This window comes from Lygodium microphyllum, chromosome 4, assembly GCF_053477565.2.
Source record: "Lygodium microphyllum isolate KBCC chromosome 4, Lygodium_microphyllum_v1.1.10, whole genome shotgun sequence".
Taxonomy (NCBI): domain Eukaryota; kingdom Viridiplantae; phylum Streptophyta; class Polypodiopsida; order Schizaeales; family Lygodiaceae; genus Lygodium; species Lygodium microphyllum.
In genome coordinates, this window is record NC_141138.1 from 2,982,066 (window position 1) to 3,126,244 (window position 144,179).

Here is a 144,179-nt window from a genome sequence, read left to right on the forward strand (position 1 = left end):
TATGGTCCCTGATGTTGTCCCTCTAAAACAATGCCCTCATCCCATGAATCCAAATGACGCCCATGCAGTAAAAGAGGAGATTGATAAACTCATGAGAGTAGGATTCATCTACAAAATAGAGCACATGAACTAGGTATCACCAATAGTGATCATTATGAAGAAAAACAGAAAGATCCGAGTGTGCATCAACTACAAGAAAGTCAATGCCACTACGAAGAGATATAACTACCCATTGCCATACACCGAGCACATGCTTGAGAGGGTGGTAGGTAAAGAAGCCTACAGTTTTCTGGACGGCTTCTTGGGCTACAATCAAGTGCGAGTACACCCCGACGACTGGCATAAGACTGCCTTCGCTATAGAGTGGGGGGTATTCACCTATATTATTATGCCCTTTGGGCTAATGAATGCACCCGCAACCTTCCAATGCCTAATTTGCACGACCTTCAAAGACATGCTCAGACATGAGCTAGAGGCGTTTGTGGACGATCTATGTGTACACTCTAGCTGGGCGAAACACTTAGAGAAACTACTGGCAGTCTTTGAGCTGTGTCGACTTTATAATCTCTCGTCGAACCCCATGAAGTGCCAATTTTGGGTAAAACACGGATGCATCCTACCAGGGCACATGGTGTCCAAGAATGGCATCGCCACTAATTTCTCAAAGATCAGGGTTATTGTCAACTTGCCACCACCCAACAATTATAAGGGTGTTCAGTGCTTCTTAGGTCACACATGGTACTATCAGTGCTTTGTACTGAATTATGAAAATCGCAAGACCATTGTACAAGCTGCTAATTGTATTCAAGTGGACCGAAGAATACCAACGTGATTACGAAGAATTCAAAAAGGCTCTTACCATCACACCCATCTTACGAGCCCCAGATTGGACCAGAATGTTCCATGTGCATATAGATGCATCTAAGTTTTCCATTGGAGCTATTCTGTGCCAACCTGGCGAACACAACCTTGATTACCCAGTGAGCTTTGCTAGCAGGCAACTCACTGACTCAGAGATGAACTATTCCACTATGGAAAAGGAGGGGCTGGTCATGGTGTTTGCCATTAAGAAATTTAAACATTATCTTTTGGCCACACCCTCCACCTTTCTTGTTGATCATCAAGCATTGCTCTATCTAGTAAACAACCCTTGTGCTACAAGACACATTGCACGATGGTAATTACATCTTCTAGAGTTCGACTTCTCTGGGTTGTACGCAAAGGGAAACAGCATTACATGGCAGATCACATGTCCTGCACACCCACAGGTGAAGCTGCTTGAGAGCGGAGTTTTGATGCTGAGAAGTGCTTAAAAATAGCTAAAAATTACGAATATCAAGGGAAAAATATTCAACGTCGAAGGTGGCGGCTCCAGCTAGGACGATTTTAAGCGTCAAGTGCTTTAAAGGCGCCCAAGCGACACTTGTTGATTTTTGATAATTTTTCAGACTACCATGAGGGTTGTCAGGAGTTGTCGACCAATGCGGGATGTTAAGCCGGACTCGCAAAAATTTACAGCACTCGATTTGGAGCCCGGACGGGGAAATAGCCACAAATGGGGCAAGATATGAAAAGGTGGACATTGGAAAAGACCAAAAGGGGTGCCCTTTGGGACATTTTAACACCCCCCTTCAAATTTTTGATCAAGAAGCATTAAAAAACGTGGAATCGTGAGGAGGAAGAGGGCGCCTGTTGGCGCCGAAATTTGCGTCCCATATCTTGATCATGGAAGATGCAGGTTACAAACAACCCCCCAATGATTATGGGCCTTGATTCCCTCCTCGATGCTGACTCTATCACCGCCTCTCGCCCGTCAAATGGTGGCCTGGATGGAGATCTCTGATTTCAGTCTTTCTCTCTCCTCCCTCTCTCTCCCTTAAGGGGCTGTTCTTGTGTGGAAGAAGATAATGAAGACTAGTGGAGGAAAGCTTGTCCGAATGAGATCGGATTGCTTCCGAATGGATGAAGACATGAAAAGTGATGTTCTTGAAGATGTTGAGCATTAAATGCATGCTGGAAATCAGTCCCGCAATCAAGCCCAAGAAATCAAGACCTGAAAATAAGCGGTAATGCTATTTTTATAAAGGAAAATGATCTTTTTATGCTATTTGCTTCATGAAACCTTGTTCATATGGGATGAAAGTTCATTATGACATTTTTTGCCATGAGTTTGATCAGTTTATGCCCTGAAAATTAGAAAATATAAGGCTACATGGCCGGAATTAATGTCAAAATACATGAAAAACACGTGTTTTAAGGGTAAAATTGGGTTTTTTGCTATATAAATGAGAAAAATGATATGTCACACCAACTAAATCTGAGTTTTTGCTGTCAATGAACCTAAGGGCCACAGCCCACAATCAATTCTCATTTTCAGTCATTATTTATTAAGGAAAAATAGGAAAAAATGCCCAAAAATGGGGAAAATGGGCTGAGAAAAATTAGAAAAAATTATATCTATGTTTGTGAAATGTATAACGATGGCAAAGCACGAGGTTGGCCTCGATTTGTCCCCGTTTCTATGTTTTGTGCAAATTTATTGTTTTTTTTTTAAGGGAGAAATGCATAGAAACCCTATCTGACTAATCAATGATGCAAAATGCTAAGAGTTAGATGAAAAGGAACTGAAACATTGAAAGATAAAGAAAATATTTGATTTATGCATTATACTTGGCATATAGGAAATAGTTTGAATAAAGAGGATGGTAGCATGAGCATATGGCTCGGTGCCTCCTTTCAACGCAACACACGTTAGTGAAATTCATGGAAAGAATGCTTTATGCACCATGCACGATGTTGATTTTTCTTTTGTCTGAGCACATAGCCATACACGATTTGCATTAAGCATAATAATTAAAAGGTATCAGAAAAACCTCCTCGATGCATGGCACTTGTCTTCCTTAGGTTGTGACTAACGATAAGCGTGAGAGGATGCCCTATGCTGTAGGTTAGGTCATTGGGTCCTAAAGGGAAATTGTAGTGAGGAATGGTACATCGTGGAACGTAAAATATTGGTACCTTGAGAGGAGTTTGTGCTCGTATGTGTTATATGTTTAGCAGTGCATCAAAGGGCCAATCCCTGCGATGTAGGAGAGCTACAGTGGAGCTCCGACTATTAGTCGGTGGGGTGCCTCCTATGTGTGCGTGACGAGGCGTTATGCCTAAGTACTTTGGGATCTCCCTCTGAGGAGTTTAAGGGAAATGTTGGACTATAAACTATAAACGCAGGAATTAAGCTTTAGGGCAGTTTGTCCTTCAGCATTAGATTGACGCTCCTGGTCCGCGAGGCTATGAGGGTGTTTGTGTGTCATGAGCATGAGGTCCGGCTAGTGCTATAGCCAGTGCCGGCCCATTTCAGGTCCCATCAATGATGCGTCTGCCGGGAGACACCTATAAGTGGTGGTTTTTGAATCTAGGGTTTCTAGGGACCAAAAGGAAGTTGATTTATGTTCTCTGACAAGGACTGTCAAGCCGAAATCCAAAAAGCAGAACGTGCTGAGAGGGCTAGGCGGCGGTTAGAGATCGTAAGCCATTATTCTCCTCAAAGGAGTAGCCCAGTACGTATACGAAGCAGTGGTCTTAGTAACCCAACTGCTCTACATAGTCTGTTAGGTGTAGGAGGAAGCGTAAATTCTTCCTCTTCTCCACCAAGTCTACCCACTTTAAGTGGGGGTGAATTCACCCGTTCAAGCTCCTGTTGTTAATCCGACTATCACCATGGCACAGCCTATTGCAATTCCTGCAGGGACGCCGAATTTACCAGCCTTAGGAGTTCCCTTGCCCATTTTTAATGGGTTAGCAGAAGAGGATGCAGAATTTTACATTTGTGAGTTCCAAAGATTGATGTTCAATTATCGCATCCAAGACGAGGGACATCTCATGATGTTCTTCAATATGACGTTAAAAGGAAGGGCTGCGGTATGGTATCATAGCATAGAGTCTGGCACCATAACCACAATTGATCAATTCTATGCAGCTTTCCAAGCGGAATATGCCCCTAAAAGAGGTGGCCAATATTGGTTGCGGGTCTTGAATGTAACACGCCAAGATCCTCATGAGAATGTGAAAGCATATGCCAAGAAGTTGAAGTATTTCGTAAGTTGCAAAGTTATATTCCTATTTTTCCAGTTGCCCAATTGCAATACTTTTTGCATGGGTTGGATTTTAATATCCAAGTACAATTGAGCAGTGTGGCCTTGGCAGATATAGACACCGCTATTATGCAGGCAGAGGGAGTAGAAGCACGATTACAAACGGCCTACTCCTCTCGAATGAATGTTAATGGGGGTTTAGTACCTAGCGGCAATCCATCATTGACGAATGGAAGTCAAGGGATGCCTATGACTAACCTTAATGGGAGAGGGAGTGTGGTTTCAAATGTACCTTTACTGCTAACTCCTCCCAGTGTGACTGTGCCTATGGCAAGTCAGTTGGCTCCACCAAATGTTGGAGGCCAAGTTTCGAATTCTAATGTTGTTCCTGTGGGTCAACAGCCAATGCCAAATCAGATTGTTAGGCCAATGAAACGACGGGTTGACGATCGAGGCTACGAGTCGAGTGCATCTAATGTCCTTGGCGAAGTCAAGGATATGATGAAGCATTATACCGATATGATTTCTGAACAATATCGACAAATAGCTGTCGACGTTAATTTCTTGAAGAAGCAACAAAATTTGATAGGGAGTCGACACCCTAAAGAGGGTGGACCCTCTAGATTTAGTTGTAAGTGGTGCGGTGGACAGCACTTCCCCAGAAACTATCCAAATGTGAAATGTGACATTTGTGGGAAGTCGGGCCATTTAGCTGCTACCTGTTGGAGTAAGATTAGTTCTCTCTAACAAGGGAGTAAACAGCCAGGTCCTGTGAATCATAGAGCGAAAGGAAATAACTTGCAGCAGAACGATGCACTAAGACAAATATTGCAGAGGGGAAAAACAACTATAGAAGAGTTGCCACAAGGCAATGGAGTCAGCCTTATTGAGGCTGTACGAGTCAATGATGCTGAAACCTCTAACTTAAGAGCTGTGATAAGAGGCCAGAAGGCTAAAGAGGTTGACAAAGATAATGCAAAATCGGTTGAGGCAAACACTAAAAAAGGGGATAAGGGGATGCAAGTCTAGAGTCCTAGCATGGAAGAGGGACCGCTAAGGCCAGTTGATAGAAAAGGCGACCCTAAGAAAGATGAAGAAGTGCCAAGAAAGAAGGCAAGAGCTAAGAAAGAAGCACCAAGACCGGTCCCAAGACCAAAAGAGAGGATGGTTTGGCGAGAAAAGAGAGCTTTGGCTACTTATCATGATTTTGATTTAGCAAGTTCTCTTTGTGAAGTTAAACCAGATGTGAACCTCTTGCAATTGATCAAATTATCTCCAGGAGTACGCAAGGAATTTAAGAAGATCCTGCGTATTGGGTATATTGTAGAACCCTTGGGCATAGCACGAGAAGGGGAAGATTGGTTTGATCATGCTGAAAAGAACTGCCCTAGGGTTCCAGCATATGTAGATGGAATATTAGTGGAACATGCCATTGTAGACACTGGATCCTTCGTCAATATCATGAGTTTAGAGTTGATGGAAAGGTTGGGTCTAGGATCCAAAAAGACAGCTCCACCCTTCTCAGAATGGCTGATGATAGTCTAAGACAACCAGAAGGTTGTGTTACTAAGGTCCATGTTACAGTTGCAAGTGTAGAATGCTTCTTGGACTTTAGGGTGATAAGATTTGCAGGACGTCCTAGCTATCGAGTTTTGCTAGGCAGGCCTTGGATCTTACGAACGGACTGTCAAGTCGATATACCCGTTGGTCGAGTGGTTTTAGGTAGAGGTGCTAATCGAGTAATAGTCGATGCTTATCCTGAGTCCCCTCAAAGTGAGAGAGCTCCTTTATCTTTTACTGAATTAGAGATAGCAGACGATCCATCTGGTTGTGAGACATCATCTAGTGATGAATCTAAGGAGGGGTCCACTACGGAGGATATCTATCAGATAACTCTAAATGAGCCAATAGAACCGCAAGATAGGATAAGAGAGCGGATGTGATTGAGTTGGACCTTGGTACGCCAAATGATTCGCGGCCGATTAAATTAGGTTCCATGTTCAGTTCAACAGAAAGGGAGGACTATGTGTCCTTGATTCAAGAATTCCGCAACATCTTTGCTTGGAGTTATGATGAGCTGAGAGGCATTCCTCCCAGCTTAGCTGTTCATACTATTCTTGTAAAAGAAGGTAGTCGTCCTGTGCGTCAGAAGGTAAGGCGTATGCCTTTTGAATTGAGGAATGGGTTGTTTGAGGAGTTACAAAAGTTACGGAAAGTTGGTTTGATCTTCCCTGTACAGCACACAGAGTGGTGTTCACCAGTTGTCATCAGGAGAAGAAAAACAACCAGATCCGATTATGTGTAGATTTTAGAGAGTTGAATAAGCAGACGATTAAATATTACTACCCGTTTCCCTTTATTGACCAATTTTTAGATCAATTAGCGGGTAGGGAAATATATTCGTTCATGGATTGCTTTGCGGGATACAACCAGATGGCAATTGTAGAGGAGGACAAGTTAAAAACAACTTTTATTACTGTCTTTGGTACTTTTGCGTGCCATGTGATGGCCTTTGGTTTATGCAATGCACCTGGATCGTGGCAACAAACAGCAGACAAGACCTTTGGTGACATCTCCCCAGATGAGTTGAAAGTATTTATTGATGACCTGGGAGCAGCCACTGTGAGGGAAATGATGTTGATTATTTTAAGAAAGTGTTTTGAGCGCTGCAGACAATTTTGTATCGCTCTTAACCCATGGAAGTGTGTCTTTGGAGTGTCTTATGGGCTATTGCTAGGCCATGTGGTCAGTTCAATAGGAATCGTAGTTGCTATGAGTCCACCACGCACTCCAAAAGAGGTTCATACCTTTCTGTCATCGATAGGGTACTATCAAAGGTTTATCAATGCCTTGGCAGAAAGGACGTTACCATTAACAAATTTATTATCCTTTAGCTGTTCATTTGAATGGAGCGACCCTTGTAAGGTAGCTTTCGAGGATGTGAAACAGGAGCTAGTAAAAGCACCCATTTTAAAAGCACCTAAAAGGGGCGAGGTGTTCTATATATTTTCAGCAGCCACCATGCATAGTATCAGCTGTTGTTTAGTCCAATCTGGTAGGAAAAGTGGTATCATCCGATAGCTTTTTCTAGTCACAAATTGGGTACATCAGAGATCAACTACACCTACATGGAGAAGTTGTGTCTTCCGATGGTCTTTGGGACTAAGAAATTCAGGCACTACATCCTCTATGAAAAGGTAGTGTTCTATACAAAGGCAGAAAGACTTAGATTGCTTATGAATAAGCTGCAGTCGCCCCATCTTTGGCAAAGTGGTTAATCACTTTGTAGGAGTTCGATTATGAGATTAAGAGTAAGCCACCGAGGTTGCAGGGTATTGTGGAATGCCTTGTGGATTTCGGGGAGCCGAAAGAGACTTTGGCTAAAGGAAGTGATATTGAAAAAATATTTAAAATTGATACATCTTCTATTCCATCTTGGTATGCTGCTATTACGCATTATCTATCAACAAGGGAGACTGGAGCTGGTTTATCAAAGTTTGAAAAGAGAAAAATCAAACAACAGGCTTCGAAGTTTTCCTTGATCGCAGGGATGCTATATCGGCAAGGTGTTGATGATATCTATTGCTGATGTGTGATGCCTGACGAGGTTCCTTTCATCTTGGAGGAGTGTCATGACTCTGCATGTGGAGGGCACTTCGCAGGACGGTTGATAGCACACAAAGCTTTAAGAGCTGGATATCGGTGGCCGTCCATCTTCCAAGATTCCTTTGAGTATGTTAACAGATGTGATACCTGTCAAAGTCATGATAGCCGAGAGAATAGGAAACGCCCACTTACGCCTATCATGGCTATCCTTCCATTTGAGAAGTGGGGCATTGACTTTGTGGGTCCTATTACCCTGTCGTCTACTATTCAAAAGAGATACATTATAGTAGCCACTGATTATTTTACAAAATGGTCAGAAGCGCGTGCGACGAGGCAGGACAATGCAAAAGAGATTGCAACTTTCCTTTTAGAGCAGATTATCTGCCGTTTCGGTCCCCCGAAGGAACTAGTGTCAGACCGTGGAACCCATTTTTTGAACAAAGTGATCAAAAGCTTGACTGAGGCTTTGGCAAATCAAGCATAATAAAACAATTCCTTATAATCCGCAAGCAAATGGGCAAGTTAAAAGTACTAATAAGCAGCTTGTGGGTATCTTGTCTAAGATAGTCTCTGAGAAGAAACGAGACTGGGACAGGAAGTTGTATGTGGCAGTATGGGCGTACAATACAACGTTCAAGCGAGCTACCGGCCATACTCCATTCAAATTGGTTTATGGGGAAGAGTGTGTGTTACCCCTCGAAATTGAATTGTCAACCATACAGTTTGCAATTAACCATTCTTTGGGAGATGAGGATTCCCTTTTTAAACGTTTCGCGACTATAGCCCACCTGGATGAGCTGAAGTTGCAGAGCTTATTACACCAGGAGGTAGCTAAACGTCGGATGAAGCAGTTGCATGACCTTAGAGCGAAGAAATATACCTTTAAAAAAGGGCAATTAGTCCTCTATTATGATGCGCATAGGGAGTTGTTTCCAGGGAAGCTGGAACCTAAATGGGATGGCCCCTACAAGATTGTCAGGTTAGGGAAAAGTAGGTCTACGGCTCTATTAGCTGATCCACAAGGAGTAGAGTTTAAAAATAAGGTTAATCTTAATAAGATTAAACCTTATTATTTATAAGTATGCTAATATAGAGAAATGCATTGCAGGTCCACACTGGGGATGATTTGAGACCTGCAAAAAAAGAGCTTACAAGCTGGTCGATGGGTCGGTTAATCCCTTATTTAGAGCACCCATATCTAGAGCAGAGATACCATCAGGGGAAACTTATCTGGTGGAGTAAAGGATACAAAGTGATTGAGCAAGAAGACGTAACCTTTGTGTGGGAGATTAAAGTCTTTTGCCATCACTGCTTACGACTGTTGATGAGTATCCCTGTTGAGTTTAATGAAGAAGGTGGGATGGAGCCGTCAGTTCATCCTCTCAACATGTTGAATTTTGACTATCATAATTACGAATAGAAGAGTTTGCGATGGCTGGCTATGTAAATCCATTATGGACGTATACATTATATTTTGACAGAGCGTCCAGGGGCCCTAATAAAAAAGGGAGTGTTGGAGTAGTAATCCGAGATCCTCGACGAAGAGTTACGATGAAGTTAGCTGCTTATCTCGGGGTAGGATTCACTAACAATATGGCGGAGTATAAAGCCTTGATTATGGGACTGCATATTGCCAAACAAGGTGGTATTCATCGGTTGTTAGTAAAAGGGGATTCCCAGTTGATCCTGAATCAGCTAGATGGGACATACACAGTGCAGAATCCCATTCTTTGTATGTATCATCGGACTGATATGACCCTACTTGAGGAGTTTAAGAGAGTGTCTTTTCAGCTAATTCCACGTTATTGGAATCAGTTTGCGGATTCACTGGCAAATCTTGCTTATGAAGAAGACATTTTCTTTAATTGTGGTCCTAGTTTGGATATTGTGATCAATGATGAAACAGGACCCGATCGCTTGTGGGGAATGTTATTAGAACATGCAATATATGGCAGATGATGGTTGATATGGGTGATGCAAAGAGTTCGTACGTCTCTTGCTATATATGCAGGAGGGATGGGTCATAATCTTATGCATTTAGTTTAGGGCTACGAGCCTGTTTTCCTCCTTGGGAAGGAGCTTATTATTGTATATCTGTGCTATTCCAGGGAAGGATGTGTAGGTGCTACTCTGTTTTATCTCGTTAGGCCAAGAGAGCCTGTTTTGCAAGGTTTTGAATGTTGTATTTCATTAGGCCAAGAGGGCCGATCAAGTTTTGTAGTGAAGTGCTGTATTTCGTTAGGCCAAGAGGGCCAGTTGTCTATTTAGTGCAGGTGCAGTTAATGGTTTCTTGTTTTAGTTTTGTGCTAGACAAGTTCGAAGCAGAGCTTGGAAGGAGCCTTTTGTTGTGCAAGAGAGTGAGGAGCATTTTGTTCTCAGATGCTCGGCATACTCAAAGTTGAGATCTAGATACACATTGAGCAGCTCACTTCAGGGATGTATGACTGATATGGATCAGAGATCATTTGGCCGTTTTCTGGGAGAGGCATGGCACATCAGAGAGCAGAGCACATAGCGGGTCCCAGTCAGAGAGGGGCCCACCCAAACGACTATTACACAGTTCTTTCAGACAGACAGAGTGGGAGCTACTGTACCAGCCTCCAGCCAGACCTCCGGGCTCACACTACAGCAGGCTGAGGACCAGCGTACCCGACGCCGCACGAGGATCCGTGGGTTTCGGACCCCACAGCCACACCGACAGGAGATCCGGAGGATTCTTGATCTATATCCAAAGTAGACTGAGATCCGACGACACTCGACACATTGGATCTCAGATCTCCAATTTGCTCTTTCTCCACCGCCGATGTAGCACATCCTGCATCCACGAGGGATCACCTGCTATTAGTGACTTCGACGACTGCTACTACATCCCCAGATAGTATATCTCCCTACATCTGTTACATATACACATCGCACCACTTTATCACAGCCAACAGTCGTTCCCCTATCACAGCCGACATTTGTTCCCCTTTTGTAGCCATTATCTGGAGTACCAAAGCTACATACGCACATACACATACACGACACTTATCACACTCACAGCACCGTATTTTCAGTTTCCAGTTTTTAGCTTTTCATTCAGCACTTTTATTTTGGATAGCTGGACCTCATCAGTTGTATCACAGTTTGTCTCATAGGCCAGTTTTGATCTTTAGAAGACGTTAATATAACTTTCTCTCTCTCTCTCTCTCTCTCTCTCTCTCTCTCTCTCTCTCTCTCTCTCTCTCTCTCTCTCTCTCTCTCTCTCTCTCTCTCTCTCTCTCTCTCTCTCTCTCTCTCTCTCTCTCTCTCTCTCAGATGAAGCCTAAAGATGCTTGAAAATCGACACTCAAACACACCTACACGAATAACATTGTACACCAATATAGCTTCATTATATTTCATAAAATGTTGAATTTGTATAAGGAGGCTATATATTTGAAGGTCATGTAACATCTTAAACATGTGATGGATAAGGCCAAAGTAAAGAAAAATAATATTGTTGATAAATTATCTTATGAAGGGGTGCATGTGGGAAATGATTGGGTGTGCTCCTTTCCATATACACCCTTCTCTCTCACATGCATGCCATAGATAGACTGTGTCGAAAAAGAACACACACACACACACACACACTCTCTCTCTCTCTCTCTCTCTCTCTCTCTCTCTCTCTCTCTCTCTTCAACCGTGCATTGTCTGAGGGGTTCCCTGACTCGTCGAGAGAGCACACCATTGTACCTATCCACAAGTCAGGGGATCCTATGGATCCTAACACATATAGGACCATCATGATTGGGCCAGTTTTGGCCAAACTTTATGGCACGGTGATGGAGGAGGATCTCAGCACGCTGGTAGAGAGAGAGTGCATGCGCACACCCGGACAAGCAGGGTTCAGACGGGCATTTTCTACCATAGACCACATCTTCACTCTCCGTTGTCTGATCAACCAGACACGAGTGAAGAAATAGAGATTGTACTGTTGCTTTGTGGATTTCCGCAAAGCCTTTGACATGGTTCCGAGAGAGAGGCTTTTCAGACGCCTACTTGATCTGGGGGTGGATGATGACATGATGTGGGGTATTTATGCACTATATGAGTGGGTTACTAGAGCACCATTGGTGTGAAACAAGGATGCCCACTCTCACTGACTCTATTTGGGCTATACATTGATGAGATAGCAGAGTTTATTCAACAGCGAGCCGGTGGAGGTATAGATCTCAGTGGCCATACATCAGCTCAGATACGCAGATAAAGTATTTTCAGCAGGAGGGAGTATTGAGGTCACTGGATCATATGTATATTTGGGAGTTACCTTTACAGCAGCTTCAGGGACTTTCTCGATGACACAGGCAGCTCGTGACCGCCTCACTAGAGGATACTCAGCATTGGCTCTTATGGAGCGACAGTGTCATCAGGCACATTTCCACGAGCTCCGCACCAAGGCCTTACCGATTACGTATGGACATTGATGGAGAGACCTCAGGTGATCATGATATCTAGATTGATTCACATCAAGGCCTCGGTCCCACATGACATTGTGCGAGCAGAGCTTGCCACACCGCCCATGCTAGTCAAGGCATTATTTCAGACAGTCTGCTTCCTACATAGATTTCAGGATATGGACAGAGATTGCATTGCATACAGAGCATATATGGCATCTCAGGAGATGGCTTGAGCGGGGGATACCACATCATGGTATGCACAGACTAGAGCTTGGTTTGACAGACATGGGCTGGACATTGATAGACTCCCACCTCTTCTATATGATACTCAGGCTCCCACTTACACCCTCTCTCTCTCTGAGAGGAATAGAGTCATCAGACAGGAGATATGGCATATTTATATACAAAAGACATGGGTCAGCCCTGCACAACCACTGCCATCGAAGATGGCACATTATTATACACAGTTCTTGAGCATATCAGAGCAGGGATTCATAGAGATTCTGAGATATATGTAGATCTATATGCCACATCAATTGAGAGTTCTTATTGGACAGCTCAGGGTATCATCACATCAGCTTATGATTGAGAGTGGCAGAGCCAGTGGCATCCCATGGGAGGAGAGGATATGCCCCCTTTGCAGATCAGAGGTGGAGAGTGAGGAGCATTTTGTTCTCAGATGCCCAGCATACTCAAAGTTGAGATCTAGATACACATTGAGCAGCTCACTTCAGGGATGTATGACTGATATGGATCAGAGATCATTTGGCCGTTTTCTGGGAGAGGCATGGCACATCAGAGAGTAGAGCACACAACGGGTCCCAGTCAGAGAGGGGCCCACCCAGATGACTATTACACAATTCTTTCAGACAGACAGAGTGAGAGCTACTGTACCAGCCTCCAGCCAGACCTCCGGGCTCACACTACAGCAGGCTGAGGACCAGCGTACCCGACGCCGCACGAGGATCCGTGGGTTTTGGACCCCACAGCCACACCGATAGGAGATCCGGAGGATTCTCGATCTACATCGACAGCAGACTGAGATCCGACGACACTCGACACATTGGATCTCAGATCTCCAGTTTGCTCTTTCTCCACCATCGATGTACCACATCCTACATCCAGGAGGGATCACCTGCTATTAGCGACTTCGACAACTGCTACTACATCCCAGGATAGTATATCTCCCTACATCTGTTACATATACACATCGCACCACTTTATCACAGCCGATAGTTGTTCCCCTATCACAGCTGACATTTGTTCCCCCTTTGTAGCCATTATCTGGAGTACCATAGCTACATACGCACATACACATACACGACACTTATTACACTCACAGCACCGTATTTTCAGTTTCCAGTTTTTAGCTTTTCATTCAGCACTTTTATTTTGGATAGCTGGACCTCATCAGTTGTATCACAGTTTGTCTCATAGGCCAGTTTTGGTCTTTAGAAGACGTTAATATAACTTTCTTTCTTTCTTTCCTTCTCTCTCTCTCTCTCTCTCTCTCTCTCTCCCCCCGTTATTATAAAAAATATATAATACAATATTTATTATTGTTTTTTGTTTTTATTATATGTTGTATTTATGTTTTATATATAGGATATATGTATGTATGTATATATATTTCTCTTTTTTCACATTAAACCCATTGTTTTAAATATGATCGTCATTTTTTAAAAAACTTTTAAAAACCTATATGCTTATCTTTGAATACTCTCTCTAAAATTACATTCATGATTGTTTTTTTAATGTAATTACTACTATTTTTCCTTTGCATCCCTTCATCTACTTTATCTTTGCAAGTATATGCTTTTCCATCCCTCTCGCCCAGAATCCAATCTTCCATGTGAAGACAAACACATATATTGTGTCATTTTCTTTCTCTCTCAACTTGCATTGCTGCATCCATAGAAGCTCCGTACTCCATGGTCCGTGCACTTCAAAATGGTATCAGAGCTTAGCATTTTGCAGCAAGAGCTTGAGCAAGCATTGCATTTGTGTCTCTTGAGAAAGACATTGCATTTAGTTCACAGCAGGGCGGCCATTGCTCTTTGCTTCTTGGGAGGCATCGGTCACACCATTGCATTTGAGCTTCAAGTAGGAGCTTGTTTGGGTTCTTGAGGACCCTCTCACCTTCCTTGACATCAAGAGCAACCCACAACCCTTCCCAAACCTACAGGAACAGCCACATGGACAACAACAAATCAATTTACAATAGGCATTCAGTTTCTATCAACTTCCCTACTCCATTTGGGCTTCATTGGCAACTCATTTGAGCTTTCAAATGCTTGGTTTTATGCTTGGATCTTCTCCTAGCATTGACATTCGGGACTATTTTGCTTCAGTTCTAGACTATTACAACAATCCACATATAGCATAAAATAGGGTAGCAACATCAATATTTGATGTTATGCTTGTTGGCATTGACATTTGATGCCTATTGGTTGTTATGTGATTAATGCTAAGAAATGCTATGCCTACGTTATGGGTTTGATTTGGAGATGATTTTACCACTAAAATAGCTTCATTTGACAATGAATTCACTGTTATATACAATAGTAAGTTTGTGATTGACAGGTCTGAGAAGGCATCTGCTTCATTGTTTGAGCTCACATACGCTTCCAAGATGCCCAAATGGTCATGTATTGGTGCTACTACATTGGGAGATGATATGTCTTGGGTCTAAGATGCATTTTGCTTGGTTTCAACAAAGATTATACTCTGTTTTATTGTCAATTTTACTACTGTTTATAGCAAGGATGAATGCACTTGGCAGAGGTTTGTGGTATACCTATTCCATTTGGGTCATCTCTCGGGTACTAGTGAAACAATGTACATGCATATACCATGAATGCTAATCACTTGGAAGTGATTTTGGGTTGACAGGGTTGTATACTTTCAATGAAGCTCATAAGCACAGTTTTAGTACTAACATAAGGTCACATGCTTGAGCAGTGATTAGATATGTGTTGCACCTCCTTTTTTGAGCTAAAAATAGATTAGTTTGTGTAGACATCTTGATGTTGTATATCATGAACAACAAATACCATTTGTAGGCAATTTGAACCTAGACTTGTCTGCTGCTATTTGGTGATGTCTATATGCATGCTATTGGTCTAAAATGTCACTATCATGCTGAAATATGACCAATATCAGAACTCCAATTTTGGAAGTATACTGCAAGTTGATTTTCTATAACTCTTGTGTGATGGATTAGGCTTGCTCTCTTGTCATTTTGAGCTACAATCATGGCTAGCAATAGTGATAGCGGTCATCTTATGCACATGAAGAAGCTTGAAGGGGCACATAACTTTGCAGTTTGGCAAAAGCAATGCTACAACATCTTGGTGCAAAAAAAGCAAGTGAAGCTTGTTAAGATGAAGGGGGAAAGACCAAAGGACGTGGAACAAGAATATTGGCATGAGCTCAATCAGCTTGCTCGTTCAACCATTGAACTTTTAGTTTTTGATGCCTTGTTGTTTACATAGAAGGATTGGATTCTGCCTATCCATTTGGAAGAGACTTGAGGAGTTGTATGCTTAGAAGAGTACTACAAGTAAAGTTTACTGGCTGAAGAAGTTAATGGATATGCCTTGGTAGCAGATGCCTTGGTAGTAGATGCAAATGATGACATGCATACTTAGATCTTGGATTCAGGTGCCTCATTTCATGTTACTCCTCATCGTGAGTGGTTCTCCGATTACACTGGGAGGGTAGACATGGTATTGTCCACTTGGGGGACAACTATGCATGTGATATTGCACGCATTGGTAGTGTGCAGCTACAATTTTAGCATGGTTTAGTCTGAGTGTGCATAACCATGTTATTGTCATAATTGAGCATCCAAGTGTTTCTTTGCGGCATGGCCGGTTGGGACACATGAGTTAAACTAGAATGAAAGTGCTCTCTCATTTGGGTTATTTGCCTTGTTTGCGGTATACTGATTTTCATCATTGTGATCATTATGTCTATGATAAGCATACTCAGACTTCACATAAAATATCTCTTTCATTGAAATCTTCTCCTTTAGAGTTGGTACACTCATATGTATGTTAGATGCCATGATTGTCTCTAGGGGGGACAAAAATGCTTTATCACCTTTGTTGATGATGCTACAAGCAAAGTTTGGATGTATCCTATTCATAGCAAGGACAAGGATCTAGATAAGTTTAAGAAAATTCTAGCATTGACTAAAAATATGACTAGCAAGACACTTAAGTGTCTTTGATCTAACAATGGTGGGGAATACATGCTAAAGCCTTTCAGGACTTTTGTGATAGCAAAGGGATAAAGAGGGAGCTCACTACCCCTCATAATCCACCCCAAATTGGATTTGTAGAGCATATGAATCGGACCATTTAGGATAAGGTCCACACTATGGTGTCTCATGTTGCATTACCCCATGGCTTTTGGGTAGAGGTTGTTATGAAAATGGTTCACTTGATCAATCAGTCTCACCGAACTTGTCTTGGGAGGGGGGATAATCACTTAGAAAGAGTGATCATCCAAGCCACCTTCATATGCTCACCTAAGAGTGTTTGGCTATGAGGATTTTGTGCACGTTCATAAAGAGAAACACAACAAAAGCTAAAGTTTTGTAAATGCATTTACCTAGAATATGGTGATGAGGGTGAAATGGGAAACAGATTATGGGATCCCAAGAAAAGAAAAGTAATAAGCAATAATGATGTTATCTTTCATAAAAATTGCATGCATAAGTAGCCTGAAAAGGTAGAGGAGGTCAGAAGGGTTGTTTTCAAGGAAGATATATCTGTTGGACAGCAAACTGTGCCCAATGGACAACAACAAATGCCTATTGTAAATACTCTTGAAAATGCAAGAAATGATGTTGAAAATGGTCACCAAGGTGTTGCCCATGATGCACCATAGGCTCAACAAGATAATGTGCAGTGACAACCATGGGGTAGGACACCATGATAAAATTTGTACTTAGTATACTACTAATTATGTTATGGTGATTGACTGTGGTGAACCGTCATGCTTCAAGGAAGCAATGAACAAATAGAATAGCAAGAAGTGGTTTAAGGCTATGCTGTCAAAGATGGAATCTCTTAAAAAGAATGGCACTTGGGATTTGGTGCATCTACCTAAAGGGCAAAAGATTCTTCCATGCAAGTGGGTTTATAATATGAAAGTCACTTCTAGTTCCTTGCCAAAGTACAAAGCATGGCTAGTTGCAAAGGGGTACAAGTAGGAACGTAGGATTGACTTTGATGAAATCTTCTCTCTTGTAGTCAAAATGACTACTTTGAGAACCATCTGGGGCTTGGTTGCAACTAAAGATATGGAGCTCATAGAAATGGATGTAAAGATTACATTCTTATATGGTGATCTACACGAGGACATATATATGTAGCAACCTGAGGGTTTTGTGAGAAAGGGCAAAGAGAGGATGGTATATAAACTCAAGAGGAGCTTTAATGGGCTAAAGAATAGGCACCTTGAGAATGGTATCACGAGTTTGATACATTCATGCAGTCTCAGGGCTTTCACATGAGTAAAGTGGATCATTGCTTATATACCAAGAAGGCAATAGATAGCAGCCTAATGATCTTAGTATATGTCAATGGCATGCTGATTGCAGGCAAGGATGTTCATGCCTTGGACTCTCTCAAGCAAAGTCTACATGGCAATTTTGACATGAAGGATCTTGGTAATGCAAATCATATTCTTGGAATGTGGATACTCAGGGATAGATTGAAGGGACTTCTCTATCTATCCCAACAAGAGTATGCATCCAAGATTTTGCAGCATTTCAATATGGAGGAGGGGAAAGCAATTGGTGTTCCATTGCCTCCATATGTGAAACTCAATGCAGAGGATATCCCTACATCTGATTATGAGAAGGCTAAAATGGCCAAGATTCCATATGCTTCAACTATTGGTAGCTTGATGTATGCTATGGTTGCTATATGTCGTGGCATTGCCTTTACGGTGAAAGTGATTAGCATGTACATGGCAAACCCTGGCAAGAAGCATTGGGAAGCAGTGATGAAAGATATCATGAGATACCTCAAGGGCGCAAAGGATTTGTGCATCTTTTTTGAAAAGCAAAAGGCATCTATCGTTGGCTTTATGGATGCAAACTATGCTGGACATGGCAAACTATAGGAAGTCTACTTCGGAGTATGTATTTGCCTTCATAGGGGGATCAATCTCTTGGATTTCCACGCTGTAGAAGTGTGTTGCATTGTCTACTACAAAGGCAAAGTATGTGTCTACCAATGAGGCAAGCAAAGAGGCATTATGGCTTTCACCTCTAGTTGGAGAGCTTGGTATTACCAAGGTTATTGTCCTCCACTATGACGAGTTAGAGTGCTATCATGCTAGCACGGAATCTTGTCTTTCATGCAAAGACAAAGCACATACCGATGAAGTATCATTTCATCAGGGAAGTACTTGACATCAAGAGCATTCAGCTAGTCAAGGTACATACTAATGATAACCCTATATACCTTCTCACGAAAGGTCTTCCAACATAATGGTTTGCTCATTGCTGGCGGCAGTTGATGGGAGTTGGATAGGTATAGGTTTTCAGCTTTGTACATACTTAGACTTAGCTAATTATTTTCCTCTACCTTAGGCACATTGCCTTTACAGGGCCATCATGCCCGTGCCTGTGCTTGTCCATTAGGGCACTATACTATGTCACACACATAGACACTCACATATACCTATCTAAAACCTTAGTGATACAATCTTTGTACCCACATATACTCTCTCTCTCTCTCTCTCTCTCTCTCTCTCTCTCTCTCTCTCTCTCTCTCTCTCTCTCTCTCTCTCTCTCTCTCTCTCTCTCTCTCTCTCTCTCTCTCTCTCTCTCTCTCTCTCAGCCTGCATTGTTGCATCCATAGAAGCTCCATACTCCATGGTCCATGCTCTTCATCGCTTGTATAATCAATGATGTCATCATGGAACATTTTAGAAGATCTTTAGCCACCCTCCAACACCTATAAAAGGAGGGGCTCGCCATAGAGCTCCTTAGAATTGCCAAGGCCAATCTTGGGAGCTCAAGGAGTCAAGATCTCCAAGTAAGTAACTTCGAGTTCCAGTTCTAGTTCTTGTCTAGTCATGGTATCTAGTCTTGTCTTGTCTTCCATATACTCCTATTGTCTTGTCACCTTGTAATCTCGTAGTATGAGATCTTGTCTAGTACTTTCTTATATCTTGTTCATCCCCATAGAGGGAGATCTTGTAATTCTAATATCTTATATCTATACCTACAATCCTGGGTCGTGGGATCCTTCATATCCTATCGAGTCCTGTTGACTATACCTACAGTCTTAGATCATGGGATTTCTTGTATCTTGTTAAGTTATCACTATACCTTATGCCCCTACATGGGATTATCTTGTAATTAGAATTCTTGTAACAGATCTTACATCTAGTCTAATCTCTTGAGCACAATCTAGTGCTCCCATAACAATTTGGCAAGACTACTTTCTAGCCCTACTAAGCATCATGGAGGCAACCCTTGAAAGAATCATGGCCTCCCTTCAAAACCTCCAACAACAAATTCAAGACTTGAATGAATGACAAGCACAACTTCAAATACAACACCCTATGCATCTATGCCATGCACTTCAAGAGATGCAAGACCAAATCCGAGACTTGCACAAAAATAGAGGAAGTGATTAAATGATTTCACATGTTTATCAAACCCCAACAAGAGAACCCAAGATTAGTATGCCAAAGAAGTTCAATGGTGACCTTTCAAAGTTTAGGGGATTCCTATAACAAGTAAAGCTCTCTATCCGCATGCAACCAAATAGGTATCCAAATGATGCTTCCAAGGTGGGATTCATTGGGACTTTGCTTTTTGGTCAAGCTTTATCATGGTTTGCCCCACTCTTGGAAAAGAATATACCAGTGCTTCATAACTATGAGGCATTTCTTTGCAAGCTCACTTCCACATTTGGAGATGCAGAGTAGCAAAAACAAAAGTTCGAGAATTACGACCATGTAATTGCCCTACCTCTGCTTACGTATTTGAATTTAGGCAAAAAATGTGTGACCTCACTTGGCATAAGGAGTATTTTATCAACCAATTCAGATGGGTCTTCGAGATGACATCAAGGACCTCATGCTCACTATGCATGAGGCAAAAACACTCAACAATTATATCATTCAAGCCATCTAGTGTGATAATAGATTTTTCAAGAGGAAGTAAGAAAAGCGAGAAGAATTAAGGCCTCACCAATGGAACCCAACCCCAATCAAAGACCCGATTAGAGAAGAAACCAAGCCCGAACCAACGCAAATAGATAATACCAAATTCTAGCCCTTGATCCCATAAGAAAAGAAAATATGCATAGAGAATCATCTATGCCTATATTGTGGAAACCTTGGACACATCACTCGAAATTGCCTAAATAAGAGGGCAAGAATCCCAAGACTTATTGCAACCATCCTCAAGCAAGAAAATGAGGATGTTCGATTGTAAATGAGATCGTACAACCAGACCTTGATATAAGAAAGGGTCTCTTAATCCTAGGCACACCCATGGAGACTTTCCTTATCATAGTCCAGATAATCTTGCCAATAAAGACCCTTTCCCTCAAAGTCCTAGTCGACTTTGGGGCCTTCGCATGTTTCATTGATGATGGCTTTGTGTGAATAGATACCAAATCCTAGTGCTCCAAAAGACCAATCTTGCACTAGCTGAAGTCATGGATGAAGGACCTCTAGCATCTGGCAAGGAAACCTAACCACTCATGGTAACTCTCAGTGCTCACAAATCTCGTGTATGCTTTAATGTCATATCCAATTCCATAAATCCAATCATCCTTGGGATGCCTTGGCTAAAGAAACACAACCTAGAAATTGATTGGGTTAAGCAAAAGATTACACATCGTGAAAATCAAGAAAAGTCAGTATATCTAGGAGCCAAAGCATTTATGCACACAATAGAGCAAAAACCGACCTACATGATATATCATATACCAGCTTAAGAATCTAGTAAGGATGAGTCACTCAAGCTACCAAGCCAGTATCAAGAATTTCAAGATGTGTTTGAAAAAAAGAATGCAGGTCTCTTGCTCGAACATAAATTGTATGATTGTGCTATAGAACTCCATGAGGGGGCTCAACTACCTTTTGGACCCAACTATAGGCTATTCCCTAATGAACTAGTTGAGCTATGCAAGAACATTGATGAGAACTTAGCCAAGGGGTTCACTAGGCACTCAAAGTCTCATGCTAGAGCCCCAATTTTATTCACAAAGAAAAAAGACAGGTCACTTCGAATGTGTGTGGATTTTTGAGGACTCAACAAGATAATAATCAAGCATCGATACCCTTTGTCTTTGATACCAAATCTCTTGGAACGTCTTGGAAAATCCAAGATCTTCACAAAGATTAATCTACGAGGGGCTTACAATCTTGTATGGATGTTATTATGCCATTCAATCTCACCAATGCTCCCACAGTGTTTCAACATATGATGAATGGTATATTTCGAGAGCATCTAGATGATTTTGTAGTTATATACTTGGATTATATCTTAATATTCTCAAAAGATCCAAAGGAGCATGAGCACCATGTAAAATTAGTTTTGAAAAAGCTCAGAGAAAAATGACTATATGCAAAAATTGAGAAGTGTTTTTTCCATCAGACAGAAGTGGAATTCTTGGGGTACAATGTATCCTAGAGAGGAATCTTCATGGACCCCAAGAAGATTGAGACTATTCTTGACTGGCAGACACCCACATGTGTCTACGATGTCTAATGTTTATTGGGCTTTGCCAACTTCTACATGATATTTATCAAGGATTACTCAAAGGTAGTCACGCCACTCACCAGACTCATAGGAAACTCAAAGTTCTCATGGACCCCAGAAGCTGAGAAGGCCTTTCAAACGCTGAAGACCACTTTCACCCCATTGCATTAATCCTAGTCCACCTAGATCTTACCAAGCCATTTTTCTTAGAGAGTGATGCATTAGATTATGCCTTAGGAGCCATCTTGCCACAGCATGGAGATGATGGTCATATGCATCCAATGGCATTCTATTCAAGGAAGTTCCCCCCTTTAGAGATAAACTATGAGATCCATGACAAAGAACTTCTTGCCACTGTAGATGCCTTTGATACTTCGTGTCATCATCTAGAGGGTGCAGCCCATAAAGTTATCATCTATATAGATCACAATAACCTAGAATACTTTATGACAACTAAATCCTCAATTAAAGACAATCCCGTCGGTGTAACTTCTTATCTAGGTTTGACTTTGTCATACCTGTCGCCCAAGATGCCAACAATCAAATGCTTTATCAACAAGATCCTACCTAGCACCTAAAAAGGAAGAAGAAGCTTTTGATCAACAACGAGTAATACTACTCAAGCCAGAGCATCTCCAGTTAGTAGCCATCTCTAGTTGTCACCAAGGCGATCCTACCTTGATCTAGTTAATCCATGAAACCTTGTTCAATGATGATTTGGCCAACAATGTCAAGAGGACAAAGGAAATGAAGTTTGTGAGTTGTTTTAGAAAACTAATGGATTGTTATACTATAAGGATCTACTTTACATCCCTCCAGGAAATTCGAGATTCCATGTACTCTAACAGCACCATGACACCCTAGCAATAGGACACTGAGTTAATAAGACCTTAGACCTTATCTCAAGAGATTTTTGGTGACCCTAGATGTGGAAAGAAGTTAAGAAATATACAAAATCATGTAATAATGCAACAAGGCCAAGGTACCTCATCACAAGCCACATGTCCTCCTTCAACCCTTGCCCATTCCAATGTGACCCTAGTCTTCTATGTCCATGGATTTCATAATAGATCTTTCCAAATCAAACAAATATGACTCTATTCTTGTTGTGGTAGATAGGTTTGCAAAAATGGTACATTTTATCCCTACCACCAAGACCATTGCAGGCGCATCTATCACTAGACTCTTCCTTAGATACATTTTTAGATTACATGGACTCCTAAATGACATCATCAACGAAATCATGGTCCCAATCATATCTAGTTTTTGGAAGAGCCTTTGCAACCTCCATAGAGTCCAAGTTAGGTTATCCATGGCCAATGATCCACAGATTCATGGTCAAATAGAATGGGTAAATCAAGTCTTGGAACAATATCTCTACAACACCATCAACTACCATTAGAATGTTTGGTTTGAGCTCTTGCCCTTTGCAAAGTTTGCTTATAATAATAATAATATCCATGCATCTAGCAAGCAAACTCCTTTCTTTGCAAACTATGGCCAGCATCCAAGGATGGATGTACATCTCTCCGATTGAGTAAAGAACCTTGCCGCCTGAGATAAAGCTTAACACCTAGCAGATATACACAAAGAACTCAAGCAACAAATCCAAAAGGCTCAGAATCGGTACAAGCACTATGCCGACCAGCATCATCTCCAACATCCAACATAGAAAGTCAATGATAAAGTATGGTTACTTAGGCATTACCTTTAGACAATAAGCTCCACCAAGCTAGACCACCAAAGATTTGGGTCCTTCACTATCGTAGCCAAGATAAACCCAATTGCTTATCGACTTCAACTCCCTAGCACCATGAAGATCCACCTAATCTTCCATGTTTCCTTGCTTGAGCCATACCATAGCTCACCACTGAGGGGGGAGAGATCTAATCCCCCACCACACCTGTCTAGAGATTGAAGATCATGAAGAATTTGAGGTCGACCATGTCTTAGACTCGGGGGTCTTTCGAGGTCCATTGGAATACCTTGTCTAGAGATTGAAGATCCTGAAGAATTTGAGATCGACCATGTCTTAGACTCAAGGATCTTTCGAGGTCCATGGAATTCCTTGTTCATTGAAAAGGGATCAAGTGTACGGATTCATTCTTGCCTATGCCATATAAATCCACACCCCATGCAAGCGCACCCTTAATAGGATATCCTCGAGCGAACCATGTGAATCCACCCTTGCCATATCATCATAGAACCTTTTAGAAGACTTGCCATGCCATCCCTTGCATCATCGATGGTGCCATCATGGAACATTCTAGAAGATCTTTAGTTGCCCTCCAACACCTATAAAAGGAGGGGCTCGCCATAAATCTCCTCAGTCTTGCCAATGCCAGTCTTGGGAGCTCAAGGAGTCAAGACCTCCAAGTAAGTAACTTCGAGGTCTAGTTCTAGTTCTTGTCTAGTCATGGTATCTAGTCTTGTCTTGTGTTCCATTATACTCATATTGTCTTATCACCTTGTAATATCATAGTATGAGATCTTGTCTAGTATTGTCTTGTATCTTGTTTATCCCTATCAAGGGAGATGTTGTAATTCTGATATCTTGTATTATGTTGAGTTCTATTGTTTATACCTACAGTCCTGGATTGTGGGATTTCCCGTATCTTGTTAAGTTATCATTGTACCTTGTGCCCTGACATGGGATTATCTTGTAATCATGATTCTTATAACAAATCTTGCATCTAGTCTAATCTCTCAAGCACAAACTAGTGCTCCCATAACAATGGGTCCTGAGATGATTACTAAACCCTAATTTCTACTATAAATTAGGATTTATAGTAGAAATTCCTTTGTTGTCCACCAAATTTGATTGATATGTTCTAAAAATGACTAAGAAATGCTAAGATTTGTTGAGAGAAGACATGAGAGAGATATAGGTAGAGAAATTTCAAAAATTCTTCATATAGAAGGCCTGAATTGGCTATTGCCTTATGTGGATTAGTCCCCCAAAGGCTATTGCATGTGCTACATAGAGAGACCCAAACTGCTATCACCTGCATCTAATTGTTGTCATTGGTTGGAAGACTCATTAATGCTATTGCCTACTCTCTCTGGCCTCTTGGTTGCTATCTCCTGCTACCTCCAATGGCTAAAATCAGGCCGCTTGAAAACTGATCAACAGCTCTCTCTCTCTCTCTCTCTCTCTCTCTCTCTCTCTCTCTCTCTCTCTCTCCCTCCCTCCCTCCCTCCCTCCCTCCCTCCCTCCCTCTCTCTCTCTCTCTCTCTCTCTCTCTCTCTCTCTCTCTCTCTCCCAAGCTGAATGAATAAAAAGCAACCTCCACCAACCCAAAAACGTTTTTCTCAATTGCATGGATATTTTTTTCAAGTGGTAACCTTTTAAACCCATTTTTCAATATTATCCAGCCATTAAATTAATTTTCAAAATTAATTATTGCCCTTTTGATCATATCCAAAATTAAATGTGTCCATTCATAAATAGATTGACTGGGCCATTTGCAACTTGGAGTGGTCCCTAAACTTTGTTGACCCTCAGACTAGCATTAATTAATTAATTAATGCCTTGTCCCTAGTATCACCACTAACACTTAATGGCCAAACAACTGGTCTAGGACAAAACTAACACCAACTAATAACCAAAGCATAGATGGCATAACTTGTCACAACTTTTGCCTTTGACACCCACTACATACCGTGAAATAACTACCATGTGTAACACATGTGCTTAACAACCTTGCACATTTGTTTATTAACTTAATCAAATGTAGTTGGCAAGATTGAAGCATCTCAAATATTTCACATCCCTGTGGTGTAACATGTCCATTCATACAAAGTGTTCCTATGCTGATCCCTCTCAATATACTATTGGCTGAAGCATTATCATCGGCATGAAGAAGATGGTATTCAATTGATTGTGAAGTGTTCGAGCTCATGGGAAAGTAGGGGGTGGCATCCTTGGTGTGGTTCTCCTATAGCTAGGCTTCGTCATTGACACTGAAGAAATATCCCATGGTTTAGTAGTTCTTCTTTTGTGCTTATCGATGAGCATGGCTTCGGAACTATGTTTGAGGAGAATGATGAAGCCTAAAGACACTCAAAAACTGAGACTCTAACGCATCTGCATGAATAACATTCTACATCAATATAGCATCATTATGATTCATAAAATGTTGAATTTGTATAAGGAGGCTATATATTTGAAGGTCACGTAACATCTTAAACATGTGGTGGCACAAACCAATGTAAAGCAAAATATAGTTATTAATAAATTATCTTATGAAGGGGTTCATTCAAGGAATGATTGAGTGTGCTCTTTTCCATATGCACCCCTTCTCTCTCACATGCATGCCTTGGGGACTGTGTTGAAAAAGAAGTCTCTCTCTCTCTCTCTCTCTCTCTATATATATATATATATATATATATATATATATGGGAGATATGCCACCCGAGTATGTCAAATGGGTGACAATAGGCTCCCCAAACGGGCATGGGATGCTAGCACACACCTACAGAAAACGTGGAAAAGTAAAGTGCTTTCAACAGGATGGGTGTTGGATATGCAAAAATGGTTTAAAGGGTGGGGAGTGGCTAGATATCTAGATATGGCATCCGAAGATATATGTATGTACACATTTCAATCGGACCTCTTATGAGTGTATCAAGCAAAACATCAAAGAAAGGGATCAAATGGCATTCTTGCTTATTACAATATGCATATCTATCCTTCATGTTGGGAATCCTACATGCAGGCAAAGACACACACGTAGCCATACATAGCCAACCCACTCTCACTGGTATTTAGACGAAGTATTGCACAACTTCGAACTCGACACACACAAGTTGTGTGGACTACAAAGTGTAGATGGTGCACAGATCGGACGCTGTATGCTTGCGTAGTGAATGCCGGAAGGTTCCCAAGAACAATGAACTCTACTTTTTGCACAAGTTACAAGGTAAAAAGCATGAACGACAAGAGCAAGAGACCAATTGGGTGCAATCTCCCCCCATGCCTTGTGTGACCACTTCACAAAGCATGTATTTTATGTATATTTCATCTTCATGCTCAATAATATCCCAATTTACAAAAATATAACAAGCTTTTAGCTTTTGAGTTTGCTTTAATACAAAAATAGGAATAAAGCTAATGGACGGTGCCCAAAGAGTCTGGCACGCCCAATACAATGTCCAAATAGAAATAACATAACCGTGCATCCATGCGCATACAAAATAATAATAAATAATCAATGCCTCAATAAATAGGCATGACAAAATATAGGCGTGGCGCCTATCGGAATATAATCCATAAATTGAATACTCGCTATCCTCCAATGCTTTCCTCCGCCACTGTTGCTATCTCTACACATCAACTGAAGCATTCACAATCGTTAGTAAAATAATACAATTAAACCGACAAAAGTGAATACCTAGCAGTCTTCAGCTACATAAATAAATCAGCTAGTTAGAAATAAATCCTAACCTTAATTTATTACGAGTGCGCACTCTAAACTCATAAACGTTTATTAATTTAATATGCATTTTGCGGAATCACCCGCTATGGAATCACCCATGTACACACTAAATTAATGAAACGCCCGAAAAGGACAGGCATCCCCATCAACTTCTCGCACAAAGAATCCACTTTGTGTATGAGCCCCAGTCATCAAAGTTTACGGAATCCACCGTAAAACCTCACGGAATCCACCGTGGCACGGAATCCACCGTGAAATATGCCTCCTGGCATCATACCCTCGGGGTGGGATAGCAATTGACCTCAATTGCTATTAGCTCAATGTGGAGCTAACAGAGTGGGGAAAGCATTTAAGTCTCTAGCATGCATCCATTGTGCTTCCTCTACAGGATGGTTCTTAAATTTAACTAGATATCTAGAATATCTTCGGCTAGTTCTAGTGGTCATAAAGTCAGTGTCTATAATAGCTTCAGGTTCAAGTATTTCAGTCTCTTCCTCTAACAAAGGTGGGTTTTCATAAACAGGGTGTACAGGTAATTGGCCTCTAAATGGTCTCAATAAACTAATGTGAAATGTGTTGTGAATTTTCCAATGAGGTGGTAATTCTAACTTGAATGCATTATCATTAATTTTGTGAATGATCCTAAATGGTCCATAGAATCTGGGGGCTAATTTGACAACTGGATGTCTATCTACACTTTGCAGTCTACGTTTTTCTATTCTCAGCCAAACATAATCATCAACTTTGAAATTCATTGCTTGTCTTTTCTTGTTGGCTTGTTTGGTATATGATTGCTGGGCTTTGGCAATCATATCTTTAACCTCATCAAAAATAGTATTATGCATACTAGCAATATCATCAGCACTTTGAATTCTATTTGACAAAGATGCAACAGGTGTAGATAATCTATATCCATAAATCACTTCAAACGGTGCTTTCTTTGTAGATATGTGTGGTGTATTGTTATATGCAAACTGTAATAAATGCAAATGTGTGTCCCATGTCTGAGGTTTAGAAATAGTATATGCACGTAAAAGATCTAGAATTGTGCTGTTAGTGGCTTCTGTTTGTCCATTAGTTTTTGGATGAAATGCAGATGAAAAATCAATCTTGGTGCCTAGGTTAGCAAACAGAGTAATCCAAAAGTTGTTACAAAATCTAGAATCACGATCTGAAATAATAACTTTTGGCAATCCATGGTTAGTAAAAACAGTTTTCAAAAACAAATGTGCTGCTTGTGATGCTGTTGAAGTTTTCTTACATGGAATGAAATATGCTTGTTTACTAAATCTATCTACGACTATCCAAATCATATCATGGTTAGATTTAGTATTAGGTAAACCAATAATGAAATCCATAGAAATTTGTTCCCAAGGTTTAGATGGAATAGACAAAGGCATAAGTAATCCAATTTACCATGATGTCTCTTAACTCTTTGACAAATCAAACATTCAAAAACAAAGTTAGATACATCAGCATCCATATGCAGCCAATAAAAATCTTCAGTTAATATACGTAAGGTAGATATGATACCTCTATGACCTTGGTATGGGGGACAATGAATTTCATTCAAAACAAAAGATCGGAATGGAATTGTAACACACAATCTCTTTTCATAAAATATAAATCCATCATTATATGACAATGAATCAATAGGAATCAAATTATTTTGAAGTAATTTATTCCAATCAGCATGAAAAGTAATATCCTGATGATAAGTATCTTTCATAGCAATCAAAGAATCAAAAGATATAACAGAAATATTATGAATGGCAGGTCTTCTACTCAATGCATCAGCCACTACATTTTCTTTTCCGGGTTGGTATTGAATGATAGGATGAAAACTTTGAATAAAGGAGGCCCATTTGATATGTCAGTCAGAGATTTGAGGTTGGCTAAGTAAATGTCTGATACTTTGCTGATCGGTCTTAATCATAAATTCTGAACCCATTAAGTAGTGTTTCCAATGTCTTAATGCTTGTACAACTGCTAATAGTTCTTTGTCATATGTGGAATATTTCAGCTCAGAAGGTTTCAGCTTACAACTAGAATAGGCTATAGGATGATTGTCTTACATAAGTACAGCTCCTATTCCTGATCCACTAGCATCGGTCACTACTAGAAAAAATGGTCTATTAAAGTCAGGCAACTGTAGAATAGGGGCATGGGTTAATTTATGTTTCAGTAAGTCAAAGGATTTCTATTGATTTTCGGACCAATGATAAACAATTCCTTTCTTCAGAAGTTTGGTTAATGGTAATGCAAGTAATGAAAAATTACATACAAACTTCCTATAGAAACTAGCAAGACCAAGGAGTGAGCGTAACTCATGCACGTTTTTAGGTACAGGCCAATTCAATATTGCATCTATTATCTTAGGATCAACTTTAATTCCATCAGATGATACAATATGGCCTAAATACTCAATTTTTATTTTAAAGAATTCACTTTTTTTAGGATTTGCATACATTTGATTTTCTTTCAATAACTGAAAAACCAATGACAAATGCTCATAATGTTCTTTCTCATTTTGACTAAACACCAAAATATCATCAAAGAAGACAATTACACAATACTGATATTTCAAAAATATACGGTTCATCATTCTACTAAACATAGCAGGTGCATTAGTCAATCCAAATGGCATCACTAAAAATTCGTAATGACCAAACTGTGTTCTAAATGCAGTCTTGAATATGTCTGATGTATCTAGTCTCACCTGATGATAACCAGACTTAAGGTCTATTTTACTAAATATAGCAGATCCTTGCAGTTTGTCCATAAGGTCATCAACTCTAGGAATGGGATACCTATTCTTTACAGTGATCTTATTTAAAGCTCGATAGTCAATGCACATACGATAGGTATTATTCTTTTTCTTGACTAACAGAACAGGTGCACCGAATGGAGAACTGCTAGGTCGAATCAATCCTCTATTTAGTAATTCCTCAACTTGACTCTGGATTTCTTTTTGCTCTATCTGGTTATGCCTATATGGTGCTTTGCAAGGTGGTTGTGTGCTAGGGATCAAATCTATCTTATGGTCTTCTGGACGTGAAGGAGGTAAACCAGGTGGTAGGTCTTCTGCAAAATAGTCCTTAAAATGTGCAAGAAATTATTTATGCCTAGGGTGAATATGACTTTCTCTTACTTGCAATTCATTCACCCAAATGAGATAGGATTTACTACTCTTGCGTAATGCACGTTTAGCTTGAGTATGCGAAAGCAGTGAAAAAACATTAGATGCATGCATACCATATAATGTAATAGATTTTCCTTGAAAATTAATATTCATTGAGTGTGTGGAATAGTATATATGTGGGTTATGCTGGTGACGCCAAGGCATACCTAAAATAATGTCACTCGACTGTAATGGAACAACTAGAAAATTTATTCTTTCAGTGTATTGACCAATTTGAATCTCTAAGTCTTGCACTTCCTGTGTAGCATTATACCTAGTGCCTAAGAATGCAGCTTTGATACGGTAATGCGTAGGTACAGTCAGTAACTTCAATTCTTTTACTAATTTTGATGAAATAAAATCATGAGTACTACTGTCATCATGCAAAATAATCTTTTCCTTTCCGCGCACCAAACATTTTATAGTCAATAAAGAATGTAGAGTAGGCATACCTGGTAAAGTATTGGAAGTAGTAGTAGTGTCGTCCTCATCTTCAGTGAAGTCAGGCATATCTTCATGTTCGTCTTCGTCCATTGCTCCAAGGTAGTTGATATGGGCAGGTGGCTTCTTTGAATGACAATTTGCTGCTAGATGTCCAGGCTGGTGGCATTTATAGCATACTATTGGCTTGGCTTTAGTTACATTGTTTACAATGGCGAGAAGTCTAGGTACATTAGGATTTGGCTATGGAATAGGCTTAGGGTTTTGATTGAGATTGGATGGTAATGCAAGTGGTTTTGCCCAATTCTTACGGAAAGATGATGAGGAGAAACGACCTGGATTAAATCTTCTAAAGTTGGAATTGAATTGCTTAGATCCATAATTACCATTGGCTTGGAATTGCTGTGGACATCTGTCTCTACCTCGTAACTTATCTTCAGTGTCGTGAGCTAGTGAAATGGCATCTTCAAGGGTAGCAGGCTTGAACATGTTAACTTCAGCGTAGTAATGCCCAAGGAGTCCAAACATATACTTGCGCTTGTGTGTTGCTTTAGGTATGTCTTCAAGCATGCGTAGCTGGAGTAATGCATTCCAAAAATGCTCTGTATACTGAGGTATAGGCTCACGATCCCGTTGCTGAAGAAGATCCCATTGCTTAATAGCTTTCTCATGAAATTGTGGAGGAAGAAAATTTTGCATGAACTTCTTCTTGAAATCCTCCCAAGTAGCATGACAATCTATGCTCTTGCGTACTACAGTCCACCAAAGAGATGCTCTGTCTACTAAATGATTAGTGACACACTTGATTTTATCTTTTTTTGCATAAGTTTCCTCATGGAAATAGTCATCAAACTGACTAATGAATGCTAGAACAGTTTTTCCTTCTCGTATGCCATTGAAAGTACGAAATTTGAAACTTCTTTTACTTATCTTTGATTCCTTGCGGATGGTTTGAGCTTCAAGAGTTGCGTCGATGGTACGTCGAATAAGATCTTCAACTTGAGGTTCTTCTTTGTCGGTAGACGCTCTTTGTATATTTGCCAGTTGAGCTTGCAATGCTTGCCTAGCCCTTCGTTCTTCTTCCAATTGCATCATGATTAAGTCCAGCTTTTGCTCCATCGTAGGCTCAGGTAAATTGCCTTCAGCCATAAGATCATCGATATGTGGTTCCGTCATCCTGCAAAACTCAAAAGACCTTTCTCACTCAAAATCAAGTTAGCGGGATGAGCGTAGCTCAAGTTCGGGAATACAAGGCTTATGTGTTTTTGGGTATAGCTTTCTTAATCTTCGAAAAATCTGCGTTTTATCCTTCTTCGTATACTGAAAATGCTTCAGCAAACCTGCGTATGGATAGAGTACCTCCGTATGAAAATGCTTGAAAAGTATGAAATTGATGACTTATCTATGTTTATCCACGACTTGATGAAGGAGATTTGGAAGTGGTCCTCCGTCGCTGTAGCCCGGTCCTTCGTGATCCAATGACGGAAACATGGGTTCTTAATCACCAAAAGTCTGCCTGTATCGACGATTCGCGACGAGATTGTCCGTAGAGCCCGATCGTTCCAGGAGCTCCGCCTTCGCACGAGATGGGTAGCGATTGGAAGCTCTTGATCTCAGCTCCGCTTTGATACCACTGATGCGCAGATCGGACGTTGTATGCTCACGTAGTGAATGCTGGAAGGTCCCCAAGAACAATGAACTCTACTTTTTGCACAAGTTACAAGGTAAAAAGCATGAATGACAAGAGCAAGAGACCAATTGGGTGCAATCTCCCCCCATGCCTTGTGTGAGCACTTCACAAAGCATGTATTTTATGTATATTTCATCTTCATGCTCAATAATATCCCAATTTACAAAAATATAACAAGCTTTTAGCTTTTGAGTTTGCTTTAACACAAAAATAGGAATAAAGCTAATGGACGGTGCCCAAAGAGTCTGGCACGCCCAATACAATGTCCAAATAGAAATAACATAACCGTGCGCCCATGCGCATACAAAATAATAATAAATAATCAATGCCTCAATAAATAGGCATGACAAAATATAGGCGTGGCGCCTATCGGAATATAATCCATAAATCGAATACTCGCTATCCTCCAATGCTTTCCTCCGCCACTGTTGCTATCTCTACACATCAACTGAAGCATTCACAATCATTAGTAAAATAATACAATTAAACCGACAAAAGTGAATACCTAACAGTCTTCAGCTATATAAATAAATCAGCTAGTTAGAAATAAATCCTAACCTTAATTTATTACGAGTGCGTACTCTAAACTCATAAACGTTTATTAATTTAATATGCATTTTGCGGAATCACCCGCTATGGAATCACCCATGTACACACTAAATTAATGAAACGCCCGAAAAGGACAGGCGTCCCCATCAACTTCTCGCACAAAGAATCCACTTTGTGTATGAGCCCCGGTCATCAAAGTTTACGGAATCCACCGTAAAACCTCACGAAATCCACCGTGAAATATGCGTCCTGGCATCAGTAGAATTAGAGGAGCACACAATTATGGCATGCCCAACATATGCACATATACGAGCTGACTTGGATATCCCTTTACAGGGGCCACTTCACTAGTTTTTGACCACTACTCCTATACCAAAGTTAGGGGCTCTCATCATCCGCATGTTACGCTTTCGGGAGCTTTCACCATAGCTAGTCCTTTCCTACCATGGGGAACGAGAATCATTGTATATTTGGAAAGGTCCCATGGGTCATAATTTGGCCTTCTGTGGGGACGATAATAAACTACTCTTCTCTACTCTACTCATCCACTTTGTTTATTTACTTTTTGTATAAAGGATTGGAAATATACTAATATTTTTGAAAAAATGATAATGGGAAAAAATACTAGCTATACTATCTTGGTATAATATGTAAGAGACTCTCAATTTTCCATCATTCCATAAGAAAAAGAATGTCTCTTTCATCTCATCTCTTCTCCCAACTTTTAAGGTTTGTTTCTCTTTCTCTCTTTGGTTCTGGTATTTCTCTCTCCTCGTTTAAACTTTATTGTTAGGGGTGTAAATCCCTAGGCCTTGGATTCCATTTATGACCTTAGTCTCTTACTTTCATATAAGGATATTATGATTTGAGACCAGCCTATGCGATTGTGCCTTTAAATATATTTCAGGCACTGATTCTGATATGCAGGTAGTTGTATTTTCTTGAAAGAGCCGCATGATTTCAATATACAAAGAGAGTCAGCACCAGGTCTTCATGGTCGTTGCAGGCTATTCTCAACATTTTTGCCATGCTCTTTAAGTATTAGAATCTCTGTTTATGTATTATGGAACCATAAATGATTTTTGGTTATGGGGGCTAAAGTTTACGCAGAGAATACGTCTATGTTTGTGTTCTCCATTCTAATGCCATGGCGTGTTTATGTATTCTTTGCTTTCTTCCTGCAAATGCCCAAAACATTTATCTCTCCTAATTCTCTCTCTTCTGCAATCTTTTCTCTTCTCTCAATTCCTTTTTTGACAAGTGGTATCAAAGTCTCGGGTCTCTGGTCCATTATTTAGTCAATTTTCAAACCTATGTTTTCCATTTTTCATTCAAAAAATCTATAGAAACTTAAGGATAGACCTTACAGCTAGTATTGTAGTGACTAGTGGTCCTTCACAAGAAGAAGACAGACTTGCGTGAAGGAACTTATAGGAGATTATGACAATTTTGGAGGCAGATATGTTAAATTAGCAACTCATCTCATCAATTTCCATACCATTTTGAAGGTATTTTAGTAAAATAAGGGTTATAGAATCATAAAAGGTTTGAGTACCCGTTATTTTTTGAAGAAGGGTCTCTCTCCTTCTCCTTTCAAGCTTCCATGGATTCTTTGAGCTCTATCTCTCAAATCTCTCTCCATCATCCTCCAAGGCTTAATCAGGAGCATTCTTAACAACATTTCAAGGAAGGTTATAATCTTTGAGCAACAGTGTGGATATTTGAGACCTCTAAGACAAACCTTGAAAATTATGGTGCATTTTTCACTGAACACAAAGGTGGCTCTTCTCTAATTTCTAGTATTTGCTCTTTTATATTCAAACTTTGAATATGGTCAATGCGAGTACTCAAACCAAAGGGTATAGACATGGTTGACAAGCCTATATGTGCAAATTTGTGAAAATCATCCCAAAATAGCCAAAAATCCCACTTTAAAAAAGAAACGTTGCTTTTTTATGTTTTTAGGCTTGGATATTGTGCAACACTTAAGATAACTCCTTACATGTGTTTAGATACACCTAAAGATATCATGAAGTTAATAGAACTCATCAATGGAAACTTACATTATTTCATTGGACTAGTTTTGATCCTAGAGAAACCTCTCAGGATCATGAGTAAGTATCCCATAAGCATGTATCTAAAATACTTAAATAGATATCTTTTCCTTGCTTTTCCCCACATGACAACACATAGATTCTAGATACCCAACTATGATTCTCTTTCTCCTTCAACCCAAAGATATGTGGTTAGAGTAAACCAAGTGATGAAAGACTACCTTCATAACTATTTTAGAGTGGATTAAAAGGATTGGATAGCATACTTAGATATTCTAGTGTTCCACTAAGCTATTTCCTACACATCCTGTGAGCTAGCCACTGATAAAGAAGTCATCAAAATGTAGCCTGAACCACCTACATATAAGATTTCCCAAGTATTATTATGAGAAAGGAAGGCAAGAACCAAATGGATTCTTGAACGAAGTCAAATCACCATGAGAAAAAATGCTAATAAGAAGTAACGATAACACTTTAGTGGGGGAGATGTGGTCCTACTTATCCCCAAACAAATGTCTCTACCCCAAAATGTGGCCCCCAAGTTTAACCACCACTGTTATGCACCATCTTTCATCATCAAAGCTCTCAAATGAGATCACTTATAGCCTTGGCCTATCAAAAGTATGTGATCATAGTACTTTCCGTACTCCTTTACTTGGCAAGTTTCACTTAAACACTCAATGTAGGCAACATGTACCACTTTTTCCCTCCAAGCCCCTTCAAAATGGAACCAATCCTCAAAGAAGCATGCTCATAAGGACAACAAAGTGACTCGAAATGCATGAAGGACACCTTCAACACGGTTCCAAGACAATTCCTAATTTTTGCACTTTGATTTTATTATGTATGTGAAGAAGTGTGTCTCCTTTTCCATTGCTAGATTGCATTAGGTTAGACAAGAAACGTAATAGCCAAGTTCCCATTACCTTGAAATGAACTTGAAGCTCTTATAAGGGGGAATGTGTGTGGAGCTTCTTCCCTTCTCCACATTTGTCCTTTTTGTAGCTATTTATTGGTGTTGGAGCCAAAATGATATAGGTGAGGTTGTGGCACCATCATGCAAGGCATACTATGTGTGGTCTCCATGCTTAATGGTGAAAATTTGCACGTGCGGTGTCACAAGGGTGTAGTTCGAGTATGGCTATATATATTTCTTTGTTGAAGCAATATATGAGCATTCCTTTTTTTCTGACATATAGTATTTTGTTCCATTTATGGTTAAGTGTGTCAAACAAGTTGAGTGTAGGTGCATAGCGCTACAAGGCTATTACTAGGATTACAAAATTATGGAGCATCAACGAAAGGAAGCTAAAGAAGTAAAAAGCAAATGCAACAAGTATAGGCAATAAAAAAGAACATAAGTGAATAAACCACAAAGAAGGTTATGCATGATAAGTAAAAATAAAAGTGGTGCCACCATAAAATTAAGCAATTATAGTTCTCATCTATAATATATAGAATTGAGGATCACATTATCTCACATGTAGAATTGTATAAAAACCCTATGACAAGCCATGAAGGCCTTGCTAATAAAAGATGCAACAATTGTAAAAGGCTTAAAAGAGGGTTTAGGGTTAAATGGATAAACCCTAACCCTAACCCTAACGAATATAAAGTGTAACATGTAATGGAAAGCTCATTCTTTTGTGTAGTCACTTGTGTTTCTATTCACTATTCTCTTCTTCTCTTTTCTATTCTTCCATTACACTTGAGAGTGTAAGAGGGAGTGAGTTGATTAAGTTATTGTGAGAGGAGAGGAGTTTCTCTCTTCTCCTCTTATCTCTTATTCTCTCTTCTTGCTCATGAGAGATCAAAGCTTGGAGCCATTTCTTGGAGTTGGACCCATTGTAGATCATTGGAGGGTATCTATGAGTCACTCAAGGTTTAGCTTGTTACGCAGTTGCTTTGGGATAAGAAGTGCATAGCTTGCTTTTGCTGATGGTTGAAAGAGTGAATGAGAAGCATCCTAAATGAAATATAGGACTTGATAGAGTGCAAAACAAGACCAATCAAATCATTAGACTCATTAGTGATATTCACATCTTTACCGCATTGGAGCCATAGGGTGTGGGTGATTGCTAATGCTGAACGAGTTTACTCTTTGATGTGGTGAACATAGCACATTGAAACACATTGTGACTTAGTGAAGAAAGAGAATGTGTGCTTAGGATTTTTTTTGAATTGTTAGCAAAAACAATGGAAAATAGAGCAAAAATTGAATGACTTGGTGTAGAAACATCAAAGTTACATGTTATATACTTACATGAACTATTGGATTAAGAATTTGCTTTAGATTTTTGTAAACTAGCTCTTTGACATGATGTTGTAGTATTTCTATCACAGTGATCATAAGAATAACACACCAAAGTTCTAAACATTTTTGGTGAGCTAAGCAGTATTGTATTCATTTTGTGCTCCCATACGACTTGGGGAAAAAAATCAATATGGCCATCAATCAACTTGGCTTCATCCCAAGGGCCAATTGTCAACAAGAGCGCCTTCAATTGAAGTGGGTTCGGGCAAGCATGGGTGTCCCTTAGTGCTCATTAGTCACCTAGTTGACTAAGAAGAAGTATTAATTTATTAAGGACATTGTCACTAACATAGCCAAATTGCAGTAGTACTCAAAACCCATTTTCACTAGGCAAGTTCCAAGAAACCCTAATTATTATGAGTCCCCAAAAGGCCATTATTGCTTGAATAAATTTTGCTATAAGAGGGCTAAGATCTTACAATAGTAATTGGTCCTCTTGGAGCAAAAAAAATTTCCCCATTGGCATTACCCATACAATCCCCTTCCTATGGGAAGGCTCTCTTACCTTGTACATGTTGTTAGGAATTCCCATTTTCCCATGAATGGCCTGAGAATTTACATTTACTAGTGGTTTCTTCCCATTTTCCTTTTCCTTCATTTGAAGTTCCATCCATTTTGCAAATTGATGTGCAAGCCTAATAATAGGTAGCTAGGTCCCATTCATTGCATTCATCAATTGTTCTTGCCTCAAGGAATCTTAGGTTTCATGCTCACACAAAGTATTATTCAATTGACTAAGCTCTCCATAAATTTGGGTATCATTTAGGATCCTTGGATGTCATTCTCCAAAAGAGAACCTCTTATTTGAAGTGCATGCTCCTCCAAAGCCTTATTTTTACCCTTATGCTCTATCATGATGTTGCAGTCCTATAGTACCTACTATCACTAAAGTTGCAATAACTTTTGCTAGAAGACTTCAATTGAAAACTCTTCAATTCTCATTAGATCTTACTTTTCCCTCTTCAAAGGAGGAACTTAAGCTTGCAATTTGGTCTAGTACAGAAAAGGATCTAGCTACTTAATATTGGCTAATAGAAACTCTCCTAGACTCATTCGTGTGTGATAGACATGTGGGTGATCTATATACTCAATTTTGACCCTATCAAGCCCTATAAGATCACTATATGGATTGTAGGCACACTATGGAATAGTGAAAGACTTGTCTAGTACCTACATTGAGCTCAAAATAACATGAACACTTGTCTTTAAACCTATAAATGCCTTATTTCCCATTGTATCACTAGTAACAATTGTGTAAACATATAATGAGCTAAGAAATGCCCTCTAGGTCATTGTAGGAGCTAAGAATTCGCTTGATTTATTAATAAAGACTCTATCTTCAATCCTCCATAATGGTACCTATGTGAGGGAGAAAACAATATTCTTGGCCCCCTAAATGGGCTTTGAGACTTGAGGGGTTTGTAAAGTTCCTCCATGAGCTAGATTGTGTATCCCTTTAAGATCGTCGATATGAGTGAGGGCCACTTCTCTTTTGTCCTGTACCTCACTTGGTATAAAAATTTCATTGTGTATATTTTAACATGGCAGCTCAATTCTAGGTTAATCAAGTAGTGATGATATGCATGAATTGAATCAAAGGTTTTCACCTTTCCATGAGATGCATGAAAATAGATGATTTGATAAGTAGAGATAAGGGTTACCTTTAACAATCAGTGACTCACTCAATCGCCTACTTACCCTTTACAATTTTTGGATCAATAGGGATATTGCAAATACCCAAGATTAGGAATTAAGCAATCCATGAAATAAAACTAATTTGAAGTATACATTTAGGTAGATGCTACAATGAATAGCTATACGAGTTCAAGATTTCAATCAACATAGCCATTTCAACTCATGTAGAATCAATAATTAGGCTTAAAGCGGATTAATCTCTCTATGAACAAGTGGATTTAGGTTCAAGCAAGTGAATTAAGAGAGATTAGAGTGGAAATTTAGAGAGTTATCTCTCTAATTTGATGAGTTTAAAGTTTGAATGTACAAAAAATAGAGCCAATTCTTAATTCCTTGGGGTATATTGGTTCAAGAATAGCTCCAAAGCACTCTTGCAATGCTCCTTGTTAAGAAATTTTGCCTCAGTGTGAAGGAATGGGATGGAATTAGTGTTTCCCTTGAATTTTATCTTTAAGTTTCATGTCTGTTGCAAAGAGGTCTTTAATGTTTGTTATATCAACCTAAAAGGTGAGAAGGATCGAAGCTTGCACGCGAGCTATGGCGGGAGAGCAAGAGCAAGAAAGAGAGAGACAAGAAATGGGAACTCCAACAGTCACAATGTGTGACCGGGCCTTCCTTTATTCAAACTGTCACTAAAAGAATAAAGAATAAAGTGACGTGACAGGCGCCCGCCACCTGCAGTGTATAGTGGTGGGTACTGTCAGTGTAGTAATACACGGGGCGGCACGGTGGAGGCGCCTTTACCCCCAACAACCTCCCACTTAAAGGCGAATCTGCCCTAGTGAGAGAGAAAAGAAAAAAGAAAAGACAATACAAATGTACATAGGTACAAGGGATGAGGAAAGGCAATATCTCATCCTATGCCCATCAATCTCCTGAGGAAGGCAAAGCGCTCAGTAATGAGGCTTTTCGTGAGCAAATCTGCAGGATTCTCGTCAGTGGAGATCTTGACAAGGTCAACAGACTTGTCCTCCACGACACCACGTATGAAGTGATACCTCACCTCAATGTGTTTCGTCTTCGCATGGAAGACCGGATTCTTAGCCAACTGAATGGCACTCATAGAATCCGAATGCAGTGTAGGTGTAGCATCAATCCCAAGGTCATCAACTAGATGGCCTAACCATATGGCCTCCTTGCAAGCCTCAGTGGCTGCAACATACTCGGCCTCAGTGGTAGACAAAGCCGTACACTTCTGAACCCTGGACATCCAAGAGATAGCCCCCCCAAAACAGACATGAAACCTTGCATCATCCAACTGTCCTACAGACATAAGACTGCGCGTAAGCGCAAGTACATGACGTACATCCCTGAGCAAAAAGGAACTGCCAGTGGAAAACTGCAACTGAATATCTCCATAGCCCACAATATCAAGAGACCTGTCATCTCCAAGTCTGACTGATCCAGATACAGTACGGTAAGAGTGAAACCACTCACGGTAAGGTGTCACATGGAAGGACGCACCTGAATCCAATAACCAGCACTGTGCATACATACTAGATGTCTCAGTCAAGTGTGAAGCATTAGAAGAACTAGCTGCAAGTATAAACTCATCACCACCATCGGACTCCTCAGTTTGCGTGACATTAATTTCCTCAATCTTGATGCTGGACTTCGCAGGTACTATGCTGCGATCAGAGGACTTCTCCTGCACTTTATCTTTCCCCTTATCCTTGCGCTTCTCATTGCGCAACTCATGACACTATGGTCTAATATGGCCCTTTTTCCCACAATGATAACAAGTGACATTTGCATTGCACCCACGCGACTTACTACGCGACTTGCCACGAGATTTAGACCGACCCTTCTGCGAGTCACAGCCTCGGCCATTACCACGGTCATACCTGTCATTCCTGCCTCTAACTGTCAAAGCATGACTACCACGAGAGGCATCCAAGTTTTTGTGATTCACCTCTTCCTAAAGAAGAGCACTCTCAACATCTGCCAATTTTAGAGTAGCACTAGAGGCACAAAGAGCAGTGCGAAATACATCCCATGACTCATTCAGAGTCCCAAGCAAGAAAAGAGGAGTTACTTCCTCTCCAAAGGTGATATCCTGCGAAGTCAGGTTCTTCAGTATAGCATGGAACTGGCTCAAGTGAGCAGACATAGTCGCATTATCCTTCATGCGCAGATCCATAAGCTGCTTCAACCAGTACATCTGACTCGCCGGACTTTTCTTATCATAAAGATTCTTGATCTTATTCCATAGATCCCATGCACTCTGTGCTTCCTCAAATACATTATAATGTACATGTTCAGTGAGAGACAATACAATCGTGGACTTGCATAGCTCATCAAGTTCAAGCCAATCGTCATTGTCCATAGTTTCAGGTTGCTCCCCACTCAACCGAAGTGGCTTAATCTGAGATTTCTGCACCAAAACCTGCCATATTTGACTCTTCCAGTAAGAGTAGTTGGTACCATCCAACTTTGTAATGTTAAAGATGGCACTATCATGCGAAGATGATGCCATTATGCAGGCTGGAAATGCCCAAACAGTCCAAAACTGCTTGTTGTTTTACTGCAGAAACTGCCCAAAAATGACCAAAACGGGGTCCAAAGGGTGAGCAAAGTGTGCCAAAAGTTGCTGCCCACTTAGTACTAGGTGCGGTACACCAAATCAGGATATTTCAGCATGAAAAGTACACCTCAGTCCACCAATAACTGCTTGCTGTAATAAATTGCAGGTATGCAGTCTAGAGAGCAAACTGTCCCAAAATAGGATCCAATGTCAAGCAAACAATGCTAGGTCCAAAGCCGGCATGAAACGGACATAAGCAAGGCCAATGACAGTGAAAAGAACATGAGCTCAACACCGAAGCATGTCAAAATAACATCTGCCAGTGAAAGGCACACCCCCAGACACTCTAGGCAAAGTGTTCCTGTAACTGTCAAAACTTGACACAAATAGGTGTCTGCTCAAAGAGAAAGATCCAAATATGAGACTCAGCTCATAAGCATCCTGTGAACCAAGAGTACATCAATGCATATCCATAAAGATCAGAGTATGATCCCAAAGTCTCAATGCGTATGTAGCTGCTCAAGACATAAACTGCTCCAAATACATGTAAGTGCTCCAATAGCATGCAACTGTCAAAGGTCAAGCAAGCATGTAAAATGCTCCCACTGGCACAAAAGGCGTACTAAGCGAGCTCAGAAGCTCAAACAACCCAAGAGAAAGCACCAGTGATAAGTAACCCTGTCAATGCATCAAGCGCATCCAAGAGAGCATGACATACATGAAGCACCGGTCATATTAACCATGAAGCAATACATAAGCCCAAATAAGCTCTCGGTCAACTCAATGACATCCAAATAACAACCAAGATCAATGATGATCAAGTAAGTCGGGAATGCTCAAGTACATCCAAATCCAAGCTCCAAATGTCGATATGGCATACACGAACCAAATAGCATATGTCACGAACCAAAGCATGTAATGCAAAAGCCTAACTGTCAAGCAGAGACATGAGGCATAGGCAGTCCACGAGCATGCCAAGTCGGTCCAAATGCTAGTGAAGACGGAGGCTCAAAAGCATCCCATAATCTCATACATATGCTCCAAGTCGTCCCCAAATGTCAGAGACATCATGCCAAAGCTCAAAGCATACATCCGGTATCGGTAGGTAAGTGCCAAAGCATGTAAAGTACCTTCAGCCCACTATTATTCCAGCATGTATTTACTGTTCTAAACAGTAGATTTTAGCCCCGTATTCAAGCCAAAATCGCTCCAAGTCGTCCCCAAATGTCAGAGACATCATGCCAAAGCTCAAAGCATACATCCGGTATCGGTAGGTAAGTGCCAAAGCATGTAAAGTACCTTCAGCCCACTGTTATTCCAGCATGTATTTATTGTTCTAAATAGTAGATTTCAGCCCTGAATTCAAGCCAAAATCATGGTCAAACCAAATGCATACATCCCCAATACATCTGGGTAGGAAGTAGACCGCATACAGGCATCAAATAGCTCCAATGGAATGAGGCATAAGCAACAAATGTCAGTATCAGGGGTGCTGCCATGTTTCCAGCACTGTTATGCAGTGAATGACAGTTTCAAAACTGAGAATGATCAGCTCCCAATCTCAATGTCAAGCCAAAGCATCAAAATGACATCCAAAAATGGCTCAAATGCCCTCCAAATAGGCCAATGATGAGTGCTCCATGAGCAACAAAGCATTCAGCTGTAAAACGTGGAGGTCAAAGTCTGAAAATGGGTGCCATATTCAGCGTGTTGAGGCCTGGAGTGCTGCTTTAATCACGTGGCTGAATGTTGAGTGTGGGGGGGCTCAATGATGGCCCAAGGTAGGCACATACCAAGCCATGAAGGCCCAATGCAAAGGGGAGGGAAGATATTGTTGAGATATCGAGCTCCACTCGTGATACGCCAGGGTGACCGTTGTGTGTTTATGTCATCGACTTGTCAGTTGCAGACGCGGTTGGTACACCGCCCATGAATAATAGCTACATGATAGCTATCCTTATCTACTCTAGTTCGTGGCTCAGTTAGTATGCCACCTTAGTTAGTTGAGTTTGGTTTGAGACCCATATATAGGGTTCTTCTATTTCTTTGTACTTGAGTTCTTTTTGGCTTACACAACTAAGAAGAGGAAAACTGTTTTCAGCCTCCACCCTTGTGTGTCTTCCCCCATTGTGCAAGCAAGAAAGCTTCAAGCGAGACTCCTTCCTTCTCTCCCACAATCTTGACATGGTATCAGAGCCTTGTTCGTGGTAAGGAGCTCAAGAAAGCAAGCCAAGCTCGCGGTGTTCTGGTAAGAGGAGCAGTGTTGCTTTCATTTTCTGTTTTGGGAGCAGATCTCTGCAGGTAGCACAGCCAGAAAGTGCAGGAGTGCATTGTCTCAGGTTGAGACGCCCTTCGCAGTGAAGCAAGAGGGAAGTATATGCTGCGGGTGAGGGCTTTAGCCATCGACGACCTTGTTTTTTTTATTTGAGGCCATTTCGGGGCCTGTTTTGGAGGCGGAAGTTTTCTGCACGCACTCAGGAAAAGGCCCAGTTTTATGATGTGCAACCACTGTTCTACAGGTCAGTGAATAGTTACTGTAAAAATTGCATTGTATGCTTGTGCGCAGAGACATTGGGAGTTACAGAATCATCCCTGTTGCCTGTTGATGCAAAATCGTCACTAGGAAGTGACTGTGTGGTCAAATACCACTTTCGCCAATTTTGCAGATTTTCCCTTGTGAGGGTGAAGCTGTGGTTTTTGCAGTGACAGAATTTTTTGCAGTCTTCTGTAATGGCATCTGATTCTCTTTCACAGATTGTCACTGAAAAGCTTGACAAGAACAACTTCCAAGCATGGAAGTTTAGAATGACGAATTTCCTTATGGGAAAAGGATATTGGGAATTTGTTGCAGGAAATGAAGAAGAACCAGTTCTTCCTAATGTTCCCAATCAACAGCAAATGCAGGCATTTAAAGCATGGCATGAGAGAGCCAGGAAAGTTATGTATTGGCTGTCTATCAGCATTTCAGACTCTATGATTGTGCATATTCAGGATGCAAGTACGCCAAAGGAGGCATGGGATACTTTGTCAAAAATGTATAGCACAAATACGCAAGCTAGGAAAATACAGCTCAAGCAAGAGTTGCACAATGTGCAAAGAGAAAATATGAGCATCAACGACTACCACATGAAGGTGAAGAAGATTGCAGATGCACTTGCTTCCATTGGGTCACCAGTGGAAGATGATGATTTAGTTTCTGTGAGCTTGAATGGTCTAGGAAAGGATTATGCACAGTTTCGGACATCCATTTCAGTTCGTGAAAGATTTCCTGATTTTGAGGAGCTGATTGCTCTTCTAATTTCTGAGGAGCAAAGAAATGGTGGTGCATCTTCTTCAGGAGGAACTTCAAAAGAAGCTGTCTTCTACTCAAATGCTGGAAGAGGTAGAGGCAGAGGTAGAGGAGGCCGATATGGAGGCCGTGGTAGAAATCAGAATATGCAGCAAACTCAAGAAAACCAGTCCTATGGAGGAGGACGTGGTAACTCTAGAGGCAGGGGGAGCCAAAGAGGTCGTGGTGGATGGCAAAGAGGCCAAAATGCAAACAGTAATGTTGAATGCTACTATTGTGGTAAAATGGGTCATATGGCTAAAGACTGCTATAAAAAGCAGAATGACATCATGAATGGAAAACTGCAACAAGGAAATTATGCATCCTCTAGTAGACAGGGTGATGACAGAAATGAGCATCTGTTTATGGTGCAGCACATGAACAATTCTGTGACAAGTGCAGAAGAAAGCAACGATGTATGATATGTTGACTCAGGTGCATCAAACCATATGATAGGTCATGTAGAATGGATGGAGGATGCAAGGAAAATGGAAAAACCCGGATTTGTGGAGACTGGTGATGATACTGCACATCCTATTGTGCAGATTGGAAAAATTCATTTGTCTATGCAGGATGGGAAAAAGAAATACCTGTCCAATGTATTTCATGTCCCGAATATCACCAAGAATCTGGTTTCTGTTTGTCAAATGGTTGAGCAGGGCTTGCAGGTCAGATTTAATCCTCATGGATGCTTTGTTGAGGATATGAAAAATAAAGGTCGCTTGATAGCAAAAGGAAAGAAGAAGGGCTGAATGTTTACATTGGATGCAGACATGTTTGAATTGAGTGCAGCAATGTTTGCACATGGGACCGGTGTAGTTGCAGATATTGATATCTGGCATAAACGCATTGGTCATGTTAATGTACAGCGACTTAAATCAATGCAGGCCCAAAATATTGTTGCAGGTTTGCCGAAATTCAAGGTTGCAGAAATGCATAAGGTATGTGAAGCCTGTCAGTTTGGAAAACAGGCAAGGAAACCATTTCCTAGACATGTTCAAGAGAGTAAGAAGCCATTGGAATTAATCCACTCTGATGTGTGGACAACTAAAGCTGCATCTCTTGGAGGCTGTCATTATTTTGTCAGTTTTATTGATGACTATAGCAGAAAAGTTTGGGTGTATTTTATGAAAAAGAAAAGTGAAGTTTTTGGGCATTTCAAAACTCTTAAAGCTATGGTTGAAAAAGAAACAGGCTTGCAGATAAAATGCCTAAGGTCAGATGGAGGGGGAGAGTACCTCTCAAATGAGTTTGCAAGGTTCCTGCAGGAGCATGGCATAATGCAGCAATATTCATGCAGTCATACCCCACAACAAAATGGAATTGCAAAAAGAAAAAACAGGCATATTGGAGAGGTATCTCGTGCCATGCTCAATGAAAAAGACTTGCCAGATTTTTATTGGGCTGAAGTAGTTGCTACAGCAGTCTACATAATGAACAAGACTCCCACTGCAGCAATACATGGAATGACTCCAGAGGAGAGGTATACTGGTAGGAAACCAGATATTTCTCATTTGAAAATTTTTCATTGCATTGCCTATGTACATGTGCCAGATGAGTTGAGATCCAAGTTGGATCCAAAAGCTGAGAAGTGCATCTTTATTGGTTACTCTTTGCAGCAAAAAGGGTATAGATGCTATAACCCTTCTACTCATAAGTTTACAGTGAGCAGAGATGTTTTTTATGAGATGAGTAGCTAGTATAAACCAGTAAATGTGATTGATGATGTAGATGCACAAAATGGTAATGCTGCACAAAATTCACAGCAGCAGTCACAAAATATTAGTGGACCTGGAGCGTCCTCTAGTAGTGGTTCACATTCTTCGCCATGGACAGGCAGATTGAGATCAGGAGAATCTTCTCAAAGTAATGCAGATAGTGGTATGCAGGTATCACGAAAAGGAAAAGAGAAGGTTGATCAGCCCATGTTTGATGTGAATGCAGGTCACTCTTATGTGGATGGTGAATCCAGTGGCTCAGAACAGAGCATTGATGATGAGTTGGGTATTCCTTCTATTGTTACACCTGGAGTAAGGAAGACCAGGGATGTTTTGAGAGCACCTGGGAGTGAACCTACTTTGCGCAGGTCTATGAGAGCTAGGTATCCCGTGGATAGGCTGAAATATGATGAATTTACAGCCATTCACTATGCATATATGGTTAAAGTGATACAGGAACCAGAACCCACTTCTTTTGAGGAAGCCATGGGAAAAGAAAAATGGGAGAAAGCCATGGATGAAGAAATGGATGCCTTGGAAGCAAATGCTACATGGGAATTGGTACCTTTGCCTAAAGGTAAAAATGCAATTGGTTGTAAGTGGGTTTATAAGGTGAAGCACAATGCAGATGGTTCTGTGAATAGATACAAGGCAAGATTAGTAGTCAAGGGGTATGCACAAACATATGGCATTGACTATGAAGAAACATTCAGTCCGGTTGCAAGGATGGCAACCGTAAGAGCAGTCATTGCTATGGCTGCATCAAAGGGATGGTCTTTACATCAGATGGATGTAAAGAATGCCTTCTTGCATGGTGATTTGCAAGAAGAGGTCTATATGGAGCAGCCACCAGGTTATGTGCATGTTGTTCATCCTGAGTTTGTTTGCAAGTTGAAGAAAGCCTTGTATGGCTTGAAGCAAGCGCCTAGAGCATGGTCTGACAAGATAGGACAATATCTTGTCACTATTGGCTTTCAGATTTCTCACTTTATGTGAGAAAAACAGAGAAAGGTATTATGCTACTTGTCATTTATGTTGATGATTTGATTATGACAGGTGACAGTGATGAAGATATCCTTCATGTGAAAATGCTATTGAAGTAAAAGTTTGAGATGAAGGATTTGGGAGAGCTGCGTTATTTCTTGGGCATTGAGGTGATTAGATTACCAAGTGGGATACAGCTCTTGCAGAGGCAGTATGGATTGGACATGCTGTCCAAATATGGGATGACAGGCTGTAAGCCTATTTCAGTTCCTTTGGAGCAGAATGTGAAGCTGAGCACGGATGCAGGTGAGCTTCTAGAAGACCCTACTATGTACAGACGCATAGTAGGAAGTTTGATTTATATAACTATTACCAGGCCAGATTTGAGCTATGCTGTTGGATTGGTAAGTCAGTTTATGCAGGCTCCAGGGAAACCACATTTGGATGCGGCTAGACGCATACTCAGGTATGTGAAGTCCACATTGCAGTATGGACTATTTTATGAGACTGGGGTTCAGATACAGTTGCATGGATACATTGATGCTGATTGGGATGGTAGTATTTCTAATAGACGATCTACCAGTGGATATGTGTTCTCTTTTGGGAGTGCTGCAGTCACTTGGAGCAGCAAGAAACAGCCTACAGTTGCCTTGTCGAGCACAGAGGCTGAGTACAGGGGTGCAGCAATGGCTGCATGTGAGATAGCTTGGTTGCATAAGCTACTTTATGATATGCATCAGTCTACAGATGGACCGGTTGTCATTTATTGTGACAACATGAGTAGTATACACTTGGCCAATAACCCAGTCTATCATGCTAGAACAAAGCACATTGAGGTGCATTATCACTATGTGCGAGAGAGGGTTTTACTAGGTCTTATTGATCTAGTTAATGTCAGCACAGAGGATCAGGTAGCTGACATATTCACGAAGGCATTGGGCGCAGAGAAGCTGCTCAAGTTCAGAGACCTGCTTGGTGTGCAGGAATTGGGATTGAGCTCGAGGGGGAGTGTTGAGATATCGAGCTCCACTCGTGATACGCCAGGGTGACCGTTGTGTGTTTATGTCATCGACTTGTCAGTTGCAGACGCAGTTAGTACACCGCCCATGAATAATAGCTACATGATAGCTATCCTTATCTACTCTAGTTCGTGGCTCAGTTAGTATGCCACCTTAGTTAGTTGAGTTTGGTTTGAGACCCAAATATAGGGTTCTTCTATTTCTTTGTACTTGAGTTCTTTTTGGCTTACACAACTAAGAAGAGGAAAACTGTTTTCAGCCTCCACCCTTGTGTGTCTTCCCCCATTGTGCAAGCAAGAAAGCTTCAAGCGAGACTCCTTCCTTCTCTCCCACAATCTTGACAGATATGAGCTATGGAGCTCAAGAAGAGTGGCTACCCTTTGTTCCTGCCCTATTTCAAATTGAGAATACACTCAAATGCCTACAAATGCTGAAGCAATACCTCAAGGGCAAGGCCCTGATGAAGGTCAAGAAGGCCAGGATGGAGCTCGGGAAGCCGGGGAGAGTCGGGAGCTCAAGAGGTCGGCTATGGCTGCCGGGATGGAGACCCAATGCGTGAAGCGAGTCGATGCGAAGGTCGGGAAGCACCGAGTCGAGCTCGAGCAAGAGAATGCCAAGCTCTGATACCAGTTGAAAGGTGAGAAGGATTGAAGCTTGCACGCGAGCTGTGGCGGGAGAGCAAGAGCAAGAAAGAGAGAGACAAGAAATGGGAACTCCAACAGTCACAATGTGTGACCGGGCCTTCCTTTATTCAAACTGTCACTAAAAGAATAAAGAATAAAGTGACGTGACGGGCGCCCGCCACCTGCAGTGTACAGTGGCGGGTTCTGTCAATGTAGTAATACACGGGGCGGCACGGTGGAGGCGCCTTTACCCCCAACACAACCCTTGATGCAAGTATAATGACCTCCACTTACCAAATAAGCTTCAATAGAAGCCTTCTTCAAATTTGAGAGCTTGAAAATATATGGGCATGGCTGCCCTGCTATGTTTTTAGGCTTCTATGTGGAAAATACCAAGAAGAATGTGAGGAGGGTTGGATACTAAAGGAGAATGGTTGAAAGTTGATGCCAAATGCTTGAGCAAACTCTAGCCTATTGTTATTGGAAGCTTTGGGCTATGAGAGGGCACTCTTTTGGGTGATTTTGAGCACCAAACGAGTGATCTTTTGTTGCTATATGTACTCATAAAACATAGCTAAAGTCATGCTTTGAAGCCTATACATGGATTTGATTAGATTTTATGTATTCCATCACTTGGTTCTATGCTTGAATAGTGGAAGCAACCTTATGCTATAAGATTTCTTGGGTTGTTCGCGATTTATGAAGCTTATGTAATTGTATAAAGCCTATGTACAACATAGGGTTGTCTTAAATCAAGGTTATCTCTTAGTTCTCATCCCAAAGTTTTTGGGCAATCATCCCATCATAGGGTATTGCGCTCGTACAATGAGTGCATGTATTGGACTCGCTTTGTTGTAATCATATGAATCAAAGGGCTTTGTGACAACTTCAATCGGTGTTTCGTTATTCTCAAATTAACTTGATATTCCCTTTCCTTATTATTTTGTAACACTTGTCTTTTAAGGCCTTTGACTTAATGCCCCCCCAACAACACTATTCATGAATCTTTCATCTTGATCTAACATGGTGCCCAAGGGTAGCATGTATAGTTTGAACATGTGATTGAAGAAGAGTCATACTAGTTCCTTCACAGTAAGTGGGATTTTAGTTATGATGAAGCATGCTTGCCTTGAGAGGTAGTCTATCATTGTAGCAAAAATGGTGTAGATAATGTGGAACTTGAGTAGCTCTATTATGAGGTCCATGCTTTCATATCCCACAACTGGTTTGATAATAGTGTAGGTTGGATGAATCCTATAGGCTTGGTTCTTGGTGCATTGGTTAGATTGTATATTGGGCAAGTCTTTGCATAGTTGATCACATCCTCCTTCATGTTTAACCAAAATAATCACTTTAAATATTTTTAGGGTCTTGCTTTGACACTTGCAACCTCTCAACTTTTGAGCAATATCTAATGGATATACTCCTTCATCTTCCCTTGAGTTTGCTCGAGATTCCTCCACTTATTCTTGATTTTGAATCTTCCAATCTCAAGGATGAAGCACTCTTTCATTGCCTATTGGATTTCCTCCCAAGAATACAAAAACCCTTCCAAATTCCACACTTAGTCTTGCCCAAAGCAAGTGCTAAAGAGAGATCGGTAATAAGTATCACAACCCTCCTTTGCAGCCAAAGATTGTTGATGTGCACACATGCACTTACTAGGAGAAAGAACCTTAATAAAGGGTGCAACGAGTGATGTGTGTGTGTGTGTGTGTTGCTCCCTGCCTGCTTGACCTAGCCCTCGCCACTTGACCTAGCATCCCCTTCCTATATTCAATACTTTGTAGCTATTCCTCTCTCTTTGAGGACCCTCTACCTTCCCCACATTTGGGATTTTGTAGTGGCATCAAGCCAAAAGGACATAGAAGGAGATGATCGTGTCTCATGAAAGCTATGCTAATCTACATGCTCCATGGTGGACCCTACATTTTGGTGTCATGGGGGTTTAGTTTGGGTAGTGTTAACATATCTTTCTCACATCTTGTGTTTTATTCCACTTTTATGGCATGCTAAAGAAGTATGCGAGAAGTTATGACAACCAAAAGTTGAGTTGAAGATATTGTAACCTACCACATGAAGCAAAGGTATGGATTCTACAACCAACACCATGGGAGACACAAACAAGAAGAGAAGAAGAAACATGAGCCTCAATTACCTTGCACAAAGAAAAGAGTGAATGAATAAGAAGAACACATCAACAAGATGTAAAACTAACTCTTGGAAAAATCCTCGTTGCTATGGGTGATATGGATGAGGAGGAGAAGGGCGAAGCAAAGAGCTCCAAGAAGAAACAGGAGGAGGAAAAATAGAAACCACTAAATTGAAGAAGAAGATGATTACGTGAGGTTCAAGATGCCTCAACCCACGAAATAAAAAGAAGAGAGAGATGAACTCAAGCCAAAGAAGTGGACAAGTATTTGAACTTCTTAAGGGTCCAGGGATGATAACCTCAGAGGACCATGGAATACATTAGCTAATTTTAGCAGTCCCTTAGAATTTGGAATGTGTGAGGCTATGATGGTTGCGCGAGTATGGAGGTGTAGGAATGATAGGCTTTTAGGGGAAAGGTCACGCTTCTTTACTCATTAAAGAGGACTAGACTAGACTCAAGAGGGAGATCCTAGTGGTTTTGAGGGAACTAGGCCTAAGAGATAGGAACCCTACTTTCAAGGTGTCCTAGAAACTTGCTTCTTAGACCTTGCAAATGAGAGTATATCCAATTTGCAAGTTTTAAGAGGCTATGCTCCGCGATGCCTGCTTTTTAAAGGGATTGTAAATACTTTTTTCCTGATAATACTTACTACCGCATTATTAACACGAAAACACATTGGCTAATGTTGGAAAAGGAAAGGGTGGAGAGAGTCTCTTGGCTTTCAAAGGAGGAAGAAAATCGTGAAAGCCGGTTAAATTTTTGGTTCGTACTAATGATGTGAATTACGCTAATGATTAATCTCTCTCTTTCTCTCTCTGTCTCTCTCTCTCTCTCTCCGTCCCTCCCCCGCCCCACCTCTCTCTCTTCCTTCCCCGCCAAGATTTACACTCTGCTCTTTGAATATCTGCTCTGCTTTCTCTAACTGCAGAACGCATGATTCTGCAGGCTGTTGAGCTGCCGAGAAGCACATATCCGTGTGTGTGTTGAACATGGCTTCCTGTTGGGTACAGTGCAGGTGATGGGGGGCAGTTATAGGGACTGGCTTTCTTTTCACTGTTAGGGTTGCTGCCCTGGTTGTGGAATTTCGGGGCAATTGACGAGGGAAATGATACTAGAGAAGCCCACATGGCTCCGTCACGAGGGCCTGCAGATATTCTCCATCGACATTCAAGCAGGTGGGCACCGCTTTGCCACAGCTGGAGGAGACCACAAGGTATGCTCTGTCACTTTTTCTATTTTTTCATTACCGATTTGACGAGGGAAAGGATGATGAGTGGGAAGATGGGCAGTTACAAGCATTGCTTTTGGCACTGACATGGTGTGAGACCTGGCTGCATTGTCATTTCAGGGTTTTATAGATCATTGGTTTGATTATTTGGGGTCTTAAGCCTAGATTCCATTCCTAGTCGCACTGTCCTAGATCCAAATACTTAAAAGAGAACAATGTAGATTGTCTCACATTTCTCCTAGGATCCGGCCCTAGAGGATGGCGATTTGAGTAGTCATGTAGGCATGCCAGCTTCTTTGACGTTGATCATAAGTTGCATCTCGACTAGATTAGCAATTCCTTCATGGGTCCTCTTTCGAAAATTTCAAGTGTCTAATAAGTAACATAGTGTGGATGCGAGACAATCTCCGATGATTCGATTAGCATAATGCCTTTCTTAGGGGATTCTGTAGAAGCATTGCAACTTTGGTTTTTAGCACAACCATCAAGAAAGAGTTTGGAGAGACACAACGTTCTATGGGGCCTAAAAGGCTTCTCCATCCAGCTTTGGTGGTGCTCACTATGAGGAAGAGTACTGGGAGCTTTGCCGTGTGGTGATAACATGTGCTGATGCTGATAGTTTCTTGCTTGAAGGGGCAAAATGAGCTGCTGAAGAGAATGAGAATACGAAAGGAAGTCCAAGGTACCTCTACATTGTGGTTTGGGGAATGGTTGTGAGCATAGTGATGGAAAACCCACCAGTGCCTTGACATTCCCAATCAGAAATATATAGTAGTTAATGTTGCAAGGACGAGTTTAGAGAAAAGAAAGGCTGCATTTGTGTTTGGATTCCATTAGTATCAACAGTAATGGTGCTCTTATCATCACTTCAAGCAGTTTCCAACCATCTAATCAGGTCTGCAAATCTGCATTTTAGTGCATGCCCTTTTGCCATTTGGAATTTTCTGTTTGGATTGATGTTGTGGCTTGCCATCAGCTAGGCAACTTCTACTGCTCATATTGATTCTAGACATCTAATGTCTCAGCAAAGTAGGAGCAGTCAGGTCTGCATTTTGGTGGACAGCAGGAGCAACCAGGTTGCGTGGAAACCTATTGCAGCCTTCAGGTGACAGATGGGCAACATAGGGCTTTTTCATGGGCAAAGAAGCCACATTTTCAGGGTAACAAAGAGAAGAGAAGAGAGAAGAAACTCTAATGAATGGAATGATGAAGATTTGAATCATGGAGTGAATGTGATACAAGGGAACAAGGGTGCCGTAGCACAAGGAAGATGACGAAGATAGCCACAAACCACGAACTGCAATGTCCTCCTAAAGGGGTGTGAGGGTAGTGGAGAGGCCGGAGAAAAGAGGCGACGGACTGAATGAATCAACCATGAGGAATGAATGAGAGAGTGGCCTATAAATAAGTACAGACAGTCTAGGATGGTGCCCCTTTTTGGGGTTGCAAACCCTAAACGCAAAACACAGAAACGCAAAAACGCAAACTACGGGTGAAGGGTTTCTCAACACCCCCTCTCAGGCCCAAAAAGGGGAACGAGAAGAGTGAGGTGGAGATACAATGCTACATGTTGAAGAATGCTCATGCAACAGGTGCCACTTGGACAGCGTCCCTTGTGGGGAAATTGTTCACTTGCCCAAGTGCCCTAGTACAAAGATGATGAAAACATGCAATGCATAGGAGGAATGTCGAACTTAGTGTGGTATCAAGAACCTTAAGGATATGCTCGTTCTCAATCTCGGGAGGTGGCTCCATACTAACCAAGGGACAAAGGGAAGAAGAGAAGAGGAGGAAGAAGATGTAGAGCATCCCTAAGATCCAAGATTTCCATCGGAAAAGAAACCTGCTGTAAAGAATAGTAGACAGAGTGAATTGGAGAACCCGAAACTCAATCTCGGGAGAGAAGCCACTAGCTTGATGTATCCATGCTGGAAGGAATACGAAGGGCTCGTCACTAAGTCGCGGCTGAACCTTCGAGGTCCCTATCTAGGTGGTACCTGAAGATCCTGGGTATCAGTAGAAGAGGTGACTGGTCGAAGACAGCCACCCCAAGAAAGTAGAGGATGGGTGAAGAGCTTCATGTGGAGTAGGTTTCCCCTTTGAGGTGGGAGGTGGAGGAGCCCTCGCTAAGGTCGAAGAAGAAGTAGAGATGCCCTCTCTGAGGGCAAAGAAATAACATTCCCCTTTGAATCCCCTTCTGAAGTAGATAGGAAATCCAAAAACTCATGGATCATGGACTCCGAAATGTCTAATGATGAAGGAAGTGCTGCTGGTCGTGCTGAAGAAGGTATCTGGGGTGCTGAAGAGCTCCCAAAGATAGCCTCTCGAACCTGAGTAGTCAAGGGTGGGGAAGGGTGGGGTACAGAATGAGCAAGAGGTGGGCAACAGTCATTGTCTCTCAGTGGAGCAGACTGGGTAGCCGAAGAAGAGAAATGAGTCGAGCAGTCACTGTCTCTCGAAGGAGCAGACTGACGAGGAGACGGTATTAAACAATCATTGTCTCTCGATAGAGCGGATTGTAGAACCGCGGGCCGTGGTAGCCACTGTACCCGAAAATAAGTGGGAAAAGACTAAAAACGAAGGCAACAGATGAGAGAAAGACTAAAAACGCAGGCATGACAGCTTGCAGGAGAGAGAAAGACTAAAAACGCAGGAAAAAACAGGAGTAGGAGAGAGAAAGACTAAAAACGTAGGCAACAGGACTGTGATGACGTGGTAGGCTGTACGGCAACAGGTCTGCACAGGAATAGTAGTCGCTTGGCTAGAAGCAGCTTCAAACTGTGTGAAGAGGACTAGAAATCAGGTGCCAATTGATGGAGACAGCAATGGACAATTGCGACTGAGATGTCCTCTGCGAACGGGATGTGGGTTGCAAGCTGAAACACCTGAAATTTGCAAAAACGAGATTTTGATGCAGCGGAAGAATAAGAGAAGTGGATGTCGAACCCGCCACCGGTCTTTGCATTCACTGGAGTGGAGGAACTTTGCCGCTAGGTGAGCAAATCCAGCTCTTATACCATGTCAAAAGATGACGTACCAGCGAGACAATAGGGTTGGTGGGGAGGAACACGGAGTGAACTTGGCAAACATGGGGTTGAGAAGAGAAGAGAGAAGAAACTTTTATGAATGGAATGATGAAGATCTGAATCATGGAGTGAATATGATACAAGGGAACATGGGTGCCGTAGCACAAGGAAGATGATGAAGATAGCCATGAACCACGAACTGCAATGTCCTCTTGAAGGGGTGTGAGGGTAGTGGAGCGGCTGGAGAGAAGAGGTGATGGACTGAATGAATCAACTGTGAGGAATGAATGAGAGGGTGGCCTATAAATAGGCACAGACAGTCTAGGATGGTGCCCCTTTTTGGGGCTGCAAACCCTAAACGCAAAATGCAGAAACGCAAAAATGCAAACTACGGGTGAAGGGTTTCTCAACAGGTGTACCTTTTGTTGTGTAATGGGATGATTTGCCTTGTCTCAATTGGTGTTCATTCTTATAGTTTGCACTTTAGTACATGGGAGGTTGGTTACAACATAGGTTTGTGTTTTCCAGCCTAAGCTACACATATAACTTAATGTTGCGTGTAAAGGCCCTTTGTTACGCTTCTTGTGTATATATTTACTTATACATGTGAATGCACCCTTATGAGTGTAAGTATACTGTACCATAAGTATCAATATATTCTTTAATTCTTTGTGTGTACCACACTAGCACACACCCGCTCACATTTTTGCTCTTTGTACTCTCTATTGCGGCACACATAGCACTCTTGCTGAGCAACCCCCCTTCAAATTGGTATTAGAGGTTTGGTCAAGGCGTGCGTGCTTCTCGGAGTTTGTGCAAGTTAGATCTAGCTCATTCGGTGCGAGAAAATCATCAGGTCGTCACTTTTTGGGTCACGTGTGTTGGACTGTTAGTCAATAGGCCAAAAACTCTAAATCTAGTGTAGGTGTAGGTCGTTTTTGCTTAGGCAGGTAGGCGCAGGTCGTTTTTTGCTCAGGCAAGCAAGCGCGGGTTGTTTTTGCTCAAATAGATAGTTTGAAACCCGAGAATCAAATAGATAGTCTGAAACCCTAAAATTAGACAGACAGATTGAAACCTTAAAATTAGACAGACTGAAACCCTAAAATCAGATAGATGACAACTAGCAGTACCTCTTGGAATAGTGTGACAATTGTTAGGCCCTCTTGTGGTGATGTGGTAGTCTTGTTGTCAGTTCTGGATTGACATTCATTAAATTTAGAGCAATCTTTGGACACTATAGTAGTCAACCCTTTTTGGAATTTTCTTCAATTTTGCATAGTGAATGCTTATGTAGTGACATTTGACCCAAAACTTGTAGACATTGTATACATTGGCCTTGGAACATTTGGGGCTTTTCATGTATCAATGAAATTTTGCTCAGCTGAGTCGAATTCAGTGACATTGGTGCACATTTGGACTCGAGAAATTTGGGGATTTTGTAGAATTTGTTAAATTTTTGCAAGACTTGCCCTTGTCTGGCACTCACGAACTTGTATTAATACGATTGGGACAGATTGTCGGAGAAATTTTGGGATTGTTCACATCAATGATGTATTTTGTGCTAATTCATACTTTGGCAATGAAATAACAATAGATTCATTGTTGAGTGGGAGAAATTCTTACTTGGGATGTATCAAATGTTGTCAAAAGGTAGCTTTCTTTAGTACATGTATTATTGAATGCTCATTGTGCAATGAAATAGTGGTATATACAGGACTTGGGTTGTTGCATATGGGCATTATGGTGATGTATTATTGAAGTGGGAGTTGTCTTTTATGCGTACTTATCACATTTTGTGCATGTATATGCTGTAATCAGCCTATCTGGTTTGAAATTGCAGCAAATTATCTACTTCTTGAGTGTGAGCTAGAGTGTTGATAGAGTGCGAGATTGGAATGAGTAGTGATGGAGCTCAGAGATGAGAGAATTGAGTAAGAGTGTACCAGTGTGTTACACGGTACACAAAGAATAAAAATGTATTTATATGTTAGGGTACAAGTGAAGGGTGTGTTCACATTTGTAAGTTTATACTCACGGGATAAATGGGGGCTTACACCCAAAGGGGCTTTACACCCAACAACCTCCCACTTAAAGGCCCGAAGTGGTGCCTTTAAACTATCCAACCCCCACTAGTGGAATGCAACGCTCATGCTGAGCCTTTGCAAGGCTTTTAGTGAGAACATCTGTAGGGTTATCTTGGGTTTTGACCTTAGTCAGCGTGACAAGGCCATCATCCAAGACCTATTGAATGAAATGATACCGAACATCTACATGTTTGGTATGTGCATGAAACATGGCATTTTTAGCCAGACATATTGTACTATGGCTATCACAAGCAAGCACTAGAGTATGTGAAGAAAGACCAAAATTCTTAACCAAACGGGCAAGCCAAATAGCTTCCTTCGAAGCTTCAGTGGCTGAAATATATTCAGCCTCTATAGTACTTAGTGCTACAATTTTTTGCAACCTTGAACACCAAGAAATAACTCCACCAGCCAAAGTAAAGACATGCCCACTGGTAGACTTCTAGTGTCAAGATTTCGTGCCATGTTTGAATCACAAAACCCTTATAGCTCTAGTGAACCACAAGCTGATGCATAAGGTATGCCTTTCATTGTAATAGCAGTTGCATCATCTTTGGGGCAATCCGCTTTGCTAGGATTTGTATATGGTGGTAAAGGCACACCAAGAGGCTTAGCATCAGCCATATTAAATTTGTCAAGTACTTTGCTGATGTACTTGTCTTGTGAGAGAAACAACAAGTGCTGCCCTCTATCTCTTTTAATGCGTATGCCCAAAATGTGTTCAGTTGCTCCCAAATCTTTCATTGAGAAGGCTGAACTTAGTTGCTTTTAAAGAGTATGTAAAGTACTCTTATGCTTTCTTGCAATCAGCATGTCATCCACATATAAACCCAGCACAATAAGGCTTCTATCATTAACCTTCTTATTGTATAAGCAGCGATCTGTATGGTTGTGTTTAAATCCATGGTTGAGCATAAAGGTATCAAATTTTTTATACCATTGTCTAGGGGTCTGTTTCAGCCCATATAAGCTGCGTTTCAGCTTACAAACTAAACGCTCTTTCCTTGGAATAGCAAAACCTTCGGGCTGTTTCATGTATAACTCTTCATTCAGGTCACCATGAAGAAAAACAGTCTTCACATCCATATAATCCAACTCTAAATCCAAGGATGTAGTAAGAGCAAACTAAACACGGAGCGTAGTCATCTTCACCACCGGTGAAAAAACCTTCTGGAAGTCTATGCCTTCCTTTAGTGTATAGCCGTGCCTTGTATTTGGGCTTCCCATCAATACATTTCACCTTATAAACCCATTTGTTAGGAACAACTTTCCTATCCTTGGGCAAATATACAAGCTCCCATGTGTTATTTACATATAGAGACTTCATCTCTTCCTGCATAGCAAGCTCTTACTTTCTCTTGTTTTCACATGACTGTGCCTCTTTAAATGTCAAAGGCTCATCTTCATCAGTCAATAAAATGCAATCCAAAGATTGCTGAAACCTCTGTGGCTGCCTTTTGACGTGTAGACCTTCTTACCCAGTGATTTGTATTGATAGAGGCAATGGGCCTACATCCTTAGGTATGTGCACACCATCGCATGATGGTTGGTTTTCAACATTTTCTTGCTGCTATAACCTGTTTTCAGCATGTTCTTGCTGTCCTACTCCATCATGTGCATCAATTTGTTGTCCATTATCTTTTGATTGTAGCACAATAGGTTGTTGCTCGTTTTTGGCATCAAAAGGGACAAAATCTTTAGCTAAAGGTTGCTGAATGGCTGGCTATTCATATTGAAACTTAACCTTCTTCTTGTCAAGGTCACCATGTGTAGCATTTTTTAGTAACTTTGCCTCATTAAATACTACATCTTGGCTGCGTACTATCTTCCTATCCTGCGGAAGCCAAACTCTATATCCCATCTCTCCCTCATTTCCATATCCAATGAAGATGCCCTTGATGGATTTCATATCTAGTTTAGTTCTCCAATTTATAGGAATATGCATAAAAGCATCACAGTAATGGAAGTTGTTTTTATTTGACAGATTGTATCGGGGAAGTGGCAGCTTCTTGCAAGCGTACATTGTAGGGAAGCATCACAAATTTAAAGTGATGATTCTCTTCTTCAACTTAAGCATTTGTAGAAAGACTTTGAGCTCCTGATAATTTCATAAATGATTCACCGATCAACCACTTCACGATACCCACATGGTGTCAAGATCATAGGCTGCTTCCAAGTCTTTGTACTATCTAGAAGAACAAAGGGTGTCTCTAGCTTTCCTAACAAGCCTAAGTATTTCTCGAAGCATGAGTAGAACTTACGATCCCCTTCCCTAAAGTTTGTCTGCAATCTTGCATAGTGCTTCAATGAGTTTTTCTAGCACCTGTACAGTAAATCGGACGGGCTGGTCCGAGTGTCCAAGTCTGACAGGTTGGTCCGATTCTGGGTGGTCCGATTCCAAAATCGGACGGGTTGGTCCGATCGGACGGTTGTCCGAACGTCCGATTCTCAAAATCGGACGTCCGATTCTGGGACTTGGACGGCTTGGTCCGATGGTGCGGACAACGGCCTGCGAGTTGCACGCGATGCCTCTAGGCTGACGTCTACTACACCGAATCGTCCAGCGCCTTCCAAATAGGTGCAGGACACTACAAGGGAATGCCAGACATGCCTGGAAGCATGACGAGAGTATGTACATGTTATTGAGTCCCACAGTCTTACTATAAGATCCTCAAGCTCAAGGTTTGCCTGACCAAACCCTTTTAGGAATGCCATTTTCCAATGCATGATTGGGAGAGCGATTGCACACATGAACTGCAGTTTTAAGCTCTCCCTAGAACTGTTGCAGGAGATCGGCTGTGGACAGCATGCATTTGACTCTTTCACAAAGTGTACGATTATACCTTTCAACCACGCCATTTGATGTAGGATTGTAAGGGGTTGTCAACTCCCTCTTAATGCCATGCATCTCACAAAACCTTTTAAACTCATTAGAAATATACTCGTCTCCATTATCCGTTCTTATAGCTTTTAACTTAAGCCCTTTTTGTATGGTAATAAAAGCATGAAACTTTTTAAAAGCATCCAACACTTCCTTTTTGCTCTTTAATACATATACCCATGACTTTTTATTGAAATCATCAATAAAAGTGACAAAGTACCGTGTATCTCCATGTGAATTAAGAGGCATAGTGCACACATTTGAATGTACTAAGTCGAGCATTGGACTTCTTAACAACACCAGAGTAATAAGGAGACTTCACATGTTTTCCATAGATGCAATCATTACAAAAGTCCAGACCAGAGCCTTTTACATCAAATCTCCTTGAAGAGGAGAGAACCTGAAAGCCTTTTTGGCTCATATGGCCAAGTCTTTTGTGCCAAAGTTTCATCCGTGAATGAACTTTAGCCAGAGACAAAAACTTGCTAGGTAATGCTTTACAATGCAAATAATACAAAGTTCCCTTTTTGCTGCCTTTAACAATCAGCATAGAGCCCTTGTGGACCTTACAAGATCCACCACCAAAGGTAGTAAAATACCCTCTTGCATCAAGTTGCCCAACTGATAGTAGACTTTTCTTTATGCTAGGTACATATTTGACATCATGCAAAATCAGCTCTTGGCCATTTTCAAGGGCCAAGTGAATGGTACTTACACTTCATATTGTATCATTGTCTACTTCCATAGCAAGGATTGGTGGAGAGAGGGAGCCAGTGGTGGTGCCCATGCAGTTGGTGACTCACCTTGTTTCTCTACCGTCTCATGTCTTGGCATATGGATTCCATTTCTTGAGCATCTATTTCTTTCCAAGTTCTTGTGTAGTGTTCTTTCCTTTGCAGTGCTCTCTTCTTTTCTCTTCACTCTTGTATTATGCAATCTATTATAGCAGTTTTTTATGCTTCCATTGCTGTATCCACTTCTGACATGGTATTAGATTTCCGGTTGTTTTTTGCTCCTGTTCAGTGATTAGCCATCTGATGTGTGCAGGTGCTGATTTCTTCTGCTGCAGATCTGCGTTTTGAGTTTTTGCCTGCGGATTGGACTTTTGGACTGCTGCGACTGTGTTCACAGCCTGGGTGATCATCTATTGAGCCAAAACGGCTTGTTTCTGCCCTTCTCAACTTGTGTTTTGCAGGTTGCCATCTACGTTCATTGTTCCTGCCTTGTTTTATGGCTGAGGCAACCCGTTCAACCTGCTGTACGGCTGCATTTACTGCTTATTTTGTCTGCATTTTTGCTTTGGCTGTCTGCATTTCTTGGCTTCTAACCCTTTGAAGAATGGGTGACACTACTTTTAGGCATCTTGCTGCTGCCAACTCTTTGTTTGCTCTCTGCCTAGCTACGTTTTGTCTAATTTCTTTGCTTTATCTTGTTGTGTACATCCATCGTCTTGTTTTTTGATTAGCCTTTGTGATTCATTGCTCAACTTTAGAGAGGGTTCTTGTGTATTTGGTTGTCGTGTTCTTTTACTACACTATGGTTACTATTGATCCTCTCTTTATGTGTTTTCTTTATTACTTGAACTCTTGGAACTCTTGTGAGTCTGTATGCACACGTTCTTTCCTCAAGATCCCTCGCCTCTACTCATCTTCTTTGTATCTCCCTTATTATGGCTCCTTTGGCTTCTCATACTAATGCTCAACACGTAGACATTGTTTAATGTTGGAGACTTGTTGTGTTGAGATTCAGGGTTGGGTGAGTTCCGGTGAGTTCTAGTTTTAGAGAGGGGTGACATACAGAAGAAGAAGCATAAGTCTCAGTGCTATTATTGTGGCAAGAAGGGACATCTTTGGAAGGACTACAGGATATTAGTAGCTTCACGGAAGGAGGAGGTGCGGACGGTGATGAATGGTGATGACTCTCTCGGTGAGTTTTCCTCCTCTACAGGTCCAGGATTAGGCTCTAGCTATGCAACTATGGCGATGGTTGTCGGGGCCTCCCTTCTAGCTTGCTAGTATAGGTGATGCAAGACATCTCTCACAATCTCTAGTGTTAGGGAGGGAGTATGAGATGGTGGTAAGGCGGAATGGTTGTGCATCATGTAAACAAGTGTACAAGTGCATAGGATCCAGAGACGGGTTTCCTTGATGCATCAACCAAAGTGTGGCAAGTTTTCAAATCTTGGAGTTGGGATTGACATTATTCGGGTTCATGATGAGTTGTTTGACAGAGAGTTGGCTTAGCTTCTAGTCTGAGCTCACATGAGGGGACACTTTGGCAATTTGTGGCCAAAGGTAGGGAACCGATAGTCATTTATGTGCTGCGGGATTGGTGACAAGATGGTCACATGTGCTATTTCAGAGTCATTGTTGACAAACATAGAGAGCTGTTATGATTCTTCTCTATTTTCAAGAGATGGTATAAACGGTATCGACATCAGGCTCTCTTCGAGGCATCTTGGTGGTGGCTTGCGCACCCACGACTTGGATATCCATGGTTACATTTGATGGACATTGTTGGATGCACTATGATGACTTATTATCATTTTCTATTTTATTGTACCAGATCACCCATAATCAGAGAGAGGGTGCTAGCAAATATGTTAGTTCATGTGTGAGTCTATGCATATTACATTGGGTTGGGAACAACTAGATATTTTAGGCATTTTATATTTGTTATTTTCTTGATTATTTAGGCATGTATTGTTTGCTAACCTGATCATATTGATGATATATTTTTGGCCTCTTTATTTAGGCACTCCGTCCTCGTGTCATCCATATTGTATCTATAGTTGCCAAGGGTTTTTGAAATGGGAAGTTTGAAATGGGTTTCATAGGTTTCATACAAGTTTTGTAAAATGTTCGAAACGGGTTATATTCGAGATGAAATAAAGTATGAAAGTTTTACAAACACACACACACACACACACACACACACACACACAGTATGACCCATGTGATGTAGAGAACACAAATTGACATTATTCATTATTCTATACAATGTAAATGAGCATTTAACATAGCATCAATATTTGCATGAATTGTCTTCCACCATGTGGCGGTCCACAGCCTTCACGACTACTCCCATCACCTCGTTCTATTGCTGCGTTTTATTGTGGTGCTCTACTATGGCGTTTTATTGCAATGCTCTATTGCAGCGTTTTATTGTAGCTTTCTATCGTTGCGTTTTACTGCGACGTTCTACTGCAGCATTTTACTATGGCATTCTACTGCTACGTTTTGTTGCTTCGTCCACATCATCAGGCATTATCCTCTGCAGTCGCCTTAGTCTCCTCATGCTTGGTGATCAACGTTTGGTGTTTCTCTCATGCTGTTACTTTGACTAGTGGTCACAACACTTGGTGATTTGCCTCCGGTTGACGTCACTCTCTGATACAGTGCTCTCCCCTCTGATTGACACACTGTATACTCTTACATTCATTTATAGCATTCATTCACTTTGGAGTTGTGTTCTTTCTATCCCTTCTTCTATTTGTGTTTGAGCTTTCGTGTTTGGGTTTTGAGTTTTACATTTAGGGTTTGAGTCTTGCTTTTTGTGTCTGTGTTTGTCTTGTTGAGCTCCTGTCATGTTCGTACACTGTGTTTCCTCAGCATAAACCCTAGCAGTGCCTCCACACTCTTCTTCACATTGTATCAGAGCAAGTGCTTTTATAAAGAGTATCCTGCAGATATTGTGGAGTGCTAGTCTTTGCATGAGGCACACAATACAACTTGTAACTTAATCATAATATTAGAGACACCTTCTTCTTGTGACCCCATGATGTCTTATTAGGCTTCTCCATCACCGGAGGCCCTGAGGAGGCATTATAGACTTAGTGAGGAAGATGACACTCCATATTCACCCTCACCATCACCCTCTATGTTTACACCCATGTTAGATATTCTAAATTACATTAACCTCACAAAGGACCAGTTTGAGGAGTACCTTCGCAACAAGCATGGACCAAAATACATCCCTTTCAGCTTTTCTACTCCTTCCGGACCAGTTGGTGAGACTGGCCGCCTTTCTGATCATGAAGGCAATACGACATTTGGGATGACTGGCGATCCATCTTCCTTATCTTTGCCAAGCCCTATGTCAGGTTCGTACAACCCTTTTGAGTTGTTCAAATTAAAACTCTCTTCTGTTTTGCCTTTTGGTGTGCAATAGAGGGGGCTCAAGAAACAGACATTCATCATCAAGTATGCCTACATCTTCTGTTTCATTAGAGCAAGTCAATTACTCTTCTTCTCTCCCTTCCATTGTTAGAGATCAGGTCATAGCCTGATCAGGGGCAGCAGGCTGGTGCAGTCGGACTGCACGTGGCAGTCCGACCTGCAGCAGCCAGTCGGCTGCATTTAATGCAGCCGCCTGCCTGGCTATTTTTTGGCGCCCTATTTCCCCCGGTTTTCCAGCTATTTATACCTGGCACTTTCAGCAGTCTGGTATACTTCTCTGCTCGCAGATTACAGACCTGTGACACACGCAGATTCCGTCTCTGTTCGCAGATTTCAGACAGCAGACAGTGCAGACTGCAGCGGACTTCGAGGTGAACAGCAGGTTGCATCGTCGAGGTGGAGACACGCAGTCCAACGCACTGCGCCCGTGTATATATCTACATATCTTTGTATTCAGCATTCTTTATACAGCAGATCTTCATCGTCCACTGTCTCTTTCTCTCTCTTCTCTCTCTGCGTTCTCTCTCTCTCAGTCCTACGCTTCCGCACTGCTGCACTCTGACATGGTATCAGAGCAGTGTTTGAGGGCTGACTGAGCGCAGAATCAACCTGAAGAGGAGTTTCCATCGCGACACAAATTTGCGTTTTTTGCGTTTAAGGGCAGACAAGAGGGCTGCGCCTTGGAACAAGGCTGAAACGAGTGTGGGCGCATAGGAAAGGAGTACAGGTGGTGGATTTGCTGCTGTTTACTGCTGTTTGACACGGAGGAAGTTTGAGTTTTCAGCTTACAAGTGCAGGTTTTGCTTTTTTCATCGCCTCCGACGGGTGAAGAAGGTTCAGGACGCGGAAGAGCCTTAGCAGGTTGAGTTTTCCCAGTCAGAGGGGGCTGCTTTTGCGTTTGTGAAGGCATTGCAGGTGAAGATGTCTACAGAGATTGACTTGGAGTTCCAGGCGATTATGGACCGGAAGGTGCCTGTCTTACCGGCTCTTCCTGCAGATCAGAAGCTCGACGGCGACAACTACCGCATTTGGCGCGTCATGATGTTGGCCATCCTTGAGTCCTATGATTTGGCGGAGTTGGTACAGGAGGAGATTGACCGGCCCTCGGTAAGAGATGAGTCCAAACTCTCTTTCGATGCTCGTGCGGAGTTGGCCAAGGCCTAGTCTCATTGGGACAAACTGAATGCCAGGATTCGATCCTTTCTCTTTCTATCATGCACTACAGTTGTGATCGCTCACATCGAGCACTTGACGGTGGCTCGGGAGATATGGCTGGAGCTTGATCAAATGTACAATCGGATGACCCTAATGAAGCAGGTTTCTTTGGAGGTACAGATGTGGACCTTGTCCGTAAATAAGTCTTCCTCGCTCCGGGAGCACATTCACAAGCTACGGCAGCTTCAGATGCAGGTTCAGAATGCGGAGAAGCCGATTTCCTCCGAAGACATGGCGATCACACTATTGTCCCAGTTGCCGCCACGATTCGGTACATTTTACTCTGCCCTTGTTGCTTCAGGGCGAGAGTCTACTCTTCGGTGGGAAGAGTTGGTTCCTATGGTCTTGGACCAAGAGGAACAGATAAAGGGACAAAATGCTTCCAAGTTGGAGGCGTTGACAGGTCAAGCCTCTTAGAAGAAGGGGAAGGACCAAAAGAAGAAGAAGGGGGATAACAAGTCCAAGAAGGACAAGGAGATGGACAAGGACAAAGACTCCACATGCCATATTTGTGGAAAGACTGGCCATTGGAAGAAGGATTGCCCTGACAAAGACACGAAGGACACCAAGAAGAAGGACACCAAGGATTCTGGTGCGGTGGCTGCACCCTCATCAGCTGCCTTTCTTCATCTAGCTGTCATTGAGGACGCTTCACTGAATGCTTCTGATGCTGCGATGTCGGCTCCCCAGGCTCGAGAGTGGATTGTTGACAGTGGTGCCTCACGGCACATGACTCCTTCATCAGATGGTGTTGCCCAGTTGCGACCCTCGCGTGGGCAGATTCTCATTGGAGACAGCTCTTCAGTATCTATTGCAGGTCGGGGTAAGATGCAGCTTATTCCGGATGGACGAGGTGGTACCTATACCTCAGAGGTTTTGCATGTACGAGGATTAGGGTACCATCTCTTTTCAATTCATAAGATTTGCTCCCTTGGTCTTCTGGTGGAGTTTGACAGTACTACGGTGCGAGTCCTTGATCGTGGATCGAGGAAGGTTCTCTCATCCAGATATGAGGAGAACGACATTTACAAACTGAAGTCTTCCACCGCCCTCTCTACTCTTCTTCTTACCTCTCAGTCAGAGTCAGAGTTATGGCATGCTCGGTTTGGTCACCTGAACTATGACTATCTTCGGAGGGCATCACGTGGACAGCTTGTTCGCGGGTTGCCGGATATAGTGGTGAGCCAGCAGCCATGTGTCTCCTGCATACGGGGGAAGTAGCATAGGGATGCCATTTCCCACACAGCTTCGCGGCGGTCTACTTCACCGATGGAGCTAGTGTCTACGGATCTATGTGGCCCTATGAGGAATGAGTCCTTGCGTGGGAGCTTGTACTTCATGCTAATCGTGGATGACTACAGCAGGATGACATGGGCCTACTTTTTGGCACTAAAGTCAGAAGCTTTCTCGCACTTCAAGGATTGGCTTCTCTTTGAGGAGAACCGATCGGGCCGGAAGTTGAAGACCTTGCGATCCGACAAGGGAGGTGAATTTGTTTCTAATGAGTTTGCTCGGTTTTGTGCAGATAGAGGAATTCACCAGGAGTTTGCCAATATCAACACTCCTCAAGAAAATGGTATTCTTGAACGGAAGAACCGCAGTGTGATCGAGATGGCGCGCACCATGATGGAGCACCGACAGACCCCTCAGGTTCTGTGGGCCGAGGCTGTGGCTACTGCAGTCCACATCCTTAATCGATCCCCTACTTCGGTCATGGAAGGGATGACCCCGTTTGAGGCTTATTTTGGGACGAAGCCAGATGTTTCTTACTTTCGGGTCTTTGGGTGTGATGCCTATGTTCACATTCCCAAGGCTCACCGTGATAAATTTGAAGCAGCTTCCCGAAAACAGGTATTTGTTGGCTACAGCTCCCAGTCCCAAGGCTACCGATTGTATGATCCCGTCAAGGGGGATGTGTACACTAGCCGTGATGTGCGGTTTGTGGAGGTTCCGGCTACTTCAACAGGTGAGGAGCATCCCGTTCTTGGAGATCCAGGGGAGAGTTGGGCTCCTTCTACAGTTCCATTGGAGCCCGTGCCTTTTGATTATGATTCTGTTTCTGACACAGAGTCTACTGTTCCACCGGACACCTCTGAGGAGTTACCACCGGTGGATATTTCAGAGTCTTCTGCTGATGGAGAAAGACGAGGGGAGGTTCGGCCTCCTCCTCGCTGGGTCCGTGACACACTCCGTGATTTAGGAATCGAGGGGGTTCCTGAGGAGTGGGGACCGCAAGATGGTCCGCGGCGGTCACGGAGGCACCAGGCACATTCTACGGAGCTTGTTTGCTCCAACTATTGATTGATGACCCGTGTTATGCAGGATCGAGAGCCCACCTCCGTGAAGGAGGCTTTACAGTCCGCCCCATGGAAGAAAGCTATGGAAGCTGAGTTGGAGGCTATTGAGAGGAATGGCACTTGGTCACTCGTGCCCCGCCCCCCGAAGAAGAAGGTGATTGGAGTCAAGTGGGTTTTCAAGACCAAATATCTTAGCGATGGTTCTTTGGATAAGCACAAGGCTCGCCTTGTTGCTAAAGGTTTTGCACAGCGCCCAGGTATTGACTGTCATGATACTTTTGCCTCCACAGCTCGTATGGCGACCATTAGAGCTGTTCTTGCTTTGGCTGGCCATAGGAGATGGCCTGTTTATCAGTTGGATGTGAAGTCGGCCTTCCTTAATGGTGATTTGAAGGAGGAGATCTATGTTGAGCAGCCTCCTGGCTTTGGATCTTCAGATGGGAAAGTCTACAGGTTGAAGAAGGCCTTGTATGGCCTCAAGCAGGCTCTGCGTGCATGGAACGAAAAGATTGATTCGTTCCTCCAATCTCAGTTGCGATATCGGCGGTCCAAGGCCGATCCGTAGCTGTATGTTCACACTTCCGAGGATGGTTGTGTGCTGTTTGTCTTATATGTTGATGATTTGATTGTCACAGGTGATGATGCACAGCAGGTCCAAGAGACGAAGTCAACTTTACATCGGACGTTCGAGATGACGGACTTGGGTCTACTCCATTTCTTTTTGATGAGATTTATCAGTCTCAGAGGGGGATCTTTATCTCTCAACAGAGATATGTACAGGAGCTCTTGGTGTCTTGAGATGGAGGATTGTCGGGCCCTCTCTACTCCCATGGATCCGAATTGGAAGGCCACTTCCCATTCAGCTTCTCCTGTGGCGGATGCGTCCCGCTATCGACAGTTGATTGGGTCTTTGATTTGGCTTCTCAACACCAGGGTTAATCTATGTTTTGCTGTTGGGCTCTTGGCAGGGTTCATGAGTGAACCTAAGACGGTGCATTGGCAGGCTGCTCAGAGGATACTTCGGTATTTGAGAGGGACGTCTGATTTAGGGATTCATTACCCTGCAGGGACAGATGGGTTAGATCTTGTACTTGCAGGTTGGAGCGACTCGGATTGGGCCGGTGATGTGGACCACAAATGGTCTACTACAGGTTACTGTTTTACTTTGGGTGCAGGTGTTATTTCATGGAGTAGCAAGAAGCAGCCCACGGTAGCCCTTTCGTCTACTGAGGCGGAGTATCGGGCCGCGTCTTCCACCACATGCGAGGTTGTGTGGCTTCGGAGATTATTGGAGGAGCTTGGGTGCCCCCAGACTCGTCCTACATTGCTGTGATGTGACAATGAGAGTTGCATTGCCTTGGCAAGGAACCCTGTTTTTCATGCCCGGACGAAGCACATAGAGATCCAGTACCACTTCATCCGAGAAAAGCTTCTGGATGAGACCCTCACTGTGGAGTATTGCAAGACGGAGGACAATCTTGCGGATTTGTTTACGAAGGTGCTTCCTCAGGCTCTACTTCGGAGCCATTCCAGATCCCTCAGGCTTCTGCCTTGCCCAGGCTCTGAGAGGGGGTGTTAGAGATCAGGTCATAGCCTGATCAGGGGCAGCAGGCTGGTGCAGTCGGACTGCACAGTCGGACTGCCACGTGGCAGTCTGACCTGCAGCAGCCAGTCGGCTGCATTTAATGCAGCCGCCTGGCTATTTTTTGGCGCCCTATTTCCCCCGGTTTTCCAGCTATTTATACCTGGCACTTTCAGCAGTCTGGTACACTTCTCTGCTCGCAGATTACAGACCGGTGACACGCGCAGATTCCGTCTCTGTTCGCAGATTTCAGACAGCAGACAGTGCAGACTGCAGCGGACTTCGAGGTGAACAGCAGGTTGCATCGTCGAGGTGGAGACACGCAGTCCAGCGCACTGCGCCTGTGTATATATCTGCATATCTTTGTATTCAACATTCTTTATACAGCAGATCTTCATCGTCCACTGTCTCTTTCTCTCTCTTCTCTCTCTGCGTTCTCTCTCTCTCAGTCCTACGCTTCCGCACCGCTGCACTCTGACATCCATTCCACCCTCTTCTCTTGAAGCCATATCACACTCATTTCAAAACCTCGGCTTACATTTCATATCCGCCTCTACCACACTGGGAGTTGGACACAAGTACACACTTGTACTTCCAAGGTGTCCAAGAAGTAGGTGTTTGGCTGCAAATTTTAGTCTCAAGTATTGATTACAGCTCATGCACGAATCAAATCTGATGCATTTGCATTAAGGATAACTCTCACTTTAGTAATACATCACAAGAATTCCCAAATGCAATGACTCAAATGTTGTATTTACCACTGTTCCACTGCATAATGAGTATTCAGCAATACATGTACCAAGAGAAGCTGCCCTTTTTCAACATTTGAAGCATCCAGTACTCAAAAGACTCCCACTCAGCAGTTAATCTGCTGCAAATTTCACTATCCAATCTCAAAACGACTCAAAAAATACATCACTAATGTGAAAAGCCCCAAAATTTCTGCAGTGAATCTGCTCCAATTGCATAAATACATTTTCCCGAGCATCAAGTACGGGCTAATGTTGCAGAAATTTCACAATTTCTGCAAAAGCCCTCGGGGTCCAAGAGTGCACAATTTCCAAGGAATTGGCTCAACCAAGCAAAAATGTCACTTGCATTTGAGAATCTCCAAAATTTTTTAGGCCTATGCACTCAATGTCTGCAATTTATGGTTTAGAAGTCATTGGAATATGTGTCAAGCACCAAATTTGGGAAAAGTCCCTAATTTTAAGGGGGAAACTTGCACAGATTTGGGCTGTGTGCTTGCTCACGTGAACACTCGGAAGAGGGAGAAATAAATCAGACTGAAATTTTCTGATTTCAATTTAAAAAAAAACGGGGCGTGGACCTGTCCGTCATCCGTGTGGCTGCGTGACATCTATCGTCTGTGCAGCCCGACACCCTGTCCCCATCATGCGTGAGCCTTCTGTCATGTCGCATGCCTCTAGTCCAGTCACGCAGTAGTCGCCTCCAATCCCGTCAGTCGTTAGTCCATCTGACACCCGTTATGCTTGCACCTGACCAGTTGCCTGGCCCGTTATGCTTGCACCGTTCGATTGTTGACGCTTGTTCCATTAGCTGCACCTGACCAATCAGTTGCTTGGCCCGTTAGCTGCACTTGACTAGTTAGTCGCTTGATAGTCTACTCCTCAACGGCCCAATGGACCGATTGCTTGCTTGTGTGAGCCATTGGCTCTGATACCAATTTGCAGAGTTTAAGTGGAAGCAGATAGAGAAAGAGAGGTGAGAGCAAGCACATTAATCGAGGAGTTCAATGACTCAGAGCTGAATAGTGTTTGTCAGTGATAGAGTGAGAGTGAGTCGTCGGTGGGTTCATATGTGTAAAGTAATATATACATGGGAGAGCGCGTAAAGGGCCTTTACCCCTAACACAAACAAACCTATATGTTAGCCCTGCGCTGAAAACAAAGTTTGCATAAGAGAGTAAGATTTGCAATCACACGGATTGATAGTGAGATGCTCTAAAAAGAAAAATAAAATTAAAATAAAAAGTGAACTTAATGAACAAGTGTAATAATGCAAATGTGTATGTGTGTGCAAATGCAACGAAAGACTTGAAAATGAAATGTCAAGTGTCTGGCCACCATTGCAAACAGTGAGATGGGGAAGAAGGCCTAGAAGGTGCAGTGGAGTTCTTAGGAAGGGATGCATAAAGTGCAATAGGATCGGTAAGAGTAGATCAATCTCAGGAGTAGAGTAGAATGGCCGCTAAGGCTGTCTGTGTGCCACGTATCTAGCAACCGTGGGGATTGAAGAAGTAGATGGGGCAGCAACGGGAGATGTGGCCCTACTAGACTGTGCAGTCGTAGTAGTCTATTGTGGTCTTCTCGAAGGAAGACCTTGGGTCTTAGTACGACACTCCTAGTCCACATGGCCCGACCTCTAGCAATGAGTGCAAAATCTATTTTTCTTAGAAATTTGCTGCTGAAAGGATCGAGGTTCTTTGTTTTTGTGGGAGAAAGTGATGTCACCCTTGTTTTGTCTTGCCTTCGCATCTTGCAAGTTCTTACCATTGTTGGTTTTCCCTCCCGAAGAAGAGGCTGTAGTCGTAGTAGTCTATTGTGGTTTTCTAGGAGGAAGACCTTGGGTCTTAGTACGACACTCCTAGTCCACATGGCCCGACCTCTAGCAATGAGTGCAAAATCTATTTTTCTCAGAAATTTGCTGCCGAAAGGATCAAGGTTCTTTGTTTTTGTCGGAGAAAGTGATGTCACCCTTGTTTTGTCATGCCTTCACATCTTGAAGTTCTTACCATTGTTGGTTTTCCCTCCCGAAGAAGAGGCAACCAACCTACGCCCCTTTGAATAGATGCAAGTGGAGGACTTCTTGTGGACTTCATCATGCAGCCTTACGTAACACAAGAACTGACACTCAAACTCGTAGAAGGTTGGCAATCTAGGCAGTGAGATAATGTGTTGGATAAAATGGAAGTATTTGTCAGACAACTTATTCAAGAAGAACGTGACCTGATCGTCATTTGACTTCAAAGAGCCAATAGTGGCAAACTCGGCTAGTAACCTTTGATATTCGGCCAACTTGACTTTTAGATCATTTCCTTCCTTAATGAAAAATTCTTGAAGCTCAAAGTCGATGTTTATATGCCGAGTACGATCTTTGGTCGCAGAGCGATCAATGAGATGACTCCAACATTCCGATGCAAGAGAAAAGTGATGTAACTGAGAGTGAAACTCAAGAAGCAACCTTGCATCAGCTCGACATTGGTTGTGGCATTGCGAGCTCTCCATAGACGGATGTAATCAGGGTGGGCTAGGTGAGGGTCAAGCTGTGAGAGTGCGCAAGGGAAGAAGAAACTCAAACAGAAAGGAAGATAGAGACAATCTGCAAGAGAAGAAGAAAAGAAACCTGCATTGAACAAGGAACAAATGCTGAATACAGAAGGACTGATTAGTCCTTGCATGTAGCCCACAGCGTCAGTGAGGGCACCGAATCAGGCGGATGATGACATCTAGGGACATGCAGCCCACAGTGTCAGTGAGGGCACCAAATCAGGCTGATGATGACATCTAGGGACTGATCATTCCTTTTGTATTCAGCATTTGTTCCTTGTTCAGTGCACGTTTCTTTTCTTCTTCTCTTGCAGATTGTCTCTCTCTTCCTTTGTGTTGGAGTTCCTTCTTCCATTGCGCACTCTCACAGCTCGACTCTCACCTAGCCCACCCTGATTACATCCTTCTATGGAGAGCTCGCAATGCCATAGCCAATGTCGAGTTGATGCAAGGTTTGCTTCTTGAGTTTCACTCTCAATTACATCACTTTTCTCTTACACTTGGCGTATAAACATCGACTTTGAGTTTCAAGAAATTTTCATTAAGGAAGGGGATGATCTAAAAATCAAGTTGACCAAATATCAAAGGTTACTAGCCGAGTTTGCCACTATTGGCTCTTTGAAGTCAAATGACGATCAGGTCGTGTTCTTCTTGAACAAGTTGTCTGACAAATATTTCCATTTTATCCAACACATTATCTCATTGCTTAGATTGCCAACCTTCTACGAGTTTGAGCGCCAGTTCTTGTGTTACGTGAGGCTGCATGATGAAGTCCACAAGAAGTCCTCCACTTGCATCTATTTAGAGGGGCGCAGGCTGGTTGCCTCTTCTTCGGGAGGAAAAACCAACAATGGTAAGAACTTGCAAGATGCGAAGGCAAGACAAAACAAGGGTCTCGATCCTTTCGGCAACAAATTTCTAAGAAAAATAGATTTTGCACTCATTGCTAGAGGTCGGGGCCATGTGGACTAGGAGTATCGTACTAAGACCCAAAGTCTTCCTTCGAGAGAACCACAATAGACTACTACGACTGCACAGTCTAGTGGGGCTACGTCTCCCGTTGCTGCCCCATCTACTTCTTCAGTCCCCACGGCTGCTAGATATGTGGCATCGGACAGCCTCAACGGCCATTCTGCTCTACTCCTGAGATTGGTCTACTAGCATGATCCTATTGCACTTTATGCATCCCTTCTTGGAAACTCCAATGCACCTTCTAGGCCTTCTTTCCTATCTCACCGTATGCAATGATATCCACACACTTATCCTTTCATTTTCAAGTCTTTTGTTGCATTTACACATATATACACATTTGTATTATTACACTCGTTCATTGAGCTCATTTTTCATTTTAATTTTATTTTTCTTTTTAGAGCATCTCACTATCGATCCGTGTGATTGCAGATCTTACTCTCTTTTGCAAACTTTGTTTTCAGTGCAAGGCTAGCATATAGGTTTGTTTATGTTGGGTGTAAAGGCCCTTTACGCGCTCTCCTGTGTATATATTACTTCACGCATATGAACCCACCCTAACGGGTGCAAGTGTACGGTACCCTAAGTATAAATACATTCTTTTATTCTTTGTGACCAGATTGGTACACACTTATTCAATGACTCACTCTCACTCTATCACTGTCAAACACTGTTCAGCTCTGAGTTATTGAACTCCTCGATTAATGTGCATGCTCTCAGCTCTCTTTCTCTATCTACTTCTGCTTTGACTCTACAAATTGGTATCAGAGCCAATGGCTCACGCAAGCAGGCAATTGGTCTGTTGGGCTGTTGAGGAGTAGATGAGCAAGTATCAGGCGATTGATTGGTCGGGTGCAGCTAACGGGCCAGGTGATTGATTGGTCAGGTGATTGGTTAGGTGCAACTAACGGGACATGCGTCAACAGTCGGAACGGTGCAAGCGTAACGGGCTAGGCAACTAGTCGGGTGTAAGTGTAATGGGTGTTAGATGGACTGACGACTGACGCGATTGGAGGCGACTGTTGCGTGATTGGATTGGAGGCGTGCGACACGATGGAAGTCTCACACATGATGGGGATGGGGTGTCGGGCTGCACGGACGATAGACGTCACGCAGTCGCACGGACGACGGGCAGGTCCACGCCTTGTTTTTTTAAAAATTGAAATCAGAAAAATTTTCAGTCTGATTTACTTTCCTCTTCTGGGTGTTTACGTGAGCAAGCACAGAGCTCGAATTTGTGCAAGTTTCCCCCTTAAAATTTGGGGCTTTTCCCAAATTTGGTGCTTGACACATATTCCAATGACGTCTGAACCATAAATTGCAAACATCGAGTGCATAGGTCTAAAATTTTTTGGAGATTCTCAAATGCAAGTGACATTTTTGCTTGGTTGAGCCAATTTCTTGGAAATTGTGCACTCTTGGACCCTGGGGGCTTTTGCAGAAATCGTGAAATTTCTGCAACATTAGCCCGTACTTGATGCTCGGGAAGATGTATTTATGCAATTGGAGCAAATTCACTGCAGAAATTTTGGGAATTTTCACATTGGTGATGTATTTTTTGAGTCGTTTTGAGATTGGATAGTGAAATTTGCAGCAGATTCATTGCTTAGTGGGAGTCTTTTGAGTACTGGATGCTTCAAATATTGAAAAAGGGCAGCTTCTCTTGGTACATGTATTGTTGAATACTCATTATGCAGTGAAACAGTGGTAAATACACCATTTGGGTCATTGCATTTGGGTATTCTGGTGATGTATTACTGAAGTGGGAGTTATCCTTAATGCAAATGTATCAGATTTGATTCGTGCATATGCTGTAATCAGTACTTGAGACTGAAATTTGGAGCCAAACACTTGCTTCTTGGACACCTTGGAAGTGCCAGAGTGTGTACTTGATACTAGTAGCCTATGTAGTTTGGGAGAAACTCAAGGCTACTTATGAGAATACAACTCCTGTCAATCAGGTACATGTCATGTGGAAGTTGGTCAACTTGAAGCTTGATGAGTTGAAATCTGCCTCAGAGCATTTGAATGCTTTCACGGGTATGTTGAGTGAGTTGCAAGATGCAGTTTTACCAACCTTTGATCCTAAATTGAGGGCTATCTTCTTGCTCATGACTTTGCTCGACTCATAGGAAGCATTGATTGTGTCATTAAGCACTAACCTCAACTTGACATTTGATGGTGTGCGTGGTTCTATTCTGAATGAAGAGATTAGACGCAAGGCAAGTGGGGAAAACAGTGGATCAGCCTATAATGTAAGAGGAAGACCTAAAAAAAGGTATAATACTGCAAATAAAAACAAAAATCGCAGCAAAAGCAAGGAAAAACAGCAAGATGCAACTTGTTATCAGTGGTCGTAAAGGGCATAAACAGCCCGATTGCAGGTACTTTAAAAAGGAACAAGAACGTAAGAAGCAAGCTAATGCAAAATGCAAAAAGAATGATAAGGATGGTAGCTCTATCCCTAAAGAGATAGAAAAAGTAAATGTGGTATCTAGTGTTGTTATTGAGGAAATAGAAGATGATAAAGATGCTGATTTGCTGGTTGCATTTTCAAATCCGCTTGCTATGATAGTGGAGGACATGTATATCACTAAAATAGATGTGATAGATGCTTAGTAGTCAGCTTATGATGGTTTGTCACAATCGTGGATTGTTGACAATGGTGCTTCTTTTTATGTAACTCCATCTCTGGAGTGTTTTTCTACTTATGCAATGGGCACCATACACCTGGCTCTAGAAAATGGTCAGGAATTGATTCTTCATGATGTTAGGTATGTTCCTGGCATCAATAAGAGCTTGCTTTCTATTGGGCAGCTAGATAGCAAAGGTTACTTTGCTACTTTTGGTGATAATACATAGTTTCCTTTTTACCACCTCTAGTGACTAGAAAGGATCTATGCTAGTCACTAGAGGTGGTAAAAAGGGGACTCTGTATTATCTCTACTACAAGGCACGTCCTGGAAAGTTTGTTGTAGTTGCTAAAGTTCAGTCACACATGGAGTTATGGCACAAGCGTCTTGGACATATGAGCCAAAAGGGTTTGTAGACACTCTCTTCACTTGGAAGAGTTGATGTGAAAAGCTCAAAGCTTGACTTTTGTGATGATTGTATTTTTGGTAAACATGTAAAGAGTCCCTACTCTCATGGAGGCTCTAGGAAGGCATGTATCTTGGATTTAGTTCATTCTGATGTTTGCACCAGGCCAATAAAAATTAATAGTGGTTTTCGTTATTTTGTCTTTTATTGATGACCATTCTAGGAAGCTATGGGTCTACTTGCTTAAGCAGAAAAGTGAGGCATTGGATGCTTTTAAAAGGTTTTATGCATCCTTGAAAGTGTCATCCTTGAAGAGGTTTGGTCTGGCAAACCTGCTTCATATGACTACTTAAGAGTCTTCAGTTGCGAATTCTATGTACATGTACCTGTTGATAGTAGAACCAAACTTGACATGAAATCTCATAGAGGCATCTTCATGGATTATGGAGGTGAAGGTGAAATAGGCTATCGAGTTTGGGTTCCAAGCATAAACAAGGTGCTATGCAACCGGGATGTGGTATTCAATGAGTCAAAGCTGCTGAAAAATGTCACATCTAATGACTCAGACAAAAAGAAAATTAAATTTCAGCATGATCAATTATATGAGCAACCATCAGCCATTGAAAATTCAGCTCCTTTTGATGCTCATTATGACAATCAACGTATCATTATTGAGCCAAATGAAAATGGGCAGCAAGGGGATGCTGAACATCAGCTTGAGTACCAAAATCAGCATGCTGAAAATGAATTACAGCAGCCTGAAATTGTATTACAGCAACCTGAACATGCAGTTCATCAGCCAAACAATGAGGTCATTGACATTCCTTTGGATGTGGATCCATTACTTGATAACACAGATCATTGGCTAAGAAGGTTTACACGTGTCTGAAGACCTATAAAAAGATTTGATCCTTCTTTGGACTGCATTTTGCTCACAAATGAAGGTGAGTCCCTTACGTATAAAGAGGCCTTATCATGTGAGTTAAAGAAAAAGTGGGAGCTAGCTATGCAAGAAGAAATTAAGTCATTGTATCAGAATGATACTTGGGATTTGGTTACATTGCCCAAGGATAGAAAAGCCATTCCTAACAAATGGGTCTACAAAATCAAATGTGTGGATGGCAAATCCAAATACAAAGCCAGACTTGTGGCTAAGGGCTATCCACAAAAGGAGGGCATTGATTTTCAGGAAGTGTTTTCTCCTGTTGTCAAAATGACCACTCTTCGAGTGTTATTTGCCATTGTAGCATCTATGGATCTTGAACTTGATCAGATAGATGTTAGAACTGGATTTCTGCATGGTGATCTGGAAGAAGAGCTATACATGAAATAGCCCAAAGGCTTTGTTATACATGGAAAGGAGCATTTGGTATGTAAGCTTAAAAGAAGCTTGTATGGTTTGAAACAGGCTCCCAGAGAATGGTATACAAAGTTTGATGCCTTCATGCTCTCATATGGTTTAAAAGGAGTAGTGCAGATCACTGCTTATATATTAAGAAGGCTAATGATCGAAGCCTTATTATACTTGTGCTTTATGTGGATGATATGCTTATTGCTGGTAAGCATAAAAGCCAGATTAATGCATTGAAAAGACAGTTGAATTCAACCTTTTCTATGAAGGATTTGGGTGCAGCTGAACATATTTTGGGCATGCGTGGTGTAACACAAGATAGAGTGTAACAAGTCTTATTTCTCTCACAAGAAAAGTACATTAGCAAAGTACTTGATCGTTTTTCTGTGGCTGATGCTAAGTCTCTTGGTGTACCTTTTCCACCCTATCTTAAGCTTGGCAAATCAAATTGCCCAAAAGATGATAAGACAGCCAATACTATTAAGGTTGTTCCTTATGCTTCAGCTTGTGGTTCACTCATGTATGCTATGGTTGCTACTAGACCTGACATTGCTTATGCAGTGGGAGTTGTAAGCAGATTCATGTCAAATCTTGGCAAAGCACATTGGAAAGCAGTGAAATGCATCTTATGGTACCTCAAGGGCACACAAAAAAAATGTATTTGCTATGGCAAGGCTATGTTGGATCTGCGTGATGCAGACATGGTAGGTGACTTGGATACTCGCAAGTCTACTAGCGGGTATATCTTTACCTTAACGGGTGGGACGGTTTCTTGATGCTCTAGATTGCAAAAAATAGTAGTACTCTCTACCACTGAGGCTGAATATATTTCAGCCACTGAAGCTTCAAAAGAAGCAGTTTGGCTTGGTCGTTTGGTTAAGGATTTTGGGCTGCCCACCAAAACACTTGTACTTAGATGTGATAGCTAGAGCGTTGTATGCCTGTCTAAGAATGCCATGTTTCATGCACGTATCAAACATATTGATGTTCGGTATCATTTTATCAGACAGGTTCTGGATGATGGTCTAGTCACCTTGACTAAGATCAAATCATAGGATAACCATACATATGTTCTCACTAAAAGTCTTGCAAAGGCTCAACATGGGCATTGCATTAGACTTGTGGGAGTTGGTTAAAGGTTCGCTTAGAACCTTTAAGTGGGAGGTTGTTGGGTGTAAAGGCCCTTTACGCGCTCTCTTGTGTATATATTACTTCAAACATGTGAACCCATCCTAACGGGTGTAAGTGTACCATACCCTAAGTATAAAATACATTCTTTTATTCTTTGTGTGTACCACACTGGTACACACCTATCTGACGACTCACTTTCGCTCTATCACTGTCAAACACTATTCAACTTTGAGTTATTGAACTGCTCGATTAATGTGCCTGCTCTAAGCTCTCTTTCTCTATTTGCTTCCGCTTCGACTTTGCAGTTTGGTCCTATTTGGGTTAGAGACATGGAATATGCACCATTTCATTCATGGTTTCATCTTCCTAGGAGTTTTGCTCTTCTACCAGCATGGAGACTTCTCCTCCTAAGGCGGATCGTACAACATCTCTCTTGATGCTATCATGGCGGTGACTTCTATCTCACTTTTCTAGTCGGGATGCTTATTTTCATCATGGTTCTCGGCACCACATAAAGACTGACATTTGGCTCCTCTTCCTCCTTCGACGTCACCATTTCAGGTTGAGAGGGGGTTTCTACCCTTCTTGGTATTCTACAGGTTTCGGCACTTGTCTTCGACATCAACCTTTCTCCCCTCCCCCCTGTTGTATCTTCATCCTTTGCATTGTATGATTTTATCATCTTTGTACTAGGGAGTTTGGGCAAGTGAACAAATTTTCCATGAAAAGATACAAGTGAACAATCGAGCACTACTTGGACAATTTTTCCCGAAAAGATACAAGTAGTGCACTACTTGTATCTTTTCGGGATCAATGCGAATGCTATCAATTAAGATGTAATGACCAAGGTAAGAGCTCTGTGTGAAAGAATTCACACTTGGATTGTTTGGCAAACAATTACTCTCGTCTTAAGAGATGTAAGACGATATACCAAGTGTTTGGTATGTTTTTGCAATGGCTTACTTAAAATAAGGATATTGTGAAGAAAAACAACTATCAACTTTTCAAGGTATGGAAAAATAAATCATTTATCATTTGTTGGAGAGTTGCGGAAGCATTGATCAATCTAAAAGGTGGAACAAAAAATTGATAATGTCTATACTGTATTTGAAATGTAGTTTTTGGGACATCCTTTGAAACTATTTGTATCTGATGGTATTCAAACCTTAAATTGATTTTGATGAAATATTGTGTACCACATAGCCGATCGATAAGGTCATTCATCCTCAGCAACAACGGATGTTTTTTTATCGATGGTCACCTTATTGCATTGGTCACAGTGGTCATGAAGTGAGTAAGTGCAAATGCACTAAGGGCACTTCAGGGTTGGGATAGTTGAGTTTTATTTGTAGGACTCAAGGCTCTATTGTGCACATTCACCCTTGGACTCTTGGCCCATTTACCGACGCATTCATACATTGAGATAGTATGGGTTGGTGGTATGGGACACCAATCATTGGGCTACATTCGTGGTTCGGAGTGTTGCTAGCTCCTGAGGGTGAGCCCGTTTGGCTATATGGTTGGGAGGTGAATGTGATGTCCAGGTCCTTTTATGTTGAGTTTGGCTTGGGTTGTCTCGTATGTAGCTTGAATACTAGGGGGACATTTTAATTTGATTGACCAACAATCAAATTGACTAGGCTAATTTATTGCCCAAGTGATCTTGAGGACTCATTAGCTCGGAACTAGCATTAATTAATAAATTAATGCCAATTCTTCTGTGTTACCATTGTCATTTAGGGCCAATTAAATAGTTTAGGCCAAAATTTGACATGAGGTACCACCTAGTACTTGTCTAATATAACTTGTTACAACTTTTGCCTTTGACACCTGTCATAATCAATTGATATCTTGGGGTCCCTGGTCACACATTGTGAAATAACTTAACTTGCACCTCACAGCTGAAAATCACTTCTGCACATTTTATTAACTCTTTAATCAAATGCTAAGCAAAGCATCCAAATTTCACCTCCTTGTGATAGACCTGCTCCTTGAAATCCTTACAATCGCCCTCGATTGCACTGCAATGTGCCAAAGCAAAACATATTGCAATGGAATTTTCCAAATGCATCGTAGCCAAAACAACATTGGCCATTGCTTCTTAACCATGCTAATGCGAAACACTTGTTAAAAATTTTCAGCTAGCAAAAATTGTAACATAGAGCTTATAAAGAATCTAGGACTGTTTCGAGAAACCCATAGAAAGCATTTCTGATTAGCATATCTCAACTGCTCCAGCCAGACAACCGTAACAAAGATGAAACTGAGTGTAAACCATAGCTGAACCTTCAATGGCATGCATAAAACACACTACTGTCCATAGAACTAGCTAAATACCATTGATAATTGATTAATGATTCAGTGAAAACCAATAACTGATAATGAATCTTTGATGATCATACATTGATGCAAACTGATGAACACTTATGTAAATTCATAGTTTCAGAGTTGCAAGTGAAAAACCATACCATATGCATACCAAACTGCAATGACTGGTATATTGAATTGTGACCTCATGGTAGACATACTGTTAGTATAGTACCTTGGATGCATGCATGAATACATGCGAGATTTACTATACACAAGAGCTGTCCATCACTGGAGAAGTGAAAGTGCTACCTTTTCGTTGAGCATTAAGCAATGCTTTGGATCCTTGCATTGCTAAGCTTGATCCAAAGTCAGCCCTAACTGAAAAGCCACGAGGTAAAGTTGTAAAAAATGAGGATGGTCTGCCAAGTCATCCTCTTTCATTCACTTAGCATCCGTTGGTGAATAATTTTAAAACTTCACCAAGTATCTTTTGGAAACTTTACCTTTGATCTTTCTCTATTTATGTGCCAAAATTTGTTGGAGTACCAATATCTCATCCAACTCCTCAACCTTTGGTTGAATTTCAGCAAATATATCCTTAGGCACATCACCATGAAAAGGCCTCAACAAGCTCATATGAAAGGCATTATATATTTGATAGTGTGGAGGCAATTTTAGTTTATAAGTAACATCGTTGATTCTCTCCAATACTTGGAAGGGCCCATAATATGTCATACTCAGCTTTGGATATAACCTTTCTCTACCCTTTAATTTTTTTAGCCTTGTCTTTTCAAAATGTAGCAATACATAATTGCCCTCTACAAGCTACAAAGCATGTTTATTGTGATCGATTGTCTTCTTTTGCTTCTCTTGAGACCTTTGAAGAGTATACTTAACCTTTGCATAGATTGCATCCACGTTTTCCACATACCGATCAGCCTCAAAGATCTTGTTCTTTGTGTACAAAATAGAGGGTGCTTTCTTGCCATCTTCCACAACCTAAAATGGAGCTTTGCTACTGCAACTATGCATTGTGTTATTGTATGTAAACTCTACCAAAGGCAAATACTACTCCCATTGTGACTTATGCTTAGGTACATAGCATCTCAAGGGATCAACCGTTGTAGAATTTGTCTCTTATGAAAGGACGAAGTGATGCCCATATTTTTAAGCAGTCCTTTCCAAAACAAATGGGTCATTCGAGGGTCTTGATCATTGATGATTGACTGTGGCATGCCATGATACTCTGAAACACATGTTGCAAAAATAAGTATGCCATGTGATCAACCTTTTTCTTCTTTCTCATCAGAATGAAATGGGCTTGTTTATTAAACGTGCAAATAAGGATTCATATTTTATCATTTTTTGTAGGTATCCTAGGAAGCTCAAAGATAAATTCCATAACCATACTTTGTCAAGGCCTATCTAGAATAGGCAAGGGTATTAATAAACCTAGTATCTTTTGCTTAACATACTTCACTTTTTGATATACGATGCGTATCCTGACAAACAACTCAACATTGTGTCTTAAAGAAGGCCAATAAAAGAGATGCTCCACGGCTTTAACTGTAGCATTGATATCTCCATGTTTGGCATAAGGAGGAGCATGACTCTGTCAGAGTGCAGCGATGCGGAAGCGTGGGACCAAGACTGAGAGAGAGTGAACGCAGAGAGAAGAGAGAGAGAGAGAAAGAGACAGTGGAAGATGAAGATCTGCTGTATAAAGTGTGTTGTATACAAAGATATGCAAATATGTACACGGGCGCAGTGCGCGGGACTGCGTGTCTCCACCTCGACGATGCAACCTGCTGTCCACCTCGAAGTACGCTGCAGTCTGCATGATCTCCAGCCTGTAATCTGCACGAATCTCCAGCCTGAGATCTGTAATCAGAAGTGTGGAAGACTGTGCAGAATGTCGGCTATAAATAGCCGAAAAGAATGCGCCCAGAAATGGTAGGTCGGCCGCATTAAATGCAGCCGACTGGTACTGTACAGGGCGAACTGCCACGTGGCTGGTCGACTGGTCAGTCCGACCAGACTGCCACGTGGCGCCTGCTCGGCCAGGGACTCTGATCGCTAACACCCCCTCTCAGAGCTTGGACGAGGCAGGAGCCTGAGGGATCTGGCATGTCTCCGAAGTAGAGTCTGGGGAAGCGCCTTCGTAAACAAATCTGCAAGATTGTTCTCCGTCTTGCAGTACTCCACAGCGATGGTCTCATCCAGAAGCTTCTCTCTGATGAAGTGGTACTGGATCTCTATGTGCTTCATCCGGGCATGGAAAACAGGATTCCGTGCCAAGGCAATGCAACTCTCATTGTCGCATTGTAGCAAAGTAGAACGAGTCTGGGGGCAACCAAGCTCCTCCAACAATCTCCGAAGCCACACAGCCTCACATGTGGTGGAAGACGTAGCCCGATACTCCGCCTCAGTAGATGAAAGGGTTACTGTGGGCTGCTTCTTGCTACTCCATGAGATAACACTTGCACCCAAGGTAAAACAGTAGCCTGTAGTAGACCGCCTGTGGTCCACATCGCCAGCCCAATCCGAGTTGCTCCAACCTGTAAGTACAAGATCTGAACCACCTGTGCATGCTGGATATTGAATCCCTAAGTCAGATGTCCCCTCAAATACCGAAGTATCCTCTGGGCAGCCTGCCAATGCACTGTCTGAGGTTCTCTCATGAACCCCGCCAAGAGACCAACAGCAAAACAAAGATCAACATGAGTGTTGAGGAGCCAAATCAATGGTCCAATCAACTGACGGTAGCGGGAAGCATCCGCCAAGGGAGAATCTAAATGTGAAGTGGCCTTCCAGTTTTGATCCATAGGAGTAGAAATGGTCCGACAATCCTCCATCGCAAAAGAAACCAAGAGCTCATGTACATATCTCTGCTGAGAGATGAAAATCCCCCTCTGAGACTGATAAATCTCATGGCCCAAGAAGAAGTGGAGTAGACCCAAGTTTGTCATCTCGAACGCCTGATGTAAAGGTGCCTTCGTCTCTTTGACCTTCTGTGCACGATCACCTGTGACAATCAAATCATCAACATACAACACAAAAAGCATACAACCAGCCTTGGAAGTGTATACATAAAGCTGCAGATCGGCCTTGGAACGCCGATATTCCAACTGTGACTGAAGGAACGAGTTAATCTTCTCGTTTCATGCACGTGGAGCCTGCTTGAGGCCATACAAGGCCTTCTTTAACCTATAGACTTGCCCATCTGAAGATCCAAAGCTAGGAGGCTGCTCTACATAGATCTCCTCCTTCAAATCACCTTTGAGAAAGGCCGACTTCACATCCAACTGGTAGACAGGCCATCTCCTATGGCCAGCCAAGGCAAGAACAACTCGAATAGTCGCCATACAAGTAGTGGGGGAAAAAGTATCATGACAATCAATCCTTGGGCGCTGTGCAAAACCTTTAGCAACAAGGCAAGCCTTGTGCTTGTCCAAAGAACCATCGCTAAGGTACTTGGTCTTGAAGACCCATTTGATGCCAATCACCTTCTTATGAGAGGGGCGAGGCACAAGGTACCAAGTGCCATTCCTCTCAATAGCCTCCAACTTGGCTTCCATAGCTTTCTTCCATGGTGCGGACTGTAAAGCCTCCTTCACGGAGGTGGGCTCTCGATCCTGCATAACACGGATCATCAAACAATAGTTAGAGCAAACAAGCTCCGTAGAATGTGCCTGGTGCCTCCGTGACTGCTGTGGACCATCCTGCGGTCCCCACTCCTCAGGGACCCCTTCGATCCCTGAATCTCGGAGTGTGTCACGGGCCCAACGAGGAGGAGGCCGGACCTTTTCTCGTCTCTCTCCATCAGTTGAAGACTCTGGGATATCCACCGATGGAAACTCCTCGGGGGTGACCGGTGGAACAATAGACTCTATATCGGAAACAGAATCGGAATCAAAAGGCGCTGGCTCCAAAGGAATTGTCTTGGGAGCCCAACTCTCTCCTGGATCTCCAAGAACGGGATGCTCCTCACCCACTGCTATGGCCAGAACCTCCACGAACCGCACATCTCGATTGGTGTACACATCCCGCTTGACGGGATCATACAAACGATAGCCTTGGGACTGAGAGCTGTAGCCAACAAATACTTGTCTTCGGGAAGCCGCTTCAAATTTATCACGATGAGTCTTGGGAATGTAAACATAGACATCACACCCAAAAACCCAAGAAACATTGGGCTTAGTCCCAAAGTAAGCCTCAAAAGGTGTCATTCCATCAACGGCCGAAGTGGGGATCGGTTAAGGATGTGGACTGCAGTAGCCACAGCCTCGGCCCACAAAAACTGAGGTGTCTATCGGTGCTTCATCATGGTGCGCGCCATCTCGATCACACTTCGGTTCTTCCGTTTAAGAATGCCATTTTCTTGAGGAGTGTTGATGTTAGCAAACTCCTGGTGAATATCTTTATCTGCACACAAACGAGTAAACTCATTAGAAACAAATTCACCACCCTTGTCGGATCGCAAGGTCTTCAATCGCCGGCTCGATCGGTTCTCCTTAAAGACAAGCCAATCCTTGAAGTGGAAGAAAGCTTCCGACTTCAACGCCAAGAAATAGGCCCAAGTCATCCTGCTGTAGTCATCTACGATCAACATGAAGTACGAGCTCCCTTTCAAGGACTCGTTCCGCATAGGGCCACAAAGATCCGTAGATACAAGCTTCATCAGGGAAGTAGACCGCCGCGAAGCTTTGTTGGGAATCGTATCCCTATGCTGTTTCCCACGAATGCAGGAGATGCATGGCTGACTCACCACTATGTCCGGCAATCCTCGAACAAGCTGTCCACGTGATGCCCTCCGAAGATAATCATAGTTGAGGTGACCAAACCGAGCATGCCATAACTCTGACTGTGTCTGAAAGGTAAGAAGAAGAGTAGGGAGAGCGGTAGAAGACGTCAATTTGTAGATGCCGCTCTCCTCATATCCTGATGAGAAAACCTTCCTTGACCCATGATCAAGGACTCGTACCGAATCATTGTCAAACTCCACCAAAAGTCCAAGTAAACAAATCTTATGAACCGAAAGTAGATCATATCCTAAACCTGGCACATGCAAGACCTCTGAGGTATGAGTACCACCACGTTTTCTGGAATAAGCTACATCTCACCCCATCCTGCAATAGACACCGAAGAGCTATCTCCGATGAGAATCTGCCCACGTGAAGGTTGCAACTGGGCAACACCAATTGATGAAGGAGTCATGTGCCGGGAGGCACCGCTGTCAACGATCCACTCTCGAGCCTGGGGAGCTGTCATCGCAGCATCAGAAGCCTTCGGTGTAGAGTCCTCAACGACTGCTAGATGAAGAAACGCAGCTGATGAGGGTGCAGCCACCGCTCCAAAATCCTTGGAGTCCTTATTGTCTTTGTCGGGGCAATCCTTCTTCCAATGGCCGGTCTTACTACAAATATGGCACGTGGATTCTTTTTCCTTGTCCTTCTTTGACTTGTTGTCCTCCTTCTTCTTCTTTTGGTCTTTCCCCTTCTTCTGAGAGGCTTGACCTGTCAAAGCTTCCGATTTGGAAGCATGCTGTCCCTTCAGTTGTTCCTCTTGGTCCAAGACCATAGGAACCAACTTTTCCCACCGAAGAGTAGACTCTCGCCCCAAAGCAATAAGGGCGGAGTAAAAAGCATCGAATCGTGGCGGCAACTGGGACAAGAGTGTGATCGCTATGTCTTTGGAGGAAATCGGCTTCCCCGCATTCTGAACCTGCATCTGAAGCTGTCTAAGCTTGTTGATGTGCTCCTGCAACGAAGAAGACTTGTTCACGGACAAGGTCCGCATCTGTACCTCCAAAGAAACCCGCTTCATAAGGGTCATCCGGTTATATATCTGGTCAAGCTCCAGCCATATCTCCCGAGCCACCATCAAGTGCTCGATGTGGGCGATGACGGCTGTAGTACAAGACAGAAAAAGAAAAGAACGAATCAGGGCATTCAGTTTGTCTCAGTGAGACTGTGCCTTGGCCAACTCCGCACGAGCATCGGAAGAGAGTTTGGACTCATCTCTCACCGAGGGCCGGTCGATCTCCTCCTGTACAAGCTCCGCCAAATCGTAAGACTCAAGGATGGCCAACATCATCACGCGCCAGATGCAGTAATTGTCGCCATCAAGCTTTTGATCTGCGGGAAGAGCTGGTAAGACAGGCACCTTCCGATCCATGATCGTCTGGAACTCCAAGTCAATCTCTGTAGACATCTTCACCTGCAATGCCTTCACAAATGCAAAAGCAGCCCCCTCTGACTGTGAAAACGCAGCTTGCTAGGGCTCTTTCTTCCGCGTCCCGAACCTTCTTCACCCGCTGAAGGCGATGAAAAAGTAAAACCTGCACTTGAAAGCTGAAAACACAGCCTTCCTCCTCTTCAAACAGCAGTAAACAGTAGAAAATCCACCAAATGGACTCCTTTCCCGCGCGCCCATGCTCGCTTCAGCCTTGTTCCGATGCGCAGCCCTCCCGCTCGCCCTCGAACGCTGGAAATGCAGCCTTGTGTCGCGGTGGAATCTCCTCTTCCTAGGCTCTTCACTCAGTCAGCCCTTCTTCACTGCTCTGATACCATGTCAGAGTGTAGCAATGCAGAAGCGTGGGACCAAGATTGAGAGAGAGTGAACGCAGAGAGAAGAGAGAGAGAAAGAGACAGTGGAAGATGAAGATCTGCTGTATAAAGTGTGCTGTATACAAAGATATGCAGATATGTGCACAGGCGCAGTGCGCGGGACTGCGTGTCTCCACCTCGACGATGCAACTTGCTGTCCACCTTGAAGTACGCTGCAGTCTGCACGATCTCCAGCCTGTAATCCGCATGAATCTCCAGCGTGAGATCTGTAATTAGAAGTGTGGAAGACTGTGCAGAATGTCGGCTATAAATAGCCGAAAAGAATGCGCCCAGAAATGGCAGGTCGGCTGCATTAAATGCAGCCGATCGATTGGTACTGTATAGGTCGGACTTCCACGTGGCTGGCCGACTGGTCAGTTCGACCAGACTGCCACATGGCGCCTGCTCGGCTAGGGACTCTGATCGCTAACAGACTCTTAGTGATTATCTTAGGCTTCAATTGCTTTGTGACACATATCCATTGGTGCATTATCAGAAAACCATTCCTAAGCATAAAGATCTCATATCTCTAGCCATTGCAAAGATGATTATATACTGCAAAATCTGAATCAATAGTATATTGATCTTTCATAGTATCCAATTTAGTGTGATATATCATACTGACAGCTAAAACTTAAGGCTTACGTGACAATGCATTAGTCACATGTTCTTTTTTCCATTTATGTGCACAATTTGAAAGTGAAATATAGATAAGAAGTTTGTCCATTTCATGTACTTTTGCAACAACTTAATCTGACTAAAAATATAGCATAATGTCTCATGGTCAGTTTGCACTATGAAATTAGGGCGTAAGAGATGGTGTTTCCATGTCCAAAGTGCATGAATTATAGCAAGTAACTCTTTCTCGTAAAGTTGCAAATTTCTTTTTGCACCATGCAAAACATGACTCTCATATGCTACTACTCAATCATCTTTCATTAAAACAATCCCTATGGTGTTCTCACACGCATCAAGCTGGACAACAAATGATTTCCTTAGACTAGGCAACACAAGCATAGTATCTAAAGTCATTTTTTCTTTTAGCTTCTTATACTATGAAATTTTCACTAATATCTACTCAAAAGGCATATCCTTTTTTTGCAAAGGATGCAATGGAGATGCAATCTCAGTAAAATTAGGCACATACTTCTTATAATAAGAAAATAGACCTAAGAAATTACTGATCTTGTGCACATTCTTCAAAGATGGCCATGGGCGTATTGTCTCAATCTTTGTAGGATCCATATGAATGCCATCAGCCGACATAATGTGGCCCAAAAAGTAAATCTCATGCAAGCAAAACTGACTCTTAGATAAGAAGTTTGCCTCATCTCATGTGTTTCTTAGGCAACTTAGTTTGAGTCAAAAAGTAGTACAATGTTCAAGGGTGCGTTTGCATTGTTTCTATATTCAATGTGTGTGAATTACAACAAGTAAGTGTTTCTCATAAACTTGCAAATTCCTTTTTGCACCATGGAAAATATGACTCTTATATGTCACAACTTGGCCATCTTGCATTAAAACAACTCCTATGTTGTTCCCACATATATCACACTAAACAATAAATGACTTCCTGAGATCAAGCAACATAAGCACAAGATTTAAAGTCATATTTTCTTTTAGCTTCTCAAACAATGAAATTTTCAATGATATCCATTGAAAAGCATACCCTTCTTTTGCAAAGCATGCAGTGGAGTAAAAATGTTACATATTTTCTATAATAGGAGCATAGATCCAAGAAATTGTGGATCTTGTGCACTTTCTTTAAAGATGGCCATGAGTATATTGTCTCAACCTTTGCAAGATCCAAACAAATGTCATCAATTGACATAATCTATCCCAAAAAGTGAATCTGATACAATAAAAACTCTCTCTTTTTATCATTTATAGCCAGTCTTTGCTTATGCAACTCATTGAACGCAATATTCAACTGTTGGCTATGCTCTACTTCATTCTTTGAATAGACAATTATACCATTAAAGAAAGTATCCATAAATCCCATATGTGGCTTGAAGATGCGATCCATCATCCGAGTAAATGTGGCAAGACCATTCGTAAGTCCAAAAGGCATGACAAGAAACTTATACAATTCAAAAGATGACTTGAAAGCTGCCTTAGACACATCCTCTTGTCTATTGCGGATTTGATAGTACTCACTTTTCAAATTGATACGGCTAAATAGCTGCCCCATGCAATCTATCCATAGCATCATCAATTCCAAGGATCAGAAACTGATTCTTTATTGTGATTTTTTTGAAAGTACAATAGTCAATGTACATACACTATGATCCATCGTTTTTTTGAATCAAAAGAACTAGAGAACAAAAGGGATATTAGCTAGGTTAAATCGGCTCTTTTTCCAACAACTCATTCACCTGACTCATTATCTCCTCTTGTTGGGTTGCACTTACCTTGTAGGGTGGCTTATTAGGAGGGCTACTTCTAGGGATAAGATTGTCTTTTGGCCTTTTGGACGGTAGCTATCCCAAAAGTGATTGAGAAAAGTAATCAATATACTCTTTCAAAAATGGCATGTGATCCTTTTCTAACTTAGTTATGTTTCCATTTTCATTGTTAACCTTACCCTTAGTGGAAACTAAGTACGCGGAAAGGTGATTCTTCATTTCTTTAGAAAGGGCAGTAGCCGATACAATAGAGACAAATTTTCCTTTCAAATTTACATCCAAAGTATATGCCTTGTCCCTACGTTGAATAGTGATCACTTTAGCATATGAATCAATCGTTGCATGCATATGATGGCACCAAGGCATACCAAGCAAGACATTACAACCCTTAAGCGGTGTAATGAAAACCTCTTCGTTGTTCACATATACCTAAATGTGCAAGCGAAACTTTCCAATGAGCAGTGTGACAGGCTTTGCATGGTGCTCTTTGATGCCTAAGTGGGTTGCTATGTCCATGAAGATAAAGTTGGCTTGTGCCCCATTATTAAAGAAGATTAATACATGGTGATCTTTGTGCCCCATGCTTTGCATAACTCAATGCATTATCATTGGGCTGATTGTTAACAACATCTGGCACCAAACCAAGGGATGTTTTGGGCTTCTTTCCCTTGGGATCTCCCCGATTTTTTGATTTTCTAGCTTGCTGCCTATTGGGACAGGCCTTAGCATGTGACCCTCTTGTTCACAAACAAATCGTTTATTTGCAGCCCTTAGTTCCTCTATTGTGCTGCGTGCAATTGTTATCCAATCCTTTCTTTGCTGTTTTGACCTCTTTTCACCTGGATTTTCAGATTTGCCCCTCTCTCAACCCTTGAAAACTTCTTATTCGGCTTCTCATCCATGCCTTGGTAGCCCAAATTTGTTTCATGCAGTATTTAATGGCTTTCCTACGGTCAGACCTACATTTAATGTAGGCTGGCCCATTATGGAAGCAGTTGGCCAGATTTAGTTGCCATCACAATTGTTGCTCTATCCATTCTGATCGTTGCCTTCTTCCTCATCAGTATCTTCATCATTGTTTGTGTCTTCTCCTGGTCTTCTTGTTGTAGTTCGGCACCCTCACTGTCATGTCCACATGTACAGGGGCTTTCCTTGTATGTGACCTTTCTATTTAGATTCGTTCCTTTCTCATTCTTTGTGTTCATTATCCCCTTCCTCCCCTCCCAAATCTTCTGGTTGCTCAGAAAAAAGCAATCAATATACTTTTTCAGATACAACATGCAATCCTTTTCTAACATAGTTATGCTCCCGATATTTTCATTATCAACCTTATCCTTAGGGAAAACCAAGTACGCTGAAAGGTGATTTTTCATTACTTTAGAAATAGTAGTAGCCGATACAATAGGGATAGATTCCCCTTTGAATTTTACATCCTAAGTATATGCCTTGTCCTTATGCTAAATAGTGATCACTTAGCATATGAATCAATCATTGTATGCACATGATGGCACCAAGGCATACCAAGTAAGATATCACAACCCTTAAGTGGTGTAATGAAAACCTCTTTGTTGTCCACATATCCTTGAATGTGCAAGTGAAGCTTTCCAATGAGTAGTGTGATGGGCTTTGTATGGCGCTTGCGTGCCATTCCAACTTCTATCATAGGTTCTATCTCATTCTCTCTAATGCCTAAGTGGGCTGCTATGTCCATGAAGATACAGTTGGCTTGCGCCTCATCATCAAAGAAGATTAATGCATGGTGATCTTTGATTTTACCCCATGCTTTGCATAACTCAATGCCTCATCATTGGGCTGATTGCTAATATCTAGCACCAAACCAAGGGATATTTTGGGCTTCTTTTTCTTGGGATCTCCTCGATTTTTTGATTTTCTAGCTTGCTGCCTATTGGGACAAGCCCTAGCATGTGACCCTCTTGTTCACAAACAAAGTATTTATTTGCAGCCCTTAATTCCTCCGTTGTGTTGTGTCCAATTGTTTTCCAATCCTTTCCTTGCTGTTTTGATCTTTTTTTAGTTTGACTTTCAAATTTGCCCCTTCTCTCAACCCTTGAAAACTTCTTATTCGACTTCTCATCCATGCCTTGGTAGCCCAAATTCGTTTCATGCAACATTTAATGGCTTTCTTGTGGTTAGACTTGCATTTAATGCAGATTGGCCCATTATGGAAGCAATTGGCCAGATCTAGTTGCCATCACACTTGTTGCTCTATCCATTCTAATCCATTGCCTTCTTCCTCATCAATGTCTTTGTTATTGTTTGAATCTTCTCCTCATCTTGCTGCAGTCTGGCACCCTCATTGACATGTCCACATGTACAAGGGCTTTCCTTATATGTGACCTTTCTGTTTAGATTTGTTCCTTCCTCATTCTCTGGGTTCATCATCCCCTTCCACCCCTCCCAAATCTTCTGGTTGCTCAGAAGTGAGAGAAAAGCAATCAATATGCTTTTTTAGAAATGACATACGATTCTTTTCTTAGTCATGTTCCCAACATTTTCATTATCAACCTTATCCTTAGGGATAACCAAGTACGTTGAAAGGTGATTTTTCAATACTTTAGAAATGGTAGTAGCTGATACAATAGGGACAGATTTTCCTTTGAATTTTACATCCAAAGCATATGCCTTGTCCTTATGCTGAATAGGGATCACTTTAGCATATGAAGGCATACCAAGCAAGACATCACAACCCTTAAGTAGTGTAATGAAAATTTCTTCGTTGTCCATATATCCTTGAATGTGCAAGTGAAGCTTTCCAATGAGCAGTGTGACAGGCTCTGCATGGCCCTTGCATGCCATATCAACTTCTCTCATAAGTTCTATCTCTTTCTCTTTGATGCCTAAGTAGGCTGCTATGTCCATGAAGATAAAGTTGGCTTGTGCTTCATTATCAAATAAGATTAATGCATGGTGATCTCCGGTGTTGCCCCATGCTTTGCATAACTCAATGCGTCATCATTGGGCTGATTGCTAACAACATCTGGCACGAAACCAAGGGATGTTTCAGGCTTCTTTCCCTTGGGATCTCCTCGATTTTTTGATTTTTCAGCTTGTTGCCTATTTGCATAGGCCTTAGCATGTGATCCTCTTGTTCACAAACAAAGCATTTATTTGCAGCCCTTAATTCTTGCGTTGTGCTGCGTGCAATTGTTATCCAATCCTTTCTTTGCTGTTTTGATCTCTTTTCAGTTGGACTTTCAAATTTGCCCCTTTTCTCAGTCCTTGAAAACTTCTTATTCGGCTTCTCATCCATGCCTTGGTAGCCCAAATTTGTTTCATGCAACATTTAATAGCTTTCATGTGGTCAAACTTGCATTTAATGCAGGTTGGCCCATTATGGAAGCAGTCGGCCAGATTTAGTTGCTATGACACTTGCTACTCTATCCATTCTGATCATCACCTTCTTCCTCGTCAATGTCTACACCATTATTTGCATCTTTTTCTCATCTTGCCGCAGCCCGGCACCCTCACTAACATGTCCACATGTACAGGGGCTTTGCTTTATGCGACCTTTCTGTTCAGATTTGTTCCTTCCTCATTCTCTGTATTCATCATCCCCTTCCCTCCCAAATCTTCTAACTGCTCGGAAGTGAGAGAAAAGCAATCAATATACCTTTTCAGAAATGACATGCGATCCTTTTCTAACTTAGTCATGTTTCCAACATTTTCATTAACAACCTTATCCTTAGGGAAAACCATGTTGAAATGTGATTTTTCATTATTTTAGAAATGGTAGTAGCTGATATAATAGGGACAGATTTCTCTTTGAATTTTACATCCAAAGTATATGCATTGTTCTTATGCTGAATAGTGATCACTTTAGCATATTAATCAATCATTGCATACACGTGATGGCACCAAGGCATACCAAGCAAGCTACAAGACATCACAACCCTTAAGTGTTGTATTGAAAAACTCTTCGTTGTCCACATATTCCTGAATGTGCAAGTGAAGCTTTCCAATGAGCAGTGTGACAAGCTTTACATGGCCCTTGTGTTTGCCATACCAACTTCTCTCATAGGTTCTATCTCATTCTCTTTGATGCCTAAATGGGCTACTATGTCCATGAAGATAAAGTTGGCTTGTGCCCCATTGTCAAAGAAGATTAATGCATGGTGATCTTTGATTTTGCCTCATGCTTTGCATAACTCAATGTGTCATCATTGGGCTGATTGCTAACAACATCTAGCACCAAACCAAGGGATGATTTGGGTTTCTTTCCCTTGCGATCCCCCCCGATTTTTTGATTTTCCAGCTTACTGCCTATTGTGACAAGCCTTAGCATGTGACCCTCTTGTTCACAAACAAAGCATTTATTTGCATCCCTTAATTCCTCTGTTGTGCTGTGTACAATAGTTTCCCAATTCTTTCTTTGCTGTTTTGACCTCTTTTTAGTTGGACTTTCAGATCTGCCCCTTCTCTCAGCCCCTTGAGAACCCTTTCTTTGCTGTTTTGACCTCTTTTTAGCCGGACTTTCAGATCTGCCCCTTCTCTCAGCCCTTGAAAACTTCTTATTCGGCTTCTCATCCATGTCTTGGCAGCCCAAATTTGTTTCATGCAGCATTTAATGGCTTTCCTGCGGTCAGACTTGCATTTAATGCAGGCTGGCCCATTATGGAAGCAGTCGGCCAGATTTAGTTGCTATCACACTTGCTGCTCTATCCATTCTGATCATTGCCTTCTTCCTCATCAATGTCTTCATCATTGTTTGCATCTTCTCCTCATCTTACTGCAGTCCGGCATCCTCATTGACATGTCCACATGTATAGGGGCTTTCCTTGTATGTGACCTTTCTGTTCAGATTTGTTCCTTCCTCCAAAACAGCCGGCGGCCCATGCTATGAGTGTTCTTACTTCCATTTTGCACACTCACATCTATCCTCAGTGTGATAAATAAGAAATCAGTTTGTTTGAATTGAATAATATGTTTGTGCTTCCTAGTTATTGAGGTTTGACAGTGTGAGATTGTTTAATTGCAGGTTCGTATATGGGATATGAAATTTCTTTCTCGCATTGAGACTCATGCAGATACTGGAAGTCCTAAGTTGTTGGCCACACTACGGGACCATTTTGGTTCTGTCAATTGCGTTCGGTGGTCAAAACAGGGCCGTTTGATAGCTTCAGGATCTGATGATCAGATAGTGTTGATCCATGAAAGAAGAGCTGGTTCAGGAACTACAGAGTTTGGAAGTGGGGAGCCTCCTGATGTGGAAAATTGGAAGGTGCTAATGACTTTGCGGGGACATACAGCAGATGTGGTAAAGTTGCTTTTTGCTTGCACAACTGATTAGATAATTGACAAAAGGAATGTTCAAAGCCGTGCTGCGTAGGCCTTGTATTAAGTAACGAGTCTACTATTCTCCAATCCCTTTGCCCACAGTTACGAAGCAGTTTCTTTTTGATCACTTTCCAAGGCTCTGTTAATTGAGCTAAATGTGGGCAGGCTTGTGCTTTTTTTGTATTGGAAGTTATACATGGATTTTCTGACCTCTTTTCTCCTGCTTGAATTAAAGTAGGTGGATCTTGGTTGGTCTCCAAATGATAATTTTCTTGCCAGTTGTAGTCTGGACAATACGATACACATATGGAGCATGACAAATGGTTCCCAGATTGCAGTTCTCAAAGGTCATACCAGCCTTGTTAAAGGTGTTGCTTGGGACCCAGTCGGCTCGTTCTTAGCTAGCCAAGCAGACGACAAGACAGTCATCATTTGGCGAACTAGCGATTGGAGTCTTGCCCACAAAGTTGAAGGTCATTGGGAAAAAACTGTAAGATTTATGATCTAGTGGAATTTTAGTCTTGCTCTTTAGACTTGAGTGTTGGTGTTTAGAAGCTCTCAAAGACTTCGTTTTGCTTCAGGTTGGTTCGACCTTCTTTAGGCGTCTTGATTGGTCTCCTTGTGGCCACTTTATCACTACTACTAATGGCTTTCAAAAGCCGAGGCATTCTGCACCTGTACTAGAAAGGGGTGACTGGAGTGCGAGTTTTGACTTTTTGGGGCATAATGCTCCAGTCGTTGCTGTGAGATTCAACCATTCTTTATTCCGGAAACAGCCCCAAAATATTGGATCAGATTCTGAAACTGGAAAGAGTGGGGGTGCTAGCCAGGTCAATAATGGTTTGAAGAACACATCTAAGGATTTGCAGCCATACAATGTGATTGCAATGGGAAGCCAGGATTGTGCAATCACTGTCTGGACCACTACCAGTGCTCGACCAGTCTTTGTTGGAAAACATTTTTTTACACAAAGTGTTGTTGATCTAGCATGGTAAGTTTTCTTTGGTGATGGGCATGCGAATCTCTTCAATTTTTGGTGCAGGAATGTTTCTAGTAGGCTTTTGATACCCTCCAGTTTACATGGAAATGTCTGTTGCTTTAGCTGCCAGACTAACAGTCACCAAATTTTACAAGTTTTCCTCTTTCCATTTGTAAAATAGACAGAAGGAACAGTGTAGCAGGATGGATTTGTTATGGGTTAGCTTCTGTAAAGGTCTGATAGATTAGGTAGGAGCGTGAAAGGAAAATCTAAGGTTAAGTTTGTCATAGAGCTAACATGAAAGAATGAAAAATAGGATTCTTGCATTCACATCCTACTCTCCAATGTAATTAAATGTAAAGGCAAAGTAGGTCTGTATATCAGCTGTTGATGCTGAAAGTGTTTGCCTTAGCATTTGTATTAATAAGTTTATTTGAAGTTGGTTCTAGTTGTTTTGATAGTCATTGAGTTCGTTCATGTGATGCAACAGGAGCCCAGATGGTTACTCACTTTTCTGCTGCTCACTTGATGGTTCTGTGGCGGTGTTCCACTTTGAGGTCAAGGAACTGGGCTATAAGCTCTCAGACAGTGAGCTTGAGGACCTAAAAAAAAGCCGCTATGGAGACATGAGAGGCCGGCAAACCACATTGGCTGAATCTCCAGCACAACTGGCACTGGAAACATTAGCAGCCAAGCAGTGGGGCAGTAGCGAAAACCATACGGCTAACAATATGACCACTCCAGCCACTGTGCCAACCAGCACAAAAGTAGGACCACTGCCAGTCGCTGTGTCAGATGTACCAGGGGGACAAAGTTTGGATACTGCATCTACTACACTTGTTAAGGAAAGCCAACCAAGGATATCAAGCCCTGTCAAGCAGCGGGAATATAGACGGCCGGATGGTCGCAGGCGAATAATTCCAGAGCCTGTAGGTCCCCAGGTAAGGGATGAAATGATGGCAAATGGTGCTACGACTGCTCCGGCTACAGTGATGGGCCATAAATGTGATTCAACTGCCATGAATAATACTGAGACTGACAAGGGTACTGGGTCAGCAGAAGCTCTCAGGTCTGGTACTTCTGTCCGAGCAACTTCTGGTAATGTAATTGTTTTAGAAGTTGGGCTTTCCTCGGCTGATGCTGCTCAGATAGGCTGGATGGCCTCACACGGTGACATTGTCAAGAAAGCAGATAGTCAATTTGGTAAAGGTGTGCTTTCAATAAATGTCTATGATAAGGATGATGGGGCTAATTTACCCATTTGTCTGGAGGCAAGACCTCTCTTGGCTGCATCTGGTGGCTCAATAGCAAGCAGCAAGCAAGATGGATCAGAAACAGAAATTCTTTGCTCGAAAGCAGGAGAAGTCCAGTGGCATGATAGGTTGGCTGGGAAGGCTACTGCTATTGCTGGCAATTTGAACTTGTGGGCTGTTGGTACTGATGATGGTGCTTTACAGGTATCTTGTAGAGACTAACTTATTATTCTCAACACTGGATATTTGTATCTGTAAGTGTTTCTGATAAACATATAACTAAAGGAAACGTATGTTTTTAATCAGGTGTACTCGAAAGCAGGCAGGTTGACTATGCCAACCATGATGGTAGGATCGGCACCAGCATTTTTGGATTGTGATGAAGGGTGGAAACTTTTATTACTTACAAAACATGGAATTCTGTTCATGTGGGAACTTCTGCAAGTAAAATGTTTGGTCAAAGAGTCTGTCCTGCCTCTTCTGGCAGTCTCTGCTGATTCAGGTGATAAAGGTCAGTGCAAGATATGTTGTGATGCTTGTTCCTTAAACATTGGGTAAATCAATTTTTTGAAGCACATGTAGCCTATTGTTTCGCCCTCTCAAGCAGGTACACTCAGAGTGATCTCTGCAAGGATCTCAAGGTGTGGGGCTCCTTTGGTTGTCCTTGCGAATCGCCATGCTTTTCTTTTTCACATGGAAATGAGATGCTGGCAACGAGTGGCAGATGATCGCTTTCATGCATCAAGTTTTTTCAGCTCTTTACAAGGAAATATTGCAGCTGGAGTGAGTGAGTTAGCTTCACTTCAAGCCGCAGCAGCTGATGTATCTGTCCGCACTTTCAAATGGAATAGGTCAGCTTCAGTTTCTGGATAGAACAGCTTTTTCAAAATTTATTAGAGTGAATGAAGATTATTAAGTTTTCCTGGACAGGAAGCACAATCTTACTGTTTCTTGAACTTTCAAGTGGTATAGTCATGCTGTGTGGCTTATGCTATACCACATGTGTGTTATTGTGAATTCACACAATGCCTCACCATGATATGTGCTAGGAGGTCTGACCTTCCAACTGTTCACTTGGGAGACATCTTTGGCGGTCCACAATGCATCAGCCCTCTGCGTCACCAAGGGGCAGACATGCCCTGTGTCAGAATGCCCTTTTGTGTTCACCAAGAGAAATAGTGCCCTTGCAATGTACATTCTATGGCCTGAGATGGGATGAAAGATTGTTACACTTTTCAGAATACCTGAATGTATACATCTGTGGCAGTATGCTGAAACACGAGTTCTTGCAATCTTAATTCAATACCTGGAGAAGATTGCAGCCCACATGCTTGTAACCTAAGATGTTTTTGTGAAAATGTGTTGCTTGGGCCTGATGCATTAGTTTGTAGTAGCCTCTGTGTTGTGATTAGAGCATTTTTTATGGCCCATCATGCATAAAAACATGGCAATAAGTTCAGTGTTTTTTCGAGCATACTTCCCAAATTTCTAGACCATTCATAGTAGCCTTACCTTTATAGTCAATGAGAGCTTTCCAATGGCTCAGCATGCAGATCGACCTCAATCAATATATTTTCAAAGCACGTGCTGCACATGCTTCTGCATTTGCTTAGGAGAGTTTCACTTGGTATTGATGATTTCATAGTCCATTTCGCAGAAAACTCAACCGTATGAGCATCTAAAGATTCATCTCAGAAGTATGTGCTATGCAGGTTGCATCAAATGCCTTAGCACAGCCTAAACAAGTGGATCTTCCAAGTTTACCGTGTCAGAGTCAGTTTCTTGAGTTGCTTGAGTGGATTCTATTTCTCCCCATGCAATGCCTAGCATTTACAGTTGGCACACAGATGAGAGGAGATAATTTAGACAAGTAGCATCACCAGCCCCATCTGTGCTTGTTTGATTGTTTTCTGATGTTTGGCCTTTGTATGCCAGAAGCCTTCACGAAGATAAATACAGCACCAGGGCTCATTTAGAAACACAGATGGCAGCAGCTCTAACCATGAAGTCTTCAGATGATTACCAGCAACATCTGTTGTCATACGCTCGGTTTCTTGCAAGGTATAGGTACCTTTGAATGTATGCAAAATGATCTGCTAATATTCTATTTGGATTGAGGCTCTAGTTTCCGTGAGTCTTGTTACTTGTTTGTAAAGGCTCATGTTAAGCAGTATAGAGTCTCAAGTGCGATGTGGAGTTTGAAATTTAGAGCTGTGTAAGAAAACAACTAAGAAAGCATTGAAAATGCTTAAGAGACTTTGATACAAGCAAGCCAGCTTGATGGTTGAATACCTTTTATGGAATCTGTTATTTCTAATCACCAACAACTTTTATGAATTCTTGCCTATTATCACCACTGGGTGGTTGATTGCTGGTTGCTGATTATAACTGGATGTTTGGGAAGTGAGAAATGCTTCATCTTGCTGCTTTATTTTTTTGGTTTGGCTTTACATAGAGAGGGTGATGAAGCTCGATTAAGAGAGCTCTGTGAAGAACTACTTGGTCCTCCATTTCCTGTCCATCAGGGAATCAACATGCCTACAGCAGCCACTAGAAATTGGGAGCCAACTGTCCTGGTGAGGAAAATTTGATGTTCCAGAACAGGATTACCATGTGTGTTTGATTTCCTTTGGAAGTATTGGTCATCATATAGCAAACCTTGTCTCAGGGGTTGAAGAAGCAGGAACTACTGAAGACTAAAGTTCTACCTGCAATGGCTTCTGACAGAAGGGTACAACGTTTAGTGAATGAGATGATAGATTTGATGACAGAACAAGAATCAAGGCAACAAAATGTCATTTCGACTGTGGAATCCTGAGGCTGGCTGATGTCTCAGACAACTAACTACACTGAGCCCCTCTCAGGCTTCAAGTTCTGAGCTTATTCAAAAAATCAATCATGTGGTCGGTTGTTTTGTTTGATAAGCAAGGGTATTCATGTACCATATTTGGAAAAGCCTGCTGTACCATAATTGTATGAGGGCCGTTAGTGGCATATATGCAGGCTTTATCACCTGCACATTGTGATCTAGTTCAATCAACCTTGTTAAGATTGTTTTTTTTTCAGTACTAGAACTGCACACATGACCAATGTCCCTGAGACAGGATAGTGGCATATACGCAGGCTTTATCACCTGCACATAGTGATCTAGTTCAATCAACCTTATTAAGAATGTGCCTTTTTTTCAGTTCTACAACTGCACACGACCAATGTTCTCAAGAAAGATTACCATAGTTGAAATATAGCTTATGGTCGTATTTAGCTTTGGAAAATTATGTAAAGCAAACCAGGCAACTTGAGCATTATAGATAGCTGTGCTAAAATATAAAGAAGCATTTCCTTATTGCTACTGATAAAGGAACTATATAAGCCTATTGGATCAGCCATGGCCTCACTGCTACATGTAAAGGAAGCTCACTATTTTTCATGGCTTCATTGATCCATGTAACGGAAGATTCAAGTGAGCATGTCTAAAGTTCCTGCTGAGTGGTTAAAGATGGTGAGACAACAGTTGGTTTTTCATTTTGTACCAATGGCACCTCAAAGTGGTTTACTTGTGCCTATGGTGCATGAAGTGGGTTGTAACTAAAATCTAAATCTTGAAATGCATCCCTTTGTCCTATATGCCTTTGAGGTGTCTTAAAGGATGTTAACATGACTCTATCTCTCTCTCTCTCTCCACAGCTCAAAGGGGTCATAATACTTCAATCCATCACATTTTGTAGAGCATGGTATGCATGTCTACCCAATGTGAATTGCAAAAGAACATACACTAGCATAACTTACAGCATGACCAAGTGAAATTGTGAAGAAGGCAAGTAGAAAAGATGGTAAATGGGTAGTTTATCAAGTCGACAAGCCCATCATAGACTAGATTTTATTTTGTTATCAATATTTATGTTTAGATTTTCCTTTGTTGTGTTGTCAAACACTTGTATCACTGTATCGGGCAGTTGTGTGCCTCTTGTAGAAGCTAATAAGTAATTTTATTTCATTTCTAACCCTACAAAAGCCACAAAATCCAATCCAAAAAACTAAGGGAAGGAATTGTGGCATCTCTTTTAAAAGCATAGCGAAGATTACTTGTATTGCTTTATAGAACATTTAATGATTGCTGAACACTTTGATTTGCTAATGGGTTTGATGTGTCCAAGAACATACCATTTTGGTGAGTTTTACAAGTGATGTCAACGTTGTGGCCATTGTGAAGAATAGGCACGAGTATCACATTAAGTTCCATGCCAATGCTTTACACAACTTTAGTCAGAGTTTACATCCACATTTTAGATAGTGTGTTTATGTTTGAGTAAAACACCAATGCTGTAAAGTAAGTAATTGTTTTGAAATTTTGTAAGGTTACTAAAAAGGATCAACCAAATTGATATAACTTGTCTAATTATATTAGGTCATTTCAGGAAAAAATTATTGTCACTCTATGAATCACTCATGTTTCATTTTCTAAATAGTAATGTGAAAAAAATTCAAGTAGGTTTTTTAATGTGGTTAGATTGTTGGAACTCTAAGGCATACAAATATTGTATAATTTAGCCTTTAAACTTCATACGGTAAAATATTCATATTAAATGGTTAGGTTTTTATTGAACTTTAATTTTTTTCTTTCATCAATAAGGTTGTTTTCATGTGGATGCTTTTTGTGCTTCACTTTGTGTACAATGGAAAAATAACATTTTGATCTTAGCTACCTTGTAATCATCATTGCTATGTTAATTTGGCATGATAATTTCAATACCATGTAGTAGACTTCATTTATAGCTTGAGCTAATTGCTTTAAGTAAGATTTAGGAGTGTTTATTAAGGAGCTTCACAATTTTCAATGCATAATTCATGCAAACAACATGAATACTACAAGAAGTTTGAGGGGGTTTGATACTTGGGCTTGTAATCAATCTTTGTATTTTGAAATGATCTTAGCTTTGACATATTTGATTTCAAGATAATGATAAGGCTTGGCTAACTACTCCAAGGCCAATGTATTGCGTTGCTTACCTTTCAAGAATGGTGACACTTATATTTGAGTATGCAAGTGTTAAAAGTGTAGTGTATTTCCTTGAAACAAGGGGCAAGGCTTTTCATTTATATCCAATAACTATTCAATGTAACAATACAATATACAATCTATCAATATGATCATTCTAAATTATGATGACTCATAAAATGAAATCAAAATTTGAGCTTGTGTGAAAAATGCCATAACACTACAACATAATGTTGGAGATGTTTAAAGCCTCTTGTTGATATGAGAATAAAATATGGACTTAAGGATCTCATTGGAATTAAACTCATTTCTTATGTAGCAAGGCTTCATATTATAGAGTTAAGAGGGATTAAGAGTAGTCACAAAAGCAAAGAAAATCAAATATATTGTATTGTGAAATTTTGCAGCACACACATGGGTGCACATGCACATGTGCATGGGTGTAGGAAGACTCCATATTATAGAGTTAGAGGGATTAATAGTGATCACTAAAGTAATTAAAATAAGATATAGCATTTATTGAATTGTGAAATTTTGCAATACATACCCCTACGTACACACACATGCACATATACATGTGCACACATGCATGTGTGTGTGTGGAGAGAGAGAGAGAGAGAGAGAGAGAGAGAGAGAGAGAGAGAGAGAGAGAGAGAGAGAGAGAGAGAGAGAGAGAGAGAGAGAGAGAGAGAGAGAGAGAGAGAGAGAATTGAAGCAAATTAGATTTATTCACATGCCACATGCCACATGCCATGTCTTTATATTTAGAAGATGAGTGAGTGTATTGTTTCTCACTCTTTTTGTGAATTTAAGCAAATTAGATCTATTCACATGCTGTCTTTATATTTAGAAGATGAGGGAGTGTAATGTTTCTTGCTCTTTGTGGAGTTTCAATTGAATTAGTTGGCCAGCTTAGCAAAGTGGATGGTCAGTGGATGCTTGGACTTCTTGTGGGTGGACTTGCAAGGATGGTTAGTCATCTTATATTTTGGGAAAACTTGGGGTGTTGGTTGTCTCGCCTCCCCTAGCCCATGTGGTATCTCATAAGAGAGTAAAGCTTTGTCTTTGGTCTAGAGCTTTCTTTTGCTAGGGGCTTTTAGTTTTCTTTTGTTTGAGGCTCAACATCTATCATACATCCCACATACTAGCATTTATATTGTTTCAAAAGATTATTTAATTTGACTACACATGCTATTTTTTGTGTGTGTGTTCTCTCTTATCCTTTTTGCTCCATAAACATTAGTTCTTACTTTGTTTGTGATAATATATGGATTGATCCATTTATGTTTAAAGGATTCATTACATTTTTCTTTTTATTAATATAATAAAATTAATATATCTCTACACTCATATCCTTTTGTATGGTATTATTGTCCTAAGTTCTTTTTTGTTTTGTGTTATGGCCTCTCAAGTCCACAACAGAAACAGATGAAACACTAACTTGAAATATCCCTATTGCTACAGACAACTTCTTGAATTGATAGATATATTAAACATTTAATATTCAAGACCAAGCTATAGACATAAGATACGTATTATAATCATCCATAAAACACCACTCTCTTGAAAAATATTAATCAGATTACTATGATCACGACCATTCTTGAATGAATAACTTGACATAAACAAGAGAATCACACATAAGCAACCATACCCTAGTGATGTCTTGAAGATCTTCTCATTTTCACAACCAAAAGATTTGAAAAGATACAATTGATAATACCTAGGATAGGGGCCATCCTTCTGGGTGAAATCATATGACATCCAAGGTCACTTTCAAAATGCTGATTCTATGTGCATACACATACAAATACTAAGGTAGAAAATTAATAAATTGATGATACAATTCAAGCCCTAACACTTGGCATAACCCGGTGGATGATTGGGATAAATAGGACTCGAATCCACCAACATACAACTAAGTATCATAAAACATAAGAATTGACTAGTATGCAAACTAACTCAGAGAACACAATGATATCTTGCCAGAGGTGTTGCACCCTGTGGTAAGCCACATTGAGCAGCAAGAGTAGAGTCCCTTTAGGATACTCAAAGCCCTCTTGTGTAGTTGCATAACTAGTACTAAGTGTTATTGAAATGAAGCTAAAAAATATCATGAATGAAAACAAAAAGTATAATAGCAACAGAAGCTAAAAAGTGAATGTAGAGACATAAGGTGTAATATCCTTGCATGAAGACAACTCCACAACCGATTGATTAACACCAAGCACTATAGCAGAATCATGATCCATATATTTGAACTCTTCATTGGCTTCATGAAGCACCCCTTGAAGTACATGATCCTTTAAAAGTTTTTATGCTGCAACAAGGAAGCCACATAGTCATTACTTTGCCTTTTTGCTGCCAAGGCATTGTCCAATTTTTCTATCAAGTCCAAGCATTTCGTCTCTAACTCATGGACCTTATAAGCCAATGCTTGCTTGTCTTCAAATAATGAGTCATTTTCTACTGAAACGAACAAATCCTTAAGCATGGTATATGTCCTAGATATAACACCATCAAATTTCTTAAGAACCATTTTCCATGCATTTTTGACATCACCCAATAAAGCATTTTTGATATTGTGTAATTCAGATTTCTATCGATGCATCCACATCAGCCTCTAGGTTTTGCAAAATCTGCGTCTTCACCTCTTATAAAGGCTAAAGTTTCTCTAACGAGAGTTAATGCTCAACCTATAACGTGACATACATTTCCATAAAACTCTCTATTTCAGCCACATATTTACTCCTAAGTTCATGGGTCCATCTCTCAAACAAAGTAGTAGACATTTTGCCCTTATCAACCACTTGTTGTATCCCTACTATCTTCTCCATGCTTTGATTCCAATGCATCATATTCAGCTTGCTTTTCGTGTAATTGCTTAGCCAAAGTTTCAAATTTCTGTTTTTCAGTATAGAGTTGAACTTGAAAAATTTTCATCATTGCGACAGTCTGATTATTATCCTCATCATATTGTAGCAAATAGACCAATACTTTATACATAACATCAACTGCATCTGTAACACTAGTAACATTCAAACCATCAATCATAGAATGCTTAGAAGTACATGGAACATTGACCGCATGAGCATCGCATGCTCATCAACAGATTGATCCTTAGCATGAAGTTTAGAATCAAGAGAAACATCCTGATACTCATCTTTCGGCATATGCATACTCCATAGCCAAATCTTTCCAAATTTCTACTTCCTTTTAGAATACATTTGACCTTCAACTTTAGGTATGTCCACATTGCCCTATTTTAGTGCATCCATTGCATCATCAAGACAGGCTATCCCTTTTGAAAGATTTAGAAGCAACATGTTTAGCAAAGTTCACCTCACAACCAACATACACTAGATCCATATAAATGGCTTGCTTGTCCTTATCACCATCAGACAAAACATCTGCATCATCAACATCATCCGACAAACCATTTGGATTCGATTTCAAAACATCCCATTTTGGACTTATGAAACACCTTGGTCTTAGAAATCTCGATTCAATTTCAAAATAGAACATTTGCATCATCAACATCATCTGATAAACCATTTGGATTCAATTTCAAAACATCCCATTTTGGACTTGTGCAACACCTTCTCATAGTAGATAATTCCACATGTCTCTCGAGCAATACTATCAATCTTGGTAAACATCATAAAACTGCTCCATGAACCAATGCAATTGCAATTTGTGAATTGCATCAAGCTTTTTCAAGACATAAATGTTCCTTGGACCTATGGGATCATCGAAAGCATGATTCATCAACTCTTCAAAACATCACCACGATGTTGGATTGGCATTTAATGGGAGAGAAAAGACATGACTAACCATTTCAGTAGTCAATTCCAGTGATGCATGAATATTTGAAGACCATCTATCTCATTGCAATTGAGCATAAGCATATAGCGCGTGATTTTTACCAAACACATTCTGTGTACATCCTCATCACAACATCAAGAACAAGGATATAATCAACAAATGGAGAATCGATAGCACTTAGACTAGGGAGAATATTAGTAGGCTTAGGAGTTACCTCCTCCTCTTTGTTCTACCTGAGCTTGTCATCGTCACCAAATTCAACATCATCATCCTTGTCAACATCTACTCGAGCACATTTGGAGAGCAATAACTTGCATGTTGATGACCAATGAGTGTGTGTCATGGTGGCTGCAATAGGTCAATCCTGGAGTGGCAATGGTGAGAAAGAAAAACGACTAGTTTCAAGCTCCATTTGAAAGGAGAAGTCCAAGTCCACTTAAGCTTTCCCCCTTTTGTGCCAAATGTGAAATCACGCTCATGAGTATGTGACTCTTTTCACAAATACATGTTCTTAGTTGATTGCTTTTTCCAAGTGGGAATAATAAGATTAATGAGCGTATAATAAGGTTGAACCAACCTTTTAAGCCTAAAACCATTCGTCACAAGTTTAATACATTGCCTTTTAGATCTTTCAACATAAATGTACCTTGTCTAAAGTCCTTCCAAACGATGAATGGTTTGGCATACAGAAGCTTTAATTTGCCTAAAAATTTTTCAAGTCTTGAATTGTAGACCACAACTCAATCCCCCTCTTCAAAAATTTTTCTTTTAATATGCATATTCTGTATAATGTATAAAGGAGTTGATAATGTATTGAGGAGCTATGTAACTCTTGATACATAGGTAACCAACAACTTGTCATCATGTAACTTCAAAGGCTATTCCATCCTATGCTACACAGACATTTCAGGATCTAGCTTGTGTTCTATAGCAATTCTCAAGCTTGGAACCACAAACTCAATAGGCACCATAACCTCTAATCCATATACCAACCTGTTGGTGTAAGTCCTATTGTAACCTTGTATGCAGTCTTGAAAGCCCATAAAGTAGAATCTAGCTTTGCATCCCAATCCTTCCTATTATCCTCAACTATTTTCTAAAAAATACAGAGTAAAATCTTGTTGGAACTCTTTGCTTGCCCATTATCCTCTGCAGATGATAGGGAGTGGGCCTTTTATGTAATATCATGTGCCTCTTGGCCTCCATTGATGCTTGCAATGCTAGTGTGGTGGTGGTGGTGGAGCTAGGGGAGGTGGCTTGTGCATGGGATTTCTAGGGGGGCGTCTCCGGGCTGCATGCTTGGTGCGTGCCATGTCTTCTACGAGAGAAAACTCAAAACTCAAAAGTGAAATGTGCAAAATGAGGTGAAACTTTAAACTTATAGCAAAACTTTTAAAAAACCCTTAAACTTGAATTAATGTATCCAGGCTTTGGAAAAATATTACCAGTGATCCGATTGACGTGAAATTTTACATGTGGGCTCCTCTAGGATACATCAACTACCCCCAAAAAAATTGGCCTCATCAGAAGTCTCTAGGACACTTGTCCGAAGGCTGCGTCTGGGGCCTTGAATCCCCAGATTTAGAGCCCCAGATGTGAGCCTTTGGATAGGTGTCCCAGAGGCTTATGATAGGGCCAATTTTTTAATATCCACGAGTTTTTATGATGCCCGACATGTGGGTGAGGTTTCACTACATTTCAATTTATAAAATTGATGGTTCAGTCATTTTTTGAAAATGCAATAACTGGTTGATAACAGAAAAACTCATCACCACCGAATGCGTGTAACTGCATATTAAATGTGTTGTCAACCAAACTACGTGAAATATTGGAAACTTAAAAACTCAAAAAATAAGTCATGGGTCAAATTGAATATTGCATATCGAATATAGTATTGTCAAACCACTAAATACAATAAAGATATAGTGCATCGGCCCATGTACAATTGATCACTGATGTGTGAATGATTGCGTATTGAATTTATCCTTAACAAAACTACTTTCAAAATTAGAAACTTGGAAATACACACAATACAAATCATGGCAAAATAGAATATCAAATATCAGATTTGACATTAGGAAACCATGAAATACACGGTAGATAGTGCATCGCACCAAGTACAACTAGAGCTAGGAAAAATTTAGCTTCATTTTGCAAGCCACTGCTATCAAATACTTGAAGGTCTACTGGAAAGATAACCGAAAACTAAGCTTCTTACAATCTACAACCAAACCTGAGATAAAAACATAGATCCAATTCCAAGGTGGCTTCTCAAAGCATATTGTTGACATTAAGATTAAATACATCCTTGCTGTTGCAGATCCTACGAGAACAAGAACCATATTCTAGTTCTAGTGTATCCAAATTGGCACCCTATTTTGGAAATACCACTAACAAGGGTTCACTTTTGCACATTGCATTATTTGATTAGAATAATTGAGAAGCTAGTATATGAATATATATGTTTTTCATACAAGATGCAGCCTGTTGTTAGAAGCTAATGCTACATGCAAGAAGGTAGAACAAGTCCTCTCTGAAGTTAGATTGCACGAGGGCCAAGTAGAAATAAAAAAGGATGAGAAAAAAAATTAGGAAAGAGTGGAAATATCCCTTGTAAACTATGCTTTGGTGGACCTAAGGCTAGGAAGTTTATATCTCCACCTCAAGATGAGCAAGATAATATACTTGTAAAACAACCGGAGAAGTATGAAGCACGGAAAAATTTGCACGTTGCTATTTTGGATTGGAGCAATGGGGGACGAACAAGGATTACAAAGGTAGAAGTGTGGATACACCTAGATAGATTAGTAGCTCTCTTACAAAAGTTGAGGTTTAGGGATGGTGATGCCAATACATTTTAAGACACAGTTGCTAAATTTCATAAGTCCATGGTGGAGGCATGGACTACAAACAGTATAACACACTACATGGTCAGTATTGACACTATTACAAAAAAATATCATCATTTCGGATTAGTTTGTGTTTCTAATCTCTCTTCTTGTCCAGCATATACTTGAAGCACATGGTCCATACTTTGCAGATCAAGGAAGTTTGGCTGTATGGTCAACTCAAGGCATGGAATGATCTCATTGGACAAGCTCATTGTGCTTTTCAAAAGGCAACTGACCATGGAGGTGGTGTCAATGATTCCAATTCTATGAGGCAATTATTACAATGGTGGCATAGGAGATTAGAGATACGATATGAGAAAAAAGAAAAGAAGTCCAAAACCTCTCAAGGAGAATTTATAAGTAGGGCAATATATGAAGTGAGAAAAGCAAGATATGAAAATAACACAACTAGACAATACCACATAGAATGGTTGGCAACCCAAGAGAGAGATGGTAAGAAATGGAGACCTAGATAAAGATAATACTTTTGATGCATTTAGAGTCCACGAGAGAGCATAGGTACCCAAGATATGACACATCAATACTCCTATCTTTAACATGAGATGTCTTGCAAATGTTGTTTAAAATTTCGAAGGTTTGTCACTATGTTTTTCAAAGTCGATTTTAAACTATGTTTTTTAATTATGAAAAGTCGATTTCAAAATCCTAAGAGAAAGATATGAAAATTCCAAACCTTGGAACATTCATTGGCCTAGACACAGAGAGAGGCATGAGGGGGGTGGTAGGAGATAGAGAGAGGCAGGGATGGGGTGGAGAAATGAAATGAAATGATAAATTTAAAGTTCATTTACACCACAATAAGTTTAAAATTTTCGTACTTAAGTCAAGTCTCTCCTTTTATTTTTTCCCATTACTCTTCACTCTACCCTCCACCTTTCTATCCTTCATCATCACAACCATGGCACATTCTAAGCTTCCTATCAAGAAGACACCTGCAAGAGCAAGAGCTCAACACTCTTTCAAATCTAGTGAGCATACTGTGAGTGACAAACGTCCCTTGGTGGTGGCTGACAACAGTGGCCCTATTGTAGCTAATAATGGTGGTGCTACTGTGTCCAACAATGGTGGACCTAGTGTGGTTAATAATGTTGTTTTATCATTGTCCATAAATGGTGGTCCACATGCTCCAGTTGCTCCACCTCCCACTACTGCTCCAATCATGTGTTGGAGGACCTTGTTGTCCTACCTTGGAAAGCCATTCTTTCTTTCCATATTTCCCTTTCTCCCTAGTTTGCATGTAGTATATCCACAAAATTTTTGCATTCGCTGCATTTGATAAACCAAACATACACTTCAATGTTTTTAAATCACCTGCAAGATGCCATTCAACTTGATAGTCCTCAAACCCCTTGATGCGTAAAATTGCTCCATTATTTTGCTGTTGAATAACACTGGGTATATTAGTGAGGTTAAGAAAAACTTTAAGTACTTCATGGTCCTCCTTTGGTACTTCAAATGTTGCAAGCCACTATATTTCATTCTCTGATTTTACAGTGAAGTATAAAGGATGGTTTTCATCGATGTTGGGATCCAATGCTCAATTCATAAGTGTTATACTCACACACTGAAGTTTTTGCCCCATAATAATCTCACTCTCATCAAGTTTGAGGATAAACTTAAGCTTGCATCTACATTCTTCCATAGACATATTGTAGAACTTGACCATAGCAATCTGAACCCAATACAAATACAACTTCTTTGGAACCATACCTCAATATGTGTGTATTTTCTAGATGCATTGGCTCAACAATTAGCCCTAAAAATTTCTCATTTAGTTGTTTTCGAGCCTTCTTCACGTGAAATGGTTTTGATAGAGGCATTACTCGCTTAGTTTTGAAGACTTGCTTAAATCCTGTATCCAATCATTGATAGAGAATACTATATGACTCATAACTCATTCCCACCTTGTCACATAATCCCTGAGCATTTGTAGCAGTAAACAAGTTGCTCACATCCCTAAGATGTTGACTTGTGACACCATCTACAATGTCCCTAAATTTATGATTTTCCAATGCCTTTTTTACCATATCCTTGCTTAGGACTTTGGCAATAATATCATTCTCTGCACGAGGGAATATATTTCTCATTGTAGCAGATTGAGCATATATTCGCCGTCTATGATATTGTCCACTTCCTTTGGTCAATTGGTGAATTGATTTAACTAATTGGATACATTGATGTGCTTCTTTGGTTTTTAAAGTGGGCCCAATCTCCAAAGTTTTTGTGAGCTTCCTCTTTATGTTTCGACTCTCCTTCTCCAAGTCCATAACTTTAGACTGTAACTCCATATTCTGCACGTGTAGCATGCATAGCATCTTCAATGACACACATTGCTTGTTGTAGGCTTTGGTTCTCCCTATCCTTCTCAACCAATAATCTATCCTTTTCCATCAAAGACTACACATTCCCTTGTAATCGTCTGCATATTTGTCAAGGCTTGATGAACCCTTGCAAATCCTTGTGTGACAAGTTTGCATGTGCATCCATACAATCCTTCATTGCCTTCATAAACAAACTTTACAAATGATGTAAGCCCTTCAAATTGTGGTGGCCTTTGAGTGACTGGATTAGATGGATAAATGCACCCATCAACCCAAATGTTCACATTTTTTCCCCCTGCATTTCTCTCTTGTTGCATTCTATATCTTATTACATCATCCCTTTCTACAGTTCTTTTGAACATTGGTACATATTCATCCTCCAACTGAAAGTGAATATCTCTCTTTCTCTTGGTACATCCTACACTTGCATCCTGTAAAGAAAAATATATGCCAATTTTAACTTGGATTAACATTCAAATCACACAATTACACCCCTTTGATTCACTATATTTGTGTTATTTTTTATCCAGTTGGATCTTGTCTCTTTCTCTTGATTTCAGTCATGATGGACCCTAATCAATCCCTAATCTACCTATAATCTTAGATTTTAATCTACCTCTCATCAGCATCCAATCTTATCTTCTGTTCTATCCAAAATATTCTCTCTCTCTCTCTCTCTCTCTCTCTCTCCCCTCAAGAAGAATTGATCAAATATATTTAAACACATTTATACAGAAGCTTGGCTAGTGGAGAACAATAACATCATCTTATCTTCTACCCTAATTTACTCTCTGTCACTCTATCGCTTATTTTCTTAGTTCATCTCACACAGTCCTCTCTCTTTCTCCTCCCTTCTTTGTCTGTCTGTCTCTCTATCTCTGTCTTTGTCTCTGTCTCTGTCTCTCTTTATGAATTGACACTTAAGGATTAAATAACAACTATGAAGAATAATAACATCATAGAGATTAAAAAAATAAAGATACTTCCATTATCACCTGATTGCTTGTAGTATAGAGTGTTGAAGAGGAAGATATCTTATAGCATAGTATTGAAGAGGGAGATTGCTTGTAGTAGGGTAGAGAGTGTTGTAGATAGAGATTATTTGATTTCAGCAAATGCTATCAAAACCACTCTTGATATTGCTTGTAGCAAGGTAGAGAGTGTTGTAGATAGTACTGAGTGTTGCTTCAGAAGAATTTGTATGCAAGAAACCATATTATGGAGGGAAGGAGAAGAGTACACAAAATTTTGGACAAAACTAGAGCTTTGAGAGGGAATGAAAAAATGCCAAGAAATAGACATATACTTGTCCAAAAAAGATAAAAATTTACAATGAAACTCTTGAGTCAAAAAGGTGTCTCTAGGTAAAAAATAATCTTAAAATATGATGTGGATGCCATTTTATATCGTTTTTTAACTTCTGCCCTTTTAAGAAGCAAGAATGAGAACGATCCTAACATATTTTCATGTTGAAAAGTGATGAGAGAATTAAAGAGTCGTATATTAATGATTGGGTCCGTTTTTAGAGAAAATAGTATTTTTTTAGTTATGAGGATTTTGAGAAAAACTGACTTATCCTACAGTAGTTTGGGAAGAAAATAATAGGTGAAATTTATTGAAAATACAAATACAAGATTTGCTTGATTGTAGAAAATCTCTTATTATAATATTATTTTGGAATCTCGTTTTAGAGAGAGAGGTGAGAGAAACCCTTTAAGGGGCAAAAAAGAGAGTCCATATTTCTCCTAATGGTCATTTTGAGAAGATCAAAGAGAGATATTGGTGTAAAGCCATAAATTAGGATGTTTCACAGGTTGTAGAGACTTGCAACACATGTCGAATGTATCTTTATGTGAGACATAAAGATGGATTGCATTCTACAAATTCTCTTTTGATGCATTATAAATGGGTTGTTGATTTGGTGACTATGCCTATGGGACATTATGAATTTTCCACAACCAACAATGCCACCAACACTCACTCTCTTTCTCCTCCTCCCCTTTTAAGTACCTGAAGTAACAATTCTCCTCTCTCTCTCTCTCTCTCTCTCTAATTAAGGTTATGTGTTTTTTTGATAATATTATCACAATACTAGTGGTTCATTTGTGTATATAGAAGTGATATCACACTCACGTATACATTCACATGCCACTCTCTCAATTCTTTGCATGTATTTTATAAATACATATTGATGTATTAGTACTTTAATTGTGTAGACATGAGCAAAATCACATACGCTTACACATTCATCTCTCTCTCTCTCTCTCTCTCTCTCTGTCTCTCTCTCATTTGATATGGATTGAAGTTATGCATCCACTTATAATAGACTCGAGCTATATGTATGTGTGTGTGTGTGGGCGCCATGGCACGCATATCCCTCTCCTCCTCACCCTCAATAATACCCTCTATGTGTGTGTGTGTGTGTGTGTGTGTGTGTGACACTCAACTCTCTTATTTATCATCTCCCTCTCCCTCTCCCTCTCCCTCTCCCTCTCATAATGCATTTGTAGTTCTCTCTTTTTTAACTTCTTTACATCACTAAGTAATCTTATGTGCTTATTTATGATAATATTATCACAATATTAGTGGTCCAATTGCACATGCATAAGAGAGATCATATTCATATATACATTCACATTCTCTCCCTCTCTCAAGAGAGAGGTGTCTTTGAGCAAGTGATTAGCTAGATGCATGATGTTGATCGACTCTACCTCAGTGTGTAAGTTCCATGATGGAATTTGATTCCCCCAATCTATGCATGACATTGTGAGTGGGGAGACAAACCACGATGATGTCATGTGGAGTGTTTGTGATTTCTTTGTCAACCTTGATCATTTAATGTTAATTGACCTCCTTCAATGTCATCATCAATTGGAAGGATGCCTCACTTGGATGATCACTTTGTATAGCATTTCCCATTTTAAAAAGGTCATAGATAATGATATGCCACTTTACCTTTACCATCACGGAATGGTAGGAGACAATGTCTTTTGCGAGTGCTTCCACATGAATGCTAGTATGGTCCTTTGCAAATACAATTGACTACTAGCATTAGGAAAAAATGAACTCACAAATGGGCCTTTTGGCCCCCTTCTCTCTCCTCCTTAAAACAAGGAAAAGAGGAGAGAAGAATAGTAAAATAATCCTCCTCTTTCTCCACTTTTGCAATCTCGTTTTGCCTTGTTTATATTATCTACAAAGATATACTCAGATTCCTTCTCTCTCCTCATTCAAGAAGTCTTTATCAACCAAATTTTATATTCAAAAAGGAGTTAGTTAATGGGACTGTGGTGCTTCGTTTTCAATGAAAAATTATTAGTAGATACGAGATATTGATTTTTTAATCGAGAATGAGGAAAATGAAATTTTGGAAGTTCCTTTTAAGATATTTTAGGGATTTTTTATATCCTAGATTTTGGTTTAAAAAACAAACAACTGGTCAAATTTCGTGTTTTTTGGAGATGTTTTTAGAGGCAAAATAGGAATATCTAAAATACAAAAAGTCTTGGACATCCCTACCCTCTGAGCTATTTCCCCCCATATCTATACTCTCTCATGGCTCTATTGTGACCTCTTCTCTGTGTTTATGCAATCTTCATTAATAGAGTGAATTATTTACATCCTCCTTTCCCTTGGCACCTTTGTGTGCCTCTTTGTGCATCTCCACTCTACCTCTTGTGACAATCAAGTAGGCTCCCCATTTCTATTAATAGTAAAATGAATACATGAAAGAAGGAGTTGCATATTGAGGTAGAGATTGAATATGCCCCATTATTCAAAAGAACCTAGCATACCAATGTCAACCCTCAGGTTTTGCAGAGTTACAGGCAAATGGGATTGAAACATGTGGATTTGTGTGTTGATGGGGGAATCTACCCAATTGACCCCTTAAACAATAGACCTCCAACCTTCTCAGGAATCACAAATTTGCTGAAGTGTGTGTGCGAGGGTGAAAATGGGTTACTTGATTATACTAAGGCGGCTCAATGATCAGGCGTTCAAAGTATTTACAACTTGCCAAGCAACCATAAAAAATTGCCATGATGTGATCGCTGCACATCAACTTCATATACAATAGCTCATAGGACAAGTAGTACACCTGAATGACAATGTAATTCAACAAAATAATCAAATTATTTCAATGTAGGACACTATCCATGACATTGGTATCTCATATGAGGAGGCAAATGCATAATTGGAAGACTTGAGAAAGATCAACAGCAAGCTAACACATGAGCGCAAATGAAAGAAGAAGCCAATCAATGAGTTAATTGTGAATAGTGGCCAGTGGAAGCAACGTATCAAAGCATGTAAGGTAGCTCAGAAAGAGAACCTAGATGAGGGTGAGGTTGGATCATGTATTAGTAGATTGCTGAAGGCAAGTACATTGGAAAACGCTTTGAGCAATCGTAAGTTTAAGGCTGTGAAGGAAAATGTGATTGAGTGCACACTAAAAGATGTGTCAAATGAGTTCTCAGCTGTGGATGCACAATCTATTTGTGACAGGGTCGGCATTAGCACAATGACTTAATCAAAGATATTCAAAGGTGTGAAGGCTAGGTTTGGTCGTGTGTTGAAGAGAAATAAAATCGTGCCTCTTCCTCAACCTTCAAAGTTAATAGAGGCTCGATGACAACTTAATACAAAGGTTTTGGAGTTGATAGGAGATCCCATGCATGTTCAATGTGTGGAAACACTAAAGGTTGGGACCAAAAATGCATGTTCAATGTGTGCATATGAGGTGAAGTTCACCGAACTCAATAATTACTATTTAGACTTGAACAAGATACAATGGTAAATTGCAGTTTGTAATAAAATTAGATGAAAGTGAGGTCGTTAAAGGAGTAAAGCTTGAAAGAGTTAGTGTAACTTTGATGAATAGAGCTTTACAATTCAACAAGAACAACCCAGGGAACTTTAGTGTTCAATCTGAGTGCCATGTGTAGTTGCTTGCTGCATTTGAAGTTCCTAAGGAAACATTTGAGGTGTTGCAGCTATTCTTTATGCACACAAGCATTCCAAGTATCATTGATTGTTAGGAACATGGTGAGATGCTCTCGGTTGAAGGGTATGGTCAATACTTGGTTGAATGGCATCTTGCAGGAGACTTGAAAACTTTAAAATGCATGTGTGGAATCTCCAATGGTGCAAATACAAAGAATCCATGCCTATATTGCTTGACAGAGAGGGCAGAAGGAAAGATGGAAAGAAGAACTGGCGAAAGGTGACAAGTGATCCACTGATGCGCAATAGAGAAGATCCCACTTGGAAGCCCATCTTCAACATTCCCTTGGATCGTATTCACATTTTTTCATTTCATGCTTTTGTCAGAATCATGGAGAAACTTGTATATGAATACATTTTCTTTGCTTATAGGATGCAACTAGAAAAAGAAGCCATTGCAACGTGTAGGAATGTGGAGCGAGTACTATCAGAAATCGGGCTACAGAAGCATCAAGTGTCAATTGAAAAAGATGATAAGAGATCAAGAAAATCTGGTAACTTGCCAAAAAATCCTTGCTTTGGAGGAGCAAAGGCTAGGAAGTTTCTCTCAGTACCCATCAATGAGGAAGGGAATGTCATGGTTCGTAGGCCACATGACTACGATGGGTGGAAAAAGTTACATTTTGCAGTTCCTGATCGAAGTAATGGAGGAGAAACAAGATTGGCCAAAGCTAAGGTTTGGATAAGTCTTAACAAATTGGCTCCCTTACTTCGCAAGATGGTGTTTAAAAATGAAGATAAGCAAGAATTTATCAACGCTCTGTATAGCTTCTACGAAAACATGGTGGAAGCATGGGGCAAAAGCTCTATCACACATTACATGGTGCGTACTAAGTTAATATTTTAAAATTGTATGAATTGTATAAACTATTGAGCATAGTTTTACTCATGTGTGATATGTGTCTTTGTAGAATATCCTTGAGGCACATGGGCCATACTTTGTAGAAAAGGGAAGCATCAGAATTTGGTCCACATAAAGGATCGAAAATTCACATTGGATAGTGCGTGGTGTATACCAAAGAAAAATTGATCATGGTGGAGGGATGAATGGTAGAAATCCAATGATCCAATTTCTATCTTGGTGGTATAGGATTATAGTAGCAGATGAAGCTAAACTCTCGCAAAAGAGAGCAAATAAAAGTGTTGATGAATCGGCTACAGATATGATGGAATCACGTCATGTCACTAAAAGAGTGCGTTATGAAGCCTCAAGTGCCAAAGAAAACCATGCCAAGTGGCTAGAAACAAGGCTTCGACAAGGTATGAAACGGGTTCAAAAAGAGCTAAGATAAGATAGTAAGATGAACAATGTGAGTCAGTGTGTGAATGCAATTCATAGTTTAAGAGATAAAGAGAGAGTGTGCATCTATGTGAATGAGTCTCACAGTTTAGGGTTATATAAAAGAGGGTTTCACTTTCTATCTTATTCATTGAGTTCTCACATCTCTTATGCAGGAAAGATGGCTAGGTCTAAGATAGTTGCAAATAAGCTTTCGCTCAAAGCCCCATATCGTGTTTAGCCCCTTGGAGCATCTACTAGCTTAGATGCACCCCCTTCTCAACCTAATCCACCTTCCTCAAGTCGCCCTCACAAGGGTCCTCCTCAGCATCCCCACAAGAAACGCAAGTGGAAGCCAGGTACAGTGGCCTTGAGAGAAATTAGAAGATATCAACGCTCTTTTGATCTCATCATTCCGAAGGCGAGCTTCTCGAGACTTGTTCGTGATATTGTGCAAGACCTCTATCGCACAGAAAGCAGGAGGTGGTTTTTGGCACAAGGTCAGGATAGACCTGATCGCTTCATAAAAGAATGTCTTCATGCTCTACAGTGTGTTGCAAAGGCCTTTTTAGTTGACTTGATGACTAATGCTCAACATTGTACAATACATGCGAAGTGCATTACTATAACTTCCAAGGACTTTCAACTTGTAAGAAATCTTCAAGCAGTGAAGGATGCATTCGCTCCAATGGAATGAACGAGGAATGAACACAGTTTGCAATGTTATCTTTTTTGTCATAGTGTTATCCTCGTGCATTGGACATATGACTATGTCCTAGTGCAAAACTATTGTATGCACCCTTAAAATATGAATTAAAATTTTACACTTGTCCTTCGCTCTCAACTTTGACTGTGCATCTTCGTTGTATTTTCAATTCTTACTTACAATTTTTGTTAGTACTGTCAATTTCAATAGGAATAACATGAAAAAATTTGCCATTTCTTGTTGTAGACTTTACTTCTAATGCCTCTGTATAGTCTGTGTGGTGCGAAGTTTCTAAGGGCCAGTAGTCGCGATGTTGATTTCTCAATTATCAATCCATCCATAATTTTGGTGTGGGATAAATTTTAAAATACTAAACTGTATCGAAATGTGACAAAACTTCACACGCGCACTCGTTAGGTGGCCAAGAGCCCAAATTATTATTTTTGAAAAAAAAGTACCTGCGGATCCCTGGTCTGAAGTTTGTAGGCACTTAAAAAAAAAAAAGGGCTCTTGGCCACCTAACGAGTGCACGTGTGAAGTTTCATTACATTCTGATACAAGGTTGTGGATTTATGATCACACAATAGATAGTGCATATGAAGCTGCATTAACCCGGTTTGGGATTTAAATGGGTTAAAAGTTCATTCTTCTTCTCATTTTCACATCTTGATTTCTTTGCTTCCTCCATTTTCACATCCCCAACCTTTGTCTCTTCTCTGTCTTGCCCTCCTTGAGCTTGCATGGCACACACCAAGAAAGCATGTCGCCGTTTTGGCCCCGGGAAGACATCACACAAAGGCCCACCACCTGGAGCACAAGGTGGAGACTACTCTAGTGCATCAACAGGTGCTCCTCGTAGAGCACAAGGACCATCACAGAAGAAGAGGAGATGGAAACCGGGCACTGTCGCCCTTTGAGAGATAAGGAGAATCCAACGCGGATATGAGCTTCTCATCTCAAAAAGTTCTTTTCATAAAGTTGTTCGAGAAGTCATGCAAGACTTGGAGCTGAAAGGGATGGGAAGATTTTGGGCACGAGTGTGCGGGATGGCCCACCAGTAGGAAGGTGGATTGCTGCAGCCATGGAGGCCCTAGAAACAATTGCAGAGGGGTTTCTCATCGACTTGTTTGATGATACACAGCTTGTGGCCATCCAGGCAAAGCATGTCATAATCACAGATAAAGACATGAACTTTATCATTCGGCTTCGACACGGCAAGGGGACTCCGCCATAGTTTACTAGATTAATGATGCAAGGTTTGTAATGAGTGTTACAGCGCCATAACATCTTGGAAGCCCAAAAAAATTTGTATACTTTGCCACATTGGAATATTTATTTATATATATATAATATCTCATGTGATGTGTATTGAATTCAAATAATTGAGTAAATTTATTTTGTTTTGTTTCTTGAAACGCATGACTCTTAATTTTTGTTTAATGTACGAACACATTAAAAGTAGTAATACATATGGATAGAAGTTACGTTATTGCTTATGCACAATCGCAAGTGCAGTACTATGCATTGAATTATGTTAATATATACGGATGCATCATTTACGTATCATACATTATCATCACACTTACACAATCACAAGTACAGTACTACCCGTTGAATTGTGTTAACGTATGCGAATGCATCATTCACGTACCACACATTATCATCACACTTATACGAACCACATATTTATTTAATAAATATTTATTTGTAGGAGCAAAGTAAAGTATCTTATATTCATCAAGAAAAATACATGTGATGGCTGTTAGTGATGGTAGATACAAAAAGCCGATAGCCAACAAGAACTCTCAATTGTTCCTTGGCTTTTTCATCGGTGGAGAGGAGGGGCCAGCTTCCGATGAAAATATAAGTTTCTTATTTGCTTCAAAAATGATGTGCTCCCCCTTCAGCTCTTTCTCCAGGAGAAGCGGATTTGACACTTTACCGAGGTCGCCTAATGTTGCAAGCACACACATTGCTCCACCACATGTTTGGTCAAACAAGTAAAGAAGCTTTGACCGCTTGATTAGCACCACCTTCTTCAAGCTAGATGTCACAGGTATCGCTCGAAAAGGTCCAAAATTGGTCAAAGCTTGAATTTTCATTATTATTTCTTGCCGTCTTGGTGAGCACTTCTTATGGAAGACCACCAAATCTGCAACAAGGTTACCGATATACTCCTTGAGAGCTGAATCCTTGCATCGATCCACATGTCAAGCTCCTCCTTGCCTTGATGCAAACTCATCTATATACAGTATGTCCTGAATGACAAAGCCAAATCAAAAAATATATTTAGCGACTAACCTAGAGTTATTAGAAAGCGATGAAACTTGATGGTAGGGTGTCGGGTCCCCTGGAGTCCACGGGTAAAATCTTGGCCAAAAAATGATGCCTGCAACTCTGGCATCTAGGGACACTTCTGGGCCCCAGACGCTAGACTTCAAACAGGGCAGCTACATGCATCATTTTTGCCAAGATTTCACAGGTGGACTCCAGGGGACTCGACGCACCCTACCATCAAGTTTCATTGCATAAAAATATATGGTAGTTAGAAATCTCACCTTCTCCAGATCATCTTGCATCTTCATTTCCTCGTGTGTCAGGAAGGTACCTCTTTGGGTGGAGGGATCTACAAACTCCTTGGTAGGAAGTTGGGGCCTTAGTCTGAACAAATCATGCTGTAGTGCTTCAAATTTAGCATCGAACACAAGGTAATCTTCTTCAACCAAGGTAATATGCTCCTGTGCTACTGTGATCGCATTCACAGTATCTAAGATTGTGCCATCATATCTTCCAATCTCTGTCATTGTTGGATGCACATCCATGTAATCATAATCGATCAGGTCTTCCATTGAATCCCTGACTAGGATAGAAACCAACTCTTCTTCCTTCATTTCCAAGTATTGCAGTACATCTGATAGAAGCAAGTATTGTACACCATCTACTTCAATGGGTGTCAAGGAGGCAAGGTTGGGTTTGTCGACTTGTGGCTGTTCTAAAGAAGATGGCACCATGAGAGCCAACCCTTGCTCTGTCACCACTCGATGTTCCTCTTCAAGATTTATGAGCTCTTCAATCAGTTCTTCTCCCGTGTATGTGATAGAAACAACCTGTGGAGTTGTATCTTCATCGCTCTCCTCCTCTAGGGGTGTATCCAATGTAAGGAGGTAAATTTCCAATGCACAATCACACTCCATGAGATCCAAAGGTGTACCTGGTACACTTCCCATGGAAAGAGTGCATACTCTATGCGAAGGATCCACATGGGCCAGACACCTATTCACCACTTTTTGGTGATTCTTCCCTGTCTGAAATACCACGAGCTATTTCAGAGGCACCCAAGTCATGTTGGATCCCTCGATGGAGTATATGCATGTAGCAATGATGCTCAGAAAGTCTTCCAAAACTTGAAGGGGGGGATCCAGCGATGAGAGCATGCTTTCAAGGTTGAAGTTCTTAGAGGAAACCTGGAATATCTCGTCACCCTGGTTGGCAAAGATAGTCTCGTGGATCTACTCATCAAAGTGTGCATGAGCATCCATCGTAGTAGGTAGGAGGGATGTGGTGAATATAAAGAGATGAAGAGACAAAGTGTACTGAAATGAAACAATGAAACAAGAACTAAACTAGTTCTACCTTAAAAACCTTAAGTTTTAAACCATTAAGGGTTGTTCGTATACGATATTTAGTTATGGCTTTACTTACATCTTTGTAAAGTTTACATGCAAATATAAATGTGTTGATGTGGAAAGTGTATAACAAGTGTATGATTTTGCATAAATACCATAATTTTTAAATATTTCAAGTTTGTAAGCGACAATATTCTATTGGCCAAAAAAATAAAAAAATTTACAGGTGTTGGATATTACAACTTGTGGTGTTGGGATTTTTAGGGAGACTCTATAATTTCTAAAATATGTGGAGCCACACACTTTCCGCTCGTAACAGTATCCTTAGCTTAGCTTTGAATTTTTCTACCATCTAGTTTAAAATAGAAGCTAACAGGTGGATTCTGCATTAACATTGTAATTTCCTGGCGCATTATACTCAAGGGCCAATCATCCTCCATTTGCAACACTTCGGGCTCACGGCCCTCACAAATGACACTAACATCCACAGCTGCACTTTTACGCATGTCTTGATTAAGGCACAACCATTTACCCTTGAGCATCCTCCATCTACGATACTTGAACACTAGGCATAAAGTTGTCGTGCGACAAAGTACCTATAATTGGAAAGGAAAGTTAGCCGATTCATCCCAAAGTAAGATAATAGTCAACTAAGAGAGAAATTTTTTACTTGAAAGCCATGTCCCTTGTTGTGACTCGACACTCCACTAAGTCAAGACTGTGAGTTATTTTTAATGTCCAAGTTTTACATAGAAATCTTGTTGCATAATCCTTTGATGTATTTTTCATGACGTACATGCTTTTGGTACATCTCAAACCCTTACATTCCTTGAACATGTGTGCCAAAATTGCAATGGGTATGAACCAGCTTAGATGTACTTTCTTTGAGCTAGTGCTTGGCTTCATAGAATTCAATATGTCTGCTGAAATTTTTGTGTTACACAGGTGCAAAATGTCGCTACTACACAATGGCCATTCTATTTTCAAGAATCGTGTGGTGGGGGGACTTGCTCAAGATGTTGCTCCGAACACACACAGAATGCACAAGGAGAAGCTCACTCAAGTGACAAGAAGAGAGATGGAGGCCAAAACGTTTTCTTGTTGGTTTCTTCTTCTTCTTCCACACTTTTTACAATGTACACAAAGTATAGATAAGATACAACATAAAGGAAAGTGGCCTACTAAGTCAAACAATGAATAACCGACTACACTAGTCGACTGGTGCTATAACAATGCAAACTGTAAATAGGTGTAACAACCTGAATATAATAAGTAATGAGTCAGTGACCATGTGAGAGTCATAATGACCATCAACGTGCTAAGTGTAGACGTGTGGACCCATCTAACTAGGCGGTCCATCATTAATGTTCGCATGTGTTGAGCTTGTCATCTCAACACTCCCCCTCAAGCTCAACTGCATCTCTGCAACTCCAAGTAAGCTTCGAAACTTTTAAAGCTTCTCTGTACCCAATGCCTTCGTGAAGATGTTAGCTATCTGATCCTGTGTGCTGACATACACCAAGTCAATCTCACGTGCTAGTACCTTCTCTCTCACAAAATGGTAGTGTACCTCAATATGTTTTGTCCTGGCATGGAACACAGGGTTCCTAGCCAACTATATACTGCTCATGTTGTCACAATAAATGACAACTGGACCTTCCACTTGCACATCCAAATCAGCCAATAACTTTTGCAACCATACTACCTCACATGCTGCAACAACAGCACCTCTATACTCAGCCTCTGTACTCGACAAAGCAATAGTAGATTCCTTTTTGCTGCTCCAAGTAACTGCTGCACTACCAAGAGAGAACATGTATCCGCTGGTAGATCTTCTATTAGACATACTACTAGCCTAATCTGCATCTGTGTATCCAAACACCTGTATATCTGTACCTGCCTCATAGAAAAGTCCATAATGTAATGTGGACTTCACATATCTCAATATGCGTCTGATAGCATCCAAATGTGGCTTTCTAGGTACTTGCATAAACTGACTCACAAGACCAACAGCGTAGCTCAAGTCTGGCATTGTAATGGTCATGTAGATCAAACTCCCCACTATCCTCCTGAACATAGTAGGGTCTTCTATCTCATCCCCAACATCAGCACTCAACTTTACATTCTGCTCCAACGGGACTGAAAGTGGTTTGCATGTTGTCATACCATACTTGGACAACATATCCAAGCCATACTGTCTTTGGGATAGACATATACCATCATCACATCTGATCACCTCAATGCCAAGGAAGTACCTTACCTCACCTAAATCCTTCATCTCAAACTTCTACTTCAAAAAGTCCTTGACTTCAACAATCCCATTATTACTATCACCTGTAATAATCAAGTCATCCACATAGATGACTATGATGACCAAACCAACATCTCTCTTTCTCACATAAAGTGAGTGATCAACATTAGAAACATAAAAGCCAATATTGACAAGATACTCTCTGATCTTGTCAGACCATGCTCTAGGTGCTTGCTTGAGCCGATAGAGCGCCTTCTTCAACCTGCACACATACGTGGGATACTCTAAATCTTTATAATCTGCTCGCTGATCCATATACACTTCTTCCTGCAAATCACCATGCAAGAAGGCATTCTTCACATCCATTTGCTGCAACCTCCAACCTTTGGCTACTGCCAAAGCAATCATACATCTGACAGTTGCCATCCTAGCAACTGGACTGAAGGTTTCATCATAATCTATGCCATATGTCTGGGTATAGCCTTTTGCAACCAGCCTAGCTTTGTACCTACTAATAGAACCATTTGCATTGTGCTTAATCTTATAAACCCACTTATATCCAATAGCTTTCTTGCCCTTTGACAATGATACTAGATCCCAAGTCTTATTGGCCTCTAATGGAGCCATCTCCTCATCCATTGTTGCATCCCAATGAGTATGACCAACAGCATCCTCAAAACAAGTGGGCTCAACATCCTCAACTAGTTTCACCATATAAGCATAATGGTGAGCTACATAACCTTCAAAACCAAATCTTTTAATAGGGTATTTGACCCTGCTAGATTTGCGTACCACCGAATCACTCAATGGAGCCTTTACATTACTATGAGCTCTCTGTACACTTGGTGTCTTGACAGAAGGAATACCAAGCTCATTATCCAAGCTGTCTGAGCCACTGGAGTCTCCATCAAGGACTGCATCAATGCCATCTGACCCTTTATTCTTTCCTTTGTCTTTTCCTGTGGTGCTACTAGATGCACTTGAAGATGTAGAGCTACTCCTTAGTCTCCCAGAATAAGGACTACCAGATGATGTCTCTGGTCCACTAAGAGTCCGTGATTCTTGCTTTTCAACATGCACATGAGTGTCATGATCATCATCGTCATCCAATGCATCACCACTAGATGCATACCAACTGCTTGTTTCATCAAAGATGACATCCTTGCTCACTCTGAACTTACATGTGACAGGGTTATAACAATGATACTCTTTTTGTTCTAAAGAGTATCCAATAAAGACATACTTTTCAGCCTTTGGATCCAGTTTTTTTTGCAACTCATCTGGCACATGAACATATGCAATACAACCAAACACTTTCAAGTATGAGACATCAGGCTTCTTACCTGTAAAACATTCTTCGGGGGTCATACCATGAACTGCAGCTGTGGGAGTTCTGTTCATAATATAAATAGCAATATGAACAGCCTCAGACAAAAAATGCTTAGGCATATTCTTTTCAGCCATGAAGGTGTGTGTAACTTCTACAATATGCTTGTTTTCCCTTTCTGCAATCCCATTTTGCTGTGGGGTATACTTGCATGTGAACTGTCTCTTTATCCCATGAGACCTCAGAAAATCACTGAACTCATTCGAAAGGTACTCTCCCCCTCCATCTGACCTCAAGCACTTTACTTTCAAGCCTGTTTCTCTTTCATCTGCAGCCTTGAAAGTTCAAAAGTGCTCAAACGCTTCACTCTTTTCCTTCATAAAATATATCCACAGCTTTCTAGAACAATCATCAATGAATGTGACAAAGTATGAACTGCCTCTAAGAGATACATTTTGTGTAGGTCCCCAAATATCTGTATGCACAACATCAAGGATATTTCTGCTTACATCTTTGTCATGTGAAAAGGATTGTCTTGCCTGCTTACCAAACTGACATGCTTCACATACCTTCTGAAATTCTGCAACTTTAAATGTAGGCAAACCTGTAACCAACCCTTTGGACTGGATTAATTTCAGCCTTTGTACATTTGCATGTCCAATGCGTTTGTGCCAAATTTCAATGTCTGCAACAACACCTTTTCCTTTGGCATACATAGCAGCATTCATAGTAGGAATTCCAGCATCTAGAGTGAACATACGTCCAACTCTACTTCCCTTTGCTACCAACCTGCACTTGTCATTGAAGTCTTCTACAAAGCAGCCCTTTGCATTAAATCTGACTTGCAACCCTTGCTCCACCATCTGATCGACTGACACCAAGTTCTTTGTAATAGATGGCACATGTAATACACCTGAGAGACTCTTTGTCTTACCATCATGCAAGGACAAGGGAACTTTTCCAATGTGTGAACTTGGGTGGCATGAATCATCACCGGTCTGCACATAACCTGCATTTTGCAAATCCTGCATCTCTCCAAACCATTCTGCATGGCTGGTCATATGATTGGATGCACCTGAATCAACATACCAAACATCATCATGTGTTCCCTTTCCTGTAATAGCATTTAGAATATGTTGCATAACAAACATACGTTCATTTTTGTCTTCATTCTGTCGTGAAGACGATGCATAGTTTCCTTGCTGCAACTTACCATTGTAAATATCGTCTTTCTTAGCACAACATTGGGCTGCAATATGACCTGTTTTGCCACAGTAGTGACACACAATACCAAAGTTGTTAGAACCTTTGTTCTGCCATCCACCTTTTCCTCTAAAGCTCCCCCTACCTCTAAAGTTACCACGACCTCCTGAAACCTGCATATCGCCAAATTGCTGATTCAATCTGTTTTGCTGGTTGTCACTACCACGTCCTATATCACGACCTCTTGAAGAGAACCTGCCACGTTCCCTTCCTAAACTAGAGTAGAAAGCTTAGACCTGTTCACTACTTCTTTCAGATATCTCACTCTACATGTTGATCTCTTCAGTGATCATAAGGGAGACCAACTCATCGAAATCTGAAAATGGCTTTTTGACATATACGGAAGTTACAAAAGACTTCCAAGCCTTCTCATTGTTAAGTCCACCCAAGGTAGACGACACCAAAGCATCATCATCGGGCGTTGCATCAATCGCTGCCAAGGCATCTGCAATGCTCCTTACCTTCAGTGCATACTCATTGATAGACATCTTCCCTTTCTTTAATGTATTCAACTCTTGCTTGAGTTGAATCTTTCGTGCCTTTGTATTTATGGAAAATATACTTTCAAGTATGGTCCAAGCTGCATATGAATTCTCTGCATTTCTAATATGTCCCAGCATATTATTGTCAATTACTGCAGATAGCCAATACATGATCTTTTTGTCTTTTGCATTCCATTCCTTTCGTGCCTTTCTCTCTTCTGTATAGTTGGAGGATCACTCACCTCCAGCTCCTTTTCTTCACCTGACACAAACTCGTAGAGGCCTTTTCCAACAAGGAAGTTCGTGACACGGAACTTCCATGAAGGGTAGTTGTTGTTATCGAGCTTCTCAATGAAGGGGTTTTCACTGTTCTCTGCCATTATCACAGGACTAATTCCAAACAGCAAGAAAATCTTCTGCAACCCTCGACCTGTAGTGCATAGCAAGACACCAGACAACCTTTTTCACTGTCTGCTCAACAATACATGCAATCTGCAACTAGTTTGCAGATAAACCTTGTGTTTATTCACTGGTAAACACCTTTGAACTTACAGATCTGAAATCTGTAACATGTGCACTTGTATACGACAGACACAGTTGAAATTGCAGGGTATCTTGAACTGTTATCCACAAGCTTGCGGTTCTAAAATGGGGCCTGAAATGACCTCGGATGGCCAAAATAGCAGTGGAAAGTCCTAAAGGACCTAATTTGTAGAATACGCAATGCTCTTCGCGCACATCAAATCTCACTTCAATTTGATATTTTTGCTCTGCCCTGCTTCTGGTGTCTCCACAGGCACTGTCCAAGAGAAAGAGTGGAAGAATGGGAGAGGTTCTTACCCGTGGCTTGCTTGCTCGAACCTTGCTTCTTTTCCTTCACTTTAGCTTTCGAAATCAGCCTCTCTTAGTGGTGCGGCTCTGATACCATGTCAAGAATCGCGTGGTGGAGGGACTTGCTCAAGATGCTGCGCCGAACACACACAGAATGCACAATGAGAAGCTCACTCAAGAGACAAGAAGAGAGATGGAGGCCAAAACAGTTTCTTGCTAGTTTCTTCTTCTTCTTCCACACTTTTTACAATGTACACAAAGTATAGATAATATACAACATAAAGGAAAGTTGCCTACTAAGTCAAACAATGCATAACCGACTACACTAGTCGACTGGCGCTATAACTATGCCAGCTGTAAATAGGTGTAACAACCTGAATATAATAAGTAATGAGTCAGTGGCCATGTGAGAGTCATAATGACCACTGACGTGCTAAGTGTAGATGTGTGGACTCATCTAACCAGGCGGTCCATCATTAATGTTCGCATGTGTTGATCTTGTCATCTCAACATCTATGCTATTGAGATTCGATATGTGCATAGACTCAAGGGTTCCATATTCTCGACTCCCCTTGGGTAATATGTACTTGGAGTCATAGAAAAAAACAAGGTCCTCTTCGAGTTGCTTAGCTGTACGCCCCTCAAAGAGCAATCTACCAATTTCGAGGTGGTAACACTTAAAAAAACCAGTGAAACTCTCAACATTTTGCCACTCACAGCAATCCAAAGGGTATACTTCTGTAAATACAAGACAAGTTGTTATATAGGTATCATTAAATTTCTCATTCTCAATGAGTTGCAAATATAAGCATTTTAAGTCTGTCACCAATATGCCATTCAAATCAACATGGCATTAAGAGACGTTTACACTTTTGTAAACAAACATAAACATCGATATCGAAACACATGTGGATATATACATAAACACAAAGTATAGATTTACTTTCAAGACATCACTTCAATCATACCATTTATATAAAATATAATGAAAAGAATAGCACAAGAATACTTAGAGAATTTCACCAAAATAAATTTTATTATAATAAAGAGGAGTCTGATTTGACTCAATACATTGTATGAAGTGTAGGTCTTATAGAGTAATTGTTACAAGGATAGCAGCCACATGGCATGTAAATCTTAATAGGCACATTGGATTGACACCTGAGGTATTCTAAGACTCAACACATTGTGTGTTATATGGATGATATGATACAAGAGTTTCATGGATTATTTCCAATTGGCATGGAGATCCAAATGGACACATAGGACCAATAAAGTAGAGGATTTTTTGAACCATCAACTTCCAGCAGATCCATATAATCCAACACAAAGGAATCACTCACCACATGAAAATAGTTGATCAAGACTTATATGCTTCACCTAAACCTTGTACAATACTTGCATGTACAAAAAAACACATGCATGAATCCCTTTTAACAAAAATACTTGCATGAATCCCTTTTAGCAAAAAATATCTAGATAACTACATGAATAGAAGCAATACAAAACAGGGCCAATTTACCTATAAGCCGATATGCTGAAGATAAGATTGAATCATTGCTAATCAAAACCCATTGCAAATGATGGACATAAGAAAACATCAATCCCATCAAACATAAAAGTCACTAATTAAATGAATAAATTTTGGCACCAGAAAATATGGCAGATTTACCTGTAAATTGAGCTACAGAATCTTTGCTCTACCTTGTGTTAAGTGCTGTAACAACAATTGATCCTTAAGTTAGAACTAGCATCAAACCCTATTGTAAAGATAGTAGAAAAGGGATAATGCAGAGAGGAAGAAAGAGAGAGTATGTGAGTACGCGGGAGAGAGAAAGAAATGAGCACCTATCCAATCTTGCCCAAATTGATCTCTGCAAAAGACAATTTTGCAAGAGTTAGTATTTACATGAAGATATATTGAAAAAACGGTAGAAAAGAGGAAACATAGAGAGAGAAAGAGAGAGGGAGAGAGAGATAAGCACTTATGCAATGTCACCCAAAATGATCTCTGCAATAAAACAACAACAAGGGTTAGAACTAACATTGTGTTGTATTGAAAAGATATCAGCACAAAAAAACCAAACAGAGAGAGAGATTAACACCTTTGCCTCTTGCTCCAAATAAACACTGCAAGAAAACAATAATTAGAACCAACATCAAATTCTATTGAAAACACAACATAAAAGAGAAACAACACATAGAGAGAGGGGGGAAAGAAAGGAGAGAGAGATGAGCACCTCTCTCTCTCTCTCCTGTTCCAAACAATCTCTGCAATAAAACAACAACAATAGTAAGAAATGACATCAAACCCCATTGAAAAAATAGCAAACAAGAGAAAATGCAAAGAGAGATGGGTACTTGTGTTTTGCCCAAAATTTGGAGCTGCGTGGAGAAGAAAGTGCAGAGGTAAGTGGAACGCTCAAAACCCTAATTACTCTCAATAGGGAGCTTCAATGGAGATAAAAATTCTCGAGTATAGAGAAGAGAGGGAAAGTGGTATGTTGCTCAACTTTTGGGTCAAATTGATTTCGTGAGAGGGAAAAAAAACCAAAATTGAAGATTCTCCAAAAAAAGAGGGAAAATAGAAACTAAAAATTTGTATACTATTCATTCTCCCTTTTTTTAATCCCCCACTACCCCTTTTTTTAATAGAAAACCCAAGATTTGGAGAGAGAAGATTCACCCTCCATGGATGTCAACATCTAGCCTTCCTATTGGACAATCCAAAAGGCCCACATCTTAAACTATATTATTTTTAAGGGCCCATTTGTGAGTTAATTTTTTTCCTAATGCTACATATTTTCCTTTTTGAATATTTTCACACATAAAATTCATGAGTTATGCTTATTTACCTATATGCATAAGTGCCACATCCTCTAGCATTTCACGTTCATGCTCTTGAACGGTTTCTTTCTTTGCAGAAAACAAAATATTGTTATTGATATTGGATAGAGAAAGAAGGTTCAAAAGCTTTCACATCATACAATTATGGCATCATCTTCCTCTCTCTCTAACTATATGAGAGAGAGAGAGAGAGAGAGAGAGAGAGAGAGAGAGAGAGAGAGAGAGAGAGTGTGTGTGTGATGCTTTGAATTTTTTTGCTGAGAAGGGGTTGCCAACAAAAATTCAAAGGAGGTCCCCTCAGAGAGATGGAGGAGACTTGTGAAGTTATTTTTCATTGCCGACAACCCCTTTGCAATTTTTTTTTCACAAGTTCCCTCCATCTTTTTGAGAGGACTTGTGAAAATTTTTTCATTGAGAAGGGGTTACCAATAGCCCCTTGTCTGGTGAAAAAAAAATCACAAGTCCCTTTAGAGAGATGAAGGAGGGGGCTTGTGAATTTGTTTTCACCATACCCTTGGGGCTATTGGTAACCCCTTCTTGATGTAGCCACCAACCTGCAACCCCCTTCTCAACCCAAAAAAATAAATCAAAGCAATTTGCATAATCTCTCTTGCTCACACGTGCTCTCTCTCTCTCTCTCTCTCTCTCTCTCTCTCTCTCTCTCTCTCTCTCACAGTCTTTATATTTCTATTTAATAATTAAGTAAAGATGATTAGTGATTAAGTTATTAATCACTAACTAAGAAATACATTAAGTAATAAGGTACTTAATAATAAATTAATCAGCAAGTTATTAACTAAGGAATATAGTAAGTAATAAGCTACTTAATAAGAAAGTAATTATCAAGTTATTAACTAAGTGTAAATATTAATAACTATAATAAAGAAATAATTAATATTACAAATTTCTTAATCCCAAGTGGACTTGTACTATCCTCCTAGCATTAAAAATTTGGCCTCCTCTCTTGTTGTTTTGTTGTTGTCGTTGTTGTTCTTCTTCTCCCTCCCTCCCTCTTCCCTCTCCCTCCTCCCTCTCTCTCTCCCTCTCCCTCCCTCTCTCTTGTTGTTGTTGTTGTTGTTCTTCCTCTCCCTCTCCCTCTCCTCCCTCCCTCCCTCCCTCTCTCTCTCTCTCTCTCTCTCTCTCTCTCTCTCTCTCTCTCTCTCTCTCTCTCTCGTCGACTGGTTTGCTATTTTACGCTACTATCCACTACTTGTCTTAGACCGCTATTGCTTGGCCATCACACCCATTATAGTTTCTTGGCCATCACAACCCTAAATATCGTCCCTACTCATTGCCTAGCCATCACACTTCTTATAGTTGGAATTCTAGGTTAGAATATGACCCTCCCTATGGTTAGGATTCTAGGCCAATTGCCACACTCCTAAGAGAGAGAGAGAGAGAGAGAGAGAGAGAGAGAGAGAGAGAGAGAGAGAGAGAGAGAGAGAGAGAGAGAGAGAGAGAGAGAGAGAGAGAGAGAGAGAGAGAGAGAGAGAGAGAGAGAGAGAGAGAGAGAGAGAGAGAATCAAATTTTTCTTGTGCATTTTGATACTAAAAGCATTTTATGCCTAGTAAATATTCGAGTTGGAAGTCCAAAGTATTAGCCTTATATTGCTAGCTTGTATCTACTTGTAACTTCTCTTTGCTAGACATGACCTCATGGATTATTTGACACAAATGTGTGTTTAAAATCAAGAATACCTATTGCAATTCACAGCAACCAAAAAGCAAGCATGGTGTGCTCCACAATGTCAAGTTGTGAAAAACAAGAAGCTTAGCAAGAATAATTTTCATTTCATAATTTTTCAATTAGTGAATAATGTTCTCAAGCTTGGGAGAACGGCTTCCAATACATATACTCTTGGAAATAATCGTGTGCATGTGTATGTCTTAGGACATCCAATACACACACACATATGTACATGCACATATATAAATCATATATCAAAAGATTAAAGACATAGCTTTAAAGGTTATTACTCATAAAAACTCCAATCTACCTCAAGTAAGTAATTTATTAATAGATTGACTAGTTTTTAAAATGAACAATATATTATTACATACTTTGAATTTGAGGAATTTCAATTGGAAGAGCATTAGGACTCAACGGAATGTGTATGTGTGCGTGTGTGTATACAAATATAGATGAGAGATAAGAGAGGTGCATTTTTAAAAAATTACTAATAAGAAAGAGGAGAAAAAAATATGAAGAGTTATTATTTTTAAATTGATGTAGGAGAGTCCCAAAAGTATTATAATATTATAGATAAAAGTTTCTAGACATTTTTAAAGCAAAAAAAGGAAGGATCGTAGTATTATCAGTGAGAGTTGCTAGGGTTTTTTTGTAAGCCAAAGAAGAGGACGCCCACTCTCACTGATAATATTACATTTAAACATCTCAAATATTAATAGATATGGACTCTGTCGCCACACACACACACACACACACACTCTCTCTCTCTCTCTCTCTCTCTCTGTGTGTGTGTGTGTGTGTGTGTGTGTGTGTGTGTGTGTGTGTGATACCTCTTCATTTTTCTTCCTATAGCATACACTCTCTTTGTTGTTCTCCCAAATAGCGCATGCACACTCCCTATGTTCTCCCTTTGACGCTCCCTATGTTCTCCCTTTGACGATTTGATGGGGCAAGTTTTAGTATTACCAATCTTGACCCTACAATGCAACATTTGAAAGGAAAGGTTTTTGTATGAGAGGCACAATATACCTAAGGTTAGTATATTGTCAAGGGATAGATTTAGCACCGCTTATTTGTTTTGAGAGTTATGCTCCAACCGTAGGAATATCTCAGCACTAACGTCGCTTATTTTTTAGGGACGATCTCATATGCGCTGTGAAGATCCATGCAATCCCTAATATATAAATATAAGACGTCTTTGACCCTGTTGAGTATGGTTATGGTTATTTCACCCCTCCATACTCCTCTCGCTGGGATACATGAAATGGCATTTTAGGTTATCGGCTACTACAGGAGGATAAGTATCTGATCTATCATATGCTAATTAAGATGGCGCCGCTTCTCATAAGTATCTGATCTATCATATGCTAATTAAGATGGCGCCGCTCCTCATAACCCAACTCGCATGATATGTATGTCGCTGATGTATCTCACGTATGCAGGCTGCAATCATCATAGCATAAATATGAACCAACTCACATGATATGTATGTCTCTGATGTATCTCACGTATGCAGGCTGCAATCATCATAGCATAAATATGAACCAACTGGCCTACGACACAAACACCTCCACTGATCGTGATCTTGCTGCCTCTTATAATATGCCATTGGTTTCCTTTCTTATGATTGGAAATGGGTTCATGCGGCCAGTTTATGATTCTTAACAAGGCATTTGTGCAGCAATGGTGTAGCGGATGCAGCTTGCAGCGTGTTATCTGTATGGTAAGGGCTACTGAGATTCTTGGTCTGACTGCTTCTGAGGCATCATCACCTCACCCCCAACTCAAGAATAAAATCTCTTATAATATTCACATTGTTGGAGCGATGTATGCTCTGGAGCTTCCATCGTTCAAAATTAACATGTCGTTCATTTATAGATAGATATTCATGGATTCATTTGGCTATGCTGTATATTAATAGTGTAGCATAAGGTTGCCTACTATGGATTGGTGGATCCATGCCATACTGATGCAAGATATTACATTAGCTTCGAATTTCATGAATATATGGGTTGCCAATAATGACATAACTCTATTCTTTTTCTGAACTATGTCTGTAGATATCTCTATCTCATTTGCCATATAGGGCACAAACATCTGAAGTTGCTAGTATTTGAAGCTAGTACTTGTACTCACTTGATATATTGTGTAAGTCGAGCTTGAAGTCCAACCCTATACAATTCAAGTGTGAGCATCTATGTGTATAGTTGGGTGCATTTGTGCAAACACCATAATTATTTGATTGTGAAAGCTAGCCAACAACAATTGATTAGTTACGTGGTCTCAAGAAAGCAAGATGTGTTAACTGTTTGCTCTAATTATTTAGTTGAATATGTGTGCTCTGAATATGGATGCCCCAAGACCCAAGGTAACACTACTGTCTTAGTCCATGCATTGATTACTTACAATACTCACAATACTCTGGATGGAATGATGATGTGAAGCAACTTAGGTTATTTGACAGTAACATTTATTTGCTTATAACATTCTTATATGCATAGTAACTCAAGGTAGTAGGTTATATGTTAGTGAGCTTTCCTATACAAGAACAATTTATTTGCCACAAATACTATTGCTTCTTTCAAAGGATGATTTCTTTACTAAGCTTTGGCTAGAGGAGATACATGAGTGTTTTAACATAGCTTGGTCTTATTTTCTTATGGTGGGTATAGAGATAGAGATTTAAAGGAGAGGTCCAATTTTGAAAGTGTAGTTAAAATGGGAAAATTTTCCAAAGTTTTCTTATTGATGATACCTTGTCGTTAGCTCATAGCATACCTTTGTCTAAAAATTATCTCTATGCATCATTGTAGAGGATTATCTTAGCACCAATGTTTTTTTATACTCGGTTGTTTAATGATGAGTAATATTACTTTGCACTTTGTTGCATGCAAATTGACTCAATCTTCAGTTGAATTATCTCTATGATTGTAAATTGTGTAGTTAGTTTATCTTGGTATGAACCAATGAATGCCATTTTAGTAGTGCTTCTTTAATGGGATCTATTATTATCGACATAGTCATTTTTAGGGTTTGTTTTTTCTAGCATCTTTGTAGGTGCGACCGGGATGACAATCAGGTCCTGTGACGACACCTGCAATATGCATTAGATAGTAAGGTTCTTATCTTCATCTTTTGTATGGATGATAGGTAACATTTTGACCCTTCACACACTTAGGCCTGGAAAGACTACTCCCACGAACTGCTATTGACAAAATGTAGTAATTTTATCTATTATATTTACGTTATTGACAATTATTTATAATTTATCTAGTGGAGATGTTTTTAGTGCCATGGAAGTATGGACCGCTCCGATGGCGAGAGGTCTCCCAGTAGGAATCGTATTAAGTAGGAGGTGGATAGGGTGCTAGGGGAGCTTTGGTTAGTAAATCCCTTAAGCACCTAGGAACTATTTGGTCCCCTGTATGGCCCAAGTTCTACTTGGGATACCTAAAAACGCTAGCTATAGGTGGATTTGATCTTGGTGATGTGCAGATGCGCCGAACGAGGCAGCATGTGAAATTGTCATTTTTTTTGTGTATGGGTGGGAGAACACAAATATGGAACATAATCAATGAATTTGTTTTACTTTGATTGTATGCCCATGAGTAAATTATGTAAATGAACAACTGTGCATAAAATGATTATTTTTAATTAATGAAGCTCTTTTTATATATTTAATGTGATGTGGTAGGTAATTAGATAACTAAGAACTTCCAAAGAGAGAAGTGGTTGGATAGATTCCCAAAAAATCCAGTCCTATGGCAAGTTAGTTTCGGTTTGCCGAGAGATTTTCCCAAAAACAAACGCTAGGAAGAAACTCTAGGAAGGGACAATTTGTTGACTTACCTAGGGTTTGGTCTCAGCACTTGAATTGTAAATTATCTTAGGGGAAAGGTATGACGGCTGTGCTAGAGCATTGCGAGGGATTTCATAAATCCTTAGTTGGCTACTGGAAAAAACCGTTGTACTCCATGAACCAAGGGTAATGGTAGTCGCTCCTTTCGGACAAGAAGCCTCTCGAAGGACACCTCTGGATGTGAGCTAGTTGTTGATTGGTGACTGTTAGGTCAATTAGGAACCTTTAGATTGGTCCTCTATGGGCAAAGGCAAGATGTTTCCCTGTAGACCTAGGATTAACTAGCCGGACAAAATCTGATCATTCTGGTTAGAGTATGGATGGTGATGGATGGAAGGTAAACTTTGGGCAACTACTAAAACATAATCCGTCATGTAAGCAAGGCGGGTACATTACAAATGGTATCAAAGCCAAAAGAAATAAAAAACTAGGTAATTGTAGCTTGATGTGAGATGTTTTTTCCTTTCTTTTGCTAATATGTGTTTTTTTAAAATCTCACCTATAGAGTGACGAAGATTGGGAATAGTTCCTAGTCTTTTGAGCAATGCTTACATTGACGATGCATTCTATAGATTATGGATGGAGAATGCAAGTAATGTGGATTCTAGATCGCATCTACAATCCTTCTCCACTATACTAGAAAAGATGCTGGAAGCCTATTACTCAAAGTTTGTAACACTTCTCAAGTATGGACCGTCTATGGATATTGCGCAGCAAGTATCCAACTTTTGCTACGAATAGGATGATCCCCTAAACACATGGCTTGAAGCAATGCATCCATCCGACCTCCAAGACACATTGATAAGAGCAAGACCAATTGTACAGGAACTCCAATCCAAACCAAGGAACAATAAGCCTTGGAATAATAAGTTCCAAAATAAAAATATAACTAGGGGCTATGTAAAAAGAGCCCAAGGTCAATTCCAATCTACTAATAGCAAGAAGACTAAGATGTTATCGAAGCGTGTAGGGTTGAAGGTCACCACAGGAGTTTGGCAAGAAAATTGGTCAAGATAGATAAAGATGTGTCTTTAAGAGATAGTGAATGTTTTAAGGTTCAAGAGGTACTTCACAATCTTTAGTTCATTGTATACTTTAACTTATCTTGAAAGGATAGATTGAGCTTGAAACTTATGGTCACAAAGATGGATGATTTGGAAATAGGAGTACAACTTCAATTGATACGAGAAGAGTCTTGCCCTTCCTTTCCTATGAATATAGCTTCCTATTTTAGCCTAGGCATGAAGAAGATCTACAAGCCCGGGGAATCCACCTTATAGAATATGTAAGATACTACGTGAGTTCAAAATAAAGGGTGAGTTCAAAAGAAAGGGTATTATATTTAGTAAAATTTACAGGATTATATTTACAAAAGGGGGTTTTAATTTACAATTTGAGAAAAATTCGTAAGTTTAGTAAAGTAAAAGAGGTAATTTTAAGGCCTTATAGCATGTAAAGAAAGGGTATTTCTTAATATCCTTTGAACGCACATCATATAGATGATTTCTTATAGGTGGACTCCCTGGGTCTACAAGATACATTCTCTTTTCAACTTTAAACAATAAAGATAGAGGTTCAAGATCAAGAATGCCTATATTAGTATTTGAATGATTCAAGGTTATGGAACTAGCTTCACTGTTGCTAGTTTTTCATTAAAAGCTTCAACTTGTGGATTGACTCTTATGGACATCCAATATTAATTCCAAAACATGACAATAAATCACCAAAAGACTTCTTTGAAACCTTCCTTGAATGAAGAGGAAATAAGATACTACGTAGAGGGAATTACAAGTATAGTTTGTACTTGCAATGATTGTAGATGAAGTAGAATCTGTGTTTACGGGTTTTAGCCCATGTATACCCTATTTTAGACTGAGAAGAAGAGACCAAAAGCATCTCATAATAGTGCCAAAAGATGTCTTTGAAACTTACTTACAAAGAGTAAAGCTTGTAGTAAATCATATACCAAGATTAAAGAAGAAGATCATAAATGAAGCTTCAGCCCATAAATACCATGTTTCAGACTACCAAGATTAATCCAAGATAACGCAAATAATCTCCCAAAGAGTATCTACAATGCCCTTTCAAGGAAATAGTGTTTAGACTCAGCAATTACAAGTGAAAATAGAGTATGTCTTCTTCATAAATCATGAGAATCAAATTGGAGCATCAATATGACATGATTCAGCCCACAAAGAGAGTATTGGGCTGCATATAATAGTTTAAAATTAGAGCCTTTTATATCCCAAGATCTCTTCTTGTTAGAGAAGAGAGTCTATATTAAGAGGTAGGTACATAAGACATTGCCCTTCTCTTCTTCTTTATAAATGCATGTACCTCTTGAACTGTGCAAGAGATACTTTGTAAAATAGAAATTCAGTCCATTAAAGAGCATTCTTTGGCCTTTCAATTCAGCCCACAAGTCTTGATAACAAAGATCGAGAAGTGGTATAAGAGGCTCACTTGATAGGAGAGAGTTGCCACTCCATAGACAAAGACACAAACAATGTTCAAAGCTTCCTTATTTCTTCTTCCACGAGCATGAATGAATCCCTGAATGGGCTGTTGCCCTCCTTTATATACATATTTACCTTGTTTTACACAGCCAAGAGTGGCCTTTCATTTTTGTCAATGCATGGGAAGAGAGGTTCTTATAGTTCAAGTGCAGTCTTTTGAAGTTGCTTATGGTTGCATGGCTTGAACTTTCCCTTTGTGTGGTGGCTTGGACACCTCCCTTCCTCCTCCATCCATGGCGCCCTATTTTAGTCCAGAGATTTGCCCAAAAAATGCAGCGCTGATCATGCTGCCCCCTCTTGTTTTCTTTCTTGGATATTTCATATTAGTCACACAAGTAAGTTGCAAGACATATACAATGTCCTATGCTCACAAACATAGTGAACTTCATGAACTTTAGCGGCTCTTCTTTATAATGAACTTGTGAGACATGTCTTTGGAGTATCTACATCACTGACACATATAGTTCGAGCCTCAACCAAGCCATATGATTGTCCATGATCACATATACCATGACATATGTAGCATGACTTATAGAACTTCATTTTCTCAAGTAGTGAATGCACTCTCTTAGAGAGGAAAGGTTTCAAACTAGAAGTCATATCATATTGCCAATTAGACAAGTTTGAATGTTTCTTCTAAAACAATGAATGATTTATAGAGCATACATCATGTCCCATGGAGTAGACTTAGGCGACTTAGTCTTGGTAAAGCACGAAAAAAACCTTACAACTTGTCCTTACCAAGAGCTAGTAAGACCATCATATAGATAACCAAACTGTAATTTTCATACCATGAGCCTAGAATCCCATGACAACGTCGGTGACAGAGAAATTTATTGGTGGTAATAAGGATACTTTCAAGTGCTATTATTGTAACGAATTTGGTCACATCCAAAGGCGATGCCCAAAACTCGGGCAGAATGAACGGCAAGCCAAGTTCCATAATGACCAGAGTTGCTGGACAGCCACAGCTAGAGGAAGAGTTTCCAGCATAACCCTCAAGGAAGTAGAAGATGATAAAGGTCCCACCTTGGAATCCGACATGGAGAGAGCAAGAATTCACATCTCTCTCAATAAGAAGGGACCAAATCGACAGTTCTCAGTGATTCAAACACCATCAACCTATAATGGTAAACCCTTTAAAATTTTGATTGATCGTGGAAGCACACATTCATTCATATCACCAAGGTGTGCTAGAAAACTAGGCATATACACAATGCATACACCTGGGCTGATAGTTGAGTTAGCTAATGGAAAAGAAGTTTCCTCGACACAACAGACAAGTAAGGTGGAGTTTAATCTGGGTGGCAATTAGACCAATATGCAATTCAGAGTGATGAACCTGGGAACCTATGAGTGCATGTTAGGAATGGACTGGTTAATTCCCAATGATACTCATATTCATTGTGAAAAGGGCCAAGTCACATTCTTGAATCTTGTAGTACAACAAGTGACCACACAAGGAGAAGCAGGAAAACAAAAGATTCCATTGGTGAAAGCTTCTCAAATTGCTAAAGGTTTAAGAAAAGGCTCACTTGTATACCTAATCAAATTAAATAAGACTTAATAGGATAAAGAAGCTGAAGATGAACCGTTGTGGCTTAGAGAATATGCTAACATATTTCTTGAAGAATTAATTAAAATTCCACCATAGAGAGAAGTCGACCATGAAATCAAGCTAGTACCAGGAGCTGCACCAATTGCAAAAGCGACCATATCGAATGTCCATTTTGGAAGCCATAGAACTAAAGGAACAACTCAAACAACTCAAGTTAGATTAGGGATACATTAGACCTAGTAACTCACCCTGGGAAGCTTCGGCGTTATTTCAGAAAAAGAAGGATAGGACTCTTCGTCTCTACATTGATTATCGAGGGCTGAATCAGGTAACAATCAAGAATAAGTATCCAATTCGAAGGATCGATGAACTACTTGATCGACTACAAGAAGCGAAGATTTTCTCCATTGATCTCAAATCAGGGTATTACCAGATTAGAATCAAGCAAGAAGATATCCCAAAAACCACTTTTAGCACAAGGTACGGTCATTACAAATTTATCATAATGTCATTTGGATTAACAAACGCCCCTGCTACCTTCAAAAGATTAATGCAAGTTATCTTTAGACCTTATCTTGATGATTTCATCCTTGTATTCTTTGATGACATATTAACATATTCCAAGGATGAAGGAAGTCACGAGTCACAACTACAGACAATTCTTGAGACAATGCAGACTCACAAGCTGTATGCTAAGAAGAAGAAGTGTGTGTTCTTCAAGAAGCAAATCGAGTATTTAGGGTTTATAGTTTCAGCAAAGGGAATTTCAGTAGATCCAAGGGTGTACAAGATTGGCCGCCCCCAACCACTGTAAGCGAAGTTTGTAGTTTTTTGGGTCTTTATCAAGAATTATGCCTTGATTGCTGCACCCCTCACTTTGCATTTTGGGTTTAACAAGATGGTATCGGGTCTCTATTCACTTCGCATTTTTGGAAGGGATTATTTGAAGCTCTCAGTACACAGCTTTGTTTTAGTATAGCTTATCACCCTCAAACTGATGGGCAGACAAAGCGTGTAAATCATGTCATTGAATACATACTTAGGGCATATTGTTGCAAATAACCTAGATGGTGGATACAATATCTACCTTTGGTGGAATTTGTTTACAATGAGTCCTATCATCAGAGCATTCAGATGACCCCATTTAGAGCTCTATATGGGCAAGAATGCCTAACTCTGCTAAACTTCTCTGACCCTAGCTTGAAGGTTGAAGCTTCCAAGAAGATGCTTGAAGAGATAGACGAACAAGTCAAAACAATCAAGCAAGATATACAAGTTGCCAAGGATTGACAGAAAGCCAATGCTGATTTAGGGAGAAAATATCAAATCTTCCAAGAAGGCGACAATGTTTTTATCCATGTATGTCCAAAGAGGAGTTCTTTATCCTTGGGAAAATCTAAGAAGCTAATCCCAAGATACTATGGACCTTACAAAGTCATAAATGCTCTTGGACCTAATGCTTATAAGCTGCAACTTCTTGAAACCGTAAAAGTTCATGATGTATTTCATGTTAGTCTCTTGAAGCCGATGTATCTAATCCTGATCATATTCTTGATGATTGACAAGTTGTAATGCCGAGCCAAGGTTTTCTTGAACTTCAAATTGATAGAATTTTGGATGTAAACCCTAGAGAATATCTCATCCAGTTTAAGGATGATCCTGAAGAGGATGCCACTTGGATCGATGAGGCAACCCTTATGAAAGAATATCCCCAGTTTCTCTCGAGATGAGGACATCTCGATTTCTCTAAGGAGGGAAGAATGTAATGTTTCCATTGCTTAGTTTATTTTAATGTGCATATATATTCCAAAGAAAATTGATTTATGTTGCACATTTAAAAAAAAATACTAGCCCTAATTATGAAATTGACTCTCATTATGAAGATAATAATTATTATTAATGAGATATAATATGCCAGTTCATGGAAGAAAGACTTGGGAGACCCTCCCAAGACTAGCTTATTAAAACTACATTTGTAGTATAGAACAACAAAAAAGCATAGTGGATAGTCACTTGGTAGTCAAGCACACTTGGGTGACGACACTGCTGGGATGGGTGACTTCCTGAAAAGTTTTCCCTACAAGCTAGTGGGAGCTTCTCACGCATAGCCACCAGCGCTAATGAAGCCTTCGTAGCCCATTGCCAAGTATGCCAAGACCAAGATGCCTTGGTCACTGCCTTGGAGTGAT

The 144,179-nt window shown here is 40.8% G+C and overlaps 1 protein-coding gene and 1 long non-coding RNA gene across 5 annotated transcripts; both read left to right on the plus strand.

Annotated features, from left to right (window-relative positions):
• The first annotated feature begins 52,200 nt into the window (after positions 1–52,200).
• On the plus strand, positions 52,201–102,255 carry HIRA (histone chaperone HIRA-like protein). 4 transcript variants are annotated; one of them, XM_087675622.1, is made up of 11 exons: positions 52,201–52,338; positions 52,522–52,789; positions 96,167–96,445; positions 96,704–96,955; positions 97,047–97,456; positions 97,935–98,901; positions 99,004–99,208; positions 99,305–99,548; positions 100,633–100,758; positions 101,153–101,273; positions 101,366–102,248. In XM_087675622.1, the coding sequence occupies exons 2-11, from the start codon at positions 52,682–52,684 to the stop codon at positions 101,513–101,515; spliced, it is 2,862 nt and encodes a 953-aa protein (XP_087531748.1). In that variant the 5' UTR covers positions 52,201–52,338; positions 52,522–52,681; the 3' UTR covers positions 101,516–102,248. The 4 variants fall into 4 exon arrangements, with proteins under 4 accessions (XP_087531748.1, XP_087531749.1, XP_087531750.1 ...); XM_087675623.1 differs by lacking the exon at positions 52,201–52,338 and having other exon boundaries at positions 52,398–52,789; positions 100,636–100,758; positions 101,366–102,255; XM_087675624.1 differs by lacking the exon at positions 52,201–52,338 and having other exon boundaries at positions 52,398–52,789; positions 99,004–99,199; positions 101,366–102,253.
• A 33,069-nt stretch (positions 102,256–135,324) lies between these two features.
• Positions 135,325–136,249, plus strand: LOC148036741 (uncharacterized). Its single transcript, XR_015690748.1, has 3 exons — positions 135,325–135,469; positions 135,574–135,780; positions 136,118–136,249. It is a non-coding gene; the product is annotated as an uncharacterized LOC148036741 (long non-coding RNA).
• Positions 136,250–144,179: the final 7,930 nt, after the last annotated feature.

Bases quoted from the DNA above. Each gene is read 5' to 3' on its own strand.
- HIRA (XM_087675622.1), top strand. From the start codon at position 52,682: ATGATACTAGAGAAGCCCACATGGCTCCGTCACGAGGGCCTGCAGATA. The intron at 96,446-96,703 runs GTAAAGTTGCTT...GAATTAAAGTAG, and splicing joins GGGGACATACAGCAGATGTG to GTGGATCTTGGTTGGTCTCC. The intron at 98,902-99,003 runs GTATCTTGTAGA...GTTTTTAATCAG, and splicing joins CTGATGATGGTGCTTTACAG to GTGTACTCGAAAGCAGGCAG.